Source organism: Perna viridis, chromosome 6, assembly GCF_037379345.1.
Source record: "Perna viridis isolate PV_CMFRI_1.1 ecotype Kerala chromosome 6, ASM3737934v1, whole genome shotgun sequence".
NCBI classification, from domain to species: domain Eukaryota; kingdom Metazoa; phylum Mollusca; class Bivalvia; order Mytilida; family Mytilidae; genus Perna; species Perna viridis.
In genome coordinates, this window is record NC_142450.1 from 19,566,281 (window position 1) to 19,686,219 (window position 119,939).

At 33.8% G+C, this 119,939-nt stretch overlaps 4 protein-coding genes, 1 long non-coding RNA gene and 2 pseudogenes across 9 annotated transcripts; 4 read left to right on the forward strand and 3 right to left on the reverse strand.

The window, feature by feature from the left end:
- Nucleotides 1–23,094: 23,094 nt before the first annotated feature.
- LOC148613980 (beta-1,4-galactosyltransferase 5-like) lies at nucleotides 23,095–116,519 on the forward strand. 4 transcript variants are annotated; one of them, XM_088587678.1, is made up of 9 exons: nucleotides 23,095–23,231; nucleotides 100,960–101,033; nucleotides 103,949–104,180; nucleotides 106,528–106,757; nucleotides 111,161–111,348; nucleotides 112,189–112,311; nucleotides 113,532–113,627; nucleotides 114,645–114,783; nucleotides 115,888–116,519. In XM_088587678.1, exons 2-9 carry the CDS (start codon nucleotides 100,995–100,997, stop codon nucleotides 115,924–115,926), a joined length of 1,086 nt encoding a protein of 361 aa, XP_088443804.1. In that variant the 5' UTR covers nucleotides 23,095–23,231; nucleotides 100,960–100,994; the 3' UTR covers nucleotides 115,927–116,519. The 4 variants fall into 4 exon arrangements, with proteins under 4 accessions (XP_088443804.1, XP_088443802.1, XP_088443801.1 ...); XM_088587676.1 differs by lacking the exon at nucleotides 23,095–23,231 and adding an exon at nucleotides 48,751–48,889; XM_088587675.1 differs by lacking the exon at nucleotides 23,095–23,231 and adding an exon at nucleotides 64,012–64,093.
- Nucleotides 31,317–39,449, forward strand: LOC148613981 (uncharacterized; annotated as a pseudogene).
- On the reverse strand, nucleotides 32,522–33,262 carry LOC148613982 (uncharacterized). Its single transcript, XM_088586243.1, has one exon. It carries the CDS (start codon nucleotides 33,260–33,262, stop codon nucleotides 32,522–32,524), a length of 741 nt encoding a protein of 246 aa, XP_088442369.1.
- LOC148613983 (uncharacterized) lies at nucleotides 35,393–37,081 on the reverse strand. Its single transcript, XM_088586244.1, has one exon. The coding sequence runs from the start codon at nucleotides 37,079–37,081 to the stop codon at nucleotides 35,393–35,395; it is 1,689 nt and encodes a 562-aa protein (XP_088442370.1).
- LOC148613984 (uncharacterized) lies at nucleotides 39,068–51,571 on the reverse strand. 2 transcript variants are annotated; one of them, XM_088587681.1, is made up of 9 exons: nucleotides 50,553–51,571; nucleotides 48,650–48,671; nucleotides 47,033–47,104; nucleotides 46,722–46,790; nucleotides 45,859–45,936; nucleotides 45,276–45,412; nucleotides 43,776–43,823; nucleotides 43,218–43,304; nucleotides 39,068–39,201 (listed from the first exon to the last, which is right to left on the reverse strand). In XM_088587681.1, exons 1-8 carry the CDS (start codon nucleotides 50,561–50,563, stop codon nucleotides 43,277–43,279), a joined length of 465 nt encoding a protein of 154 aa, XP_088443807.1. In that variant the 5' UTR covers nucleotides 50,564–51,571; the 3' UTR covers nucleotides 39,068–39,201; nucleotides 43,218–43,276. The 2 variants fall into 2 exon arrangements, with proteins under 2 accessions (XP_088443807.1, XP_088443806.1); XM_088587680.1 differs by having other exon boundaries at nucleotides 46,722–46,793.
- LOC148613985 (uncharacterized) lies at nucleotides 39,601–43,778 on the forward strand (annotated as a pseudogene).
- Nucleotides 92,868–96,419, forward strand: LOC148613986 (uncharacterized). The gene is made up of 2 exons (XR_015923177.1): nucleotides 92,868–94,155; nucleotides 95,221–96,419. It is a non-coding gene; the product is annotated as an uncharacterized LOC148613986 (long non-coding RNA).
- Nucleotides 116,520–119,939: the final 3,420 nt, after the last annotated feature.

Sequence of the window (119,939 nt, forward strand, 5' to 3'; positions counted from 1 at the left end):
GTTAGTCTAATGTGTTTGAGTAAGATGGCACACCCAGTACCTGTAGACTTGAAGCTTGAAGCAATTATACCTAAGCTTCTGTGAGTCAAAAGATTTAAACTTTTCAGAAGACTGCAATATGTTGATAATTGGCTAACAGTTTTGCAATTTGTAAATGTAAGAATCCTAGGAAAGAGAAAATTTGAAGGAACCTCAGATGTCTTATACTGCAATTGAAATTCAACTAAAAGAAAGATTATATAGGAAAACTATTAATGATGTTAAATGAATTAACGGAGTGGTATGGTTAGTTCGTCACCTTGAACATTTTGTTCAATACATGCAGCGATACACATTTTAGATTGACAATTATATATATATAACGTCAGCTTTCCGCCCGCAGTTTTATATTAAACAAAAGGCTCTCGAAGAGATATAAACCAATTATCGTTGAAATCAAAGCAAGTATAAAAAAATCATTGGAATCTGACCAAATGGTAAAAATAGTCGCGAAATGGCAGCTATATTGAAAATGGCCGCCTAAAATAATTTCTACACTGCCAGTCAACTCAGAATATCATGTTTATCTTTCGAATAGCTTTCATTTTCATTATTCTTCAATAGTTGAGGAAAAAAAATAGCAAAACAACATTAAAACAAAAATACCAAAATAGAATTCTGTTTAGTAGTTTCTGAGGAGAAGATTGCAAAAACAGCAAAAAACCTCCAAAAAAGGCAATTATAACTCCAACGTAGGTCAACACATTTTCACCAAATTTGACCTCAGACAGGTCTCATCATGATGAACACATTCATTCCATGCCAGAATTGAGTTAAACACAACGTTTTTGAAAATATATGCAAAAAGAAACAGCTGTCTAACCCCAATGTTCTATTTTCACTAACAGCGGTAATGTTTTTAAGAGCAAAAAAAATCCAAACGGGCATTTTGTGCAGAATACTCTAAGAAACAGTCATTATAAGTTCCATCCAAATCCATTCAGTAGTTTAAGAGGAGAAGATGTTTGAAGAATTGTTAACGGCGGACGCCAAGTGATGGTATCACTTTTCTTAACATTTATTGAATCCTGGTTAGTACAATTCATTGCCCTTGACACACTGATAAATGTGATAAATCAACATTTAGGGCATTCGACGAATTTTCATGTCTGCATACAACAAAGATGTGTCATATACGAACGTGTGCCACCAAACTTCGTCGACGTCAACGGCCCCAGGAGTTAGGTACATTCCATTTAAATAAGCCAAGCTACAGCGGTCATGCCACAAAGCACCGGCTCTTATTTATGGACAATCACTGCTTTCATTGTCGTCCTTAATTATAAATTTTAAACCTGTTTTAACTGTTAGTGAGTCTCCTGAAAAAATAGAAAAAGAAAGAAACTGAAAGAAAAAGTAGGTTTTTACAACAATGTTATATTGCTTCGAAAGAAAGTAAACCACCGTCTTCCTGCCTTGATAAATTGACAGGGCAATGTACCACAAAAATATTGACACACTTTTAGTTTAAATGTATACAATATTCGGAAATATGACCGAATAATGTATGTATCTCTGTATCGTGACTGGATTTATTTTTATTGCAAGGACCAGAAGAACTTTATATTTCGCAATAATTTTGAGAAACAACTTCCCAAAACCAAAAGATTATCCCCACAAAATGACGCTACAACTGATACATGTAAACGAAAATGGACCCTTTTGTGCTAACGTTGGGATAGTTGATGAGCATGCGTAGAGCATGCTCAATATACTCTTCCGCGAGGAAAATTCTTTTGTTCTACCCAAGCCCTACTTCGCGGAAATGTATATTGCGCATGCTCACCAGCTTACCACAAAAAGGTCTATTGAAAGAGCTGAAGCAATATATGTACATTCGTGTACGGATCACATGGGTTTGCTCCAACTATCAAAAATGTAGCCCAACTAGTTCAGAACACGAAATATACTAGCCGAGCTGTTTAGTTGATTGTGGGAGCAAGCCCACATGTAATGACTTCGTACAATAATTACACGTACCTGTCGTTGAGTCGGAGTCATAACCGGAAATCTGAGGGCAATCTGCGCATCACCGTCGGTATTTTTTACATCTACTATTAATTCATAATTTACTTGGTTGATTATGTGGTGTTTCTAATGATTTCCTTAATAAAAGTTCATAATTGTGAGAGTTACAAATTGTCGCAATTGAAAAAAAGTAATATACATTGTACATGTAATTCATCAGTATTTGATGATATACATCTGAAATAAAGGAACCAAAAAATGTCTAAAAAATCCTTCAGATTTTACTCGAATTCGACCCATTGTTTGGTTTAAATTTACAACGTATGATATGCTAGTTGAAAAATTATGTCATTGCGAATTTTATGAGCTCCAATGATTTCTTTTTTTTTTCCACAATCTGTGAGTTGCATTATCATAAGTACACATGTATTGATGATTAACTCATATGAAATAAAAGTTTCATTTTCATATTAGTTTAGCATAGCTAGTACATGTATGTTTACCGAGGTAAGATTCCTCAGCTGAATTACCAAAACCGAACTCAAATTCATCCCAGGTCCTGGAGAAATCTACATTACCGTCTATTCTTCGAAGTATCACCTGAAATTGATGAACATTTATATGTATATGTAATTTCTCTTGAAATCTCATCGGCTAAATTTCCTATGATTATTAAGATATTAAGCTTCTACATATTTTTTTTTAAAACACGCAGCAGAACTACATGTACATGAATATCTATTTTAAAAGCAGAACAATCTAATAAAAATTAAACCTTCCGTTACGGCATGCTTGTGGACTACTATCAAACCCGTTATAAGTATATAGGTATAAGTTATGATATAAGATCCTAAAGTTTTTAAAAGGGAATCCATGCAAAAACCACGCAGTGGGTGGCACATGACAAATTTTGTTTTCATAAAAAATTCAACCATTTTATTTCACGAATGCAAAATTAGATTGCTTTGTAATCGAAATTTAAAATCACTAAATGATGCCTGCGAAATCACGGTCGATTGAGCAAAGTGTGGACACAGTACTAATTTGACGGTCCAAACAAAATGAGTAATCGTTTTCAAAGATCTGCGACCATCTCCCATACATCAATGGTGTACAGTTTTTGTTCAAATTTTAGATGAGTTGATCAATAACCTTTCAGGGGAACTTCGTTTTCTTTTGACTCAGAATTGGTTTTGTTTTACGCACACAGTGCGCAAAAATATGTATTTTTCAAACGCATGTTAGCGAATTATTTTTTTCTTTTTTTTATTCACATTACTTATTTTTAACTATTCCTTACCATATTATCTTTTCTCCAAATTCTGGATCGAAATAGTTTTAACAACCAAAGAAAAAACCATGCCTCCCCGTGGAAGTTAAATGGTGCGTCACTGAGCTTAGTTTCATTTTCTCATGCCAATGCACTTTCCTGGACAAAATGGTTTAATCTGGGACGACTAAGAGCCTGTTTTATTGGTCCCAGGGGCATGGGAAGAGGTGATGTTTTTAGACGACGATGACGACACCGACAAACGAAAAGAGCTAGAAGACTTTAAAAGTTGTTATGGCCCGTTGAGGAAAAACAAACTCCATTAAAATACACTTGCAATAAACAATCTGACTGCTCCAGACATGCGTTGCGACAATGACGTATTTTTGCAGCGATCGATTAATTCCAGATTAGCAGTTTCTACCTGTAACCCTGGTGCTATTAGCTGGCTATTCTGAGGCTTCTCCCAAGTTTTCACTCCATGGTCAGTTGGCAGCAAGAAAGTAAAGAAGAGGTATTAAAGCCCTCTTTCTTAATATCGGTTATTTTTCAATGTATCGTGTGAGTTTTTTTCAGACGCATATTCACTCCGTAACCACTCTTTTATTTTTACATAGAAATATGTGACCAACCCAAAACTGGGACTTGTTTGCTCGTAATTTTTTAATGATTGAATGGGCAAGAAAAGTCTAAAGGGGACTTTCTAGCATTTTGTCTTGTTTTTCTACGAAATTTTCTGTTAGTTATCAAAGAATTACTCTAAACAATGCTTTCACTTGAACTTGCATGTATATTTGTGCTTAACAAATGTACAAAGTTTTGTTTATCAAATGGAAAACGCCGGGAGACGAACGGACAAACAGACGGACACTCAACCGATTTTTTATGCAAAACAAAAAGTTTAGGCTTCATTCACATTTTATCCGAACTGTGCATTTTGCTCGAACAGAACTTTTTATCACACAATGTAATAAAAGAAAGACAGTCAACTACATGTATACTATAAGCTTTTCAGACTTGGTACTACATTTTTAAGTCATTCGAAATGTGTGAAAATGTCATTTCCTGTTTGTTTATGATTTATGAACGGGGGGGGGGGGGCAGAGGGGTGTGAGAGAAGGGGGAGCTGAGCTGAACACCCTTTTATTTTCTGAAAGTTCTGCTCCACCCAGTTAGAAGATGCATAATAAATTCTTTGATTTTAAATAATTCAATATTTTACTCAAAACATGGGTAGGGAGTTTACCAGTCATGTCAGTTTACACCAGTGGGACCGGGCGCAGATGTCTACACATAGAAAGGGGAAGGTTTATTTCGACACGTTCTACGCCTTTTCATGTCTGGACAGGTTTGCACCTCAGAAAAAAAGGTGGATGTCGTTTAGTTAAAAAAATAATAAACGTACATTACTCGTGTAGCACATTTACACATGAATCGGAAAGTACGTCGATTGAAATATTAAAACACACGGACTCCGCATTGGGATATTTTCCTAAAGGTAATTCGCTTTTTCCATAGAAAAAAGATTGCTTCAAAGACAAATTTAGGAAATACACAACACTACATATATACCTCATATCAAATTATATATTCGACCTTGTATGGTTTCAGAGGAGTTGCGGCAAGATAGAATTTAGCGCTTCTAAAAGTTCCCAAACTATACATATGAGTAAAACCAACGAGTAGCTAGAATTGCAATCAATTGTGCCATTAATGACAAGTTCAAAGTAAATAGCAAAAAAAGTTGCTGATCGGGTTCAATTAAGAGAGTAAACAATGTTTCCTTGACCAAACAAACAAGTTTTAAAATTCCGATTTCCTGCTGAAACGATTTTAGAAAGAGATGCTGTTTTTTTTTTTTATCTAACACTATGGCTTTGCTCTATTGTTAAAGTCAATTTGTGACAAATGGGGATGGATTCAAACAGAATGGCGAGAAACTAATGAAAAGATTATGCATAAACACTTAGTAAACTAAATGTAACGACAGCTTGTTTCACTGATAGACTTATTTGCTCTAGAACAGAATGTTTCACAAGGACTTGAGGTCATGAGTTAATTAAATCCATTAAAATGCTGTTTTTACACTTAATTTTTTCAAGGCCGTTTTTAGAGTATTGCCATGCATAGTAAAATGCAAAACATCGTTAACGAATAATAAAGGGAACAAAGGTTATAATAGCGGTAATCAAAAGAATGTAATCCAGGGACAATCGACCTCACATGGAAAACAGACGTACACAACAAAGACCATGAAGTGACTAAAATCATACACACTAAAATTGGGTGTTTATGTAACTCATGACCGCAAGTCCTGTGGTATTATCCTAAACTCTGTAGGGTATCAGATTACAGTGCATGTTACGAATAGCCAGAGTACCATCATTTGATATTTGTCAAATTGACACACACTAAATCTCCTTCGTCGTCGCGTGCGTTTTTCAATCAGATTTCGGATATATCTTACAGCTTTCGGGTTATAAGGGATCAAACTGCCACACCCACAAAAAAATCTACTTTTTTTACATTTTTGGTCCGATTTTGATTTTCTTTCCAATGTATTCCTTTGGAAGTCCTGTCTGCATTTTCCCATCAGATTCATGCAGATATCCCTGATGGATTTTGATTTATAATGGACCAAATGGGGCACTCTTCCCAAAAATAGACTTTCTTTTAGGTCCGATTTTGAATTTTTTATTTGATTTCTTTGAAAATCAATTGTCTTAATTTTTCCATCAGATTTCAGATATCTCGACGTTTTTCGAGTAAAACCACAACCCAAAAAAAACTACTTTTATATTTCAGGTGCTATTTCGGAATATTGTTTTATTGTATTCCTTATGAAAAATCCCTGCCTGCATTTTAATATATTTCAGACTTATCTTGCGGTTATCGTGTTATACGGGACGATAAGATGTCCCCTCGGGTCTGATTAATTTCGAAAAATTTTAATTGAATTTGTGACCAAACCAGTTGTTGCACTTCAGTCTATCAAAAATTGATTTTGTGTCCACACTTGCCCAGAGTGAACAGAGTTCGACATGCTACAGTCGTATCACGCCATGCTCCGCAAACCTCTTTAATGTCATCTTTATGTAAGTACATGCACAGTCAACTTTTTCTTGTTGCAAGAACACAAAAACAAAAACCTACGTGATTTACGTCATTAAAAACTACGTGAACGTTTGCTTTTGGCTCCTTACCGGTGTGATATTCACCATGCATTATATTTCACAAGACCCGTTTGTATATAGTAACGTGTCAGATAATTTTAATGGCGTTAAATGATACGTTAATGCTAAACAGCATCAGCTTTGTCGACTTTTACACTGAATCCAAATGTAGCTTTACTCACAGCTGGAAATCGTACATATGGCCTTTCCACGTTTTTGTACTTCAGATTATTGACCATTTTATAATAGTGATGCGGACAGGTATCAAAAAGTGCTTCAGTTTTCGAGTTTGATGGGCCTAGAGGGTATACAGCTGTATCATATGTCAATGGAAAGATAATCAACGTAGTTTTTGAATGTCGTATTTATCCAAGTGAAAAACGGTATAGTTTTCTGCTATTTTGCATTAATTAAAGGAGGGGTCAAAGATCAATCAATACACTTTGATAAGTAATTTAAATAGAATCGTTCATTGTAGGTATTGGAAAACAAATAACATCACATGTATACAATTTCAAAAATGTAAAAAAAAAAAACTTTTTCTGACAAAAGTTGACTATTTAATCACAGAACTAAGTTGCCCCTAAAAATTTGCATTTTAGTGTATTTTCAATCATTAAGAGATAAGACACCGTAGAATACTACAATTTACATCTAAATATTCTTTACTGAATAACAAATAAAATAAACACAAAGTTCTCGATTCGATCTGCAACATGGGCTTTGCCAAATGAGTTTGAAGTTGCAAATTTTCGCATATTTTAACTACTAATTATACTAAAATTGTAAAATACAAAATCAATGACCGGACAACCTGTTCTGTTTCCGAACTATTGGTGCAACGGAAAAGCATGAATATCATCCAAAGTAAATTTTTTTTCGACACGATCAAGACTTTAGGTGCTGTTTAAACAGACAGATAAAAGTTTGACATATTTTTTCTGTTATTCAATAATCGAGCGCTCAACAATGTCCGTTTTACATATTTAATTCCTATAATTTACAGCATCTTCGTTAGACAAGGGTTACGGTCCTGCCCCTCCCATTGCGTGAAGTGAGGGGACAAGACCGTAACCCTAGGGTAGCGAAGATGCTTTTACAGTTGTCATCCCATATTCAGTTTAATTCTTATTGGTATTTAGAATATAACAAATCAGAATTAGAGTGAACCATAAAGTGGCTCACTTATTCAATCTTTACGTGAAGCAGACAGACACGATTAGCTGCCCGAAAATTAAAACTATGACATTGTAAATGTTCAAAACAACTTTTCTAACTTGTCAAAATATGACAGCAGAAGTAATGCACAATTCAATGTACAAACCACTTACTACAACTGCTCTGCGCTTGTATGTTTACGCCGCAAAAAAAGAAAGTTTATAACAACTTATAAACAGTAAATATAGCTAACGATAGATTGTATCCCCTGTTTTTAAACGTCTTGATCAGAGCCCTCTCTTTTTTAAATATTCTTGATCCGCCTCTGGCCTTGACAATGATGTTTCCTTTGAACTAATATTCTAATAACAACTGTGACATCATTGTGTCCTATTCATACGGCTACTAAAACTGGAGTCTTTTTGAGAAGTAAAAAAATCTTACAAGTTTTATTGCGTCTGAACTTCTTACTTATTTTTGTGTAAAAATTAATATTTTACCAGGAATCTGGTTTGTTTTTATCATCTAGTTTAGTATAATCCGTTCAGAGCTCCTCTAATTAATGCAAAATAGCAGAAAGCTTTACCACTTTTCAGTTAAAAAAGAATGATATTCAAAAACTACATTGATTTATCTTTCTATTGACATATGATATAGCCGTATACCCTCTAGGCCCATTAAAGTTCGAAAAATCCTTAGCCGTGCGCAGCACTTTAAAATTTGTCCAATGTATGGCGTTACCCAGTTCGACTGCACGTGACAGTTTGTATCGCTGACTTGCTTTTCAGGGAACACTAGAAGCCGAATTGGGGTGTTAGCATTGCACATGCTGTTCTTGATATGACCATATAGTTTCTTCTGTTAAGACATGATGATTTGAATGAAAACGCGCACTTAGGTAGCAACCACTTGATTATCTGGGTTGAGAGACTATGGATTCACCCCCCCCCCCAAATAAACTATTTTTTTTTGCCCTCAGCAAAAACTGCCTTAGTTTTAAACCAGTAAACTTTGCATAAATGGGCAGGTCTTGAAGATGGCTGACATAAAAATGACAACCTGTTTCACTTGTTACTGAATGATGAAAAATACACAAAAATTAGGAATGAAATTCTAAAAAAAAAAACAGAATTTGTTTTTGTTGATGAAGTGTGAATGATAAGCACCGAAACGTTAGTGCAGTTGAGTATGTAAGAAAATCAGGAATATAATAGTAATAAAAATTACTGTCTATTTCACGGTTTGGCTATTGTTTTATCTGGTTACTTTTGGCAGTTACACTGTACCACCTGTCAGAAATTAGTTATATGGTGACTTTTGGCATCATTGTTTCACATTAAAGTGGCCTAATACAGTATTTTTACGCATAATCAATTTAAATATCATTTACAGAAAAGGTGACGCAAAGCTCTCTCGTCCTCAAACACTGTTGCTCCGGCGCAAAGTTTAACCAGGTGAGTGATTCAGGCTCCTGAAAAACAAAACCAAAAAATCCCGACCTCCAAGTACCTGTGTCTCCTATTCACCATACATGTAGAAAGCACTGTTTACAAGTCCTATGTTATCAACACGTGAATGTCGTTCATATTCGATCATTTTCCGTATCAGAACCAACAACGGCCTATCGCAGCCGTTTTCTCTCAAGACAGACGAAAATCACAATGAAATAGGAGATAATTTAAATTTGGTAGGTTTCTGCCTGAACCTGTAGAGTAGCTTTGTTAATTAATAAAATCTACATCAAAAGGTTATTTGATTATCACCTTAAATGGAACGATTTGACGCTTATTACGTCCATAATTGTGAAACAACATACATGGGACATTTCTGGGCAGGTGATTGACAGCTCAAGCATGAATTACGACGGAGTAAAAGAAATAAAAAGGGGAGACTTGTCAGCGTTGAATCAAAACTAATTCTATTCTGAAGTATCAACATCGGTTGTCAATGTCATCAATAATCAAAAACTGATTCCGAAATCTAGAACTATTGAATTGTTTTTAAGCAAAATTTCAAATATATTCAAAAGAAGTCATCAACATGGGTAGAAAGATATTAAAGAAGGTTGCTCCAGAAAAGCAAGTGTGTGCGTTTATAGATTGGATAGAGGAACGACATTTAGAAGGAAAATTATTCAAAGCTATAGCAGAACAGAAATTTAAACTGGCTAGGATTTTAGTTGAAGGAGGGGTCAATGTAAACTGCACTCTCCGAACAGGAGTGACACCGCTTATGTTGACGTGTGATCAAACTACAGACAGTGAAAGGAAGCGCATGCAGCTGCATTTGCTACGGTGTCTTCTTCGCCAGAAGGCCGATTTGAATGCTAAAGATAATTTTGGGAGAACTGCATTAACATATGCGTTTTTAAGTGGTAATTTGGAAATCGTTCGAATTCTTGAGGTTAATAGAACTCCTGCTTGGACATGGGAATTTGATTTAGACTATCAGAGAAAAGTAAGCAACAGCGTCGTTATAGCTTCGTCATTAACAATGCGCTTCGTTCGATGGAAATCAGAAGATTATGCTGAAGATATACTGCAATATAAAAACAGATATAATATATAGTTCTATGCAATCACTATTTTATTTTATTTCGTTTTTATTTTTGTTTTTGTTTTTTACTTTTTACCAAAAAAGTATATCATGTTTTGTTCTAGAGATTATATGGGATGCAGCTGTAAAAAAAACTACATGTAATTTCATATTCAGCTGTTACATATTTCATGCATCTTACCAGTACGGAGCGTTCCGGGGTCGGAATTTGCCACCCTCCCCCTTTTTGTTGCAAAAGTTTGTATATAATTTTGGGCAAAAAATGAGAAAATAGTAGCCTGGACCACTCTCTTGTCTTGAACCTTCCTGGAACCCTCTTCCATGATCTCTTGAATCGCCACTGCTTTTAATTTGAATACATATACCTTAATTAGAATGACATATACTACTTATTATTAGCTAATAAAAGAACCAAGTGCTGGACATTTGAATGTAAAACTTTAAATTTGATTATTCTCCCGTGTTTCCATCTAATTTTGACAAAGTCGAGAAGTTTGGGTGTTTTTATGTAGTTAGAGGGTCTCTGCCTTATGGTTGCAATTATTAATTGATACGCCAAATACGTGCAAATACCTAGTACGGGATCGGAATGCTGATAAGAAAATATTAGGTAGAAATCAATCGAACGCTCCTTTTTGAAAGCAAAATACATGTAAGTAAATAAATTGATTAAACAATACATGTAGTATACGGCTCACAGCTATAACTTAAAAAGACTTGTTTCGATAAAACAAATAGCTAAACCAATCATAGACCCTCAATGAGCACTAGACAGTTAGGAGAGAGACATTCATAATTCTTCTAACATAAAAAAATATCTTAGACTAAAAAATATCAGTTCAATTTATTGCTTCTTATCAAAAAGCTAAATAGTCATGATGCTGAGAACCATATGGCAATATATGAAACGGTAGTTGCCTCACAACATTATCTGGACCAGTGCATATATTATACATGTACTATAGTTCATTATATTTCGGGTCCAAAATAAAAAAAGTCATAGTATTCTGTTATGTATCAGTCTTTAAAGTAAATATTTACCGGGGGAGCTTACCTGGAGCCCGAAATTCACCCCTAAGAAAAACAGTAATGGACCGATCAAGAGGGGGTGCAGGGGGTTGACATCCCCTTTTCATTGGAAAATTTGTCATTTTCATATGTAAAATTGACAAAAAATGGAAAATGGCAAATAATGTCCTAGCACCCCCATTTTTCTGAGAAACCTCGCCTGGCACCACCCCCTTTTTAAAGTGCCTGGGTTTCGGCTCTGAGATGTAACATTTTCAAATTCAAGGGTTTTGAATTTTTCTATATGATGACACATCATTGTTTGTTTTGACTAATCAAAGTCTACAAGATATATGTCAGTAGAACAAAGGTCGCCTTATCATAAGAAACTAGGTCAGTACCATACATTCGTGTAAGTACGTCAATACAGAATAGACCTGCTTGTCACATATTGCTTATACTAGGTGAGAACAATTATAACCTGAATAGACTATCGGTGGCCTGTACATTTTTAATACTGGTAGTTCTGGTGTGAATGACCTGTACCATGTGTTGGATGGCTAATTTTTATTTTGCTTGGTCGCCTGTGGAGGCATAAGCGTCTGATCAAAAAAACGTCATGATTATTTGTGGGACGTATTTTACACGTGTACATTTGAATTTAAAGAATAAAATTGAAAAAAGGACCATACACGGGGGCAATTTGGCCGAGGCATTGATGAGAACTGGACCACAAAACAGAAATCGAATAGTAAAATTGCTCGTTTGCCATACTGCAATTGGCCTATTTTCCTCCGTGAGCCAGATGCTGACGTTCAATGACGAAATGACAACACTTAAGTGAATTTATCCTGACGAAAAGGTAAAAATGATGGGCATAGAACGTATATTTTTGCTTAAAAAAATGGGATTTCAAAATAGGTACAAAAAATGTTCCCTCGCGGATTTAAGCAATTTTGGGCCCGTAAAAAAACTTCAAAATCAAATCTTACGACTTCTTATTAGTCAAAAAACTAAAGTCTTTGTAGCTTCAATTTTTGCCAAATAACAAAAACAACTTACTAATTTTGGGCTCGGAATTTTAGCCAGATTTTGAAAGATTATTATTATACTGCAAAGTTTATGATTACCGTATAGTGGTTCCTTGATGTCGCATGTTGTGTTCTCGCGGAAGACAAATTAGATTTTTATATGTGCACTATTAGAGTGGGAATTAGAAAAAGTGGGTTCCAAAATTTTCTTCAAAAACTCTGCCATATTGGCTTCCTCGGCAACCACCTGTGATTAGATATTTTCCTTCGCAGGCGCTTCCGGTTGTCCTACAGTAAAAGGAGAAAAGAATAATTAAGGGGACCAAGTTTTAACGGAAATCAAATGAATGTAATCCAGGGACAAAGACCAGACGTGAAACTGACTCACACAACAAAGAACATAAAATAACCAAAATAATACATACAAAGTTACAAAAGGAAATGAGCAAACTGAGAAATTTTAAATCGATATAATAACTGATCAGTCGTTATATCATAGTGCAACCCCCGAAGTGTATCACTTCTTCCTAATACACGTTATACGGAAGACCTACTGCCAAGTTGAAATTCTCATAGCAGCCGACGTTTATTATAACGACTTTAATTCATTTCATTGAAAAAAATGACCGTTCAATTGGATTAAACCTTTTCACGTAGTATTAATTAATCTGTAGTAAAAAGTTTTACCAGTCAATACCATGATGTGATAATGCCCGGTTACGAGTTTAGAGTTACATCCCCTTATTCAAACGCATTCGTGATCAAGCAGTTGTCTAATATGTAAATATGGCGAGCTGCACGTCTGCTCATGACACAAAAACACGATTTGCATTGCTTTCTGATGCAAAAAACAAAAAATCAAGGATATGGTCCTCAATGAAATCAGCATAATAGTTGTTGATAAAATGGTCAATATCGTGATAATTAGACTGCCCGAAGGACAGTGGTATTGACTGCGATAGCGATAATGACCTCGCCTTCTAAATATCACGATATTGACCAGTTTATCAACAACTATTATATAAATACATATCGTCTTTACGGCGATGCTTTCAAACAACTAGAAGTCATATTTCAAAAGGTAATTAACAATAAAGAATCTTTTCCAGTATAAGAGACTCTTTTACCAAAGTTCTTATAAAAATATTAAGAGTCTACAAAAGTTTATGAGTTTGTCGAATTTTACGCTCACATAAAAAAGAGTTCCAAAACTGAAGCACTTGGTCGGGTTCAACAACCCAAAAGTCACATACTGTACATATACCAGTCCAAATACGCATACCAGATACCATTTACATTCGTAGTACGGCTATTGTCGATGGGATAAATAATCCAATAATCATATAAATAAATCATTCACCCTACCTGGTTTAATAACCCCAAATAACCCTGATATCACATGAATAAAATAAGAGAATGTGATTTTAAATGAGTCCGAATTGTTTTTGTTACTTTGTATGTATGATTTTAGTTATTTTATGTTCTTTGTTGTGTATGTCTGTTTTCCATGTCTAGTCTTTGTCCCTGGATTACATTCTTTTGTTAACCGCTATAACCTTGGTTCCCTTGATTACTCTCTTAAAATAGATGACCTCGAACAGTATGGGAGACGACATAGCCTGCGCATATCTGGCATTTCCGAGTTTCTTCAAGCCGAGCTCGATATTGAAATAGACCCAACCTATATAGACCGATCACATCGTCTTGGTATTAAAAAAGCAAATGTTGACAGACTTATGGCAGTAAAATTTGTGAATTACCGACTAAAAGAGTTTATATATGCCAATAAGCGATACTTAAAACCGGGGTTGTATATCAATGAGTCACTCTCAAAAGGCAGATCAAATCTTTTCTACACAGCTAGACAACTTAAAAAGGGCAAATTCATATCAGAAACTTGGAGGACCCGAGACGGTCTTGTATTTATCAAACAGAACAACGGTACTGTGACTGCATGTACAAGGGAACGTGAACTACCTGTTACCTTTGTACCGAAGCAGTCGGGTAAAAGTGAAATCACAAAACCGAACAATGGAAAACAGCCTAACAGCCGCCAAACACAAGACGCGAAACCAACAAAACAAGGTAACAAAGCCAGTGAGGAGAAAAGAGACAATACAAATACCATGCAAGTCCAGGCCGAGGTCAATGCACCGCCTAATGCTGTTATCGAAAAGTTATCTTCTAAGAGAAACGGTTAATCATTTCTTGAAGTAAAACTACCGTTATCAATTTTTATCGAAGATCAGAATTGATATAGCAGTCGCCAGAGCCTTTAAATTTGTAAAGCCTGATAGCATCTGCAGTTACCGTACACTACCGCAGGAAAATAGTCCCATTGGCATACCCCACTTAAGTTTAAATGCAGATGGTTAGGCCCACTTAATATGTATTTCTAATACATAAAATTTGATTCTATGTTATTTACGCCAATAAACAAACACAATAAACAACTTTATCTGCGAATTAAATATGCTGATTACTTTGGATTATATTAACCATGATCCAATTAAAAATAGGTGACCTCTATCCTCTTTTCAGTACCTGTTTATTTCTATGCATTTACCCGAATAAACCAGTCGTTCAGGCTAAAAACCACTAATTCCACTTCCCATAGGCTTCTATGCTAATTTCACAATATTCAATGGCTTCTCTGGACTTTACCTTAACTTTAACCTGCAGATGACTATATATCAGCATGATTCTACATATGTCAGCTCACAATCCTCAGAATGGCATGTGGGGTTAGCAGACTTGCAGTGCAGTACTGGTCACCGGAAGTGAAGGGTCTATAAATAGCATGGGAAATCCCAGTGTTTTCACAAGATAGGGGTACATTTAAAAATCATTATGGAGATTAGGCTTCACATCACAAGAAGCAAAATGCACCTATAAAATGTACAGAAATGTTTTTCCTTTCAGAAACTGTTTAAATTTTTTAAATAAGATGAGAACTTTTTTCACAGCACTATGAGGAACAGGGGTAATTTCTGCGTAGGACTATTTTTGCGTACGTTCCAAATGCTCATTGGTTGAATTGGTGGTCTGTAACCTAAAGAGTCACTTTTTGTCTTAGAAAAAATTAATAACTATACAGGTATCTTCCTACACACATACTGAATGCATCTGCAAAGTTTCAGTGAAATGTGACAAGCACTTTTTTAAATATTTGATTTTTAAATATAGGGTAACCAAGTTGTGCGAGCAAAAAAGTGACAATATTCTACCATACTGAAATGCATTAAATATTTGCAAAGAACTTTTTCTGACTTTTCAAATAAAAAAATATCAACCACAACTTGTTTTTTAACAATATTAATGAAGAAATAGTTTTAAAAGTAATCATTTTCTGAGAAATTGGTCTATTTTTAAAAATTTATTTCTGACATGCCTCCCCCTTTTTCTTGATCACATGTCAAAAATCCTAAATCTTTAAATTTTCACAAAAGGTGATATATTTGGCTTTAAATTTGTAAATACAGTGTTTTCACATTAAAACATGACCAGTAAAGGGCACCTAAAGCAAAAAAAGTGCTCAATAATGGATTTTCCATGTTGCCATAGGGGAATGCTTATATGGCCTTAACCGCAGTAATGAAAGTGAGTTTTTCCTCATTTCTAACCTAATTTTTGCTCAAATCTACACAAAACTTGATTTCAAGTGCTTATTACTACCATATTTAGGTAAATATAGCCCTCAAAGTTTAATATTTGATATTTTTACTAAATTTTCTACACTTTTTACAAGATAGGACATAAAAATCAGCCAAAAAGACCAATTTTCCATAATTTGGACCTATAACTTAAAAAAATGCATATTTTGAAGGATTTTTGTAGTGTATTCCTGTCATGGCAAAGTTAACAAGATCTTCAAGTAGTTTAAAGCTATTTCAAGAAACTTTTCATTTTGCCATGGCTTCAGCTTAAGGCTAAAAACCACTAATTCCACTTCCCATAGGCTTCTATGCTAATTTCACAATATTCAATGGCTTCTCTGGACTTTACCTTAACTTTAACCTGCAGATGACTATATATCAGCATGATTCTACATATGTCAGCTCACAATCCTCAGAATGGCATGTGGGGTTAGCAGACTTGCAGTGCAGTACTGGTCACCGGAAGTGAAGGGTCTATAAATAGCATGGGAAATCCCAGTGTTTTCACAAGATAGGGGTACATTTAAAAATCATTATGGAGATTAGGCTTCACATCACAAGAAGCAAAATGCACCTATAAAATGTACAGAAATGTTTTTCCTTTCAGAAACTGTTTAAATTTTTTAAATAAGATGAGAACTTTTTTCACAGCACTATGAGGAACAGGGGTAATTTCTGCGTAGGACTATTTTTGCGTACGTTCCAAATGCTCATTGGTTGAATTGGTGGTCTGTAACCTTCAGTGTCGATAAATTCAAGTTGCCTATTTATTTTTAGAAGCATAAAAACATATTATGCTTAGCTAGAAATGAAAACCCTGCGATATTAGTAGTAGTAATCAATCATATAATTGAAATATAAAGAGCAATCCTGAGCTGAGTACCATTTGGAAGAGCTGTCTTCAGGTATTTCATGCAGGCCGTGGCGGATAAAAGGGGCAGTGGTTACGATGAAGAAACTAGTATAAAGAAAGGGGTGTCAGGCTATTATTTGCCACTTATCTTTTGTACCTTTTTTTACAAAAAGTTAGCAAAACCCCCGAAACGATCCTGACGTATTTTATTACGATTACCACCTCGTGACATCAGAAGCCCTGATCTGACAAGTGAAAATAAAACTTTGCATAGAAATTTCGATTGTGCATTTCTCTGGAATTGTGTCATTTTTTTTTTTTTTTTTTTTTGTCTGGTGTTATTGGTTTTTGTAAAATTGCTATTTTAGCCATGTGTATGTTATTATAGTACAGCTGTAGGTGCTCCATGGCCTTAAAAGTGCATGGCAAATGTTTCCTGCACTAGACACGATTGGTGAAATATATTCTAAAATTTTATCGTTAAAGTATGTGATTCTGGAACTAGATGCTCAGCGCTTTTACATGACACACAGGCGTCTATGGAATAACTTGTAGCACTTGAGCTATAAAGCTTATCAACTGAGAAATGTAGCTAGTTTAGAGGATTTATTTCAATGATTGTGGCTTAATTTTGAATGATTTAACAGACAGTTTCGATCTGGAGGTCGATAAATTGAGTTTGTATCACCTTTCCTCCTTCAATAACTTCTGCTTCGTTTGATTTTCATAAAATGACACAACACAATATATGAATTGAAAAAAGCCATTTATTATAAAATGACCAAACTATGTATCAAAACGACATCAGCAAAACACAACTATATATATAGCGATTTACAATAAGTCTAGAATAACCTGAATTGTAAAAATACTGAAAGTACATAACTAACCCATGAATAATATCCGAGCTGAAAATCAAAGGTGAGGGGCAGATAAATTGAATATCGATCTGAAAATTTAAAAACTGGGAATGGCCAAGTAGTAGTTTGTACTACAAATATGCAATATGTCAGAGAGTTTTGTGTTTATTCATCTAGGTGTTCCATGGAAACCGATATCGAACTTGAATATTGCGCAAACTGGCGCACTGCTACGATGCATCAACAATTTGGTGTGTGTGTGTGTTTTTTTTTTTAAATATTCTACGTAATCAGAATGGTGAAATTAAAATTAAAACAAAGAGTTCAATATTAACCATTTATAACAATAAGCATGTGTCACGTTTGAATTCGATCCCAGTACTATCCATATATCTCATATTTTGCAATTTGACGATTATTTTAGGCGTAAAAATTCAAACTAGCGATATAAATTGATTCAATACATGAGTACTTTGATATTGTATTGTTTATATAGTCACATGTTCACGTGTTGTTTATTTTTGTATGTCCATGTGTTATGCTATTTTAGGAAACACAAACCACGTGACATGACAAAATATACACTACAGAAATTCCAAACTTCCAACTGGTTCCCATCTAAAATTTACTGTATCGGGTTATCCTTACGAAAAACCAGTGCAAATAAGTTGCGTTAAAAATATGCGCTTGGGAAATGTTCAGACTAAAATAACGTTTTTGGGGTTTTTTTTAATAAACAAATTTCTCCAGATAAAAGTTTTCAAAATAGAAAATATTTATATTCTGCATTCACAATGATGTTATTATGATATCAGAAACTCATTTAAGTGGTGAAATAAAAACTGAAGATATTCAGTTAAAAAGATTCCAAAACCCCATTCGTAAGGATAGAAATAGACATGGCGGGGATGTAGCTATCTATGTCAAGAACAGTCTACATGTCCGTGAGAGACCAGAATTTCATAATACTGATCTTGAGATTATTTGGGTTGAGGTTAGTACTACATCATCTAAAATTATGATTGGTGTCATGTACAGACCACCAAACTCACAGGTGTCATATTGGCAGACCCTAGAGAATAATTTACTGTCCATTACTGATATGAACATACCTATTTTTCTGGGAGGGGATCTAAATGTTGATATGTTAACGAACCATTCTGGACATCTTGGAAACCTTTTGAGTAGACTTAACTTAGAGAATATTGTTCTTGAACCAACAAGGATCACTGATACATCCGCTACATGTCTAGATCTATTTATTACGAATCGACCAAATCTTATATCTGTCCTGTAAGTGTAGATATAATTTTTTTTTAAATCAAGCAAACATGCTACAAACGTGCGGTGCGTAGATATGACCAAGCAAACTATATTGCTATGTCGGATGATATACAAAGAAATGATTGGAATATACCTTTTGAGAATAAGACTATAAATGAAGCACACTCAATTTTGCAGTCTAAACTCATGGAGGTGCGTGACAATCATATTCCTACAAAAACAGTAGTTATACGTCCAAACGACAAACCATTTATGAATAATTCCATACGCTGAGCAATTCGCAAACGTGACCGAGCTCACTATAGAGCAAAAAACACAGTTAACCCAAATCATTGGGCTTCGTATGGACAACAGCGAAATGGCGTCATTAAACTTGTGAGAGATGCTAAGGCATCTAATATACGTGATCTTATAAGCAAAAATTAACATCGCAATTGACTGATAAAAATATTCCACCAGGCAAATGGTGGCGTATTGCAAAGTCTATATGTAAACTTAACAAGTGTGGTAACACAAGTCCACCATTAGTAAACAGAGGACGGATAATTATACACCCGTCTGAAAAGTGTGATATATTTAATGATTCTTTTCATTGGCATTTCACAAATTGAAGATGAGCCGGAACTCCCAGCTGAGATTCAGGAACCGGTTAATAAATTGCTGGATTTTGTAATTTCTAGGCAGGAAGTTAGAGATTAACTTAATATATTAAATATTACAACACCAAGTGGTCCAAATGGTATTGCACCAATTATACTTGAAAATATTTCAGAGTAGTTGATGCATCCACTGACATTACTTTTTAATGAGTCTCTACATTGTGGGCAGTTACCTTATTTTTGGAAACGATCTCATGTTGCACCCATTTACAAGAATAAAGGGTCTATATCGGATGTTTCCAATTTCCGTCCTATTTCCTTAACGTGTTCTTTGTAAGATGATGGAAAAGATCTTGGTTAAACATATGCATAACTTTGTTGTAGAACATCAAATTATAACAGAACATCAGTCTGGATTCATGCCAAAAGACTCAACTATTTATCGATTGTTAAATATTTATAATACCACACTCAGTAACTTAGATGTGGGTAGGGATGTTACATTTGTATTTTGTGATATATCTAAGGCTTTTGATCGAGTTTGGCATCAGGGACTTTTACTCAAATTACAAGAAAATGAGTTTTCTGGGAATTTACTTATTTGGATTAACGATTATCTGAATGAGAGAAAGCAGAGAGTGGTATTGGATGGATATAATTCTGGATGGGGAGATATTGATGCAGGGGTCACCCAAGGTTCTGTTTTAGGACCTCTCCTCTTTCTTATCTATATAAACGATATTATAGATGGTGTAGACTGTCGTATAAAACATTTTGCAGACGATACATCACTATTTGTTATTGTTGATAATCAAAACTACATAGATGCTGCAAACTGGTTATCGACAGACATATACATAATTGGTCTCGAAATTGTGCTATAAAATTTAATCCGTCCAAGACTAAGTCTTTGCTGTTCTCTAAAAGAAATGTAGAGAACCATTCTGTATATTTTTGGGGGTCCGGAAAACCAGGTAAACGATGTCAATGTACATACACACCTGGGTCTTGACTTTCAGAATAATGCAAAATGGAATAGCCATGTAAATTAGATCTACAAAAAGCTATGTGACAGACTAAAATTGCTTAGAATGTTGAAGTACCAGGTCTCCAGGAAATCTTTGATTGATATATACTTTTCCTTTATTGGACCAGTACTGGAATATGGGGATACTGTACACTATATGAATCGAATTTACTGGAGAATGTACCAGTAGAGGCCGATAGAATTATTACTGGCTTGCGGATCAATTCCTCAAAAACAAAGATGTATGTAGAATTGGGGTGGGAACCATTATATAAGGGCCGTGAGAAGCATAGGCTAATCTTGATGTACAAGATAGTTAACGGCCTTGCCCCTGAGTATTTATCAAACATTATACAGCCTTATATCCTAAATATACATTATTATAATCTCAGGCAACAAATCAACAGTAATCACATACGTTTGCCTATTTGTAATACTGTGGCATATTCTAAGAGCTTTATACCCTCGGCTATTCGACTCTGGAATCAACTTCCTACATCAACAAAAAATAGTCCTTCAGCTGATATTTTCAGAAAGAGGCTGAATTCAGCCAACCCTGGAGCTCCTGAATACTTCAACACAGGCAACAGAAAAGAGAATATATGGCATTGTCATTTGAGGTGTGAGGCTAGCAATCTGAATCATCATTTGCAGCTTCATCACCTGACTGACAATCCACACTGTGGAGAAGACCATATAGTTTTCACTATTGCATGTTTTTTCCACATTATCAAATTCAGAGGTGGTCGCTGCAGAACGTTTGTGCTGAACTACAGATCGATTTTAACTTACATAACATACTTCATATTAATGAACACCTGCCATTTAACAACAATGTCGAGGTGATATTAGCTACTCAAAATTTTATTAAGAATACTAAAAGATTTCAGTAGTACACAATTGTAATGTATAATGCTTATTGTGCTGTGCAGGTGGTAATTTTGTTGACAGGCTCATGTACATGATGCATTTCTTTATTATGTTTAATTAAAATTATTTTTTGTTTCATAATAACAAGAAGAAATTTTGATACACTTTTTCCAAATTATTTCCTTCCTTCTCTTTTTACATGTATTTAGATGACAAAGTGTAAAAATTTAAAGTTTCAAAGATAAATCAATTTGGCATACATATTTTCACTAAATTCTTATTCTTTTAATTTATGCGATAAACATTTTAAATTGTAACTTAAAGTAATTAATTATTTTATTATTATTTTAGAAGAATACTAATAAGTACTTACCAATAACAGATGATCAAATTATTAGCCAACTTCCAAGAGAAACAGAGTTATCTTTCTTTCTATGTATTCTTTTCTAAATATGTAATGTGTTATACATTATGCAATCATGTTAATGCATTGTATATATAGGCCTTGACTGCTATCCAATCCTATTCATAATTTATGAATAAAATATGTTTAAAACAAAACAGATAGGAATCGTCTTTTTTATACATTAAATGCATTAACTGACCTTTTTTTGCAGTGTATTATTCTACATCAGCAAGGAGCGCTTGATCAGAGCTATACATGTAAACTGCTTGGAAATGTTATGAATATACCGTCGTTTTTTATTTTATCTTGAATACATAATTTTCCTATCACCTGATCAATAAACAAGGTCCGGAACTTTTAAACCACGCCCCTTTCAATCGGGAACTTTCCCAATGAAATAATCCTGTCTAAAAAAAAACGCGTGTGTGTTGTCCCAGAATAAATTGATATGAATTTATCATAGTTTTTTTTAACCAAAAAATTAAATTATAAGGAATGTATCTAATATCTGGACATATCATCTTGTGTTCGATTTACCAGCTTTGCGGTTTATTCTGCCAAAATCGAACCATAGATAATACAAAGGCATCCAGATATAAGTTGCATTGCTTACTGAAATTATGGTATGATGATCATCGGGTGTCGGATAATCGGAGCAGTAAAAACACAGTCACCCATGTTCTGCTTGTCACTGGTCAGATTTCTTTTATGATGAATTTCTTTAATCATTCATTCTCCCATCAATCTATAAATTCATATTCATTCATGACTTCAATAATATTGACTTAAACGGGACAGTGTGCAAGAAACGGACTTTACAAAAAAAACAAAACAAAAAACAAACAAACAAACAAACAAACTAACAAAACAAAACAAAACAAAACAAAAAAATTACTCAATTAACGGACACTAAACTGTTTACATTTTACGTTTTGGAAATTGATTTTTTTATGATTGGAGCACATACATTTTTTATTTATAAAAATAGTTTGCTTCTGCTGGAAATACTTATATATAGACTTATACATAGATTGTACACATGTTGCGCGCATTGAATGTAATTGAATATCCCCTATTATTCATTAAATTTGCGATTTTATCATTTTTTCTGGAATTCATTTGCATTTCAACATAGTATAAGTCTAAAAGATTGCACAACGATACCGATAGAGGTCTTAATAGACCCTTTTGTGGTATGTTGGTGAGCATGCTCGATATACACTTCCGCGAGGTATGGCTTGGGTATAACAAAAGAATTTTTCTCGCGGAAGTGTTTATTGCGCATGCTCACCGACAAGCCCACCGTTAGCACAACAGGATCTATACACTCCGTACGCAAGTCCTTGGATCTGCGCCTGCATTTTGTTAAAATAAAGCTGTTTGGAGGAAGTTCACACAGAAATTACTGGTGTTTTGTAATAAAAAAAAGTGCATATTTTTTAAATCCTTGGTGTGTGGAAGTTCAAGTCATTTGTAAGTAATGTAGTTATTATTCTTAAAAAATCCAGTAGCCATGGTAACATACTGAAAAAAATATTACTGAGTTTTAGTACAAATCAGGGGTGCTTTTCCAAAACTAACAGCCAAATACTATGTTTTACAAAATATCAAGCATTTAGACACTAGCACAGGATGAAAGCATGCATGGAGTAGGTGGAAAAAGGAAAAAATAATAAGACCCTTTTCGATTCATTCTCTCACAATTTTAGTTCCACAAAAGTTCGTTCGAAATAAGGTTTTTTGAAAATTTGCCATCTGATGTTGAGCAGAGAACCTAATACCGCAGGGGACTGAAACGTTCCGAAAACCATTTTTCATTTAAATTACACCTGTTTACCATTACATGTATTACATCTGTCTATGTATAAATGCTCATCTACATTTAAACAATATATTGTTACGCCCTCACGGGTGTGTAGGTATATTTCAAGCGCAAGTGTATGGTAAAATGGTATTTCACTGGTAGCGTGGCCTTTCAATGTATTTCCATAAAGTTGTTCTTAACACACAACTCAACAGAATTTCAACTTATAAATAACATTTATTAACCTCGAAGGAGTCAATAATTCAATACATACAATATATAATGTTAAAACCCTACCACTGAACGCTAATGTATAAACGGAGGTCCGCCCCCCCCCCCAAATTATGATACGGGCTGCTAGATTCTATAGGTTATGTCAAGGTCAGGTCGTAGTAAAATATCTACTACTAAAAATATAGGGCATACCACGAGTGTTGTTCTGCTGGCGAACTGGTAGCGCTCAGTGGTCAAAATCGAGCTGAATAATACTCACTGCTCTCAGAATAATTCTACCAGGATTGGTTTTTGGGACGCCGGCCCACAGTTTATATATTAATACCCCACTTGTTGGTTTTTTTAGCCCCACTTTAAGGAATGTGGGGATTCGGCTAAAAATGAGCTCTACGGTTATTACGTGTACTTTCTAAATTTCCCTTAAGGTTCCCTAATGAAAAAAAAAGTCATGTCCCGGAAGTAACAAGAAGTGACAGACCTTACAGAGAAAATTCATCATTTCCATAAATCGAACAAATAAAAAATGTAGGTTAAGATTACGTGTCAGTGAAAATAAATTCATCTTTCTTGATAGTTTTCAAGTCTTTTTTTTCTAATTTCTTTTACTTATTTATTTTTATAAAAACTTCGGGAAACACGTGGATGTACGTAGGTGTATCTCCGTTGGTCTGCTGTTGCTGTTGTCAATAACGTAACCCGTCTCGGAAAAAATATAACTCCGATATATATTATCAAAATATAAAAGCATAGCTTTTCTAAGATAGGAAAGGCAATCATTTTCTTGTTTGGAATTTGCAGCTGTCGTCTGAATTTTGTTTACGTCACATCCGTGGAGAACTGTAATAGTTCCGGTATCTACAAAGATCGAAACTGAAATGGATGTTGTTGCTAGAGATGCCATGAAGGGATAAAAAATGTAAAGTATTACGAAGTGCTGTAAAGTTATTGACCATTTTGAGAGCAAGGGGAAAGGTGGGTATGGGGTTGGATTTTTTGGGGAGGGATGTTCAAGTTATTCATTTATTGAAAAAAAACTCCCCCATTAGTTAATAAGATAGATTTTCAAATGGAAATATTGATTTTGCTTGCGGCTTAAATATACATGTAAATAAAAATATTGCACTTGCGATGCAAACATTTTCATCCGGGTTGACTCCCCTCTTTGTAATGTCCTCTATTATTTTTACGAGTCTCACACAGACGGTACATGTATGGTAAAGCCCACAGTGCTCGCTGATTTAGGCAATGCCTACCCCATATTATCATTGGTTTATCCTTGTGGGCCTCCAAACGATATGATTGGTTAAGAAATCTTTGCATTCCCACAGAAGTATATTCTCCTATCCTGGTTCCCGGGACTACGTTCCTGGTATTAGCTACAGTAACTAGCAACACACACTCACGGGGTTATATTGTATATGTGTAACATACTGAATATTACGATAGGGAATCAGTCTAATATTCTCCTGACTAATAACTTCCGGTCTGCCAAATACAAACATGGTTGACATCGAGAGGAAAAATATAACGGGATGGAAAAGAAGGAAGACGGGACCTACTACAGCTTATAATTCGGGGGGAAAAAGCCAATAACAATCATATCCCTTAGCAGAATATATGAATATAATGACAGGTGAAAAATATGAATGAATAGAAGTAATAAAGCTGGGGACTGGTCGACAGCTTGGGACTGACTGGACACGAGGGATGCAACAGCCAACAATGAGAACGAACTCTGTCTTGACCCTTAGAAAACAATCCCATGATAATCCCAATACAATAATACAAAGGCATTCTTATAGCTATGTTTAAATTGACCATATCGCGCATGAATTCACCCAGACGGACACGAACAAACAAGAAGGAACCTGACGTCCTGAGTGGCACTCAAAAAAATATTGTGGTAGACAGTAATTTGATAGGTTTCACTGTATTTGTTGTTTTCGTTTTTATATTTTATTTGTATTTGCTTAGGCTAATAAAGATGGTTTCATGGATATTTCAATGGAACTGTTATCAAATAATTATAGTTGATATTTAATTGAAGATTTACGGTTATATGACTTATTGACCGATGACTATTTCTGTGGTTCTGTCAATTTTTATCTCACTGTATTGAATCCAAAGGGTTTTCCATTTCATGGTTGATTTGACCGCTCTCTTTCTATAAATTCTATTGGATTTATTATAAACCTACTGACCTAAACCCTATTTTGTAACAATATCCACCAAAATTCAACTTTTAACTTTAAGTTTTACAATATTTGATGGGGGTAACTTGGTGTGTGAAACAGTGCGCCTTAATATAACTGTAGTGCACACTTAAGGAGAAGTGGACTTTTTAAGTTGTGTATGTCTTGTGATTTTTTCGGAAGCTCTATTAGTATGGAATTAAAAAATACCAGATTTATTAAAATTTGAGTATAGGATATTGTTTCTAGAGCAAATCTAATACTTGGTCTGTTCCCCCAGATTGGGGATAATTCTGCCTTGCTAATACTTGGTCTGCTCCCCCAGATTGGGAATAATTCTGCCTGATGTTCTGCTACATGCATTCATACAATGAATAAGGTTGCATACATGGCAAAAATGAGAATACACATTAAGACAGATTTTTTTCACAGTATAGGCACTGAAAAGATATTTAGTTGATGTTTTTATCTCATCATTGGTTTTCATACCCCCAAAAATAGCATATGAGGATAAAAGTATAGAAAATCATGGAGTTTTCCCAAATCATAAGACTGGGTACTGAAAGGCTTGTCTTGACTTTCTTTTCTGCATTGCAATACTTACTTGCACAGAATAGGTTTGTTCTGTTATCCATTTTATTAATTATAATCTAAAGAATTGACATTTTTTTTACTTAAAAGTGGTTAGAATAGCACAGGATTTATTTGCACTAAACAATTAAATTTCTTAACACAAAGTACATTTTCTTACTCAGTACACCTTAACCTACACAAGAAATTGTGGTTTCTATGTTGAAAATTCTATTTTTTCAGATGTAGGGTTCCTGAAAACTTGCCATAAGGTAGTACAATACAGTTAGGTCATTTCTGAAAATTAGGTCTCATTTTGTAGAAATAAAGCTGTTTTGAGGCAGTCCACATGGAAATTTCTAGTGTTTTGTCATAAAAAAAAAAGATACATCTGTCTATGTATGAATGCTTAGCGACATTTAAACAATATATCCACCAAATTTCAACTTTTAATTTTAAGTTTTACAAAATTTGATGGGGGAAACTTGGTGTGCGAAACAGTGCGCCTTAATATAACTGTGTAGTGCACCCTAACCTGCCTTGGAAAAAATATATAACTCCGCTTGTATTATCCAAATCGAAGCATAGCTTTTCTAAGATAGGAAAGGCAATCATTGTCTTGTTTGCAACTGTCAGTTGCGTCTGAATTTTGTTTACGTCATATGATATTCAATATTTCAATATTTTTACTTGTTCTAACAAATTTACAGTAAATGGTCATAACACAAATAATAGAAACAAAGTTTGTAAATTCTGACAACAAAAACAAAGAAAAAAGAAAGATATAAATACATATATCTAGTTTGATCAACATAGGAACTTGCGGCGGTGGTGACTCAATTGTGCCAAAAAAAGCGTAGTAAGAATATGCGAGAGGTGACAAAATAAAGTGCAAATAGACATCATAGAAAGAGTGATTGTAAATAATTACAGTATAATTTGGGGTTTAATATTAAATATTTTGAAAACAGAGTGTCTTCACATCTCATTATCTAAACAATTTAAAGGTAGTGGTCTTGACATGTATTGATATATTCAATGGAAGCTTTGAGGACTATTATTGAGCTGCTATTCAAAACAAATTGTATTTTGTTTTCTGTTAATAGGTTAAAAGTTTTCATTATTACTTTTAAGCTTAGTAATTAGTTCTTTTTTATATGAATTGTAGGCTGGGCAATGAATAAAGAAGTGCAATTCATCATCTATTTGGCTAGTGGTATATTTTGTGCAAATTCTCTTATTTTGAGGTATATTTTTATAGCGACCTTTCTCTATTACTACATAGTGGGCACTTATTCTATATTTACAAATTGTTGACCTATCAGACTTGTATCTACAGACATCAACATAGGAAGGCCTTTGGTTTTGTCTATAGATAGTTTTATAGAAAAATTTATTGCTTTCACCTATACTACTATTTTGGTTTTGTAAGATTTGATCATGGATTCTTTGTTTGATATTAGATAAGACATTTTTGATACTGCTATTATTATCAATCAAAACCAAGATTCTTTATCCATAATTTAATTGTTGTTATCCATTTATTTGAATCGGGGATATTTGCATATATTTTGTTTACCAATGTATCCGCTGAATTGGAGATATATTCCCAAAATTTTATTGCTAGTATTTTTTCTTTCTCTTGTAAAGGGTGTCTATTAAGCTCATTTAAGCATGTAGCATTTGTTGCTTTACTATGTATTCCTAAAATTTCTTTAATAAATTTGATATGTAAGTGTTCAAATGGGTCAGTATCATTAAGTTTGCAATATGCAAAACATTTTTTTTTCAAGTTACTCATTTATTGAAAAAACTCCCCATTACTTAACAAAGCAGATTTAAAAAAAAATATTGATTTCGCTTGGTGCTTAGATATAAATAAAAATATTGCATATGCGAAGCAAAATTTTCAATCGACCGTATTGTCCTTGTGTCCCATCCCATTTTTCATTTCATCATCATTTCATGTTCATTTTATCATCCGCTTCATGTTCATCGCCTGAATATAGCTGAAATATTGCTGCTCGGGCATTAAACCCCAACAATCAATCAATCATTCGGTGCCTTGAAAAAAACTGAGTGTGTAGGAAAGTAAATGGTCTGTGAAGACAACTCACTGTACCTAATCAGGTGAATACCTGTGACGTAGTAAAATTTTATCGAGAGTTACCCATGATCTTGAACATTGTGTTATAGAGACACACAATTTGTGCTGATCTTGAATATTGTGTAAAAATATTAAAATTAAAAATATTAACAAACAGGAAGAACTTAATGTTTTTTTATTTATTCCGTGTGGATGTAAATCACGGAGTTCTTTTATTCAAATCCCTCTCTGTACGCAGTGACTGAATGGAACAATTGATAAATTATATTGCCTGGTGTCTGATATCCAGAAACTTATGAAAAGGAGGTTCCCGGTTATGATTTGGTGTTGCACATTTAGCCGGAATAATTAAATAAAATATGCTTAGCAAAAAGAGGTCCGCCCCGATCCCCTTTTTTGTCAAGGAAGTCTATTGATAGACTGAACTTGACTTAGAGATCATCGGCAAACAAATTACGTAACCAAGGTAGACATTTCAACAAATAACTACCAATATAACACTCCGCGTGTTATTCTCCTTGCAAAGTTTGCATTCAGATATCGCTTCGCCGCCGATCATACTCCATGTCAAATATATGATGTTTACTTTACGTACGACATGGGCGTGTAAATATATTGAGGCTATTTAATATGTGTAGAACTGCAAGATTTCAATGATTATATGATGTTAACTATTTTGACGCAGAGGGCTGGACTATTTTGTCAAATTGACCCGAATATTCGTAGGGAGGAAAGCTCAATCGAGATTTGCCAATTAATTTCTCTCGATCAGGCTCTTTTAATAAAAATGTCGGGAGCTTCTAATGACGGATTTTCGGAGCTGCAATGTAATCTTTTTGCGTAGTATAAATTACAGTGGCGGATCCAGGGGAGGGTGCATGGGGTTGGCACTCCTCCTTTTATTGGAAAATTTCATGTGTGATTAATTTGATCCCAGGAATTTAACTTCCGTATATAAAATGCAAGCAGTGTCTACATTTATGTTAATTATTACAAGTACATGTACATAACAATATAAAATGGTAAACACACATGTACATACATGTAGCAAACAAAGAAGTATTTAAAATAGAAAATTAACAGAATTGTTAAATTATTATGATTTCAAAGCAGAGACAAAAACATGGTCACTGTTTCAATGGTAAGGATGAAAGGAGGTCAATGTGTATGAGTGGTCGTTCATGTCAAAATAGCGTTATTTTCATCTAGATGTAATTTTCTATCTAGATACTTCTAAAAAGTATCTAGATACTTCTCACAACTATCTAGATATAAATAACAAGTATCTAGATACAACTAACAAGTATCTAGATACTTCTAACAAGTGTCTAGATACTTCCCATAACTATTTAGATGCTTCATATAAGTAACTAGATGCTTCTTACAAGTATCTTGATACACAAAAACTCCTCACGAGTATCTAGATACTTCGCGAAAGCATCTAGATGCTTTGCACAACTATCTAGATACATTTCAAAAGCATCTAGATGCTTCGCACATCTATCTAGATACTTCTCACAAGCATCTAGATGCTCCTCAAAAGTATCTAGATGCTATACATGAACATCTAGATACTCTTCAATTTGATATATTGGCAAGTATCTAGATGGTATTGAAAAGCAATTAGATACAAACATAACCCCAACGTCCAATCAAAAACCTTTTCTCATCTCTGGTTTCTACGAGATTTTGTATTCGAGATGAAACATGGCCGACAGTTTCAGATAAGACAAAGAGGACACAAGAGCGCAATTATTTGTAATGCATTTTCCATAGGGTACCTATGTAGTTTGAAAATTAATTTCAAGAAAACAACACAAATTAGCAGAAAATGAGTTTCTGTTCCTAAAACTAGAAAAGCATACTTTTTATTTGCACAAAAAAAAAGTACATGGTCATGCGGCAAAAGTTGACCTAAATTTCAGTTGTTATGGACTCTTGAAAATTCAGCACAAAATACACTGCAAAAAAAATGAAGCACCTAGATTTCATTTATGAGAAATCATTTCAACCCTATAACATTTTATTAATTATTACCAAAATAAAATCAATCATAAATGGGTAAGCTTTGAAATGAAAATAAATTTCAAGCCATATCCAACCAATCAGGTACCACCTTGTATTCAGTACTCAGTACCATGTTGGGGTAAAAAAGTTCCCGGTAGAATGTAAACAAATAATTGCGCATTTGTATCCTATAGAAAACATGAAGCGGTTAAGAATCAGTACTCAAGTTCGCATTCATAAAGCACATCTAATTACAAGTACAGAAACCAAGTTAGGTGAAAATCCGTTAAAGTTTAGTCGAGATATTCCCTTTTTAGTTTGGAGTGCGAGTTTGCGGCCAGTGATGAAAAATTTCCACAGAAAGCAAAAATAAAAAATTAAAAATGGAAAAATTTCTTATTAAAATATCTTAGAAATTATTATGACTTATGTTTTCCAATACTTTAAGCAATACTCCTTCTATGCATGTACAAGTTGAAATCTAAATTTTTTAAGAGTAGAATCTACCCTTCTAATAGTAAAAATACAAAAAAATGGCCAAAAGTTGGAAATTTTCCTTAAAACTTTCTAAATTAAGTGAAATGAAGATGCACTTTCTAACTTTATCATGTAATTTTTAATTGTTGGTGATAAGAGGTACCAGAATGACAGCAACAAATTTTGCTTGTCATCATGATAATTATAGAAGAGCCATAAGATCATCAAATGGCATCTTTGAAGAATTTTATATGTTTGAAGGGGGGGCACCTGTTGTTTATCCTGTAAATAGTGCAAAGACTGAACTTTTCACATCAACTTGTACTGCAAAACAAGGGTATAAAATAAACTTGCATCAGAGCACACCAACACTTATCAAAGCTAAATTAATAGAGTCAACATTTCAAATTTATAAAATGTCAGGATTCAAAAAAGGAAATAAATACACATTTAAATCTGGGAATTTACCTCACAACAAAGCAAGGACTAAACTTTCAACAGTGAAAAGTGACTTAGAAACACCTAAATACATTAGACTTACAAGGAAAACTCATGAACTGGTTGTTAATGATCCATACACTGATCCAGAGGAGAAGGCAGAGCGGTCCAGTCGTGCGGCCAAGTTACTGCGACCAAAATCTAAATCTGTTCCTGTTGCTAGGAAATCTAAGAAAGGAGCTAAAAAAGAAAAAAGGTAGGACATATAAAAATAAATAACATAATTAACTTACAATCAAACAGTTTATTAATGGATCCTTTTTGATTCTCAAAAACAAGATTTTATATATATTTATATGTGAAATATACTTACCATAAAATACACATATTTTATATTGAATATATTCCTCCTTTTAGTATGTTCCCATCGCAAAAAAAAAGGTGAAGGTCGAAAGTATCACACGATACGTACTCACCATTGGATTACCTATGTACAGGTAAGCTCAGTTAATTTTTGGCGTCCAAATACCATAATTAACTTAGAAAGAAAAAACCTTGGGGTGGTGGTTGGCTCTTGGTAAGTATATTTCACATATAAATATATATAAAATCTTGTTTTTGAGAATCAAAAAGGATCCATTTTATATATATTGGTGAAATATACTTACCATAAAATATACATATTTTATATTGAATACTCACTGACTTCAAAGCAGTGTTAACTAGGTGGCGGATACATTTCTTTCTACAGTCATCAATTTCTATACAAATAAAATTCTTCCACCAACAACCATAACTAAATACACTTATTTACAAGATCTCAAAGACTCATCCTGTAAATAAGAAAAATTATATTCAGATTCTCTGCCTCATCACAGTATCACTAATCAGATAAATTCTAAAAACTTGTACACAATACAATTACAGAAACAAATTATTGCAGAACTTTTTGGAGATCCATATCTCTCAAATAAAACTTGACAAAAGTCGATTCTGATGACCAATCCGCTGCATCAAGAATCGATTTCGTCGATGCACCATTGTATAATGCCCAAGAAGGAGCAATTGCCCTTGTTGAATGAGCTTTGACATGTACTGTTTTGTCTTCATAAGCCATCCTAATTGTGCTTACAATCCATTTAGAAATTGTAACTGCTGAGACAGGTTTATGTGGCTCATTCATAGCCAGAAACAATTTTACCCTCTCAGTTGGTTCTAATTTTTGTCTTCCCTTTTTTGTTCTCTCCAAATATTGAACAATTGACCTTTTTGGATCTAACAATATCCTATCAGAATATTGTGGAACAAAAATTTTCATACCAAAATGACTTTGTCTATCCTGTTTTGCCAAACCATGTCTAATAAAAGTTATACCCTTCTTCTGAATTTTCATAGACTCTTTATCAATCCTTAAACTTTGCAAATCGCTACATCTTCTAAAAGTAGTGATGGCTATAAGGAAGATGGTTTTGAAAGTAAGAAATTTCAATGAAACTTCATGTAATGGTTCAAAAGGTCTATTTTCCAACACTTCAAGAACCAATTCCAAATCCCATTCTGGTAAAAGTTTAACTTTAGGTGGTCTAGAATGAAAAACTCCCTTAAGAAGCCTAGAAATATAGGGATGTTGACCAACTTGAAAATTACCTATTGGTGGTAAAGTAGCTGACAACATTTACCTGTACCCTGAAATGGTTCTATACTGTAACCCAGAATCAAAAAGATGAACTAGAAAATCAGCAATCTGATTCAAAGATGCATTATAGGGATCAATTTGTTGTTGATCACACCAGCTACGGAACTTTTCGAATTTCTTAATATAATCTCGTTGTGTACCTTTGCGCCAGGACGCATTGAGTAAGTTTGTAGCTGACTCTGAAAACCCTTCTGCCTTGAAGTTTCTGTTGAGAGGAACCATGCTGTTAGACTCAACATTTGAACATTGGGATGATAAATTTCTGTTTTGGGTTGACTTAACAGATTCTCCCAAATTGGTAACCTGATTGGAGGTGCAATTAGCATTTGTAAAACCTCCGGATACCAATGTCGTCTTGGCCATTGTGGGGCAATTAGAATAATTTGGCAATTGAACTGCCTCATATATTCTAATATCCTCGGAATTAGACAAATCGGAGGAAACGCATATGCAAACATGTTCTCCCACGAAATTGTCAGAGCATCCATAGCAAGAGCCTCTGGATGGGGATACCATGTGCAAAAAACTGTTGTTTGTTTGTTTTGCCCTGATGCAAAAAGATCTATCAGGGGAAACCCCCAATGTTGAAAAATTTTCTGAACTACTAATTTGTTCAACATCCATTCTGTATGGCGTATCTTTACTCTGCTTAATTGATCGGCTAGTACATTCTTTTTGCCCACAATATGAGTTGCTTTCAAGATCATATTGTTCTGTAAAGCTAACTGCCACAATACCCAAGTTAGACAACAAAGATCTGGTGATTTCGTTCCCCCTTGTTTGTTGATATATTGGACAACACTGGTGTTGTCGCTCCTGATCAACACACATTTGCCCTTTAATTGATTCAGAAAATATTGAATGGTGAAATAAACTGCTTTCATTTCCAGATTGTTGATATGCCAAAGTTTCTGAATTGCATTCCATTCTCCCTGAAAAATTTGACTGCCAATGTAACCCCCAAAACCGCTTTTGGAAGCATCTGTTGTGACCATAACAGAATTTGTTGGAGACACTAAAGATTGGCCTTTCAGCGTGTTTACTGAATATGTCCACCACATAAGATGGGATTTTAGATGTGGAGTAAATGGAATTTCTACAGACATATCCCTGCATGTTGGTCGCCAAAAACTCAACAGATGCAGTTGTACTGGCCTCATGTGTAGACGAGCATTTGGAATTAACTCCACACATGAAGCCATTATCCCTAGAATTCGAAGAAAATCTAGAGCAGTTGTTTCCATTGAAAACATTTTCTGAATCAAAGTTTGAAGCTTTTGTATTCTCTCCAAAGTTGGAAACACTAGCCCTTTGTCTAGACGAAAATAACCCCCCAGATAAATGACTTTTTGACTGGGTATCAAACTGGATTTCTCTTTGTTTATGATGAAACCCAGTGAAACTAGAAGGTTGAGGCATGTTTGACGATCTTTCTGTAATAGATTTTTGTCTTGGTTTACAATCAACCAATCGTCCAGATAAACCACTAATCTGACATTCTGAGCTCTTAGATAAGCTGCTACTACAGTCACTAACTTTGTAAAAATTCTTGGAGCGCATGTTGGACCGAAACACATTGCTTTCCATTGGTAACACTGATTCTGAATACAAAACCTCATGAACCTTCTGTGACTTAGAAGTATTGGTACATGAAGATATGCATCGGATAGATCTAGAGATATTGCCCAATCTTCTCGTTTCACTAAGTTTATCACTTTTCTCATAGTATCCATCTTGAAATGGATCTTTTTTAGATAAGTGTTTAACGGTTTTAAGTTTGTTACCATCCTGAATTTCCCATTCTTTTTGGGGATTAGAAATAAGGTACTGTAAAAACCTCCCAGACATTGTGGGTAATGAATTTGTTCTATAACGTTTTTTTCCCTTAAAATGTCTATTTCCTTCAAAAATATAGGAAGATTTTCTTGGGCTACTGAAGTTCTCTTTATCCCCGTAAACGGAGGTTTGTGGAGAAATTCTAGCTTGTACCCCATTTCTATTATGGAAATAACCCACTGATCTGATGTTATTTGTTTCCAATTTTGAAGAAAATGTGTCAACCGTCCCCCCACTGGAATCTCTGGACACATTAAAAAACTTACTTGTGAGTCAACTATCATTCCTCTTGGGGATCCGAAAGGAACCCCAGGAAGACTGTGAAGGCCCTTTTCCCCCTTTTGCATCTCTTTTAGGAGCACCCTCAGTAAAGAAATTCTTCTCCTTGGTTGCTGTACTACTCTGCTTTCTGTTTTTAGAAAAACCAGAAGAAGAAAAGTTATTATTAGGAAACTTAGGATTTCCTTTATTGCCAACATTCTTTGTCCCTTCTGATACCTGACATTTTACCTTTTTGGCAGAATAATCATTGTCATAATCAAAGGATTTCCTTTTCTTATTTTTATCTGAACAATATTCAGGCAACCAATCCTTCAATTGGTCATTCTGTTCCTTTCTTTTCTCAAGACATGACTCTAAAGCCTTTCCGAACAAGCCCTCTTCTGTCAGAGGTAAATATTGACATTTTGAGCGCAGATCACTAAGTTTCACAAGACCTGTGTCTTGTGCTGCTGCTTTCCTACGAATAAGGTGGAAAAATGCACCAGCACGCCCAGCCTGATCTAAGGATTTTGTTGACATTGCAAAAATGTCCTTAATATTCTCACCAAGACTGTGTTTGTCAAAATTGCCACTTTCTACAGATTGAGCTAGAGAACCTAAAGCTTGCTGTATGTATAGCAGAGAAATTATATTCATTCGAGCTCCTAACTGCCCTTGAAAACCTAATTTCTCAATCTGTTTATATGGTTGTGAAAATAACTGACGACGAGTATCCCAACCTTTTACTGCTTTCAAACCATGGGTTTGTCTAAGCATCACCTCCATAAGGTCATCCAAAGTAGGTACCTGTAAAAATTCTACCGAATTATCATTTATAGGAAAACAGTTTTTGTATTCTTCCTTGTATGCCGAAATTCTATCTGGGTACGAACTACGCCAGGAATCTGACAAAATGTCAATCTGGGCCTGATCTAAAATCACCCCACTTCTTGCTTTCGCTTTATTTACATCTTCTTTAAAGATTTTAGATAAAACATCAACCTTGTTAGATTTCTCTGACAAACTATTACCAATCTCAGCACTAACTACCTGTTCTTCTGAATTCATAACCACATGTTTTGTAAACCGATCTGACTTTCGGTAATTCTCTGACACCTTTTCTACCAGAGCTATACTATCACCCGTGTCACTTTCAGGATCTGAACGTACATTTAAAAAATCACGTTCTTCTCCATTAACATGTAAAGAAATTTCAGACCTGGTGTCTAAATCATCTCTAGCAATAACTCTTGGTGACCCTAAATCTTCATCTAAATTAGGTTCTAGAGCTATAATAGGCCTACGCACCCCTGAAACAGAGCCGTTACCCTCAACACCTGCATCTAGTGGCCGACGCTCCCCTGTAGGGACGTTTCCCACATTCAAGTCAGATCTGGACAAAACAGTGTTTTCCCTATTCTGACTACTTGTTTTCTCTACTTGAAAAAGCTGCAACAACTGATCAAATTTATTGTTCATGCTTTCCTCAAGTGATTTAAACTTCTGTTCGTATTCTTGCTGCAAACTCGCAGTTTTAGAAACTCGTTTAGACTTTTTACCTTTCTGTGTGGATACAGACTTATCCATTCCAGAAGTTCTTGAACTGTTCAGACTAGCACCTTTCGAACTTCCCGCGCGTACGGGAGAGTCTTCCGTATAAATAAACTCAGAGCTTTGGCTTTGAGCGTCTGATTCTTCCATCGTAACGACTAAATGTCACTTAAAGACAAAAAAACTATGCACGTATAAAACAATGTCCCTTAAAGACAAACTACTACTGAACTAAATAAAATAAATTTTATGGAAACATCCGTCCAAAAGGACGCAAAAATTTAAACTGAGCTTACCTGTACATAGGTAATCCAATGGTGAGTACGTATCATGTGTGATACTTTTGACCTTCACCTTTTTTTTTGAGATGGGAACATACTAAAAGGAGGAATATATTCAATATAAAATATGTATATTTTATGGTAAGTATATTTCACCAATATATATAAAATGTAGATTTTGAAAAAAAATAAAAAATATATGCCATATGTGCACAATTTTCAAACTATTTAGGATGTTTTTTCCTTAAAACTTGCAAATTAATTTCCAAGAACACAAATTCTTGCACTTTGTATAGTAATTAATCTTTATTTAAGTTATAAAGTAGGAAAAAATCAACTAGATATCAGCCCAATATACATAAATGCTCCATTAAAAAAATATTAAAATTAAGGGGGAGATAACTCTAAATTGCATTTGAATATAGAAATAACTATAGTGTTAGTAGGACATTAAATATGGTTTCTTTTCTAATTTTCAGGTTGAATTCTGATTCCCACAGAGTGCTGTGCCTTTACAAGTCAGAAAACATGTGGAATTGCGCATTTAGAGAGCATATGATGAAAAGTCCAGACTGTGATGGTATTTTACTATACGATTTGGACAAAGAAGAAAAAAGAGGTTTCTCATCAAGATTTCGACTTATTTGCGCATCGTGTAAATACTTCTCGAAGATGTATACACAGTATGAGGAACTTGAAACCGGCAGACCGGGTAGAAAACCCTCAAAACTAACAACTGGTGTACTAGTTGGCCTGAGTCAGACTCCAATTGGTCCTACAAGCTTGCGCAAAATCTTTCTAAGTGGCAATATTTCAACTCCAGCAGCCTCTAGCCTGCAAAGAAGGACAAATCAAGTATATAAAAACATTGTACAAGTTGTAAAAAAAGACATGAAAAGAAGAAGGGAAGAATTAGTTGAAATAAACCGCCTCCGAGGAAAGAAAAATCCAAGATGTATTAGTGTTCAAATGGATGGCATGTACAGCAACAGACCCTACTCAGGAATTGGACGCACACCGTTCCAACCGGCTAATCAGGTTGTGTATACATCAGCTGAAAATGTAACAAAAAAACATAATATTGTTAATTTGGTTGACAAAAATAAGCTCTGTTCAGAGCATTCTTCACTAGATGTTGATTTTGACTCAGGCCAACTCCACTCTGAATGTACAGATGAATGCAGTGCTAATATTCCAATGGTGAAGAGCATTGGTGATGAATATGTATGGGCCAGGGAGTGCCTTGAAGACCTTTTAAAAGACAACATAGAAGTAGACTATTTAGTTACTGACCCAGACAGTTCAGCTTACAGAGCTGCAGTTGATTTGTATGAGGAGGGAAAATCAAAAACTGAGCCTCAGCATTTCATTGATACCAGGCATTTGTCGGAAAATATGCGGAAAAGTGTGAAGAAAGACAAAAGTCTCCTAAAAATCATGCCGGCACGGACACAAAAGCAACGCCAAAAGCTACTGAATAACTTTGCAACAGACTTAACTGAAAGGTGCAATTCTGAACTTGCTGTATGTACTAAGCAATTTGGAGGAAATTTTAAAAGAGTTAAATCAAAGATGTCTCATACAGTTGATGCAGTTATCCGGTGCTACATGGCAAAACATGACTTATGCAAGAAATATTCTTTTGTATGTGGCAAGAGTGAGTGGCTCAAGAGGAGAAGTCTACTACCAAAGACATTCAAAATCATGCACACCCATGAAAACATGGATTTTATTCGTATCGCAGTAAATAAGCGCCTCGGACCAAAAGCACTTGAGAAGACCAGGCTTAATATGAACACTAACTTTGTCGAGGGTGTGAATCGTAGCATAAGGCGTTCCTTACCTTCAAATGTAACGTACGAAAAGAACTATTCTGGAAGGGCACACTCAGCCATCCATAGAGTAAATCTTGGTCCAGGTGAATCCATCCTTGAGTTGTGCAGTGCCTTACACTGTGACATTCCAGTTGGGAGTACAGCTTACCAGGCTCTGAAAAGTGTGCAGAAATTAGACATTTTACAAAAGCAGCATAAGCAAACAATGGAATACAAGAAATATAGAAGTGAAAAACGTGAAAAACTGTACAAACTGTATGAAAAATTAAGTGAAATTATTGCGTACGAGAAAAACTTGCTACTGAAAGTGAAAAAGAACAGAAACCTTCTTCTCAAAACAAACACACAGACCATTCCTACAGTGTAAAAAGCAAGAAAAGGAGAATTTCTGTTAGAAAATAGTTTTTATATTAATAAAATTACATATTAAACAATATGGTTTGTGTGATTTTGAGCAGAGGCCTTGACTTTTGCAGTGAATTCTCTCCTGGTTAAACTCATGTTGTTCTATGGCTATGTGGTCTGGATTGACACACAGTTTCTCATGGCAGATATGGCTGCACTCTTTGTCATTAAAAGATTTTTGAAAGTCATCCCTTGTGATCCTATGCCTTATCATGTAGGAAAGCCTGTGTGCAGCCTCCCTTTTGCCCTCTCCATCAGGCCATTTCACAACTTGGACCCCATAACCTGACTTGGACTTCCGTGCCCCTATCCATTCAATGCATCCCTTACCACTGCCCATTAAAATAGCCTTTTTGAAAAACTTTTTCTCAAAAAGCATCCATTTTGAAAAAAGAATGATCAAAGTCACCACAGAGTTTGCAGGAAAGCTAAGCACCAAAAAACAGTGATGAAGGAAAAAAGTGAATGTGAAAGTACACATTCTCTATAGGATACAAGAGCGCAATTATTTGTAATGCATTTTCCATAGGGTACCTATGTAGTTTGAAAATTAATTTCAAGAAAACAACACAAATTAGCAGAAAATGAGTTTCTGTTCCTAAAACTAGAAAAGCATACTTTTTATTTGCACAAAAAAAAAGTACATGGTCATGCGGCAAAAGTTGACCTAAATTTCAGTTGTTATAGACTCTTGATAATTCAGCACAAAATACACTGCAAAAAAAATGAAGCACCTAGATTTCATTTATGAGAAATCATTTCAACCCTATAACATTTTATTAATTATTACCAAAATAAAATCAATCATAAATGGGTAAGCTTTGAAATGAAAATAAATTTCAAGCCATATCCAACCAATCAGGTACCACCTTGTATTCAGTACTCAGTACCATGTTGGGGTAAAAAAGTTCCCGGTAGAATGTAAACAAATAATTGCGCATTTGTATCCAAGAACGTTTCCTCAGGCAAGTTCAGTCGACTGTAGATTACTGCGCTCGTATAAGGGTCTTCGGATTCTTTGGAACCAGAAACTGTAAACAATTTGAAAACAAGGTAAATTGAAGTCGCTAGAGTATTTTTGTGAAGTTTCATATCGAGAGTGTACTCCTTCTATGTCGTCTATATTGCACCCAGGTGATGCATTTTATGGTATTAGCCGATTCAAAATTCAGTCACAGTCTGTGAAATCCTAAGATTCCCATTCCCTTAACTAAAAAGTTTTTTATTTTTTGAAAAAATATTAGATACTTATCATTCAATTATCACCAATTATTTAATTGAAACATATTCACGTGTTCCAAATCTTACTGAAACATAGCAAAATCACAGTATACAAACCTGTGCGCCTGAAATGTCTTTTTGACGTTTATTTTGTACACTTTTTGACGTTTTTGCGTTTGACGGCGTGATTCGAAGGGACTGTGAGGTAAGTTATATCACATTGTAGCTTTATATTTACAATCATTCTCTTTGAAAATTTCCATGAACACCTGTTAGTGATTGATTGAAGTGCTGTTCTTTTTATTTGGCTCTATATCAAAAAGAAAGTAGTTATTGACGTTTAAAGTTGCAATTTGTTTACTGTCAAACCGAAAACTGTATTTTTTTAATGTGTTAAAATGTAATGATAAAGTTTATATTTACACTACGACAAATAAAAATCATAACAAACATGTTCTCTAAGTGACAAGATCCCGCAACACTGATTTCTATGTGAAAATTGCGAAAATAAAAATTTTCATGGCATTGTTAGGGACATGTAATGTATTCATTATCTTTATCCTTGTTTTGAAAAGGAAAGCGAATTACATATATGGAAATAGTCATTTTGAAAGAAACATGTCTTCTTAAAAAAAAAATTGACATTTCATGCACAAAAACTAAATTTTGCAGAACCTTCTGAAGCACCATTCACACAACATTTTTTAAAATAAAAATTTTCATGGCATTGTTAGGGACATGTAATGTATTCATTATCTTTATCCTTGTTTTGAAAAGGAAAGCGAATTACATATATGGAAATAGTCATTTTGAAAGAAACATGTCTTCTTAAAAAAAAAATTGACATTTCATGCACAAAAACTAAATTTTGCAGAACCTTCTGAAGCACCATTCACACAACATTTTTTAAAATTCCAAATATATTTCATAACTTCCTTGAACTGTAACCTTGAAAATATAGTGTCCAAGATGTTGTAAAGGGCTATGCAGTTTTGTCAAGTCTATTAAAATGATAGTACGCCTTTGTGTACTAATGGAATGAAAAAAAAATGATAGTACCCTTTGCGTACTAATGGAATGACAGACTGTATCCGATATTTCCTTACAACTTTCGTTTGAGATGAGAAATAAGGTGAAATTAAATCAGGAAGTACTGAACAGACATATGATAAATTCATACCGCTTTGGAATATTTTTTTTAAGATTTATTCTTTTATTGCAGATGGGGAATAGTACGTTGTGTATGGTGGAATCGACGGTTTCAGCCGATTTGTGACATTTTAGCAAGCCAGCGATAATAATCGGCCAACAACCGTATATGATCTGTTTATTGACGCCACCAAAAAGCATGGGATTCCTTCAAGAATTAGAGTGGATCATGGATCAGAAAATGCCGATATCTGCATTTTTATGGAAGGTTTCCGTGGTGACAACAGGGGAAGTGCCATTCGTGGAAAAAGTGCACATAACCAGAGAATAGAAAGGTTATGGGTTGATCTTTGGGACTCTGTATCTAATAATGAATTTAATGATTTATTTACCTACATGAAGGATGGAGACATATTAGATATAACACCTGCTTTACAACTGTGGGCTTTTCATTATGTTTTTATTCCAAGAGTTAATGAATCCCTTAAAGTATTTGTATACCAGTATAATAATCATGGACTTAGTACAGAAAGGAATAGATCACCCTACCGGATTTTCATTCAAGGGGTTCTATAAACAATGCATTCAAATAATGTATTTATTGCAGATTTGATAATACAATACATCTATATTAACTAAAATGAACTCAATGACATTTTGAAAATGCGAGTATTGCAGATTTTTCACAGACTAAGAATACCCCTAGAGCTCTTATCTATTTGCACAATATTAATCTTCTAAATCTTTGAAACATAGGTAATCAACAATTACTGAAATGATTGAAGATGAACTAACCAACACAGTATCCTGACTATTTCATCTCAACTCACCTTCACTAGATGCCTAAAAGAACAATATTGAGAGTCTTTAAAGAGCACCACCATAACTTAAAAAATGCACAACATATTGTACGGGTTCAATATTATAGCCTGTCGAAGTCAGGCATATTTTGGAGAGAGTAGGCTCATGTTTCCTAAAATTCATATTGGTGTAAAGAAAATATTTCAAATCTTTATTCAGGGAAGGATTTAATTTGGAGCTATCTTTAAATAACTTAATGCCTTAGACAGCATGCTCAGAATATCCAAAATGATCTCGAGGATCTGTGATTACAAGATTATAGGAATTAACATTTTTCGTTCAGGGGCATTACTTAACAAAAGTTAATGGTTTATAAATTTCTGCTAACACGCACACAACTACATATTGTGTCCATCAATCAATTAAAGTATCATTATATTCAACCCAGTAATTTCAGGAGTTGTAGTTACAAAAACAAGACTGATGGACATGAGCTTAAACTGTACAGATACTAAAGCAACTGCATAACAAATATCATTTATCTCCAATGAGTTGTTTAAATCTGACAAGACAAATAATTTTGATCTTACATACCACTGTATGAATAAAATTACTGGCTGCAACAGCTGTTCTTCGATGTGTTCTTTCTCAGTTCACAGATGCAGGTATAACAACTGGTGCCTATAAGTGAATACAAGCATAACCAGCATAAGCTAATTAATTAAGGCCAAAGTGCCTAATTAGAAAATAGCAATGTCTTATCACCTGTCCAAAATTGTGTTTTAATGTAAAAAAAAAGAGTTGATATAACAGGAAATAAGCATAACGTTTTAATGTAATAAAAAGAGTTGACATAACAGGAAATTTTGTGAGTGGCACATAGACACCCTATTAAGTCTATATATTGTGGAAACAGATAGGAATTGTTTCCGAATTCTTTTCTTGTGCATTTTGTACATCCATTTATGTATAATTTCTTAGTAACATTATTTTAAACTAACTTTGTAATTGATCAATTAAGTGGGAGCTTTGAAAATTGCAATTGGAATTTTGGTTTGAATTGATGAAATAAAGAAATGAATGATGGACAAGTGTATTCCCAATGGTCCAACAATATGAAAGTCTAGACTTCACTCATCAAATAACACTTACACTTGGTGAAGTGATCGTGGCTGTTCTACGAGATGTTGTACCAGTTCCCTGAAATCAATAATAAATCGATTACATGATAGTTTTCACGTCTTGTGGACACTGTGTAATCAATTTTTTTGTTTGTTTGTTGGGGTTTAACGCCCAAGCACTATTTCAGCTATATTCAGATGACTGTAATCAATCATAGGCTATAAATAATGGAGAAAAAAAATATTGCCTGTTATCAGCAAAATTCATCTAGGCAAGTTATTGAAACAGACAGAGGATAGCAGAACATACTGACAAAGGATTCCTACATAACGTATTTTGGTGTGTAATATATGCTTTTATGTACTGTGCTCAGTGCAATTTTGAAGGTCAAGACATTGGAAAACAAATTCTTTAAGCTTAGAGTGCAGTAAAATTTTGTAAGAAAAATGATCTATATTTTACACTTGATTGGTCAATTTATTTACCTTGATGTGGTATTTCCTATGAAAATGTAAAGGAAATGAACTTATATGCAGACTTAAACATCATGTAAACATCAGTCGAATAATTCTAATTTCAAAGTTTGATAAAAATTTACACAAGATGTATGAAATGGCTTATTAAAAACAAAATCGGAAGTTGGGGAAAAACAGACATTACGGTTTTGGTTATAACTCAAATTTCACAATTTTTCATTTAAGAACGTACTTTTAAGAAAGAAAATTGTATTAAAGAAACTATCAAAATAAGTATCAGAATAATCATTTTAGCTGTAAAAACATTTAATATGGAGGGTTTAACCAAAAAAGCACTTTGTTACTTTTCAGTTTTCAGTTGTTTAATTTTAATCTCTAACAAAGTTTTATAAAAAGATTATATTATACAACCTTTGCTTGAAACATATTATTAAGACATTTGAACATGATTTTAAGAAAATATCACAAAAAATTCAATACTTAAAAATGTTTTTGATGATTAAATAAAATTTCTTTCAGGAACATTTCCCTTCCAGTTTGTTTGCTCACATTACAAAATGTCTTTTCTTGTACCAAAATCTTTTATTTCATGGACAATTCTGATACATTGATGTATAATACGCACCCCAATGTTCTGGTAATAATTTATATGTAAAAATGTGAGCATAACAAATAATAGATCTTTTTGTGCTAACGTTGGGGTAGTCGATGAGCGTGCTCAATATACACTTCCGCGAGAAAAATTCTTTTGTTTTACCCAAGCTCTACCTCATGGAAGAGTATATTGAGCATGCTCACCAACTTACCACACAAGGGTCTATTGAACTGAACATGTTTTATTGCATAAAGAGCAAAGGGATTGGATAATAGTTATTTCAACTTATAAACGTCCTCTCCCATAATTACTTCCACCTGTCGAAGAACATTGTTACGTTTTCCTATATCCTTTCTTTTTCTAAGTGTCTGGCTGTCATTGCTTCATTTGTTATGGAGTCTTGATGAATGCCTTCAACATCTACCAAATTAAATTAAATTTGGAGAAGCCTTTACTTACACTTGTTCTTCTCGGGGTGCTGACTCTTCTGGGGGTGCTGACTCTTCTCGGGGGGTGCTGACTCTTCTGGGGGTACTGACTCTTCTCGGGGTGCTGACTCTTCTACTTTGCTGCTCAGGTGTATGTGTTTCTAGTGACTATAATTAAAAAATAAAGACTATTTTGTGTATTAGTGAAAGTAATTTGATATTGCTGGCTCAGGCAAAATAGCCTCTTAGTGGTTATTTTACTGACTCTTCAACAATAGCCTCCTAAGTCCTGTTAAAAGCCAAAGGTTTGAATATTTCAAATTTCAAATTTCTGTAATTTTGTGTTATCATTATAATTGGACAGTGTAAAAGTTATCACACCTGTAATCAAATGATCTGGAAAAAAATTGTTATGAGTAATGAGAAAATAGAAAAACTGTATGTTTATCATTATTTTGCCAGAACAGATAAATCAGCTACTTTACCAGAGTTGGTATTTCATAGAAGTAAACCATGCTCCCTAAATTTATCCCTGAAATGTCACTCCTTTATCATATTTATTGAAAAACCAAACACTTCAACAAGAATCAATTAATTTGAAGCATAAAACATACACTAGAGTTATCTGTTGACTGTACTACAGCAGTCCTTCTTCTTTGCTGCACAGTACCTTGGCCCTTTGACTGTCTGATCTAAAACAAATTGAGAAGGTCATTAAAACATTCAATTTGTCTAATTGTTATAGCATCTCAAATAAAATTCAAGGATGGGAATCTCTACGTCACACTGCATGGTATTGTTAGATTATTTTCAACTGCCATCATGGTCCCTTCAAGGTAAGCTTCTATGTGCTATAGCTCCGTGATAGTGTGGTGGAGGTGTTTGAGAACTTGCAGGCATGTAAAGACAAAAGAGATGTACTCCAGATGTCTGCCATTATGGGGTCATTTATGGACTAATATCTTAATCAAATCTGTCCACTCTACGAGCCATTGCACACAGAAACTTACCTCCAATTGGCCAAAATGGCAGTCCCACAAAAATCTTCCAATACCATGCAGTATGACATTAACTCCAACCCTGGTATTAAGGACCAACTTTGATGTACATACCTATTCATTTTGTAAATAAACGCCGAAATAGCACCCCCCTCCCCCCAAAAAAAGAAAGAGAAGAAAAATGTCAACCAATTTCTTGATACAACTTCTGTACTATATCTTATTCTTAAAACTTCCACATAAAAACTTAGTGTTAAATGTTTTCTTTTAATCATATACAGACTATTTATTTCATACATTTATAGTATTTTGATTATAAACATAATAATAGGTGATATCACTCAAATTGTCTTGCACAGGACATTAGAGCAGATCCAAAAATAAAAAAAAAATGTTTGGACATTTAGCAGCGTAATTTACATTTTTACCAGTAAGAATAATGTGGACTTTTCAGCAGGAAAAATCTATTTATTACTCACACTAGATCTTCTTGAGGTGCTGAATCCTCTACCTTGTTCCTCATGAGTTGGTGTTCTTACTTCTGCTGCCTTCTAAGTATAGTAGGTAAAAAACCCAATAATTTTGGTCAATTAATACTATGCAATAGATATCTTTTTTCCCTAGACATAAATCTTTTTACCTTTCTTACGCATTTTGATCATAAAAATCTTCATTTATATTGGTATTCATCTTTTTTTCTTGCATTTGAAAACTAGATAGTAACTTTATAGTGAAAAAAATATCCTAGGAACTTTCTAATGTCCAAATGACTTGGGTTAATTTAACTTACATTGGAGTTATCTGTTGCAGCCCTCATCCTTCGCTGAACAGGTTGTGTCCCAGATTGATTTGACTGTCCAGTCTGAAAAAAATTAAGAGTATCATTACAATATCATAAAGTATAAACCATATAAATAAAGCAATAGGGGGTTAGTTGTTGTTGATGTGAAATTCTAAGAAAGAGAAATCTTTAACAACTGTATTTGACTTACCCCTTAAAAAAATCAACATTTTAACATCAAAACATCAAGCAGATGTAATGAAAAGCAAATTGTGAAGACAACCACAAAGTGACAAAAATGTTAAAGTAGAAACCAGAGGTGAAAAATAAACAGTCATTAGTAAATGGGAAATTAAATTCTCCCATATGGGATACCTACAGAAAGAATGTGCTGAAATATGAAGCTATAACAGCTGTCATGAACAGTTGCTGGGACAACTGAAAACTGCAACTAAAATTTGTTACAGAATGACAAACACACAATGTTCAATACCCACATATACATGTAATAAATTTAATTAAGCAGTAAAATATTTCTGTTAGATCTAAATTGTGCCAACAAAATTAATTAGTACATTCTCATTTTCCTGCCATCCCTATAAAACTTGACCAAAATAAAACAAGAGGATCTCAAAGAGCCTGCAATGTTCACTTGGCAAATCATGCCCTATTAAATAAGTAAAGTATCATGCTTTATAGCCATGTTTGACAAAAAAAGGTGGCAAAAAGTTCAAAATGGCATAACTTGAAAATCCTATGCTAGATTTAGCTGTAAATTGATCTTGACCTTTGTTTTATTGCACAAAACAATTGTTTGAAAACAATTCATCAATGCTTCCTAAAATATCTTCTGAAAAATATTGGGGGAGTCGGGGGCTATTGGGCAGAAACTCAATGTCAATTTTTTCATTAGGGTACCACATAGTACCTCACCACCATGTATGGCATGGTATAAGTCGCAGTGGGAATATACAAATCAGGATTTTTTATCATCTATTTTTAATACTGAGATTCTATAATCCAAAAATATATAATATTTAGTGGACAAAAACTCTGGGAAGAAACACATATTAAATTCTCACACCAACCCTTTACTTTTTTTTATAAAATTGAATGAGAATCTACTTATTTTATAGTTTACTTGGGCATAGTGAAAAAATATTTACGTTTTGTATCGTGGGATAAATCATATCAACTGAAAAGAGGGAATATGCTGATTCTGCATAAATGCTGGTGACAATGATATCAGCCATTATGTAGTTAAGGAGTAAATGATTAATAGCCATATCAGTTTTCTGAGGTATGATATGAACATGATGAACAGAACTTGGTAGAAAAAATACAAACTACGCGTACAAAACCCTCCATGGTGTATGGGAATACTAATTTAGTGTTATCAACACAGTCTCCCATCAATCAGTTCTAACTGTCAGTCAGGATTCTTTTGGTTGAAAATAAGCATTAGAATATATGAGTGCAGCTCCCATATTAAACAGATGGATAAATAAAAACTATGATGGCTATTACAGGATTGAGGATTGATTGTAATTATATATGTTGATCTATAATATATGCATTTGTGTAAACACCAACACTAAGCTAATGATTAAACAATTGATAACTTACCATGTTCAAACATGAATGCTTCCTGAAAAATGTTTATTATATCTATAAAGCAACCTTTAATAACAAATCCCTTTCATTGTTGAGCAACATTTTGGTTTTACTTAATTCTCGCAAAGTAGTAGTGTTTGTATTGAAGAGCGAAATTAACAGGTACAATAACAAATTTAAACACAGGGAACCAAAACATATACATTACTTAAAAATGTTAAATAGTTCAGGATTTTTAACATGAATTTAATGGTAAGTTGACAATACTTAGCTTAATAAATGTTAATTTAATTAATTTTAATATTTCCATTTTACTTGTTAAACTTTGATATTGAACAATAACCTAATTTAAATAAAGTTATGTGTGTATGATTTTATTTAGAGTCCAGTATGTACATGTTTCATTGTATATAACTTAATAATGTCCTTGAAAGTCATTAGCATCCAAGATATTGGTAAAGACTTAAGTAGCACTCCAGCTAACGGTCATGCAAAATGTGATTCATGGGTAAAAAGCCTACATATTTTTATTTTTAATATTTTTAATATTTCATGAAATTTTCTACGTCCAAGGGCCATAACTTCCGTAAAAATCATTCAACCGTAAGGTCATTCGACCTTAACTTGTAACTTGTCATGATAAGACTATATCCCAAATAGGAAATCAATTGGATGAAGCATTACAAAAAAAAGTCCGAAAAACATAAAATTTCATGAAATTTTCTATGTCCAAGGGCCATAACTTCTGTAAAAATCATTCAATCGTAACGTCATTCCAACTTAACTTGTAACTTGCCATGATAAGACTATATACAAAATATGAAATCAATTGGATGAGGCATTACAAAAAAAAGTCCAGAAAACATAAAATTTCATGAAATTTTCTATGTCCAAGGGCCATAACTTCTGTAAAAATCATTCAACCGTAACGTCATTCAAACTTAACTTGTAATTTGTCATGATAAGACTTCATACCAAATATGAAATCAATTGGATGAGGTATTACAAAAAAAAGTCCGGAAAACCAAGTGTGACTGACGGACTGACGGAGTGCATTTGCCGAAAGGGGACAAAAATTGGGCAGGGGTACCCCTATGCCCTATTATTCAATCTGAAGGTCTGAGGGGGCATTAGCCCAGTTTAAATTTGCTGAAAAAGAATATAAAAAGAAATTAAATCATGGCTACACAACATTTTCATCATCGCCATATAACTGAGGAAACCATAATAACTATATTAACCAAATACCTTTGAAATCAAAGCATGAATAAAAATTACCAGGACAATGACTGCCAAGAAAAAACTCTCATCATCATCATTCAACTAAGAACTCAATGTTTCCTACACAAACCAAAAAAAATGGAATCCAGTCAACTGGTGTAAATGGTCACAAAAAGAATGTTAATACTGTCAGACAACTCATAGTGTCATGGTTATCTTAAGAGTTGCTTTCATCTTCATTATTCTTCCATAGTTAAGGAAACAACAGCATTTTGCCCTTACCTTTTAGTTTTAGTAAAGACCACCATGTTTTTTTACCAATGATAAATTTTAAATGATCAGTTTGTGCAGGATACCATAAAAACAACAATACCAACTTTTATTGTGTTTTTTTGGCATAGTTGCTGAGAAAAAGATTTTCAAAGTTAAACATGTGAAAAATGACAAAACATATGTTTCATAATATGGGGTCATAACTCCTACATCAGGAGAAGAATCATTTTAAAAATTTCATCATAGGTCTGTCTTCTGAAGGTAAACCATTTTACTCTCATATCTCAATTTTGCTTCATTCAACGGTTTTTATTTTATTTGCAAAAAAAGGTAGTTTGTCAAGAAAGTAATAACATCAAAAACAGCAAAACAAAAACCTCAAAAAGAAGGCAATAACTCTAACATGGGGAATTAACTTTACCTAAGCCACATTTGTTTAATCTTCTTAACAACATTAGGCTGACTTTATCACACCCAGGATCCCCAAAACAGGCTATCCTTAAGGAATATACTGGGTTTGTTCTCCTTCTATAAGCCCCAGCAGCAGCAGTCAATCCAGGTCTGCTGTCATGCTGGGTTCTGAAACAAGCAAATCTGTTGAAAAAAGTAAAACATCATACAACAGATCAAATAAAATAAGAAAAATCTATTTTAATACCTGAGAACATGAAACATTATTGGTACAGAGATTGGTGGAGTACCATCCTATTATTAAATTAGTGAATGTGGTTCCTTCCTGACTTGATAAATTAATTGTAACATTTCTGTGATGCACAATTTCATTAATATTTACCAATACATTAATAGCAAGCATGGCGAAGCATGGATGTACGCATGTGTATCTCTGGTGATCTGCTGTTCCTGTTGTCAAGATAAAATTTAACTCTGATTATACTATCCAAATCAAAGCATACAATGTAGCTTTTCTATGACAGGAAGGGCAATCATTTCCTATTTGGAATTTGCAGCTGCCAGTTGCATCCACATTTTGTTTGCATAACATGATACAGTACGTGTAAAACATTATTTACCTATAATGAACTGTAATATTTTCCAAAATTATCTGACCCCCTATAATAAACAAAATGCCCTGGAGATGTCTTAAGGGGTTAAAATTGTAAAGTATGACAAATACTACTAAGTCATTGTACAATTTGAAAATGTGAGGAAGTGGGGGAGGGGGTGTGGCTGGCTGGAATCCTTTTTGACAAAAAAAAAAAACAAAACAAAACAAAACCCACTTTTTTTACTCATTTTTACTACAAGGCTAATCTGAATTCCACTTTGTCCTAGTAGAAATTGGAATTCTGATTTGCAATGGTTTAAACTAGTACAAATCAAAATTCCAATTTTTAATTAAGACTTTTAATCCCTTTTTTTTTAACTCTGTATAAAATTGTGGTCAATTATTATCATTAAATGGTAAGTAATAACATGGAAGACCATAAAAGATTGTTTTATGAAAAACTAGCAAAATATGAGGATAAAAGCAGAGGATGCTTACCCTACCGGTGCACCTGGTCCATGCTCCTAGTTTTCTGTGGAGTCAGAGTTACTTTATCATGTTTATGTTCTTTGTTATCTATGTCTGTTTTCCATGTCTAGTCTTTGTACCTGGATTACATTCTTTTGATTACTGCTATAACCTTGGTTCCCTTGATTACTCTTTCCCACAAAATATGACTGGCTAAAGTTGGCCTTGTCAGGATTTAAATATGCATCAATCTTAAAGAGTCTTGATGCTGAAAATGATGGAGAACAATTCAAACACTGGGCTAAGTAAAAATTCATCAAAATATTGAAAAAGTGTTCTTTGTTTGTTTCAACTTGATCACATGTTGTAGCTGAATTGAATAAAATATTAAATGTAGTTTGAATTCTGTGGACAAACAAATTTTATGGTTTAAAATGCCAAGATGATCAAGAATCCTACTAGAAATTCAGGACAATCCGCAATCTCCTTAGTTCATGTAGAAATTGGGATATCTTCTAATTTGTTCTAGTAGAAATTGGAATTCTGATTTGTACTGGATTTAAACCAGTGCAAATCAGAATTTCAATTTCCACCAGGACAAATTTGAATTTCGATTTGCCCTAGAAGGATTCCGGATCCAACTGGATTCCAATTGCCCTGTAACATATGATTAAATCCTTGATTTGCTAGGTGCTGAAATATACATCTGTAAAAAAGAAATATTGTGCTCTGAAAAAAATATTATCATCTGACCCCCACTTTTTCTGTTTCTGGGAGGTTTTAAAGCCTTTGACTACTCCTACAATTCTAGGACGTTTTTGTATACTCAGAAGATATGGTGAAACTTATGGTGCTTAGCTTATGCCTACTCCTTATCAAATATTTATTAACATGTTACTAAATATTTATTGATATGAATAAATTCCATAGTGGCTGGCCATATTTGCCGTACAACATAATGAGGAGAGTTGTAGTAACCTCGCCAATGCCAATCTTCGTCCTTGGAGCTATGTTTTTTTTACATTTTCTGATATAATATATACGAATGCGCACTTCTCATTTTGCTACGAATGATTCCAAGATATGTCACCAAATAAGAAAACCCGAAGAACCTTTAGATGTCAGAGAAATGTGATAATGTCAATAACATAACAGTTAAAGGATACTACAGTGTCAAATTAAAGCAACAGGAAACATACATTTTATCCTGCAATGAGGTTATTTGTTAAACGAATAAAGGTATATGGTTATTTTTTTGCTGTATCCATACATTAACAGGTTATCGACTTTCTGGCTCCTCCCACTCTCGTGATCGGCGGAACTATTTTTTTCTGGTATGCGTAAATTAATCATGGCCGCCACCATAGATACGATATAAACAAATTGCGATTGCATATACGGTTAATCTTTTTTTTTTTTTGCTGTTTTGTTTCGTTTTCACCTGAATGAAATAAAAGATTTTATGTAAACCAAAAAATGATTTTGTTTGCATTTTTTTCACCATCATATATATGGCAAATCCCAAATCTCGTTCAGATTTTATTCATTATCAGTTTGCAGACGACTTCCCCTGTCATTTCAGTCATGTTGGACTCGGAGCCAGGGTGTCCGTCACAATTTACCATAAACTGGTCCCCACATAAAGAAATTGAAGCATTACAATATGATAAAACTCTTGAAGAGACAAATGACCAGAAAACTGTTATGGTCTTGGATTTATTACTGCCTAAACCCCAAGATAATGAATCAGAGGAACACTACATTGTAGATCTGCCCATACAACTGCCTCCTCTTCTTCAAAAATCTCAAACAAATATTTCAAATCCCAAAGAAACTAGTGCACAAATTTCACCCCTGAACTCTACTGGTATCAGTCTTGTATTACATATTCCTGAGCGGATGTACATCAAAACATGGCGGCTAAAAAATGTAGTGCCCTTCTTTTTTGCCTTTTCCTGTTTTTGTTTCTTGGCAAATGACTATCATTTTTCATCACAAGTACAGGGTAAATATCAATCTATGACACAAAAAAAATTGTTTTTGAGAAAAAACAGTATGTTCATGAAAAATAATGCTTCAGAAGAGGGGTCTATTTTATGAACTCAAAATAAAAGTGAAAGTAGAAAAAGTCTATTTTTAGTTTGACCTGTCCTGGTGTACCAAAATTTGTGCCTTTTTTTTCTAAAATGGACCTAAAAATTATTTTTGACTTTTCCTTAATTGAAAAACATGGTCAAGAGTTAGATTAAAACTCCTTGTCTATTTTTTAAAAAATCATGAAAATTTAAGGTATACTATAGAAGCCTATGGGGCATAGAATACAAGACTGAGACCTGATAACCACAGTTTCAGTGGAAAGTGAGATTTTTAGTAAGTGAGTTTCAATTATCCTAGAAGCTTTCAAACAACAATATATCATATTTTATACTAAATGGAACAACTTTAAATGGAATAAAGTGATGCAATGCCTCATTTTTTACTTTTATGGCATATTTTTACAAAATTTGGAAATTAGCAATGTTTTTATAGATTAAAAGATGACCAATGGATTGCAATTGTTATTATTAAAAGTTTTCTCAGCACAACTACATAAGATATAAATAGGGTGATTAAATTGCTGAATTATAAACAGTTTTGAGTTTTTGACATTTTTAATACTTGGAGAAGAGACTTGAAAATGGTTGAATTGCACTTGTTACATATGACATATAAAAACTGAAATATATTTTGCATTTTCACTTTTATTCTACTTTAACTGCTCAAGAAGTGCTGTACTACAGTCATTTGATTGATTAAAAGTGAAAACTGACCAATAAAACATTTTTTATCTCATAAATGACCATTTCTATTGGTACTTCCACTAAAATTCTAATGCAGCTTATAAAAAATTGGTGGTAATGCCACATAAAAAATGAATTTTCTTCAATAGTGTTCGAAGTAAGTAGAAACTTTGATGTTTTCTGTGTATGTTATCTACTGTTCTTGCAAAATATCTATCTGAGTCTGTGAGATACTTCTCCTTTTGTAATTACCGAGTACATTTATACATGCCCAGGGTACCAAATTTGACTGAAAATCAGCATTTTTGGGGACTAAGATGTCTTTTTCATTAAATAATGATAAATATACAACATTTTGACTCTATTTTACCTTTGTTTAAACAAGAACTTCAACTTTGTGCAATTGGCTGTTTCAGTAAGCAGATTTTAAATCGTCAAGAGACTCCCTTGTGTTAAGGCTAAAAAAGGGCGGTCCTGACTTGACTTTTTGTGAATATGGGCCAAAAAAATTGAGATTTTGAAACAATTTGGTATTCATAGAATAGTTAAGGCATTTGTCTTATCAATACAGACCACTTTCAATGTTTAAGGCTAAAAACCACTAATTCCACTTCCCATAGGCTTCTATGCTAATTTCACAATATTCAATGGCTTCTCTGGACTTTACCTTAACTTTAATCTGCAGAGGACTATATATCAGCATGATTCTACATATGTCAGCTCACAATCCTCAGAATGGCATGTGGGGTTAGCAGACTTGCAGTGCAGTACTGGTCACCGGAAGTGAAGGGTCTATAAATAGCATGGAAAATCCCAGTGTTTTCACAAGATAGGGGTATATTTAAAAATCATTATGGAGATTAGGCTTCACATCACAAGAAGCAAAATCACCTATAAAATGTACAGAAATGTTTTTCCTTTCAGAAACTGTTTAATTTTTTTAAATAAGATGAGAACTTTTTTCACAGCACTATGAGGAACAGGGGTAATTTCTGCGTAGGACTATTTTTGCGTACGTTCCAAATGCTCATTGGTTGAATTGGTGGTCTGTAACCTAAATAGTCACTTTTTGTCTTAGAAAAAATAAATAACTATACAGGTATCTTCCTACACACATACTGAATGCATTTGCAAAGTTTCAGTGAAATGTGACAAGCACTTTTTTAAATATTTGATTTTTAAATATAGGGTAACCAAGCTGCGCGAGCAAAAAAGTGACAATATTCTACCATACTTAAATGCATTAAATATTTGCAAAGAACTTTTTCTGACTTTTCAAATAAAAAAAAAAATCAATCACAACTTGTTTTTTAACAATATTAATAAAGAGATAGATTTAAAAGTAATCATTTTCTGAGAAATTGGTCTATTTTTAAAACTTTATTTTTGACATGCCTCCCCCTTTTTCTTGATCACATGTCAAAAATCCTAAATCTTTAAATTTTCACAAAAGGTGATATATTTGGCTTTAAATTTGTAAATACAGTGTTTTCACATTAAAACATGACCAGTAAAGGGCACCTAAGCAAAAAAAGTACTCAATAATGGATTTTCCATGTTGCCATAGGGGAATGCTTATATGGCCTTAACCGCAGTAATGAAAGTGAGTTTTTCCTCATTTCTAACCTAATTTTTGCTCAAATCTACACAAAACTTGATTTCAAGTGCTTATTACCACCATATTTAGGTAAATATAGCCCTCAAAGTTTAATATTTGATATTTTTACTAAATTTTCTACACTTTTTACAAGATAGGACATAAAAATCAGCCAAAAAGACCAATTTTCCATAATTTGGACCTATAACTTAAAAAAATGCATATTTTGAAGGATTTTTGTAGTGTATTCCTCTCATGGCAAAGTTAACAAGATCTTCAAGTAGTTTAAAGCTATTTCAAGAAACTTTTCATTTTGCCATGGCTTCAGCTTAAGGCTAAAAACCACTAATTCCACTTCCCATAGGCTTCTATGCTAATTTCACAATATTCAATGGCTTCTCTGGACTTTACCTTAACTTTAACCTGCAGAGGACTATATATCAGCATGATTCTACATATGTCAGCTCACAATCCTCAGAATGGCATGTGGGGTTAGCAGATTTGCAGTGCAGTACTGGTCACCGGAAGTGAAGGGTCTACAAAAAGCATGGGAAATCCCAGTGTTTTCACAAGATAGGGGTATATTTAAAAATCATTATGGAGATTAGGCTTCACATCACAAGAAGCAAAATGCACCTATAAAATGTACAGAAATGTTTTTCCTTTCAGAAACTGTTTAATTTTTTTAAATAAGATGAGAACTTTTTTCACAGCACTATGAGGAACAGGGGTAATTTCTGCGTAGGACTATTTTTGCGTATGTTCCAAATGCTCATTGGTTGAATTGGTGGTCAGTAACCTTAAATAGGTAACTAAATTATTTTTTATCAAAACTTGTCTTTTTTTGCCACATTTTAGATATTTGACTTAATACTGTTAAAGGGTACCTATATGAAAATTGGAATAAAAATTCATAGCAAAGCAGGAGGACAGAGATCTTTTGTCTTTAAGTTGGAAATTGAACACAGTTATAGAAAAACAACAACATTTAAAGATATCTAAAAGTCTTTATTAGTAATAGGTATAAGTCTTGTATTACATATTCCTGAGCGGGTGTACATCAAAACATGGCGGCTAAAAAATGTAGTGCCCTTCTTTTTTGCCTTTTCCTGTTTTTGTTTCTTGGCAAATGACTATCATTTTTCATCACAAGTACAGGGTAAATGTCAATCTATGACACAAAAAAATTGTTCTTGAGAAAAAACAGTATGTTCATGAAAAATAATGCTTCAGAAAAGGGGTCTATTTTATTAACTCAAAATAAAAGTGAAAGTAGAAAAAGTCTATTTTTAGTTTGACCTGTCCTGGTGTACCAAAGTTCGTGCCTTTTTTTCTAAAATGGACCTAAAAATTATTTTTGACATTTCCTTAATTGAAAAACATGGTCAAGAGTTAGATTGACACTCCTTGTCTATTTTTTAAAAAATCATGAAAATTTAAGGTATACTATAGAAGCCTATGGGGCATAGAATACAAGACTGAGACCTTCTGCCATATACCAAACAGAAACAAGTCAGCTTCCATCTTCCTCGCAAAATTCAAAACTTTAATGTTCTTAAAATCGACTTTACAACATTCAAAATATTTGTATTTATTGTTCATTTTACTTATTTGTCTCTTGGAATTAAATAAATTTTGATACATTGCTAATTTTCTTCAAACAGCTTTGACGGATTATATAGTGCGGATTGAATTTCAATGTTTACTGAGTCATGCGCCATGCGTATTAATTTTTTTCTTTGGGTTTAACGATCGGGGCTCCTCAGGGGATATGTATTTTAAAATTTTATTTTAAAAATGTACACACGCATAAAACTATTAATATAACAGGATAAAAACAATATAGGTACATTGTCGAAAATTATTGAAGATATGTGTATTCGGCTTGGAACGGGGGCAATAACTCGGCGGAGCCTCGCATTTCCTACCCGTTCCGTCGCCTCATCACATATCTTCAATAATTTTCGACAATGTATCTATATCGTATATTTAATCAATGGCGTGTACATGTACGTTGCGATATATTCATGTCATACATCCCAAACGGTGATTATCGGGGATATGAGTTCTTACCCTGACATAAAATCGTCCCCACAGCAACGTCTTCTGGTTCTTCTTCTCGCCTGATTCTGCTGAGGCTCCTTCTCATTAAATCTTGAAATCTTTGTAGATTTGACATTGATGTCAAGCGCGGACGGAAAAAGGTGGGGGAGAGAAACGCTTCATCTAGTTCATAAAAACCCGCCAGCTGGAAGTCTCGTGCTACCTAAGAGGCAATGAAACAGGGAATTCTATTGCCATTCTATTTTGCAGTGTCTAGATAGTTGTATGAACTATCCAGATGATCGTACAAAGCATCTAGATAGTTGTGCAAAGCATCTAAATGCTTTTGAGAAGTATCTAGATGTCTTTGAGAAGCATCTAAATGCTTTTGCGAAGTATCTAGATGTTTGTTTGAAGTATCTAGGTAGCAGTGAAAAGCATCTAGATGCTTGTGAGAAGTATCTGAATAGTTGTGCGAAGCATTTAGATGCTTGTGAGAAGTATCTAAATAGTTGTGAAAAGCATCTAGATGCTTGTGAGATGTATCTACATGCTTTTGAGAAGCATCTATATGCTTGTGAGAAGTATCTAAATAGTTGTGAAAAGCATCTAGATGCTTTTGCAAAGTATCTAGATGTTTTTGAGAAGCATCTATATGCTTGCGAGAAGTATCTAAATAGTTGTGAAAAGCATCTAGATGCTTTTGCGAAGTATCTACATGCTTTTGAGAAGCATCTAGATGCTTTCGAGAAGTATCTGAATAGTTGTGAAAAGCATCTAGATGCTTTTGCAAAGTATCTAGATGTTTTTGAGAAGCATCTAGATGCTTGCGAGAAGTATCTAAATAGTTGTGAAAAGCATCTAGATGCTTGTAAGAAGTATCTAGATGCTTTTGCGAAGTATCTAGATACTCGTGAGGAGTTTTTGTGTATCTAGATACTTGTAAGAAGCATCTAGTTACTTGAATGAAGCATCTAGATAGTTATGCGAAGTATTTAGATACTCGTTAGAGGTATCTAGATAGTTGTGAGAAGTATCTAGATACTTTTTAGAAATATCTAGATAGAAAATTACATCTAGATGAAAATAACGCTATTTTGACATGAACGACCACTCATACATGTGGCATATCCATCACATTCAGTAGGTAAATTACTAATCTTGAACTATCACAAAGGAAGGGTATCCAGTGAAATAAAGTAATGTTCTTGGGATGCGATTGGACACATGAGCCATGATATTACACATACACTTCTACATGTACATGTTCCTAAAATCCAAACTTCCATATAGACCATAGACCTTAATCGCATACCCTATATCACGCCCATAGACCTATATCGCATACCCTATATCACACCCCTAGACCTGTATCACATACCGTATATCACACTGCTAGACATATCTCATACTGTATATCACACCCCTAGACCTATATTGCATTCTATATCACATCCCTTGACCTATATTGCGTTCTATATAGATAATAAACCTAGACCTTTATTGCTTTCTGTATATCACGCCATTTTGAGTTAGAATTGGATTTCATGAATTTTGATCACTAGGACTAAAAGCTGCAGATACACCAAAAAATCTTCCATTTTATACAGAAAGGATATTTAAGACCTATAAATGCAAGATTTTCATGACACAAGAAAGACTAGTTATTTTAGAAATTCTGTGGCCATGAAAGTGCATTGAAAATTTGTTAGATATCAAGGCTTCCAAAAGTAGACCTTTTCTAAGTGCTGATTTTCATGGACATTCTTACATGTACAATGTACTAGGTAAGTGTTGAAGGTATACATTATTTATTCATATACTTTGTACGTACACAGATATTTAAAATTTTCAAAACTGGTGATAGGTATACTTTTATTATTGCTAGTGTAGAACAGAGTAGTCATATTTCTTAGCAAAATTTGCAGTTTACATTGGTATGTTTGTGAACAAGAAATTTACACTGAAAACTTCAAAAATACATGTGCATGTACTCTAACCAATCTGATTAAAATCAGCTGTTAGGATACGCTACAGTGCCTTACGCTCCCTGACATCGTTCGGAAGCGTAAGGCAGATTGGTACTCTAACTATGGTTACTGGCATATGCAGCACAGTATCAATTAAAGATTTCATACATGAAACTATATTTGTAATGTAATACATGTATCTAATTTGTTTTCTAATTTACAATGTGACATTAATTGCTCATAGATAAATCAACATTCAGGGATTGATCCAAAGATTTTTAAATGGGGGTCCAAACATCATTATAAATCAGCAGGTAGCTAAAATCATACATGGGAGAAGCTCTAAAGCAATATCCTTAGCAAGCTTTCCATTTTCTGTATTTAGAAGGTTTTTGTCGTCACTTCAAACCACTTTCTAGCTCACATGGCCATAGGCCATATGAGCTATTGCCATCACTGGGCGTCCGTCGTCATCGCCGTTAACAATTTGTTCAAACATCTTCTCTTCTGAAACTACTGAACAGATTTACATGAAACTTATAATGACTGTTTCTTAGAGTATTCTGCACAAAATGACCGTTTGGATTTTTGATCGGTCCGGTTAAAAACATGGCCGCTGTTACTAAAATAGAACAGCAGATTTTTGCATATACACATGTATCTCCAAAACCGTTAGCTTTAGCCAAATTCTGACAAGGGTAAAAATATTCAGCATCATGAGATCTCTCTGTGGTCGAATTTTGATGAAAATCTGTTGACTCATGTTGGAGTTATTGCCCTTTTTGCTGTTTTTTATGTTATTACTTTCAAAAATCTTCTCCAAAACTACTATACATAACTCAATGAAAGTTGGTATTTTTGTATTTTAGGGTCTCCTTAACAAAATGACCGTTTGGATTTATTGATCGGTTAAAAAACTATGATAGATCGACTGAAACTTTCAGTTGCTGAAATGATTCTTATTATAAGGCCTACAAAAGCCTCCAGGGTTCAAAGTTGTCAGACGACTCCATATAAGAGTTATTGCCCTTGAAAGATTGCCATTGTTTTTTTTTTGCATTTTTCAGTCAATATATTGAAAACTATGATAGATAGAATGAGACTTTCGATTAATGAAATGATCCTCATGATAAGTCCTACCAAAGCCTTCATGGAGTCAAAATTGTCGGACAACTCTTACTGACATTTATCCTGCAATGAGGTTATTTGTTAAACGAATAAAGGTATACGGTTATTTTTTTTTTTTGCTGTATCCGTACATAAGCAGGTTATCGACTTTCTGGCTCCTCCCACTCACGTGATCGGCGGAACTACTTTTTTCTGGTATACGTAAATTAATCATGGCCGCCACCATATATACAATGTAAACAAATTGCGTATCCGGTTAATCTTTTTTTTTTTTTTTTGCTGTTTTGTTTTGTTTTCACCTGAATGAAATAAAAGATTTTATGTAAACCAAATAATGATTTTGTTTGTATTTTTTCACCGTCATCAGTTTGCAGACGACTTACCCTGTCATTTCAGTCATGTTGGACTCGGAGCCAGAGTGTCCGTCACAATTTACCATAAACTGGTCCCCACATAAAGAAATTGAAGCATTACAATATGATAAAACTCTTGAAGAGACAAATGACCAGGAAACTGTTATGGTCTTGGATTTATTACTGCCTAAACCCCAAGATAATGAATCAGAGGAACACTACATTATAGATCTGCCCATACAACTGCCTCCTCTTCTTCAAAAATCTCAAACAAATATTTCAAATCCCAAAGAAACTAGTGCACAAATTTCACCCCTGAACTCTACTGCCATATACCAAACAGAAACAAGTCAGCTTCCATCTTCCTCGCAAAATTCAAAACTGTAATGTTCTTAAAATCGACTTTACAACATTCAAAATATTTGTATTTATTGTTCATTTTACTTATTTGTCTCTTGGAATTAAATAAATTTTGATACATTGTTTATTTTCTTCAAACAGCTTTGACGGATTATATGGTGCGGATTGAATTTCAATGTTTACTGAGTCATGCGGCATGCGTATTAATTTTTTTCTTCGGGTTTAACTGTCGGGCTCCTCAGGGGATATGCATATTAAAATTTTATTTTAAAAATGTACACACGTACAAAACTATTAATATAACAGGATAAAAACAATATAGGTACATTGTCGAAAATTATTGAAGACATGTGTATTCGGCTTGGAACGGGGGAAATAGCTCGGCGGAGCCTCGCATTTCCTACCCGTTCCGTCGCCTCATCACATATCTTCAATAATTTTCGACAATGTACCTAGTATATTGTATATGTATGTTACCTGTTATTAATAGTTATTGAAACAAAGATGTGCTCATGAAATACACTGTACATTTTTGTAAAGTTTTTTTTTAATGTCATTTCAGATAAATTTGAATTATTTTAGAGAAAGAAATGTTTATTTTTTCGTAATTAATACAGCTGATAGAGATATTAAAAGAATAAAACCTTGGAACACTGAAATATAGTAGATATATACTATATTAACATTTTTAATGTAGGACAAAAGCTATGAATAATGACAGAAGTATTGTTTGCAAAATTTCAATCGACCAGTATTTATCACTTTGGGAATACTGACCAGGTGGTCTAAAAACCAGTAAAAACCTGGTACTGTTATAACCACCCAACCTTTTTTTTTTTTTGCCTGATTTGCGTGAAATTATATGTACATGTAACAATATTTCCCAACAATAGGAAGTTTCTCCATATCATATGGTTACAATATATGTATATTTCCTTGAATTTACATGGTTATCACTTAGAAAGTTCACTAGATGAAGTAAGAAGAAAGCAAAAGTAAAACAGACCATTTCTTGTGCTGGGACACTATTTAAGCATGAAACAAAGTGCGTGATTCTCAAGTCTGGTACATGTATGTGTAGCATAAAGCAACTGTAAATGTATATGTCAACATCTCTTAATAAAAAAAAAAACTATACAAAACATTAGCACATATATATTTGCAAAACATAAGAGTTACTTGAATTGTAATCTTATACATATTTGTGAAACATTCATGAAGAAAAAAGTGAAAGAAATGCACATACATTATTGAAGAAAGACAGGTATAAAATTGTCAGCAAATAGTGATTCATCATAAAAAGTGGTACTCATGAGGTATGGGTTCACTAGTAACCTTTTTGTTTCGGAGAGAAAAACAGATGGATTTTTACTCAAAGTGCATGTGTGATTCAGACATCATATTCCCATATTCCCTGTATCCACCACATACCATTGACTTTCCAACTTAATTGGAATCTTAAATTGCTCACATTTATGAGCTACAAAGTTGTTTTTAGTTTAATGATCTTTAAACTACATAGTAATTTTTACAACAAGAGTTTTTATCCTTGTTTGAACTGAAAAATTCCTAGAGAAAGGTATTCATTTATTGTACATATCATAGCCTAATCTAGACAACAATGACAAGGACAAATTTTAGTTTCAATTTATTACAAAAAAATTCTACATCAAAGTGAGCACAAGCAAGGAAAAGTTTTTTGCTCATTTCTTCCTCGAGATTGGCACTTTGTTCAACTTCCTCCAGTCTGCAGGATTCATTTCTACTTCATGTATCTCCAAACCGAAATTTCAATTTCAAGGTATGGGTCCAATCTTACTTTGAAAATTCATCGAATATTGATAGTGATTCTCAGTGGAATTCACATTTTGTAAGAAGTGCTGATTTAAGTATTTAGGAAATTTGAGGACATCAACGTACGTGTACAACCAGGAATACCAAAAGCAATACAAAGAAGACCCAAATATATATACAATTTGGTTACATGTCATGAATAATTTTTGATATTTTGAGGTCTTCCTTGACTCAGTGCCTCAGCACTTTGATTTTGTTGGCCATTGCTTTTGTTTTATCAGGGTACCGTATACCCTACCCAGAGTTCTCGAAAAATAGTATGGACGGATATTATTTTCATTCTCCTGAACATTTCTTTGATTAAGTGATCACGTGACAAACGTAAAAATGACGTCATATTGAAAACAATGATTACGAGACAGAGTGGCATGTTCTTCAGGCATTTCGAAGTCATGAAAATTTTGTGAGTATTTCTAGACTTAGTCTACTAGTACTTTTTGCAGCTAACCATTACAATGATCCATGTCATACACATTTCTAATTTCTCGTTTGTTTTATCCACTGAAACTGTCCAAAAGCACAGGCGCTTGTTTCTGTCTATGTCACGTATGTGGGGGAAAGTCGACCCCTGTTTAATAGTATTTTCCTCATATAGACAGAAACAAGCGCCTGTGTCCAAATGGCTAAATTCTGAGAAGGGTCGCAAGGAAAATGCTAGGAAACTGGCACCTAAAACTTTGCTTTTTCGATCACAAGGGTATTTTTCTTCGTTAGGAAAAGTTTTTACATCCCTGTTGCTTACAGTGAATCGAAATGACTGAACATTATTATGCTGTGTGTTGAAATCGGAGATACATGGAGAATTTTCTTTTTTCTCAGAACTCAGAACTTTTCTAATTGCACAAAAAGCATTCTTTGGTGTAACGGAAAGAGTCAAGTGTTGATTTTTTTCTAGACAATCATGCATCCCACTTCTTTTAGAGTATGCTTTATCATATCATCTTAAAATGTATGCATATATATGATGACCTATCAGTATGTACATAGATTCTTTACCTACATGAACATACGAAGGAGTAATCATTTTAAGTAGAATTCAAAAGACGGGAAAAAGATACATACAACGGAGAATATAAAGTAACTAAAACAATACATGATAGAACGTAACAAAAGTTGGAGCATTGACCAGGTGCACCGGTAGGGTGAGTGTCCTCTGTTTTTTTTCTAGAAATACCACCGCGAGCTGCTCATAAAAAGTCAAGTACAGGGTACACGATAGAGGAAAGGAAAACAATGGAACTAAATAAATATAGCCTATGACCAAAGCATTTTTTAAATGATATCAACATATCAAGTACCTGTCAAAATAAATTTCAGACACTTATGGCAAGCCAAAGTGCACAAAAATCAATAATTAGTAATATTACAAAATCGTTCTTTTAATATTAGAAAATCCTTTTTTATTAATGTTAGAAATTTATTTTGTAATATTAAAAACTGATTTTCTAATATTACAAATTCCTGATTTAGTTATTTTATAAAATATCACACATTTTATAATATTGCTAATTGAATTTGTAATATCAAATAATGAATTTCTTATAATTGAAAATCACTTAGTAATACTGCAAATTTTTTAAAGCAGTCACATTTTTTGCAATATTACAAAATGATTATCTAATATTAAAGAATTGTAATTGAATACAACAAAACCATTTTCTAATATTTGAAAATCAATTTCTAATATTAGAAATCGGTTTTTAATACATGTATTAAAAAGGATTTTGTGATATCATAAATCAAATTTGTAATATCAAAAAAATATATGAATTTGTAATATTGAAATATGAAAATATAATATTAAAATATGAAAATAATACTAAAAAAAATATTTTTTTATATTAGAAAACACCTATTTTGTAATATTAGAAAAATACTTTTTTGATATCACAAAATCATTTTTCGATATCAAAAAATATTTTTCAATATTAAATATTAATTTTATAATATTTAAAAAAATTAATATTACACATTGCTGAATTATATTATGGAATGTTGCACTTTCTGTAATAGTACAAATTTAATTTGTGATATTAGAAAATGAATTTTATAATGTTAAAAAATCTTATTGCAATATTGCAAAATCAGTCAATTTCTTGATATCATGAAATGATTTTCTAATATAAAAATATTGTAATTGAATACAAGAAATTCATTTTCTAATTTTAGAAAATCAATTTCTGATATCAAAAATTATACTTTAATATTTGGTCTGATTTTATTCTGTTTCAAATGAAAGCTTGAAAGATTTTAGTGAAATTGAATGTGATACAAACATAGCACTGACTTCATGAGTTATGTCCCTTACCCAAGGTCTGTCTCCTTAATAAAAACTATTTATTTAACATAAGAAAACATCTTTACTTGTTGTCCACTTTGGCTTGCCACAGACACTGCCTGTAGTATTGGTGATTCATGGTGTTGAAAAACCCACAGAAAAAACGATGCTTTTCGTCTTAAAGATGCTATATTAATATGTAATGGTAATCCTTTCTGCATTAAATCTGCATTTTTGAGAAACCATACTTCCATCTACCACTAAAAAGAACCAAATCAAACCTATTCAAAAACTCCTCCAAAATGCTATTTTCATACAAAATTTTCATAATTTTATCCCGAAATTTCAAAATATATATAAAGTCTAAAGGAAGCTACCAGCCAGTAAACTAAATAGGTATCGGATCGTCGAGTCATGACGATACAGAACAAAACTAAATATATAAGTCTTAAGGATTGTACGACGATACCGATAAAGATGTTACAAGAGCAAGATTTTCAGTCAACTTATGACCTTCTTCAGTGCAAGACATCAACTGAGTTCGTAGGGTGGTAAATAATCTGAATACAACTCACCGCATCATCAAGTGAATACCCGTGACGTATAAAAATTATTTCAAAAGCATAAATTTGAGATGCTCTTGAAATTTGTAAAAAAAATTAACTAGAAACATTAACAAACACTATAAAGAAAATGAAATAAACAAGCATGGAAGAACTTAATATTTTTTTATTTATTCCGTGTGGATGTAAGGCCAGGAGTTCTTTTATCCAAAATCTTCCCGCTTCAACATCTGTGGATCGCTTCAATTCGTATTCTGTTTCACGATTAGGATTTAATTTGCACTTTGTTGAAATCCTCGAGATCATGGTTTGGCAACCTGAAAGTGTTGACGTACATGTGTGTGTGTGTGTGTGTGGTTATAAAAGCAGTTTTCTTGTCCATATCGCAACCAAGAGGCAATCTGCATTTTGTGATAATGCCCCCATCATCATTCACTATTCTTTTTATTACATGGAAGAGCCATCCACGAAAACTGCATTTTGCTTCTGTTCATTGTGTTCTTATGTGGTTTTACAAAATTTACTTTTAAAGCAGTCATGATAGCAGTATATGTGTTCATTGGATTATAACATTTTTATATGAATCCCTGCAAGAACTTCTTGTTTACCAAGCTCTGAAAGGATTACAAATCTCTCCTATTCGTCTTATATATTTCTATCGTCTAACCACATTTTTTATGTTCATTTTGGAGAAGACAACGTAAGTTGGTATAACTTCTGTCTGATACATTTGCTTAAAGAGAAAATTGGACCCAAAAAAAAAACATGACACTAATCGACATTACGAGACATACATGTACCAACTGTATTCAATTGTCAAAAAGTCATATTTGAAATATCGATTTATCTCTGCCTATTTAAAGCACCGACCATTTTTACATTGAAAAGGAGGGGACGCTGGGATATTTTTGAAAAAAAAATTAATTTCACTCTGAAGGAAAAATTAAAAAAATAAAAAATAATTTTGTTGTGGCAAGAAAAAAATAAATGAAGTTGCTTAATGGTGGAAAAGAAATAAATAATGTATTATGTTTTTCATAAAAAAAATGTTTAAGTAGATAAAAATTTTAAAAAAGAAAAGGAAAGGAAAGGAATCTCATGTACATATAGTGAGTGTACCATATACTGCCATTCAACAGGTTAAATTATGTATGAAGAAGTATGTAACAAATGTCTTTAAAATTAACATTTTACGGTTTATAGTCGAAAAATTCATAATGTTATAAAAAGCAACTAAATGGATATCCATACCCATAGACCTTTGCGTTATATTAATGCAGTTTATTAAACAAACTATTAGAACGATGCAAAACATACACGAACTACCACTAGACATTATAACCAATTTAGATTTGATCTCCAATAGAGAAGAGATAAGAATACCATGCTGTCCTATTATTCCTCATTGGGGAAATTGCATAGACTGCTCGACTATTTTTTGCTACCTATAGTTGAAGACCAAGGAACTTATGTACGCATGTATACAAGCATGTTCAGTAATGAACTAATTAAGGCGGCTGAAAGCATTCACTTTGAAATGAAACAAGAAGACTATGCTGTATTTTTGAGCAATGAGAACTTCTAATATTATAATTGTTTCTATTAGAATTAATTCTTAATGCGATGTGCAATAAGGACAGTCCCTTGCACTGACATATGCGACATACAAGTGAAAGAACTTATTAACTTTATGGTTGAAAAGTTCCCAAACGAGCACATTGTGTTAACATAATTAGCTCCAAGATGATGGCTTGGTTCTCTTTAATGGGTCTTTTGATCAACTTCGAATGTTATTTAACATTGCGAATAGGAACCTGAACTACTCAAATTTAAATACGTTACCTAAGTCCTCAGTAATTTTTTTGTTAACAACTTAATAGTTGTCCAATGTATGTGCCTAATGCACAATCTCAAAAGTTTTAATTCTAATAGAACCACCACTAAAGCAGACCCTGGTCAAACCTTTATAATGCTCGTCTTTCATGAACAATGAAACTATTAATATTACTCCATAGCACTTTTTATCTGTTGAAGATAAAATCATCAAATGTATATACCGTTCTTTATATATGTATCTTTTACATAATATATTTAATTACGAAACTAATTAATATTTTCACTATATGATCTGAAGCCAATCTAACATTCCAGAAATATACTTGTGATATCTGTATATGTATTACAAAATACATTTACATTCACTTAACTATAATTTTTCATCCGCCGATGAAACTTTTCTCCCTTAAGACTGCCTCAATGATTGCAAGCTGGAGAGTGGAGACATTATATAAAACCGGAAAAGCTGCCCAGGCTGCAATAGAAAAGGAGCGCTACAACCTTGATACTTTGGGACGAAGTTAGATGGACATCATCTGGAGCGGACATACTATCTTCAGGGAAAGTTCTACTGTACTCTGGACCACAAAACGAGGATGGCAACAATAACATGGAGTAGAAATCTCAATCAACATGAAGGCCAAATCATTATTCATCGAATGGAATCCTGTGAGTGAAAGATTTATCGTGGTAAGATTTATGTCAAAGATACAAAAAGTAAGTCATTCAATGCTACGCTCCGTCCCACGTAGCAGAGGAAGAAGACAAAGAAGAGTTTCACAACCAGCTCCAAGCTACCCAAGATTGAATAAAACTTGGAGCATCTTGATTGTAATGGGTGACATGAATGCCAAAGTTTGAAAAGATAACACAGGGAGAGAACTCATCACAGGAAGGCATGAATTGGTAACATCAACGAAAATAGAGAGAACTCAGAATGCAGATTTTTGCTCCCAGAACGATCTGGTCAAAGGAGGTACGACATTCCAACTCCGTCACAAGGATATACACAAAACAACCCGGCGGGTGTCTCCAGAGATGAAAACTAGAAACCAGATAGACCACATTACAGTCGCCAGGAGATGGAGAAAGAACATGACAGCCGTTAGAGCTTATGGAGGTGCTGATAAAAAAAAACATCCGATCATGAACTTGTGGTGGCTAAATTGAAGATCAAGATAGCCATTGCAACCAGACAAGATCAGATTAGAAGGCAAAAGTATAACAAAAGGAAGAGGCGCAGGTCAAAAACAAGATGGTTGACGAGCTAACATATAAGCATTAGGACAGAAATAAAGAGAAAGGAACAGACAGGATAAAATAACCTACATCAACGAGCTCGCTTCAAAAGCAAAGAATGCAATGGGCAGAAATGACACAAAAACTGAGTACAACATCACACGCCAACTGACAGGTAGAAAGATCAGCACATCCAAACCAGTGAAAGACAAATACGGCAATGTGATAACAAACCTAAATCGACCACTTTTAAATGAAGAATATATATCAGATGCCCCTGATCTACCTCCTGGAGAAGACCTTGATGTTGATTCCGGCCCAATCTCGAAGGATGAAATCATAAAAACCCCACGAATGAGAACTGGAAAAGCCCCGAGACCGAACCAAATTTCCACCTGAGGTCTTGAAGATCAACCCGGAAAAAACCTACATTATCTCGATTCATCGATTGATTGTTGGGTTTTTTCGCCTGAACAGCAATATTTTACCTGTTCTCTGTTGACACATGAACCTCCACAGGGCCCTACATCACCTTGCATGACCTGTTTGAAAACATCTAGGAAACAGTCGAAATCCCTGAAGAGTGGAGTTTAAGCTACATCATTATGCCTCCAAAGAAGGGCGACCTGAGCAACTGCCAAAAACTGGTATGGTTTAGGAAAAAGAAGCAGCTCCTCATCAATTCCTGGCTACAGACAAAGCCATGTCTTGTTTAGGCCAAGTAAATTTCATTCAACTCTCACCAGGGGGGAATTTTATTTTTTTTAATTTTTTACTCCTTACTATATATTTGCTGGCCTAACTTTGTCTTTTTGGTGTATAGACATGTTCTAAATTCATAGTCACATCAGAATCAGATTCAAGCATTATTTTGGTCACCAAGAATTGAAAGATTTGTATATTATAGTGCCTAAATACAAGAAACTGAGGAAGCCGAAAAAAAAATTAATTTTTTAGGAGCGGGGGATGTAGATCTTTTAATTTTATTTGGTCTTAAAAACCTGCCATATTCCTAAAAAAAATTATAATTCAATTGCTATTGAAAAAAAACTAAATTATTTTAAGAAATCCCAGCCCCCCTCCCCACCTCGGAATGAAAATGGTAGTTGCCTAACCATGACGAAATTCTTTCAATATCTCCCCTGATAGTTTGTTATAGTTGGCGCAATATAAGACTTTTCTTCAGTTTACAGACAAACCGTTTTAAAAATACATGTTTGTGTAGAATTAAAATTAAACGTCATAATTTTTTTCTAACCTAAAAATTTTGCACTTTTCTAGCAAAAATCACACAAACTTAACTTTTATGCAGTATAAGTTGTAACCATCTTAACTGTCGGAAGTCTGGTTAAGTAATTTCTAGATTATACTATTGTACTCGGGTTGGGGTAACGGTCCCGCCACCTTCTCTTGCAGGAAGCGAAGGGCCCGAACCGTACCCTCAGCTAGTGCTTTTTACAGAAGTATGTGAAGAATCCCAGATTCTGTTAAATTTTTGTTTGTATTTAGATTATAACCAATTAAAGTTCGGGAAGTATTATAAAGTGGCTGACTTATTCATTTTTTTGTTTGCGTTAAACAGACAGACATAATAGCCTGCTCGAAAAATCAGAATTATGACAATGCAAATGTCTAAAACAAATTTTCTATGTTGTCAAAAAGTTACAACAGAAGTATACCAATCAATTCAATGCACAAACCAATTACCCAAACTGCTCTGTACATGTATCTAACCCCGTAAATTTATAATAACTCATATATACAGTAAATAGTAAATGATGTATTGTACCCCCTCTGTATAAATGTCTTGATCACTCCCTTCACTTCGTCTACTATTCTTGATCCGCCCCTGCCCTGGACAGCACTGTTTCCTTTGAACTTATATTCTATATTAACTATGATTCAATTGTCCTGAAATTTTACTACAGTACTACGTTGAGCAACTCGAAATACTTCATTGTGTTTGCGAAACTTTTGTTAAATTCTTTTTTACCACTTTTGGTACCATGCTCAGCAAACGGTTGATGCTATCCTTTGCTCATTTCTCAAATATAGCACAACATTAACAAAATTTTAAACAAATGCATGGGGTTCAAAACCCGAAATATCTATCTGCGAAATCAATTACATGAACATGTTCATGCACTAAGGTAATTTAAAACATGTTTATTGAAGTACAAAATTATAGTCACAGTACATTGTATAAGCTGTAAAACTTTCAGTTTGCGCGGTTCTCGAAGTCGAGACGATCGTAGTTCTTTTTCGGAGGCTTGTGTAGGTTTTACTTCATTTATATTCTTGCATACTACTATACGAGATTACAATACACACTGAAGTTACAGATATTATAACAGTAACCAACATATGAATATTAACCTATAACTCCGCAAAAATGTGACAAAAATAACCGACTTCAAAACCCCAAACATTAAATATTTCATCGATATTTCCTCTTTGAAAAGACAGTTGAAAAGGAGAAATTCGAATGATGGTTCACTGAATTCCAAACAAATTCTATCAAAACTATTTTAAATCGTTTAATGAAGTAATAACTGAAAGTCTGTGTCCAATTAATTCCTAGAGTTAAGTGCTTAAGTTAAAGTCGATTATAGTGAATATTTGCGTTAATAATCACTGCCGTCAATGTATTTTTACAGTGTACATCTATCAATGCCAAGATGTTTTACTTGTATAAACTGGTTACAGTAATATCATTTCTCCACCCTTACCAATCTTTAGGCGAGTCGGTTGCGATAACATATATCAAATGTACATGTTTTAACACAGTTGCGAAAAATGAGATTAAATGTGCATGTAGAAATAAATTGGTTCCTTGAATTGTACTGTCCACTCGTTCATGCATCTAACAACTCATCACTGTCGCTGCCTTAAAAATAACCCCATCGATTTTCTTTACATTTTTTCTTGTCTGTCAAAGAAACAAAGATCATACTGTTAAGCTCCTGTCATAACATAGGTCATATTCTATTTTACATCTATCCTTACGTGCATGTATAATTTGCAAATCTATTTTAACAGTTCACCTTTTACAATTCAAGTATACTTGAATTGAAATTTGGTATGCAGCTTGGGCACAACCGGTTTTCTCATGTGGAAATCTGTCAGATCAGTCGCTCAGCAAATCCAAATTTGTCAAATGAAACAATCACCATTTTCATATATTAATGGTTTAATATTTGAATTGAAAATTCAAGTTATTAACTTCAAACTGTGTTGTTAATAACTGAACTAATGTATGTTTTTTTGTTATTTTTGGGAGGATTTAAACTCATTTCCACGTCCAATGCCCATAGTAACTTTCCGTTTTTTAATTATTATTTGAAAAGAGAAGTCACTGGAAAAGATTTCTCGTTGTCTTCCCAAAAAATATATTTGAAGTCATTTTTCATCACATTTTAACAAATTCACTAACTTTCAAAAACTAGTATTGAACAGTTTGCTGGTTTGTTTTTTTTTCTAACGTAATATGTAACCATCTTCCGGTTTGTACAGCTTTAATATTTTTTAACTCGTTCTTTCCGAACTAACTGTATTCCAGTTATGATTTAGCAAAAGATGGGCTAATAGCTGAAGGAGGTAGACATAGGGTAAGAGACATAACTTATGAAATCATTGATATATGTGTACCACATTAAACTTCACTAATGTCTTTCAGGCTTTCATTTGAAACAGAATGAAATCAGTCCAAGTTACTTTGATGCTTACATGAGATTGATGAAACATGTTAAATGCAAATGTTCCAATTATTTTTAAGAGTTGCTTCCCTTTCCCCAGATCTACCTCCTTAATTCTCCAATGAATGTCATATTTAGCTGAACAATCAGCAACCGTCTAAATTCGGTGACAAACTGCAGATACTACCAAGATTTGCTGATTTATACAGTAGTAGAACCAGACAAGATTTGCGGGTGGTAAAAATGAACATACATGTATCAATTAGCTTTATTTTTTTCAATCTTACTCAAAAGTTTGAGTTTTGATTATAATATTACATTACAGAATACAGAATATAACTTCAGTTCTGCATTTTCGTTTTGGTAATGAAATAATTGATGCCATCATTATTATTTTCCAACACACCGCGACAATTGAGTTCCTTTTCCCTACCTTTGTTTGTATATGTTCTTATTTGTGTTTATCTTTTGATGTGTTTTTGGTTTGTGTTTTGTTCATTGTCATTTTTCGAGAAATGTTTTGTCACCTTGTCGTGTACATGGACCAAGTGTACATGTAGTAAATCTTCGATGGTTTCGATGACAATTATCGTATAGCAAGATCACATGGATTTTTAACAAAATAGCGATAAAGAAACTTAGGACGCAGTTTCCTTTGTGTCATTTTTTAGACCTCACCCCGAGTTCGACGACAGATGTCATCCAAGTACAAAAATATGTGGCAAAGGGGATGAATTTGATTTTGAAGTTATAAATTTCCCTTAAATGTGCAACAACATACCAGCATCTACTGCATATGATGTTTATATAATTTCTCAGTAACTGAGCTAACATTATGCCTGGAGGTTGGGGATATGCTAATCTGCTTTAATGTATTTTGCTACTCTGAAGTTTTCTATGACAAATCATAATGATCATTTTTGATTATTAGCCTATATTTCTTTCGTCTTTGACCGTTAATTTTGTATCATTATACCAGTTTTCATACATTTAGACACCAAAAAGTGTGGTTTATGAACGGTATAATTTAATCAGCATTTCAATTTAAGAGCTGAAACAAATTTCTTAGGCACCGACCATTTTTATATCTCGGCTGGGATTTCCAATGTTGCTAAATGATTTATTTTCTGTTTTTCTTAAAATAATAATTTTTTTTTTCAATAGCAATCGAATTATAATTTTTTTTCAGAAATATGGAAGGTTTGTTCTTTTTTTTTTTTTGCTTGTCGAATTAACGATAAACAATAAATGTAAAATATTATGTAAATTTTATATCAAGGGAGGACATATGAAAGTAAAGACTCAAATAATTGATATTGTATTCTTGTTGAGACCAAATAAAATTAATAGGTTTACATCCTCTCCCGCTCCTAAAAATGACATTTTCGACTGTTTCCTAGATGTTTTCAAACAGGTCATGCAAGGTGATGTAGGGCCCTGTGCAGGTCCAAGTGTCAACAGAACAGGTGGAATATTGCGGGCTCGGGCAAAAAACCCCAACAATCAATCAATCAATCAATCAACCAATCAATCAATCGAGATGTTGTAGATTTTTTCCGTGTTGATCTTCAAGACCTCAGGTGGAAATTTGGTTCGGTCCCGGGGCTTTTCCAGTCCTTATTCGTAGGGCTTTAATGATTTCATCCTTCGAAATTTGGCCAGTATCAACATCAAGGTCTTCTCCGGGAGGTAAATCAGGAGCATCTGATATATATTCTCCATTTAAAAGTGGTCGATCTTGGTTTGTTATCACATTGCCATATTTGTCTTTTACTGGTCTGGATGTGTTGGTCTTTCTACCTGTCAGTTGGCGTGTGATGTATTCAGTTTTTGTGTCATTTCTGCCTATTGCATTCTTTGCTTTTGAAGCGAGCTCGCTGATATAGGTTATTTTATCCTTTCTGTTTCTTTCTCTTTACTACTGCCCTAATGCTTATATGTTCGCTCGTCAACCATCTTGTCTTGACCTGGTCAAGTTATATATTAACAGACCTACGCTTCTCAGTTCGCTTCTCAGTTGTCTCTATTGTATCGTCAGATATCCATGGCTTGTATTCCTTGTTTGAGAATCCTAACTCTTCTTGGCATGTAGTGTTATGTGTGAATTTTACTCTTTCCAATTGTTTGTCTACTGCGCCTCTTCCTTATGTTGTACTTTCGCCTTCTAATCTGATCTTGTCTGGTTGCCATGGCTGTCTTGGTCTTCAATTTAACCACCACAAGTTCATGATCGGATGCTATATCAGCACCTCCATAAGCTCTATCGGCCTTCATGATCTTTCTCCATCTCCTGGCGACTGTAATGTGGTCTATCTGGTTTCTAGTTTTCATCTCTGGAGACACCCGCCGGGTTGTTTTGTGTATATCCTTGTGACGGAGTTGGAATGTCGTACCTCCTATGACCAGATCGTTCTGGGAGCAAAAATCTGCATTCTGAGTTCTCCATTTTCGTTAATGTTACCAATTTATTCCTTCTCCATGATGAGTTCTCTCCCTGTGTTATATTTTCAAACTTTGGCATTCATGTCACCCATTACAATCAAGATGCTCCAAGTTTTATTCAATCTTGGGTAGCTTGGAGCTGGTTGTGAAACTCTTCTTTGTCTTCTTCCTCTGCTACGTTGGACGGAGCGTAGCATTGAATGACTGTTACTTTTTGTATCTTTGACATAAATCTTACCACGATAAATCTTTCACTCACAGGATTCCATTGATTTGGCCTACATGTTGAGTGAGATTTCTACTCCATGTTGATTGTTGCCATCCTCGTTTTGTAGTGCAGAGTACAGTAGAACTTTCCCTGAAAATAGTATGACCGCTCTAGATGATATCCATCTAACTTCGTCCCAAAATATCAAGGTTGTAGCGCTCCTTTTCTATTGCAGCCTGGACAGCTTTTCCGGTTTCATATAATGTCTCCACGTTCCAGCTTGCAATCATCGAGGCAGTCTTAAGGGAGAAAAGTTTCATCGGCGGATGAAAAATTATAGTTAAGTGAAAGCAAATGTATTTTGTAATACATATACACATATCACAAGTATATTTCAGGAATGTTGCATTGGCTTCATATCATATAGTGAAAATATAAATTAGTTTCCTAATTAAATGTATTGTGTAAAAGGTGCATATATAAAAAAAAACGGTATAAACATTTGATGATTTTATTTTCAACAGATAAAAAGTGCTATGGAGTAATACTAATAGTTTAATTGTTCATGAAAGATGAGCATTATAAAGATTTCACCAGATTCTGCGTTAGTGGTGAGAGCATTCAGGGTCATTAATTTTATAAGACCAGTGCTTTCGTAACAAATACGAGATTGTGTGTAATGTTGGATAGTATTTTGTTACAAATGTTGATATTTTTTATATCTTTTTATTGACTTTTTATTTTATAAGTCTGAGAGCACAGGCTCTGCTATTGAGCAGCGCAAGCTGTATATTTTGCTATCGAGTAACTTTTTAATGAATTAAAACTTTTGAAATTTTGCATTAGGCACATTGGACTACTATTAAGTCTTAAGTGTCGGAAGATTTCACCTTCTTCAATTTGGATTTAATTGCACTTTCTCTAAAAAAATACTGAGAATAACGTATAAGTAAATTTGAGTAGATCAGGGTCTTTTTATCAATGTTAAATAACATTTGAAGTTGATCAAAAGACCCATTAAAGACAATAAAGCCATCATCTTGGAGCTAATTATGTTGTGCTTGTTTGGGAACTTTAAACCGTAAAGTTAATAAGTAATAAGTAATATGTCGCATATGTCAGGGCAAAGGCTCTTTATAACTTTATAAAATTTTTCGACTATAAACCGTAAAATGTTAATTTTAAAGACATTTCTTACATTCTTCTTCAAACATAATTTAACATGTTGAATGGCAGTGTATGGTACGTTCACTATATGTACATGAGATTCCTCTCCTCTCCTTTCCTTTAAAAAGCAAATTTTTTTTGTACTGAAAATTTTTTTTATGAAAAACAGAATACAACATTATTTATTTGTTTCCCACCATTAAGCAACTTCATTTTTTTTTCTTGCCACAACAAAATTATTTTTTTTATTTTTCTTCAAAGTGAAATTAATATTTTTTTCTAAAATATTCCAGCCCCCCCCCCCCCCCAATATAAAAATTGTCGATGCCAGAAATCAGAAAAAAATAAAATACCTCAGTTTTGTGCCTAGGATATAAACAAGCGGTACTTGAAAATGAGCAGGCAAAAAGAAAAGTTTCGCAAAATTTTAATTTTCTCGCACTTTCAGGTATCTGTAAAATAAATATGTATCATACTTTATTTACATTTGGATCGTCTTTCGGGGTGTTTCGTTTGTTTTCCTTAAACTATCAATGATTATGATTGCATTGCAATCTATTCGATTCTATGTCATCATTGCGATTGAAGGGAACTAAAAAAGTGAAACAGACAAGCCGAAGAATGACACGTACAATACGAGTAGTATAGGGTTTGGGTTATTATTTTTCGGGTTGATTAGCTCCAATGCGCATGCGCATGAGGTCACATCCGGTGACCGTGGACCGGAAGTGACCCGGTAGGTGGAGGGGGACCGGAAGTGGACCTTGGGTATGACCGGAAGTGGACTTAGATGGGAACCAATAAAGGGAACATGGGGAACTTTTGATGTAAGAAAGGGGTCTTAAAGGTTGGGAAGGGGAAACGACCTCAATAGGTATCCTCATTAAGTGCCCTAATTAGTGTCATTATATGGTATGGTGTAAATAGGTAAGTATAAAAATAGGGGGGGACATGACAAGAGTTATCTTTCTTTGTTTATATTGCTTTTTTTTATTTTTACATTTTCATTATCGTTCATTGTTTTTTAATTATTTTTTTGTCAAATTGAATGGGCACTTTGAATAGATTTTAAATTTTGATTTGATTTTCTTATTGCAATGTTCAATTGATTGTGTAATTTGAATAGATGTCTCACGGATTAGACAGATGTTTTAATTTTCCATTTCACTGGTGATTTCAGTAACCCGTGTATTGATTTTAACCGCTTTTTATTGTGGTTTATGAATACATTACAGTTGTAAGGCGATTATAACATGTGGTGCAATGTTTACAACCGGGAAATCAAAACAAACTACGAATGGAAATATGGAGGGAGAAAAAAAATTCAATGGTTTACCCAAGAACCCCATAACGGGTCAAATCAAGGACACGCGACATGTAAACATTGAAAATATGAAGAAAGGAATTTACCCACTAGAACCCCATAACAAAGATAAAAGAGTGTGTCTGTTATAGGTAATGAATAAGTCGACTATACAAATTATAATAAATATGAAAGGCAATACACCATTCAAAAGCTCTTAACGTTCCGATTGTAGACATCAATTGTAAACCTTACAATTGTCATGATAATCTTTAGTGGTTAGTCAAAATAGAAACATTAATTACTCAAACTGAATACAAAAAAAAAACATTAAACATAATTTAACAAAAATAATCAAAACAATGATAAAAATTGATTTCCCGGTTGTAAACATTGCACCACATGTTATAATCGCCTTACAACTGTAATGTATTCATAAACCACAATAAAAAGCGGTTAAAAATCAATACACGGGCGATCACGGATTAGACAGATGTTTTAAACTTTCCATTTTATTGGTGATTTTAATCGCCCGTGTATTGATTTTTTACCGCTTTTTATTATTTTTGTAAAATAATTGTTATTTCAATGTCTTTGTGTCTCAATCAATTGAACATCGCAAGAAGAAAATCAAATCAAAATTTAAAATCTATTCAAAGTGCCCATTCAATTTGACATTATTACACAAAACAATGAAATAACAATTAATTTACAAAAATAATAAAAAAAACAATGAACGATAATGAAAATGTAAAAATAAGAAAGCAATATAAACAAAGAAAGATAACTCTTGTAGTAATATCCCCTCTATTTTTATACTTACCCATTTACACCATACTATATAATGACACTAATTAGGACACTTAATGAGGATACCTATGGAGGTCGTTTTCCTTTAAGGACCCCCCTTCCTACATCAAAAGGTCCCCATGTTCCCTTTATTGGTTCCCACCTAAGTCCATTTCCGGTCATACCCAAGGTCCACTTCCGGTCCACGGTCACCGGATGTGACGTCATGCGCATGCGCATTGGGGCTAATCCACCCTAATCGATCCGAAAAATAATAACCCAAACGTGCATCTATACTACTAATACGTCAATAGAATATTTCTGACTGGACAATTCAATTGCTGGTGCGGCAATGTCTCATAATTCCAAGTTCTATTAAAAAAACTGATCTCAGCGGATAGTGCTGAATGTTGGAAATAAGATTCATTTGGCTTAAAAAAATCAACATAAAAGAAAACTTAAATTTTAATATACTATTTAATGATTCAAATGACAAATGTTTTAATAATGTTTGAAACTAATGAAAAAGTAAAACAAAAATCTTGGATACAAGTAAAGCATTAGGTCCTGATCTGATAAACCCCCGCTTGTTAAAAGAAGCAGCTTCTGTGTTAAAGTTTCCATTATGCAAACTTTTTAACTTGTCACTTTCAACTTCTGTCTTCCCAACTGAATATAAGAAAGCAAATGTAAGCCAATTTTTACGAATAATAACCCCTGTGAAGTGAAAAATTATAGACCGATTTAATTATTATGCATTCTTTCTAAATGCTTTGAAAGAGGTGTCTATAAACACGTCCATAATTTTCTGTTGGAAAACAAGATAATCACTCCAAGTCAGTCTGGGTTTACAAAGGGTGATTCAGCTGTAAATCAATTAGTTTTTTTAATGATATTCGTCGAGCTCTTGATAGTGGTGAAGAAATAAGGGTCGTATTTTGTGATATAAGTAAAGCATTCGACCGAGTTTGGCATGCTGGACTCTTATTTAAACTGGAAAAATACTGAATTACGGGAACGCTGCTACATTGGTTTAAAAATTATTTGTCGGGGAGGGTTCAAAGGGTTGTCTTGTATGGAAGAAACTCAGATTGGAGACCTATTAAAGCGGGTGTTCCGCAAGGCTCTATTCTGGGACATTTATTGTTTACACTATTTATCAACGATATAGTATCTGACATTGGTGCGTCGATCAAGCTCTTCGCAGTTGACATTAGTATATACGTCATTGTAGATACTCCTGAAAATGCTGCCTGAATCTTGAATTGTGATTTAGAAAAGATACACTGTTGGTTTTGTCAGTGGCTAGTAAAATTTAATCCACAAGAAACTGAATCAATGATTGTCCCTTGTAAGTCAATAAAGCCATTACACCCACCTTTGACGATGAATGGCCAGGATCTTCAGGAAGTTGAATCCTATAAACATCTTGGTATCATTTGTTTCAAATAATGGTTCTTGGCATGACCACATTGACTGCATAGTTAAAAAGGCTTATAGTAGGATTAATATTTTACGAAGGATGCGTTTCATTCTTGACAGATTCACCTTAGAGAAAATGTATTTTTCATTTATTCGGCCAATTTTAGAATATGGTGATGTTATTTGGGACAATTCGACAATGTCCTTAGTTAACAAGCTAGAAAATGTTCAGATAGAAGCTATGCGAATTGTGACGGGAGGGACCAAATTAACATCTATCAAGGAACTGTATAAGGAAATGGGACGGGAAAAACTTTCGGACAGAAGGGAAAAACATAGGCTCATATTATTATATAGATTATCAACAAGGAAACTCAAGAGTATTTGCAATCGTTAATTCCAAACTCGGTTGATTCCTTGCATGAACATTATACTAGACAATCACAAAACATTTTAGAAATTCGCACGAGAACTAACTTCTATTCTGAATACTTTCTGCCATCAACAGTTAAACTGTGGAACAAACTTCCTCAGAATACCAGGAGTTCTAGTTCCACTTACATTTTTAGAAATAAGATTAAGGAACATTTGATAAAATGTCCGAATCTTTACTTTATTGGTACACGACTAGGGCAAATATTACATGCCAGACTGCGAATGAACAGTGCTTCACTCAACGAACATCTGTTCAGTCGTAACCTTGTTAATTACCCTAATTGCACCTGTGGTCATATCGAATCAACTTCCCATTTTTTGCTCTTTCGTCCCAAATATACTTTATTACGAAATGAAATCATATTTTCTATTGCACGCGATGTACCTATTAGTGTAAATGTATTGTTGTATAGCTCAAATATTCTAAATGCTGAACGAAATGTTGAAGTTTTTCTTAAAGTTCAGAAGTTTATTATCAAATTTTAAAGTAAAGGGTTTATAAATGCAAGACTTCCATATACTGCATCTCTACACTAATTTTGTAATTCCATTTTTGTTTTTCTATTCGTTTGTCTTATTTACTAGTCAGTTATGAAAATCATTCCACATGCATCTTATTTATAAGAATATTCTTGCAAGTTTACTCTTGAGGACACGGAACTTTGTATAAGCTATCTAGCTTCTTTCCGAATCCTACCATGAGTTTGTATGTAAATGTGTACACTGTATTTTCTTGTGCTTATATTTGAATAAATATGTTTAAACTAAAAAGGAAAACAATATGCATTATTAAGATGAATTTTTGATGAGAGATGTACATGTACAAACTTTTCTTCAGTCTCTGTTGTATCCAAATTGTCTTCCAAAGGAGATCTGCACTCTTCAATACTGGAGGAACCGTAGTGTTTCTCGTTTATACATGTATATCATTTCCCAAATTAGCGATTTTACACGCTTTTTTCCCAATTCCATGGGCCCGGGCCCTTTCCAAAAACAGAAGGAAAATCAGACAGAATTATTGTTCTTTATTTCTAGTGATATCTAACCAAATTTTGCAACGCCACCTGGTGGATATAACTTCGTTGAGTCGCGTACGACTACTATTCCGGCGATTTTTTAAGAAGAAATTCTCCTTTCTGCATCCGAAGTTATATTTTAGTGTAGCAGAAATAGCCGAGTAGTTCCGATTGTTAGTGGAAATCTACAAAGGGGAACCTGTATTATATAATTCAGGTTCCAGGTCATTTATTAGAAGTCTAATATAGCTTCTACAGGCAAGATAATGCATCATTAAGGTTGGAAATTAATCGGAAATCTATAACGCGTATTTGATGATTTTACAGATTCTCCCAAGGAAAAAAAAAACCTTAGTGCAGAATGTTCATGATAAGAAATCTACGAAGCGGAACGGGTATTATATTATTTAGGTTGTAGGGTATTTGATATAAATCTTTTTTTTTTGGTTCCAAAATGCAAGTATGTATCATAAAAGTGGAAAATTCAGTGGAAATCTGCAAATCGGAACCTGTGTAATATAATTCAGGTTCCGGGGTATTTTTTTATTTTTATAGGTTACAATGTAGCACAAGCAAAATGTATCATTAAGGTAGAGTATTTATATGAAATCTACTAAGTGGAACCTGTATTATATAATTCAAGTATTTTATGGTACGCCTAAACTGTCTGATGAGATACATATGGAACGCATAAACTGTCTGATGAGATACACATTTGTTTATGTGTTGTCAATTTTATAATACTTGCTTTGGTTTTATAATTACATGTGGTCATTTTGTATTTACGTTACGTGGGAACATCTTTATATTACGTCGTTTTGTCTTTACGTTCCGCCATTTCGTCTTTAAGTTCTGTCATTTCGTCTTTACGTTTTGTAATTTTGTCTTTACGTTCTGTCGTTTTATGATTACGTTATGTCAACATATATTTACGTTATGTGGATTTTTCTTTACGTGCAGTGATTTCTTCTTTACGTGATGTGGTTTCTTCTTTACCTGATGTGGACAAAAATGTCATGATGACGTGTGACCCCGGAACTTTTTGATCGTGTAAACTTCAAATCAGTCCGTAAAAGGCAAAATAGACGTCACAACGCCGATTGGAAAAATGCTGAACACTCTGGAATATTTATTCTGTAGTAAAAAAAAATAGCTTATTTGATATTTACGTTCAATATTATCACAATTGATACACCTGGGACTCTGTTGATGACTTGTGGCGATTTTCGTGGTCATAATATATTTTTCAAATTACAAAAAACATGGGAATTTTGACTCCCGCGAAAATTTGCATAAATTCGATTTTACAAGTTATTGCGTGACTACATTTAATTGTCTACATTAATAAATCACCAAAACTAATTTTCAAGAAAGAATTTAAAAAAAATGTTAAAAATATTACCCCTAAGCCTAGAAAACTTGTCTCCGTATCAAATATAATTCTCATTCACAGCATACCGACACTGTGAAACTCATATTTTTGACATTCATAATTTAAAAGATAATTATTTACCCAAATATCTGAACAATTCAGGCTCGTGATTTTTTTATAGGGTTACAATTACTATAAAGTTGTAAAAAGCGGAATTTACGAAATTTCAGAATTTTTTCTATATCACCAGTTATTATCTTTTTTTCAGAATACCGTAGTTTAAACAATGGTTCCTTCTTCCGACCGGTAGAATACCACAGATGGGTTCTTTAACGTGCGAGGGACGTGGCATCTTTCCAAACACGTTGCACCACAATGGTTTACGGTCAGGTTTTCCGTATAATGGCCTGACAACCTCAGTATGTAACTTGCCAGGGGTACCCCATTCCACTACCTGGGGCACACAATTCAGTTGCTCTGTGGGCAGATCGCCCTGTCCCCCCCCCACCGACCGGGGTTCTGAGCCCTATTTAGTCGCATTTTACGACAAGATAAGCACTGCTTCGCCCTATTCTGTTGACACCGGACCCGCATGGCGCCCAATAAGTTCAAGAGCGTCACCCGAGATAATTAACAACAACAACAACAAATAAAGCATAGAAAATGGTCAGAGAAAACAAATGGAGACAATTTAAGAAATAATGACCCGAAAGAATATTCAGGAAAAAGCCAGATATAAATTTTGATTACTTAGTGGACTTGAAAAAAAGTTTAATAAGACAGCTGAGAGGTATTTCCTGAAATTCACGTCGAAATTCTGAATAGACCCACATCGAAACAATCGAAAAATTAAAGTGCACAAGAAGTTAGATAAAATGACAACTCTTTCCTTTCCTCTTTTTTCTGCCATGGACTTCAAATTTTATAAAAATTTGGCAGATGTTTCAAGAATAGGAGAGGACGCTTACCCTTCCGGTGCACCTGGTCCATGCTCCCAGTTTTTTAGTGGAGTCCGATTTGCTCATTTGCTTTTGTTACTTTGTATTATTTTGGTTATTTTTTGTTCTTTTTTGTGTATGTCTGTTTTCCATGTCCGGTCTATAATAAATGCACTGATGCCAAAAATCAAACATATTATATCAAATATCTGGTCAAATTTACTCAAACATTATAAAAAGGTGAATAAGTATAAATACCATATACTAAATTTTCATATCATTTGCAAATTGGTTGATACTTTCTTTTTCCAGAATGAAATTATTGTCAATAGCAAGTATAAAGCGACAAATCTCCGAAATATGTATCTTCATTGCCGAACTGATTATTATTGTTTAATGTGTTCCTCGTCAACAATTGAACACTAATGGGTACCCTTGAATTTTTTTCACTCTGTATTTCAAATGGGGTTTGTTTTCTTTATTTGGTATATTCATAAAACGCATATAGTACGGGTATTACGGTAAATACTTTGTTTTTCCAGAATAAAAATAAGTCACGATAAAACAAATATAAACCGACATTTCCGACCCCTGTGTTACTAGTATACTACAAATTCTCTTGTCCGTGTATTAAACCGATCATTCTAGATCATTACATCACGTGGTGCACATCCTCTGTCGTTTTTGGAATCATTTCATATATAACAATTGTAATAGAGTAATCAAGGGAACCAAGGTTATAGCGGTAATCAAAAGAATGTAATCCAGGGACAAAGACCAGACATGGAAAACAGACAAACACAACAAAGAACATAAAGTAACTAAAATCACACATACAAAGTAACAAAAGCAAATGAACAACTCGGACTCCACTAAAAACTGGGAGCATGGACCAGGTGCACCGCTAGGGTAAGCGTCCTCTGCTTTTCTAGAAACACCCGCCGAGTTGCTCATAAAAAGTCAAGTCCGTGCTAGACAAACGAGGAAATGAATTCTATGACCCGTTGAATAAAGCAGTTTTCATGGTGCTGATGGACACACCATAACGATCCACGAGTTCATGATGAAGAACGCTATATAGTCTTGGTAACTACCGTTTGTTTGGTGTCAGCAGAATATATTGCATTTGATAGGATATTTTCCGAATGAAATCAGCAGCAGAACTTTACAGCAACACATGGCAGATACAAACTGCCTGACAAATCAAAGGACATTGCAAAGAAACCTGCATTGGCAACGATAGCGACCTTTCAATGCCAAAACATCTAAGAAATTTTAGACATTCTTTAATGTCCAACGATATAACTTTTAGAAATTATTTAAAGATGACGATAACGGTTAAAAATTAGGATATTTCAAATTGTGTATTGTAAAAGATATAAAAATGTAAATGAAAATGCAAAAAAAAAATAAAAATACGATATTTTATTTTAATTTCATAAGCCGATCATGCGGTGACAGCTAAAAACCAACAAAATTTCAACATCGTTACATTTTCACGTTATAACAATTATTGACATTTTTCCATACATACATTTGTTCTTACGAAGAGTGCTGTAACAACTGGCAGCTCAATGTCAAATAGTATTTTACATTGAGCTGCCAGTTGTTACACCACTCTTAAAGTTTCATTAGAACAAATATATGTATGGTTTGTATGGATCTGCATAATATGTAAGTTATCTTAATAGTTGTACTTATACTATGTATTCTATAGAACAAAGTGTGTTCGTCCTTGTGATCAGTCAGTCGTGAAGAATGAGATGATTGTTTATGCGGAAAAATGTCAATACTTGTTATAACGTGAAAATGTAACGAAGTTTAAAATTTGTTGGTCACCGCATGATCGGCTTATGAAATTAAAATAAAATATCGTATTTTTTTTCTAAAAGTTATATCGTTGGACATTAAAAAATGTCTAAAATTTCTTAGATGTTTTGGCATTGAAAGGTCGCTATCGTTGCCCATGCAGGTTTCTTTGCAATGTCCTTTGATTTGTCAGGCAGTTTGTATCTGCCATGTGTTGCTGTAAAGTTCTGCTGCTGATTTCATTCGGAAAATATCTTATCTAATGCAATATATTCTGCTGACACCAAACGAACGGTAGTTACCAAGACTATATAGCGTTCTTTGGAGATCCAACATTTGGACACGAAGTGATGTTTTTGTTCGGTATATAGAACAGGGTACCAATTATGAAAGACGTGTCACGTGTTGTGAATATGTCGGTTTAATTATACTTGTTTTATCTTTAATTTTAGTCTGGAAAACAATGTATCAACCGAAATTCCCCTTATTCATGTTAATGCTAAAAAAAGACGTTCACAAAGTGATGCTTATTATTTTCATGACAATATATTGAAAATGGGTCAGACATCAACCTGACCAGAAACTTGTCATTAACTTTCCGAATGACCATTGCATAGAACAGGGTACCAATAATGACAGGCGACGGACACAAAGTGTTATGATTGTCATGACAATTGTTATATATATTACAAAATGCTGGAATTTTTAATCGACAACATATTGGTCGAGTGTGGTGGACATGTTTTTCAACAAACGGTCGGCATTCCAATGGGAACAAATTGTGTTTCTTTACTTGCTGACCTATTCCTTCACTCTTATGAGGCTGACTTTATAGCTGATCTGATCAGAAAGAAAGAATATCGTTTGGCTAAATCCTTCAATCTCAGTTTCCGGTATATAGATAACGTATTATCTTTAAACAATCCTAATTTCGGGGATTTGACACATCGCATCTACCCAAAAGAACTTGAGATAAAGTATACTACTGACACTGTGAAGTCAATCCCATATCTTGACCTACACTTAGAAATCGATGGTAAATGAAAACTATTGACCAAACTTTACGACAAACGTGATGACTTTTCATTCAGAATTGTCAACTTTCCTTTCATCTGTAGCAACATCCCTTCCGCTCCTGCGTATGAAGTGTTCATATCACAACTTATACGTTATGCCAGAGCTTGCCGAAACTACGCAGACTTTTTGTATCGCGCTAGAACTCTAACAAATAGGCTTCTGGAACAGGGTTATGTTGCTACAAGATTAAAGTCATAGCACGGACTTGACTTTTTATGAGCAACTCGGCGGGTGTTTCTAGAAAAGCAGAGGACGCTTACCCTACCGGTACACCTGGTCCATGCTCCCAGTTTTTAGTGGAGTCCGAGTTGCTCATTTACTTTTGTTACTTTGTATGTATGATTTTAGTTACTTTATGTTCTTTGTTGTGTATGTCTGTTTTCCATGTCTGGTCTTTGTCCCTGGATTACATTCTTTTGATCAACGCTATAACCTTGGTTCCCTTGATTACTCTATTACAGTTGTTATACATGAAATGATTCCAAAAACGATAGAGGATGTGCACCACGTGATGTAATGATCTAGAATGATCGGTTTAATACACGGACAAGATAATTTGTAGTATACTAGTAACACAGGGGTCGGAAATATCGGTTTATATATGTTTTATCGTGACTTATTTTTATTCTGGAAAAACAAAGTATTTACCGTAATACCCCAACTATATGCGTTTTATGAATATACCAAATAAAGAAAACAAACCCCATCTGAAATACAGAGTGAACAAATTTCAAGGGTACCCATTAGTGTTCAATTGTTGACGAGGAACACATCAAACAATAATAACCAGTTCGGCAATGAAGATACATATTTCGGAGATTTGTCGCTTTATACTTGCTATTGACAATAATTTCATTCTGGAAAAAACAAAGTATCAACCAATTTGCAAATGATATGAAAATTTAGTATATCGTATTTATACTTATTTACCTTTTAAAATGTTTGATTAAATTTGACCAGATATTTGATCTAATAATCTATACGATTTTTGGCATCAGTGTATTTATTATAGACCGGACATGGAAAACAGACATACACAAAAAAGAATATAGAATAACCCAAATAATACAAAGTAACAAAAGTAAATGAGCAAATCGGACTCCACTAAAAACTGGGAGCATGGACCAGGTGCACCAGAAGGGTAAGCGTCCTCTCCTATTCTTGAAACATCTGCCAATTTTTTTATAAAATTTGAAGTCCATGGTAGAAAAAAGAGGAAAGGAAAGAGTTCAAGTTACACGTTGAACAAATCAGTTTTCATAGTAAAAGGTCGGTTGTTAGTTGTTTTTTTAATCTTACTTGTCTCTCTTTTTAATAATTTGGTGTCAGTATTACGCCCAATACCCTAGACTCTGGTATTTTTTCCCCATTCAAAAATTAAATTAAAAAGTTGATCATTTTATTTATTCATTTATTATTTCATCATCTATTTTAAACAAGCGTTGTCAGTTTATCTAACTTCTTGTGCACTTTAATTTTTCGATTTTTTCGATGTAGGTCTATTCAGAATTTCGACGTCAATTTCAGGAAATACCTCTCTGCTGTCTTATTAAACTTACAACATTACCTAGTCCACCAAGTAATCAAAATTTATATCTGGCTTTTTCCTGGATATTCTTTCGGGTCATTATTTCTTGAATTGTCTCCATTTGTTTTCTCTGACCATTTTCTATGCTTTATTTGTTGTTGTTGTTAATTTTCTCGGGTGACTCTCTTGAACTTATTGGGCGCCATGCGGGGTCCGGTGTCAAAAGAATTGGTCTGCAGCAGTGCTTATCTTGTCGGAAAAGGCGACTTAATAGGGTTCAGGACCCGGTCGGGGAGGAGACAGGGCGATCTGCCCACAGAGCAACAGAGTTGTGTGCCCCAGGTAGTGGAATGGGGTACCCCTGGCAAGTTACATACTGAGGTTGTCAGGCCATAATACGGAAAACCTGACCGTAAACCATAGTGGTGCAACGTGTTTGGAAAGATGCCACGTCCCTCGCACGTTAAAGAACCCTTCTGTGATATTCTACTAATCGGGAGAAGGAACCAGTGGGCTCCGCCACAAAAGCCTAAATTTCCCGACCCTACCCACCTCTCCCTATTTCCAGTGGCAATCAAAGTTAGTTGACCCCATTATTCTTGTGTCCCATCCCATTTTGCATTTCATCATCATGCTGAGAGAGATTTCTTTTGATAAAATTGGATTCGTAATATTCTGGATATTTTTGTGATATTAACATTGATTAAATATAATCATTTATATTGCATAATTGCTCATAAATAGATGGATTTTACATTATCGAGTTCGATCCACTGAATTCCAAAACTGCTGGATCCTATTTGGAATCTGTTCTGGCACCTTGTAACCAGGTTGTAATCAAAGCTATAGTGCATGATAAGACCAATATAGATAAAACATAATAATGATCAATGGTACTGTATGGCAGAAAAGATCATTAGAATCCGATACAGATGCAAAAAAAAAAACTCAAATCTAACGACAATAGATCAAATAGCTTTCGTAAATTTGAACTTTGTGATTCAAATACAGAGATGAGTGAGCTCAAAGGGATGGTTCTTGGTGTAACAAATAGTATAAACAATATGCGTATTTCCTTAACAGAACGTATAAATACATTGGAAAATAACATATCAAAAGAATTAGCAGTGCTCATAGAGCGAAAAGTGAAACATGAAGTCGATCTCATGTAAGCATGAAAGTAACTTGGATTGATTTCATTCTGCTTCAAATGAAAGCTGATAGGCATTGGTGAAATTGAATATGATACAAACATATCACTGATTTCAAGAGTTGTTCCCCTTACCCTAGGTCTACCTCCTTAACTCGCAATTTACTAATTTTAAAGACCAAATTTCCACGCTGGAGTCCAAAGTCAATGGTGTTGAACAATCGTACGCGTCAGCTGTTAGAAAAACCGTTGCAAATGTTAACAGTAATAACAGTAATCTTGTCATTAAAGGATTAACATAAGGTAAAAACGAGCTGAACCATCCGCAGTGTACCTTAAATAAAGTCAACTCTCTCTTCAGAGATGAATTAAAACTGCCCAAAATTAAAGTTGTAAAGGCGGTACGCCAGGAGTCCCGCTGTTCAAAGCCTGGGCTAGTAATTGTTAGGCTGCAATCAGTCGAGAATAAAAAAAACTGTTTTGAAAGTTGAAGCTGAAGGGAAATAAGTCGTATGGCTCCACTTACATACTGAAGGAGCTTGGGAAAAGTGACAAGTATAGGGTAATTGGTTCGAGAATTGTTCCTAACCACCTAGATAGAAGCCAGAGAAAATAGGAATTCTTACATCTAAGTTCGTGGAATGTAAACGGGTGGTCATTGTTCGATAATGATGACTCAGCTTTTAGGAAAAGTGTTTTATTTTGTGGGAATTATGATATCTCATTATGTGAAATTTTTAAAAGCCTTCTGAAACCATAAGCGTACCTTTATATATTTTTATTGGAAATAATCGTCCAGTGATGCATCGTAATGCAAAACGCGGCTCGGGTGGAGTAGGTTTCCATATCAAGGAAAGCGTATATCATTATTTTTATGTCAATGTACAATCAAAGTACTGTAACCTTTGTTTCTGTCTATGCGCATGCTGTTTACCACCAGAGGGTTCTTCTAGACAAAGTGTCCGGATTCGTTCTTCGCTGACTTTACGTACCAAATTTATCAGTATCAAAACGATGGTATAGTGTGCATATCAGGAGACTTCAATGCGCGTATTGGAGACAAATTCTCGATACCACTGAAAATCACTTCGGAGATTTATTCATAGAATTCTTAGTGGATGTAAATTTTTATGTCTTAAATGGTCGCCTTGGGAACCAGAATAATTTCACATGTGTTTCAAAGGAAGGAAATGCAGTCGTTTTAGTTCCACAAACAATTTTGTCAATAGTATCGGATTTTAAAGTAAAGTCAGATTGGATTGAGAAACATAGCATATGTGTGCCTGAAAGGCGTCCAGACAATTCTCTTCTTGAAAAGAAATTATCTCTTCTGCACGTTGATCTTCCCGAAGAAGCAACTAACATTGAAAATGATGGACATGTTGGATTTGATACTTCAAAATTATCAGCAGACTTTTTGAATTCTGAATCGTGCATTATGAAAATTCAAGATACTATACACCGCACTGAAAATGAACTCTCAGTAAATAAAAGTGTAAATAAAGCGTATGATACATTTGTAAACTTTCTAATGAATGAAATGGATTTAGCTGGACTAACAGTGAAAAGTTCAAAACTTCTCATACCACGAACAATAAAACTAAATTTATGTATAAGCTTTACTGGAATGACGTGTTACAAGATAAATGGGATGCTGCAAATAGTAAAGAAAAACTGTGGTTAAAATGTATTCAGCATACGAACAATTATAAGCCTAACCTGAAACAAAAATACTGCTTTGCGCGTGATGATTTTGACCAACATTTACGAAAATTTAGAAGACAGTATTTACTTGATCAACTAGAAAAACCAAATTCTAGAGACTTTTGGAAACATATTGGTAAAATTGGAATTTCTAATAACAGAAAACACACAAAACCATTAGAAGTAAAGAGGATAACGGTGAAATTATATCAGACCGCGATAGTGCATTAAATAGATGGAAATCAGACTATCAAAGATTGTTGAATGATGTGTCCGACGATTTAAGGTATGACGACACTGTCATTTGGATTTTTGTTTGTTTGTTTGTTGGGGTTTAACGCCCTAGCAGCAATATTTCAGCTATATTCAGACGATGAACATGAAATTGATGATAAAATGAACATGAAATGATGATAAAATGAAAAAGGGATGGGACACAAGGGCAAAGGGGTCGATAAATTTTGATTGCCACTGGAAATAGGGAGAGGTGGTAAGGTCGGGCAATTTGGCCTCCTGTGGCGGAGCCCTATGGTTCCTACTCCGGGAGAATACCACAGCAGGGTTCTTTAACGTGTGAGGAACGTGGCATCTTTCCCAACACGGTGCACCACTATGGTTTGCGGTCAGGTTTTCCGTATTATAGCCTTACAACCCCAGCGTGTCACACACCAGGGGCAGGCACCCCATTCCACCACCTAGGGCACACATCCCAGTTGCTCTGTGGGCAGAGCGCCCTAGCCCCCCGGCTAGGGTTCTGAGCACTATTTAGTCGCCTTTCACGACAAGCTTAGCGCTGCTGCAGGCCTATTCTTTTAACACCCGGACCTGCACGAGTACACTGTCATTTGGAAAATATCAAAAGACAAAATATGCAGGATTCTGCAAATGAAGACACTGTATCGGATTTTTCATGTTTGAATGAACCTATTTCACGCTCTGAAGTTGAAGAAGCCGTGAAACGTGTGAAGTTGCGTAAAGCCGCCGGTATTGACAGTATTCCGTGAGAAGTCGTTAAGAATAATATCTGTATTGATATGTTACATATGTAAGATTCGGAGTCATTTGTTGATGAACAATGTGCATTTCGTAGTAAAGTAAGCTATTTTGATCACATTTATGGTTTTACACAATATTGAATGATCATTAATTGTCACGTCTCTCTGCGTTCGCCTATTTTATTGATTTAAGGAAGGCGTTTGATATAAATGTTAACCGCGATTGTTTATGGTTCAAATTATGGTGTAAATCTTAAGATTCTTAACGCTGTTAAGTCTTCATATGATGATTATGCATGTTCTGTGCGCATTAAGAGGCTGTCTTTGAGAAAACCATGCAAAATCTTATTGTGTGTCCAAAAGTCATTTTTGCATTGACTGAAAATCGGTGTTGGGATTGGAAGGTATTAAGTTAAGATTCCCAAAAATGCTAATTATACTTGTCAAACATTGTTCTATTTATAGTAACATTCATTTTTAAGTATTGACATAATTTTTTTTTTTTTTTTTTGATTTTCCACCATTTTTCATCGTTAAATTTAGACTATTTTCATTGTTAAAAATGAAAGTGTTACATTGTGGAATACAAAATAATTTTTGGAAAGTGTAAAAACAAGGCTCTTTTATGTTAAAGAAAGTCAGTTTTATAGTTTATTTTGAAAATTAGCACGCTGAATGAATATTGTAGGATTTTTTTTCTGTTTGGATATGGGTAACTTGGAAGTATGTCACAGCCGAAGTAACGCTTAAAATTAATTATAGTTACTTTTAAATGATCAGTGTTGCTTTAAATTACCCATTTGGAAATCGAGCTGGGATTTTTACATTTTCATAACATTTTATGCACTTGAAAAAGAGGTATTTTTCGCAAAAATTCGAAATATGTTACGCAGTTTTTTCTTACGTTATATATAGCTATGCCAATCTTGATACAACATATACATTAAAGGAAGTCAACTAAAACAGAGAAACGCCGAATAGCATTTAAATACAAGTTGGAAAACAATATTTTATATAAAAGCAATATTTGAGACGAGATTACTGTGGTCCGACTTGGTCCGAAAATTAGATGTTCCCATCCCCTACATTCTGTTCCTCATTTGTTTGTTTGGAAAATGTTCATAATCTACGAAACAATAAAACTTATATGGCTTAAATAAAATGATAAATTTGTACTTGAGCATCTGTATATCGGAAGGATCTGTATCGACCTTTGTCATAAACAAATATCGAATGAGTGGTAATGCTGGAGTAGTGGAGATCGTGGATTGTTATGAAACACAGCTAAACCATTCAAAAATTTTGCCCTGAGCCCAACACAGACTGTCATTTAGTATGAATTATAGCAATGCTTAAAAGGCCTTGAGAGAACACAGCACAAAATTATTTTAATGTTGCGGTATATGTGTGTGTGAAGGATAGACCGAAATGGTGTATATTGATGAATGTGGATAGAATCACGGAAACTCTAACGCCAGTAATGGATTCAATAAAGACAGGTAAGCCAAATGTACTGATATAATCATTATTTTATTTTAAACAATAAGAAAAGTTATAGCCGAAAGCATTTCTATTACTACTAAAAAAAGCACATATGTACATTTTGTAATTGCGCATGTAATGTGTGGTACAGTGTAATGAATAGCATGGAATAATCCTACTTCCCAATGTGGTGAATACTCTTTGCATTTTGCCTTACAGTACAACCTAATCCCTTTTCAGTCTTGGGTTTCAGTGTCCATGGCAGTTTTTCTGATTTGGCCGCCCAATGGCCAAAAAGGATTAAGTACAACTTACAACAAACATGGAAAAATACCAACCATATATTTTGCAGTTGTAAATGTATTTTAAAATTGATAAAAGATTTTCTTCCTTTTAGAGGCCAATATAATTGTCAGTAGTATTGGCTGCCAGGTCCTTGCAAAGTTTGTTCCCTGCTTTGGTTTCTTGAAAATAAGACAAAAAGTATCCAAACATATTCATAAAATTACTCTGTCTGTAAAATTGTAAATAACTTTGATATTTATTTACAGAGTTGCTTTTAAAATGTAACAGTGCATGTATATCTATTTTTCTGTGTAGAGTATACCAGTATTCACATTCAAATACTTTTTTCGGGAGGGTTTTGTTTTCTTGTTTTTTTTGTGGTTTTTTTCCACTTTCATTGTAGTAGATACAAATTTACAAGTAGATACTATGGACATATAAATGTCCATATATTTTATATTTGTTGTTGAAATGAATTAAATCCTTCGTGATTTTAATTATCTTAAATATGTCATTCGCAGGAAAATGAGTTTGAATTACAAGCATGAAGGAATGCTAGAAGGTGATTGAATCATTTCAGTTCCCGGTCTATCATTCAATTCATCAATAAAAAATGTTCATGAGGTACCTACTTGTTATACTTGTACATGTACATACATGTAATGGTGATTCCTAGTATTCATTGAAATTCTGAGTAATATGATTTATTCATTAAAGGGCATTGCTAAAAATTTAAAAGAGAAATAGATTTTTTAAACAAACATGTAAGATAATGAGCTTGTCCATTTTTATTGCAGGCAAATGAGTCTTCTAGCAGCCTGTGAGGGAGTAGAAAGTGTTGAAAGGCTAAGAGCCTCCCATTGAAAAAGAACAGATTTGGAATTCTGGAGCTTATGATGGGAATATTGAAACAAACTGGACAAAACATAACCAACTTTGTTAAAAAATACAAATGTACAAAATGTTCACATGTTTGAAATTTATATATATTGCATATAAGTTACAGATACATATATAAAAGTACATGTATGTCTGCAATTAAGACTGTCAAACAGTATTATATAAATGTACATGTCCATGTATATCATGTTATGGAAATTAAAAGTGAAACTCTCTTCTCAGAGAGATATTGGCATGACATTTTAATTATAAAGAAGTTTAGTAAGTTGTAAGTGGGAGATACACCTTGTGCAGCTTGTTCATGTAAATTCAAATCTGCTGTAATTCTGTAATCCATTCTTAAGAAATTATCTCCCCTTAAAGGATACACATGATATTGTTAAAGATTTAATGTCAGTTTTATGGATGTGTCATAGGTACATAACTCATTGCACAAATTTGCAACACTTTTATAGAAATCTTATGAATCATTTCCATTCCTCTTGTCTATATTATTTTTGTAAGCAATTAAGGAATTAGACTTGAGATTAATATGTCAAATGTCACAGATGGAGTAAAGTTACTCTCTTTTAATTATTATTGTTCAATTGCTTAATTAGAGTGACAAATGTTTTTCATCATTTAATTAATATCTCATAATTAGCATTTGGCATTTTTCGAACAAATGTTAATATTGCTTAAATACATACCAGTCTTGAGCAGTTGTCAGTTTTGGACCATAAATAGACTGAAGAAAGTAAACGAACAGAATGATAGGGTAAACTACAGAATATAGTTAGAAACAGTAACAGTGAAGTTAACAACAGTACAGAAGAAATACAGTAGAACCTACAGAGCCATCTAGTTCCAGTCACTCCGAATCATCCGTAACCGTTACTTATTCATTAGACTTCCAAGGAACATACTCCAGTACTCGCCGGATCAGAACTTAACCTTCTGGACTTTATCAAAATTCATTCAAATTTGGCTTTAGTGAATTTGGACATTCTTAAATTTGAAAGTTAATATTACAGAACAAGAAACTGTGACAATCTTAAAAGTTTATTTTAAATTTTGGTTACTTTTGGCTATTGTTATTATTAAATTGTTGAAAGTTTGTTTGTAGTTACTTTGCCACATATCAATAAAAGAGACTGCACACGTCCCGAGTCACTGCAATCAAGCATACAGAGTTAATTCCCCTAACTTCATGCTCAACTGGCTCTTGGTGACTGATGTACCATATATTAGTGCTTTTTGTGGAAAATATTCTAAATGATGATGAATGCTTTTCATTTTGTTTTCGATATATACATTTATGCATGATTCTTTATTTTCTGTTAAAACATGCAGGCAGAATACCTAATTTGGGTATTAGGTGTTTGACCCCACCTCTCCCCAGCTTCTGTTTTGCTTTTATATGTCAGTACATAGGAGTTACTTATGTTATTAGCATTAAGTATGAAGTTGCAAAACTTTTTCTAGAATTTTCTTACTTGTACAGACACTTTAAATGAGGTGAAGGATCAATGATGAACACCAGAATGATTTTGATTCCTAGCAATTTTCGCCCCACCATGCCAACTCCATCATGCTATAAAATTGTCATTTGATAAATTCCCAGCAACAGCACTTGTTTCTTTATACTACTTTAGACCATTTATTATATCAATTTTACTTGCTGCTGATAAATCTATACCAAGTAGAATAGTGACATTTCGTAAGGGGGGTGGGGGTGGGGGGTCCTCGTTGGCTAACAACTCATATTCGTCGAGAAATTAGGAGAAAAAATAGGCTACATACTAAAGCTAAACGTCTCCATACATCTGCGCACTAGGATAGATCAGGAAAATACGAAACGATGTGAATGCCCTAATACGTAAAGCAAGAGATAATTATAATAATGATTTAATAAAAAAGCTTGTTAATGAAAATTGCTCGACTACTAATTTGAACAGGTGTAAAATTGCAAAACAGTTGACAGGGATTAAAGATGATGAAAATAGCATTCCCCCGCTTTTAGTCAATGATAATCTTATCTTTGACGAATGCGCCAAAGCGAACGAATTTAATAAATATTTAGTATTTTTTATATATACAGGCTAACGTTGATAACACCGAGGCTCCACTTCCTAATTCTTAGTCGTATTTATTTAATAACAGTTTAGACCACTTAGTTCTACAGGAATCAGAAATAGAAGATGTTCTTTAAATATTAAATCCATCGAAGTCTGCTGGCCCAGATTTGATTAGCCCTCGTCTGCTTAAAGTATCAGCTGGAATTTTAAAATATCCACTGTATAGACTCTAATTTTTCACTAGAAAATGCAGTATATCCTAACAAATGGAAAGGGTCTTATGTAACCCCCATATTTAAAAGTAATAATTCCAATGATGTCAAAAATTATCGTCCTATTTCACTCTTAAGTGTAATCTCTAAAGTCATGGAGCGCTGTGTTTATTAACATGTACATAATCATTTACTTGAGAACAATATCATAACTAATAAACAATCGGGTTTTACTAAAGGAGACTCCGCGGTTAATTAATTAATAAGCATGACCAACGAATTTGGGCAAGCATTGGACAGCGGCAAAGAAATTAGAGTGATCTTCTGCGATATTAGCAAAGCTTTCGACAGGGTCTGGCATAAGGGTTTATTATTTAAATTAAAACAGGCTGGAAGTGAGGGTAATCTTCTAAATTGGTTCAAAAATTATCTAGAGGTAAGGTCTCAAAGGGTAGTCGTAAATGGTTCTTCTTCGGAATGGTTACCCATTGGCGCTGGAGTTCCTCGGGGTTCTATTCTTGGTTTCCTGTTATTTATCTTAGTTATCAATGATATAGTAACTGATATAAATGCAAACATCAGATTACTTGGGGATGATACCAGTCTCTTCCTCGCAGTCGATTCCCCAAGCGACACAGCCTCCATACTTAATGACGACGTAGTTAAAATATTCCTTGGTGTAAACAAATGTACAAGTAACATCGCAGTCCAATGTAACTTAAGATGGCTGTCTTTTCGTGCTAAACAGAGACTTGACGTTACTAGATACTTTTATAAACTGAAGTATATTGATGAATCTAGTATTCTTTCAAAAATTCAACAATGTTCTAAACGTAAACGTAGATCATTGACTTGTCTTGTTACAAAACTTTTACGTGATCTTTCCACAGAACATTTATGATTTATTTGATGCTGGAATTAATAAAAACATGTTTATGAGTGAAGTAAGACATAAAATCCGTATACTTCATGAACAATTGTGGTTTACTAAACTTTGGAATGATGGGACAAATACCAATGGAAATAAGCTGAGGCTTTATAGACATTTAAAAAAAAAGGGATTTATTATACGCACAGTATGTTTTACATTCTATGCCGCGTTACTTACGAAGTCATCTATGTAGACTTAGATGTGGCACTTTTAAATTACCTTTATCTGTAGAAACGGGGAGATATATATGAAATCACCGACACCGTTAATGGAAAGAACTTGTCCTTTTAGTACAAATGTGGTCGAAGATGAGATGCATTTTCTATTGAACTGTGATACTTATAGTGATCTAAGATATAATTTAGTTAATCATGCTATTCATATTGATAATTCTTTCAAAACGAAAACTGCTGCTGAAAAAGTCATATTTCTGATAGATCAGTGTGTATTTCAACGTGAGTTATCTTCCTTACTATATAATATGATTGGACGTAGACGGGCACTCTTATCTTAGTACACATTCAAATCATGATAATTGAAACAAGTGCAATTAATATTTAAAACAAATTGTAATAAAATATAACCAGTTCTACATTTTCATAATTATTTTTAAATTTGTTCGATAAAATTATATTGCAAAAAAAAAAAATAAAACTAAAAAAGTATCGAATTTCAAATAAAATATTTGACTTTAAAAAGAGAAAAAATATTTTTGTTATCTTAATTGTTTTAATATATGATTTTTAATGCAAGAACATATTTTTTTTCATCCAACATTTTTTTTGAAAAAGGTAAAATATGCAGGTTAAGTTGAAATACCAAACCCCTTTGAGGACCCCCGTAAAGTAACGTATCAAACACTTTTGAGGACCCCGTAATTTCTAATCTTAATAGGAGAAACGTGCAAATCATGAGAGAGAAAAACAAAATTTAATTTTTGCTTTTTTAATTTAATTTATAAAATTTTGAAATGCATTATATCTAACATAAACAAAGTTAAAATACAAAAAACATGTCATCTTCAATTACGATAATCTACCTTCAATATTTCCTGGCCCCAATATTACTCTTTTCTTTATAATATACACATATTTGGGGTGGAACCTGACTTATACGAGGGGAACCAGAATTATGGTGAAGGGGAACCTCTATTATAGAATACAGATTCCCACCGGAACCGCTAACGGGCCGGAACTTATATTATACGACACCGTCAGTGCCAGATAATCAGCCCGTTTTCTACATATCAGCTGTTCAACATTTAAGAAAAAGAATGATAGAATTATTACTACTTTATTCCTGTGTGGCACTTATACTAGATAATTCATCAGGAGCATGGGGAGTCGTAAATTCCAAGCCTTGGAAAACATCCAAAATAGAGCAATACGATATTTTCTTGGAGTACACAGATAGATATCCACCGTTTCTCGCAATTTTTTGCGATTGGATGGATTCCTTGTCACTATCGTCATTGGACTAATATGGTTCGTTGTCTGGAATAGACTGATCAAGTTTGAAGATAGTTGATTGGCTAAACAGTATTTCACTCACGATTATGATAGATGCTGAAATAATTGGTGTGATGATCTGAAGAATATTCTTAAATAAGTAGACGTGATTGAATTTTTTTTAGCGTAAGGAAATTACCGATTTGACATGGCTCGAAACACGTATAGATAGTTATTATAGACCTTTGTGGAAAGATGATATTGTTAAATTTCCAAAGCTTAGAACTTTTGAGCAAAAACCTTACATTAATCTGAACCTTAGTAAAACGTTCATTCATAGCTCGACTCCGAAGTGGGATACTCCCGTTAAGATTAGAAACAGGCCGGGTGTAAATTTTTTGACTAAATAGTATTGCTAAACTGTTGAATTTACACATGTCACTTTAATTAATAATCTACTTACTTATTACTGATATGCAAAAACAATTATTATTGATTTCCAAATCTGGCTTTATTTTCGTCATTGTTTAGAAGTTGGTCTTAGGGCAAAGATCAACCTAAAATTGAAAGGTCTAGTTAGACAGAGATAATTGAGTCATTAATTTACACTGTAAATTTCCCTCATCATTACAAACATTTGTCCTATTTTGAATAATTAGTTCATCTTATTTAACATACAACAATGTTTAAGAAATGTACCACAAAAGTTGATCATAACATATTCACATAACTTATTTGAATAACCGTTACCTCTAGGTAAAAATGACAATATCTTAACTATCATATATTCGTCTGATTTGTTTGATATTAGTGCATACAACTTAATATAAGAATAATTACATATTCTTTGTTACACCATGGTAACCGCATTCACGATCAAATGGATTTTGTGTACACCCTAAAAACTCTTTGTCACACCTGTATTTAATTTTGCTTCGACTTTCCTCCGGTCGAGATAATTGAAAAGTAATCTTATGTCTTTTGATAGATACAGAGAATAACATCTTGTGACTAAATGACAAAATGAGATGTAAAATTCAAGAACTGTTTAAGCAATGTGGGGTAAGTCTACATACTTAATGCAGGGCCTGATATGGATGGATAAATGAGCAAAAACTTCTTCTTATTTGTGATCTCAAATTTTTCTGTAACAGGATAGATTACATAAACAAAAATTTTGATATTACTATTTAAACATAATTTACTAATACTTCTCCTTGTCATCAATGATTTCTTGATTAGGCCCTGCTAATTTTACTGTATGTGCATTTTATATTTAAAAAAAATAAAAAAGTTAGAAATCAAAGTAAACTAAGCACATCTACTGGTGATGTTCCAAATAAAAGAGCTATGATTGTATTTGGATATGGGCAATTTATGGGTACTAAATGTAAAATTATGTAAAATTAGATTAGAAATGAGAAGGATGGGTAGAATTCAATGTAAAAATTATAAATAAAACCGGGAAAAATAGCAATTTTAAAGGATGTTAAGACAGAATTACGAAAGAAAACATATTCTTAGGTAAAAAATGGGAATTAACAAAAATTGAATAAACATTTAAGTAGCACTCCAGCTAAGAATCATGCAAAATGTGATACATGGTTGGAAAGCCTACCTATTTTTATTTTTGATATTTTGTTTAAAATGCTTTAGTAAACAAAAATTAACATTTGGTTTTTCATGCATCCTGTGCTCATAGGAGATAAAAATTGTATAGAATGCACTGTATAATTCAAAATTAAGGGCGATAACTCTGTAAATGACACTCAAATACAATAGAGTCTATTGGATTTTCAATGTTGATTATCTCCTAAGAGCAGGCAGACTTGAATGAATAATTACACATTTCATAATATAGACCCATAAAACAACTTGATTACAAAAATAAAAATATGTAGCCTTTTTTGGGGTGTATCACTTTCTTTCAGATTTTGCATGATTCTTACAAAGACAGCTACTTAAGTACGGTTGTGTACAAGAGCTATTGTCACGACCTATAGCACAATTATAATATCATGATTAATGGCAAATTTACAAGAAAATTGTCCTAAGCACATAAAATATTTTCAAACTTGAAGCCAATAGGATCCAGAATCCCCCTAATGCAAACTGGAATTATTTCTCCTAGGAAAAATCAGAATTCTAATTTACAATGGTTGAAATTCAAGGGAAATTGGCACTCCATGTTTGTTAGGAGAAATTGGAGTTCCAATTTAACCTGGAAGGATTCCGGATCCTACTGGATTCCACTTTGCCCTGTAACATATATACATAAATGCACGAGGTATCCCTAACTAATGATAAACAATTCCAGTCTAATTAGCATATCACTTTTTCGCATCATGATTTATTGTTCACCTTTTACGACCTCAGGGATGACTGTTTTTACAACTGTTACAGTGTAAACAACGTCTTCCATTAATGTAATATTCCCATAGACTTCTATATTAAAGTGCATATTTTCAGAATTTAAATATGATATTGATTTAATAAAACTTTCACTTATGTAGCATTTTAAGGACATTTGAAAAATTAATTTCCCGCTAAAACGTAGGGTGAGTCTACGAAGATCGGACAGAAAAGTAGTCTTGAACTATAAATAGCCATTTTCTCTACTTTCACTTTCGTTTTGCACTCATCAAACCAACCTTTTTCTGAGGAAAATTCTCTTAACAAAAAAGTTTGTCATCTTATAGTGTCATGTTCTTTTGACCAACATTAGTTTGTAAAGAGACAAAAAGAAAACGCAAAAAAGAGACAAAAAGAAACCGCACTATATTTTATACCCTCCATGTTTTGAGTGTGATCTTGAATTAAAAAAAAAATAATAACCAAAACAATCCCTCAAAATTATTGACAAAGGATGAACAAGCACCACTTTACATATCAATTTAAGTAGCACTCCGGCAAAGAATCATGCAAAATGTGATACATGGTTGGAAAGGTACATATTTTTACTTTTGATATCTTGTTTAAAATGCTTTAGTAAACAGAAATTAACATTTGGTTATAAAAGTCAAAAATTGTATAGAATGCACTGTAGAATTCAAAAGTAAGGGAGATAACTCTGTAAATGACGCTCAAATACAATAGAATCTACTGGATTTTCAATGTTGATTATCCCCTATGAGCAGGCAGATTTGAATGAATAATTACACATTTCATAATATAGACCCATAAAACAACTTGATTACAAAAATGAAAATATGTAGCCTTTTTTTGGGGGGGTGTATCACATTTTTCATATTTTGCAAAGACAGCTGTTTTAGTGCTTGAAGCCGCTAGTGCCACACATCAGAAATTAAGCCTTAAGGAATTTGCTTGGGAAAGACCTTAACAACTGTTTCTGATCATATAGAATCGTATTATCATATCCCCGCAAACTAATTACGATGTAAATGGTATCATCAATTTTATTTGCCTGTCCATACAACTGAATTTTATATGAAGTTAAATGATAAGATGTGCACGAGGGATATAACCATTTGTCAAAAAAAAAAATTATTAAAAAATATGGATATGTATGTTTCCTATTACACCTTCGAAAAAATAGGGCAGGTCGGTAGGAATTTTTTTTATTTTACTATTTATTTTAACATTGACACTTAGCGAGAAACAATATGATATTAACAGTGCTTGATTCAAAAATGACAAAAAACAAACAAACAAACAAAACAAAACAAAAAAAACTTTAGGGTAAATTATTTTTAGGGTTAACGTAATTTTTTTTTATATTGCCTTGGCATGCATTCATATAATATAAAATGCTTTATCATCTGATATTTTACTTAATTTAAATCGAGATACTCTCTTCTTGAGCTTGCTCACATTATTTCCAATTTCTTCCACTGCTGCCATTTTAAATAGCAATTTGCTACAAACGAAAGAGTATCACACACACACACAAACACACACACACACATGTAATAATGTATTACAGTGCAGTTGATATGACTTTTGCTATTTTATTGCAGGCAGAAGGCGAAGTTTCAAGTTGGAATTATCTTCTTTTCATTGGACTACTAGCCTCGGTTTCGACGATATATATTTTGAACTTGAGGTTCTACTCTTCTGTTTCAAGTATCACGTGGGAAATGAAAGATATCACCAATCTTTTGAAGAGTATTGATTTTAAACCGTTTGGTCGAGTGATTGGAAGAAATTTTCCTACAAAAGCCCCTTGTCGTTGGCCACCAGAACACCTTAGTAAGTATGTGCACGACAAAATAATACCGTTACTAATTTATTTACTAATTAAGAAGCTCGTTCCAATGCAAAACAAAATGACCATTTCTTTTACTGGAAATGTACACGTATTTAGAAAAAAAACGAATAAAGCAATAATATTTACCACGCAATTGTCTCTTTTGAATTTTAAAATATGTCAATCATATCAATGTTCACTTTTAACTCAAGAATATCAAGGCCTTAGATTCGAATACTGAATAAGAAAACGAGAAACAGCTTGATTAATGCACAAATAATGCGAGTTACGACACTCTTTCCTTAAAAAAACAAAACAGATTCATTGCCTTGGTGTAGCTATATATATAGTTTAATTAAGGATTGAATATTTGTGTTAAAACTGACTGTAGCATTCATGTCCAATATGTGCGACCGGTCAACGCTTTTATACGCAAATGAAACATCAAAAATGAAACATCCAACTCTTATAATCACATTTCATATGTTTTTCTTATTTTATTTCTTTAGTATTTTAGATATACATAGAAAATAGGCAATACTCAGTGGTCAATAAAAGTTATGTCCACTTAATTGTGGGCGTGGCCTATATAAATAGTTCGAAGATATGTTTATGGACTCATGAAACAGCACGTGTAAAGTCAATTATCCAATGAATTTAGCGTATTTTAATGATATGCACAGAGAATGTAATCATCATCATTATGCATCCCTGATGGGATTTGGTATATGATGGTGGTCAATACGTTGTTTATGGCAGTCTAACTTGTATACAATATATGTTCGTCAACATCTCATACTGCACGATAAAACGAAAAATATGCTTTGGTGATTTTAAAAAAAAAATGGTTTCTTTGAGGGGGATCGCATCATAGAAAAAAAGCTAGTTTCTTTCACATTATCTTTTTCTGATTTTTTCGATTCCAATGTTGGATGTTTACCGCCGAAAAGGCGGGGCTGTATATATTTGTTCATTGAATGATATATTCTGGCTTACTTTGTGCTTAAGTAGATAATGCTGTTGGTTTCATATTATTAAATGTGTGCCGGCTTAATAAAGAAGCCTTGCTCATAATTTTTGCATTTTTTTGACATTTTGACCTCTGACCCGAATAAGCCACAAACGCTTATTTCGTTTCTAAGAGCTATCTTTTTTGTATCGATTTCCATGATCTCATGCAGTTTGTTGGCAATATTGTTCAGGACTGTGGAATCTGAATTTGAATGGTAATTTGAAAGCGTATCACAAATTTAAAATGGATAATGCGCATTCTGCAATCGCCATAGCACCTTTATTATGCTTGCAGGTCTGGGTGTTAAAAGAATAGGCCTGCAGCAGCGCTAAGCTTGTCGTATAAGGCGACTAAATAGTGCTCAGAAACCTAGCCGGGGGCTAGGCGCTCTGCCCACAGAGCAACTGGGATGTGTGCCCCAGGTGGTGGAATGGGGTACCCCTGGCGTGTTACATGCTGGGGTTGTCAGGCTATAATACGGAAAACCTGACCGCAAACCATAGTGGTGCACCGTGTTGGGAAAGATGTCACGTTCCTCGCACGGTAAAGAACCCTGCTGTGGTATTCGATAGGAGTAGGAACCTTTGCGCTCCGCCATAGGAGGCTAAATTGCCCGACCTTACCCATCCCCCCTTTTTCCAGTGGCAATCAAAATTTGTCGACTCTATTATCCTTGTGACCCATCCTTTCTTTTTTTCATTTCATGTTCATTGTCTGAATATAGCTGAAATATTGCTGCTCGGACGTTAAACCCCAACAAACAAACAAACAATCATTATGCTTGCATGTTTGTGGATTTTAATTCACATTTGACCTGTATTTAATGCGCATTATATGTATCTGTTAAACAATGCAAATCAGAAAAATGAAAATGTAAGGAAAATTATATTGTCATAATTCGGATGTCCCACTTTATCTTCAACATCAGAACCATTAATGGGATACATTAAAGTACTGGTAAATGATGGGATATATACGAGTTGTTTCCCTTTAGTTTTAAGTTTACATAAAAAAAACACGTAAGCGGGACAGAAAACATCATGATTTCATGTTATACGTGTGTAATTTTCCGACCAAAAGTTACATTTTCAGTGCAAAATAACTTGAAAAAAATCAATCCATGACGTGAAAGGTGATTGTTCGATAGCTTGTGATTGATAGCAAAGATTGGCCCCAATACCATCTCCCCTTAGAAAATGAATGGTATTTTAGTATAGTGCTTATGGCCTTGATGAAATTTCTGGTGAGTCTTTCGTACCATCAAAATGGCTGTATGTTCATCGACATGGCGAATGTGTTGCCTCTATCTTGTTATGCATATGATATTTTTTTTTCAGATGGACGAGAGCCTTTAAATAGGACAGAGTATGACTTAGAAACATTGAATCGAGTCTACCCATTTATAGAGGGAGGACATTTTGCACCCTTTAATTGTATACCAAACAAAAAGGTCGCCATTATTGTGCCATATCGGGACAGAGAACCACAATTAAAGATCTTTCTCAATAATGTTATACCTCGGATCTGCAGACAGAAGCAAGAATTCGGTATTTACATTGTAGAACAGGTACTATTAAAAATATATTGCAAACAAAGAAACAAAAGTAAATAAGCAACCGGGACTCTATTAAAAACTGGGAGCATGGACCAAGGCGGCTCATAAATTGTCTTATTCGGGGTAGACGAAAAAGGAAAGGAAAACTACATTAGGTCGATTTTCGTCTTTTATGAATAGTTTTACTTCATTTATTTTTTGGCCTTTTACAGCTTGCATTATGGTATGGGTTTTGCCCATAATTGAAGACTGTGTGGAAAACTGTAGAATTTTAATTGTTCATTGCTTGGCATTTGGTGGATGACTAATGAAATCACACTACATATCCGATTTTTAACACACGTGGCCATAGGCCATGTGAGCTATTGCCATCACTTGGCGCCCGTCTTCTGTCGTCGTCGTTGTTTACAATTCTTCAAACATCTTCTCTGCAACTACAGAATGGATTTAGATGAAACTTTAAATGATTGTTCCTTAGAGTATTTTGCACAAAATGCCCGTCAGAATTTTTGATCTGTTAAAAAAACATGGAGGCCTTTCCTAAAAAAAGAAGATAGGGGTCAGACAGCAGATCTTTTTGCATATGTCTCCAAAGCCGTTAGATTTAACCAAATTCTGACACGGGGTAAACGTGTTTACCATGATGAGAACCATTTCTGCTTTAATTTTGGTGAAAACCTGTTGACCCATGTTTTAGTTATTGCCCTTTTTCGACATTTTTTGCTGTTTTTGATATTATTACTCACAAAATATTCTCCTCTGAAACTATTATACAGAATTCGATGAAAGTTGGTATTATTGTCTTTAGGGTATCCTGAACAAAATGACTGTGAAGATTTTCGATCGGTGAAAAACACACCGCCGCCGTTACTGAAATAGAACATAGGCCTCATACAGCAAATTTTTGCACATATCCCAAAAGCGGTTAGGTTTAACCAAAATCTGACATGGATAAAAGTGTTCAGCGGGATGAGATCTATCTCTGGTCAAATTCTGGTGAAAATCTGTTAACTCATGTTGGAGTTATTGCCCTTTTTTGATATTTTTTGTTGTTTTTGAAGTTATTAATTTTCAAAAGTCTTCTCCTCAGAATCTACTGCACATAAATTAATGAAAGTTGGTATTACTGTTTTTAGGGTATCCTGCACAAAATGACCGTTTGGATTTTTGATTGATGAAAAAACATGGCCGCTGTTACTAAAAATAGAATAAAGAGGTCGAAATACAGGTTATTTGCAAATAACTCAAAAAGGTTGAATTAAGCAAAATTCCGATGGAGTGTTATTACACGTTCACCATCAGGAAATGTACCTTTGCGAAATTTTCAAAATGATTTGTTGCCTGTTGTAGGATTTATGGCTTCTGAAACAGAACAGATGTACGCTCTAAAACCGATTGCAACAAAAAGTGATAAAAGTTGGCATAATTTTTTAGGGTTTCCTCTACAAACTGATCATTCAAAAACGTGGCCGTCGTTACTAAAAATAGAACATAGAGGTCATAAGATAAACAAGATATTCCGAGTTGACTGGCAGTGTTGAAATGATTTTTTAGGCGGCCACTTTCGAAATGGCTGCCATTTTACGACCATTTTTACCAGTTGCTCAAATTCCATCTTTAGGAAATTAGGCGTTTTAAGTTGAATGGTGATGACGAAAGATCGTTCTGCAAATGTATACTGCTCTAATGCCCCCTCAGACCTGGTGGAATAAAAGGGCATAGGGGGGACCCCTGCCCAAATTTTTTCAAGAGGTTCTAAAATACTTTAAAGTCATTTCTATCATTTTACAATGCCTTAGGTACTCTTCTGAACTTACAGCAGTCATAATATATGCTTTTTTCAGCATTTTTTTCAAACATGGTAACAAAGCATGATACGTTTACTTATTTAGTTAATAGGGTATGGTACCTTTACTTATTTAGTTAATAGGGTATGGTTTGACAAAAATGTTTTTAAAGATAGTACTTGTTAATGCTTAACAACACATTCCATGATTGATTGATTGATTGATTTTCTTTATTTCCTCCAAAAGATTAAGATTCATAACACAAGAAAAAAAATCACAAATATAATACAAAAATCACTTGACAAAATAGAAAACTATACACACATAATTAAATACACAAACTGATGCAATACCTTTTATACCATGTAAATAATACTGTATTAAAAAAGAATAGATAATACAAAATTTTAGGTAGCATATATTGAGTAAGATACACTTACATGTAATTGAATGTTAAATACTAGTATTGAATCTTAACTCAAAAATAACTTTCCTGAAGTTAGTGTACAATTTATTTATCTGACCTGCGACAGATAGCATTAGCTGGTACCATATGTCAGTCTAGTTCATTAGCAAATTCGGTAATGCCACCAAGGAATGCTATAAGAGTGTCATCATCCTCTTGGTTAAATAATTTAAGTGAATAGTGTACTGGAAGTAAGTCCACAATGCCGTAGAACATTGAGTTTCTATCATTCATAAGCGATTCACAATGAAGTATGGAATGTTTGACTATGTCGTCAGTAAATCGGTCACAAAGAGAGCATTGTCCACTTATAATAGCTAGAGACCCTAGATAAGTTAACGCCATAAGTTCATTGCGTTTGCAATGGTGCTTGGAACAAAGTCTAACAAATCTGTGTTCTGTTAAAGAATGGTGGATTTTGAAATATCGCCAAAGGTCAGGTCGTTGTTGTACCAATAATTTCCATTTGTTTTCTTCATAAATAGTTATTGTTTGACTTACGACTTTTAACCAGAGTCTCTTGTCCGGAATGAAAGTTTCTTCAATGAAGTGCTCAAGGAATGATGACATATCATATTCGAATAAAGTTCGAACGAGATCGTAAGTCAAAGATGATTTGTCAAGTTTGCCATAAATTATATTTGCAAGCCTTAGGTTAAATAACTGTTTATGAGTTGTCGTTACCGACGCTCTACACGACCGACCAAAGAATAACATTTTAAACTTGTCTATCAATCCCTCTATAGACCACAGTCCTAAGTCACTTAAAGATAAAGCAGTGAACGTTTGACAAAACAATATAGAACGAGTAAAGTATCTTTGAGTCTGTTCCCACATAGGTGTTTCGGTTTTTTGTTCAACTGACCCCAAAGTTCACATCCGTAAAGGGCTGTATGTAGAATTACACGTTTCCATACAACGGTATTGCCACCGGTGACATGCCATTCGAGTTTACACCTACTGTGTGTAGTGAGTGCAAGTAACGTTTCAGTTTTTTACAAGCATTATCAGTTCTATCAAACGTCCGGGCATGATAGTCTATGAGAGTTCCAGCATATGTGATTTTGTCTATCCTGTTAATAGTTTGATTACCAAATTGAAAATCTAAATTACTTTTCCGCAGATGTCTCTTAGAAGTAAACAGTAACACATTACTTTTCAAAGCATTGTATTTCGTACAGACTTATTATAGTACCGTGACGAAATGAAGCAGGTATGCATTCAGAAGTCATAATCATGTTATACAGTTTACAGACGTGTGCTAATACTCGTTTTCCGCCATAAATAATATATTCATTACAAACGTTGTCTGGACCAGGGGCTTTCCCACACTTCAAAGTTTTTAACTGCACTTTAATTTCATCAACAGTAATTGACTTTTATATTTCGTATATGCGTTCAGTCTTCATATTAAAATACGACTGCACAAGAAATGTAATATCGTCGATACAAAATAAAATAAGGGGTGTGTTTTTTTTTCTGCGAGATCTTTATGGAAGTTGGAATTGAAAGGTTTTTCGATTGAAAATAAAACTTGCCGATATATTAGAGTTTAAAGATGGTGACTGCGCGTCTACTTCCGTGTTAATTAAATTTTCATGAATAGAGGGCGTGATAATCAGGCTTTAGATTACGGTGGCAGATAAATATTTTTTTGGAATATTCGTGGGAACGACATTATACCTTGAGGGAACGATATAATTATCTTGTGGAATGACATAAATTTTGGGAACAAGAAGTTATGTTTAGGGAACGACATATACATATTTTACACGACCCCATTCTGCCAACATATCAAATTAATTTAGTAGATACATATATATACACGTAAAATGAAAAAAAAAAAAAAATCAGGTAAGTTCTATATGGCAATCTACAGTGAAAATAAATTGTGTTGCCTGGTCAGTTGTGGGCTAGTAGGTGAAACAATTGGGATAGACTTCCCGCGAAATACATGTCACGTGACAATTAATATAAAGAAGTCGTACATGTGTATACGAGTAATCGTGTTCTTTATCACCGAATCATAAGAAATTGTACATAAATAAAAGCATTATCCAATGAAATCTTCAAATTATTCACAATATAAATATTATAGAAGAATAAGTACCAAAACATAACAAATTTTTTTTTATTTCTACTAACAAAATTCCAAATTTCAGACGACAGGTGCCCCTTTTAACAGAGGCATGTTGGCGAATATAGGTTATAAAGAGGCAATGAGTGAGCTAAATTACGACTGTATAGTGATACACGATTTAGACATATTACCGGAAGACGACAGGAACTATTACACATGCGCAAATAATCCGATCCACATGGCTGTCAAAGTAGAACAGTTTGCATACAAGTAAGAAACTATTAAGATGTTTATCAGTGATTTAAACTGACGTAAAGATGAATTATATGAAAAAGTTACTCACCTAGAAGCAAGACTAGAATGCTTCTGAGGGATTTTGCCGGCCTACCCAAGGCCTGCTCAATTGAAGTTAAAAATACAGTCATGTGTCAGACAGAACAAGTTCCTTTTTACTGTTCGCACTCTACCAAGGTGGTGAGTCGACTTACCTCATTTTTTTTTCATTCTCGTACCCTTCACAATACGATATCGGAATGTTGATGTATTGTATCAATATAAAAAGTAACTTCTATAAATCACAAAGATTGAAGTTTTTAGACTATAGATACATGTGTACAGTGAAACCTGTCTTGAAATAACCCCGAATAATCCAGACTAATACCGCTTTATATATCAATTTAATTTTAACAGAATGAATATATATGTGACAAAGAGACAACAATCCGTCCGGGATGAAAAATGTCAACTCATGGCCACACATTGTATTATTAATTGTGTTTTGAACCGTGGTAAACCGAACCAATTTTAGACTGAAAGGGTTACGGTTTTAACAGGTTTCACTTTAGAAAAAAGTCAGCACCTGTATAAACAAAGGCAAGTTTTGTTCAGAAATATTGGCCAAATTACTGTAGTTTTTGCACCAGAATATATTTGGTCTTTTGGAAGTTTTGGGCGATAGGCGCTTTATATTGTCATGCACCTCTCTCAGAATGCTTGTTTTTTTTCTCTTGCAATGGACCAGTCACACGATACAGATAATTCTTAAATTCTCATATGATTTATTGTTAATTTTGTACTAACTAACTTTCTTACACCTCTAACTTTTGACAGGTTACCCTATGATGTTTTTGCTGGTGGCGTCACATCATTCACGTCGGAACAGTTTAAAACGATAAATGGTTTTTCTAACCAGTTTTTCGGTTGGGGCGGTGAAGATGATGATCTGTATAGTAGGTATGAGGTAACTGTGTACATATATTCGATGAAAACAATCTTTCAGTACATGTTTCTTTGGCATACAAAAAAAATCATATATAAAATATAGCAAATTTCGGTATGCAGTATAAGTGTTCGAAGAAGCAGCCTCTCATCGGCAGCATCAGAACAAAATGCGTAGGAACATCAAGATTTAAAAATAAGTATTCAAAACAAAAAATATCAAGATGAGTTCTATCCATGTATATAATGAGAATGGATGTGGTGAATATGACTTGTCAAAGAGACAACAACCCCACCGGGATGAAAAATGTCAGCTCAACGCCACGGGTCTTCAATGAATGTGTTCTATATTTAATACAAGGAATTTTGGGGTTTCGAATTTTGATCTACTGCGATTAGTAGTCTAGATCAGATACGTTTGACTCTGTTTATAAAAACCCAAGAGGACCTTTTATCCACCACCAGTATTGTTGATCCATTGGCTTCTAAAAACAACAAGTACTATCTTTTAAAAAGGATAGCCGACAAAGTAAAATTTGTTCTTTTTTACTTATAACTTTCTACATTTCATTCAGGAAATAACCCATGGCACCCAATTTCAATTTCCGATGCTGTTTTTGAATGCCACTGAGTTATCAGTATTTGGCCAATCGGGAAACAGAATTGCGGCCATGTGACTTGCGATTTCACAGACAAGGGTCTTTGAGATCAAAGTGTAAAAAGCGAAACTATACCGGCTGCGTCAGAAAAAAAATACTAATCATTTAAACATTGCAAACTTCGGAATCGGTACACTTTACACGTGTTCCAAGGAGTACCCTCTCATCAGTAGTAGAACCAAATACTTACGATATTCAAGATTCATAAAGTGTATTGATAGAAAATTGAACCAAAAAAAAAATCTACAGTGATTTTTAGGTAAAGTTAACGAATTTCGTTATTTAAGAAATTGAGGCCAAACTCAGTACTTTACACCGCCCCTTTATGCAAATTAGAGCTGCATCAAGGGGCAGAAATGAAGATAATGACTAAAAAAATTAAATATAGAACACGAAATATGAGTACTCCTGAAATTGTAGTAGAGTGGGAATGGTTAAAAAACAAAGAAAACTTTTAATGGAAAAATGGTTTATAAAAGAACAATGATTGAAACACTGAATTTTTAGTGAGTAGAATCTTTTGACCTAACTGATTTCTTTCCTGTAAACCAATATTACATTAATCTCTTCTTACAGAATACGTAACAAAAACATGTCATTAACTCGACCATTTGAGCAACATGGGCATTGCGGTAGTGTCAAACACAAGCAAGCCAATAAAAAGAATAACAGGTAAAAATATATAAATTTCTAAATTATATCTTCTCGTCAACAAGTTCTAAAAGAATATGATGTAACTGTCAGTCAGTCCTTAACCCACTTGCAAACACTAGAAACGACATCCTCCGTAGGACTTACATGTATACCATGCTTAGCAGTTACGTAGTGCTTGTAAATATCGTTGTGCCTTTTGTACCTTACGATGTTGGAAGTCACTAATTTGATTCTGTGTAGAGTGAAAGGATTCCATGCATTACATTACTCTTTTTCTTTTGAATTTTACCCGGTGCAGGTCCATATGTTAAAAGAATAGGCCTGCAGCAGCGCTAAGCTTGTCGAAAAAGGCGACTAAATAGTGCTCAGAAACCTAGCCGGGGGCTAGGCGCTCTGCCCACAGAGCAATTGGGATGTGTGCCCCAGGTGGTGGAATGGGTTACCCCTGGTGTGTTACATGCTGGTGTTGTCAGGCTATAATACGGAAAACCGTGTTGGGAAATATGCCACGTTCCTCGCACGTTAAAGAACTCTGCTGTGGTATTCGATAGGAGTAGGAACCTTTGCGCTCCACCACAGGAGGCTAAATTGCCCATCCCTTCCTTTTATCTTGTGGCAATCAAAATTTGTCGACCCTATTATCCTTGTGCCCCATCCTTTTTTTCATTTCATCATTTCATGTTCATTTTGTCATCCATTTCATGTTCATCGTCTGAATATAGCTGAAATATTGCTGCATGGACGTTAAACCCCAACAATCAATCAATCAATCTTTTGAACTTTCACCACTTTTGATAGAATATATATTGTATAACTAAGCAGTGTTCGTTGTTCAGTAAAACCTGTGTAAGCCATACCCTGAATAAACCGAAAACTTGCCTAAAGCAGAAACGTTTGGAAGTTGCATTACACCAGTTTGAATGTATTTTTAACCTAGGTAAACAAACCGCATGTCTAAAGCGAACACACACTACAGTCCAAATTGGGTTCGATTCAAACAGGTTACACTGTAATACAATGTTATTTGAATTTCAGATTTGACATTTTGCGAACGTCTTACAGACTTTATGATAAGGACGGTTTGAACAATCTGGATTATACCTTGATAAAAAAGTCTCAGAAAAAACTTTACTCATGGATATATGCCCATATTGACGTAAATACGGTCAAAGAGGTAAATATATACAGACCTTGTGCTTAAATCAAATTCTTCTCGTTCTTTGGTGTATGGGAAAGAGGGATATGGCACAGAAAGATAAATGGATTTAGGGAAATTAGAAAGGAGAATGTCGTATATGAAAAGGAATGGGAATTAAGAATGGTGTTTGCAGATAGGAAATGGGGACAGTAGTGAGTGCATTAGGAGAATGGATTAGGGTAAAAGGAATTGGGAAAGTGGTGAGTGTACGAAGAGAATGGTGTAGGGGATTTGATATAAGTAATGAAAATTCCTGTTACCCGTAAAATGTGTTTTAATTAATCAAAATAAGATTTAATTTAAAATTTGATTTAAAAGAATAAAAAATCAATTTGAATTATGTATCGAATGGTTATTTGATCATGGGAATGGGTAATGTATTTTGTATAATATGGTAAATATTAAAAAATCGTTGTAGCTATTACTATATATGAAGACATTTCAACTGCATCAATTTTTAATTTTTAATATTTTGTGGTTAAATAAAGAATTTTGTTAAAGACAGGACATTGTACCTAACAACTGTGGCTGTAATCGGTTACAAACAGTGAATTAATAGAAGTTTTTTTTTAATTTCTTTTTCTTTGAAATTGATTGTTATAAAAAACATTTAATGAATAATGGTGCAATAGGTTTAAATACCCGTTTAACTTCCTGTGGTAAGTTAGTGATCTAGTTGGCGATGAATGTCCAGATTGAAACTCATATTAACAAGAACGGTCTATTATTATAAATCGATCTGTCCATACTTCATCACTCAGTATTGATGCCATATGTATATTATTTATATTATTCTGACAACACTTGGAATCACTAATGGCGGACCCGAGGGAGGGGGTAGGTGTTTCGGGGTTTGAGACCCACTATTTTGGTTGGAAAATTTGATAATTTCTTGCAAAAATAAGCATGGGAATTTGAATAAATAATTGCCTAGAGCAAATAATAGCCTGGATCCCCTCCCATTTTCCACCGTCACTAGAACCACTAATTTGTTATTAATTTACTTTTTAAGGACACGATCGAATTTCACCTTTTATATTATTAAAATCTTAATCCTATTTCTTCATGCTTTTTTTTCAGGGCATTAAGAGAATTATGCTTAAGTCAAGAAAACGGTAAAAAACGAAAGACAAAAACTGAGTAATGACATGATAACGAAGGACGAAAAATCAAGAAGGCTTATCTAATGACCGTAAATAAAACGGATACCAGTGTTGAACATGTCACCTTGCAAATTATAATGCAGATTATTTGACCAAATAAATATATGACTTAGCTTAAAGTGGCGGTGTAATAGGACTTCGTACCTCCATCTATGCGTCGTCAACAACAAAACTTTTCTTTCAGTATGGAACGCCATAACTGTCTTAACTGGTCGATTGTATTTATACGCGGTGCTGTTTTCTTTATATTCGATACTTTCTTATTTATATGCGGTTGTATTATCTTGATATGCGGTTGTTTTATCTTGATATGCGGTTGTTTTACCTTTATATTCGGTGGGTTTACCGTTATATGCGGTGGTGTCATCTTTATATGCCTTGGTTTGCCCTTAATATGCAGTGGTTTTATTTATATATGCGGTGTATTTTTCTACATCAGCACTCTTCTTTATATGCTGTTTATACGACGTTATATGCTGTTCGAACTTCATTATATGCTGTGAAAAGGCTTTAATTATCTAAATGTAAGGCTTAAATGTTTGGAATTTTTAAACATGATCAATTTTGTACAGCACATTGTAAAAAAAATCGAAGAAATTTTGCAAGAATTAGGCTTCGAGAATCTTGTAGAATCATTTCTAAAGGAAAAAATAACACCCGACATTATTGGACATCTATCTATTTCTCGAATAGAACAGTTAGGTGTAAAAGATAGGTCGGAAATGATGAAATTACATCTGAAATACTTGCCTTCTGGAAGTCGAAACCAAGTAAAAAATTTCGAGATTCCAAAAGAATTACTTGAACACTTATTAGAAAGCAACTTTACAATTATATATATATATATATATGTGTGTGTGTGTGTGTGTGTGTGTGTGTGTGTGTGTGTGTGTGTGTGTGTGTGTGTGTGTGTGTGTGTTCTGTATAGAAAAATGAGGATGCACGATTTAATCAAGCATGACTTTGATGACGTTAGTTTAAACATATTTATTAATTTATTTGCATATTTTAAGACCAGATCAAAACAATGGAATGAAATGAATTAAATACTTAGAGCATTAATTATATCAACCTCTTCACTTTGCATCTAACTCGCCAAATACACGTTATGAACATTAGAGCACTTAGTCTATTTCCTTGAGCTATGCTATATATCAATAATATAATTATTATTCATGATTTCAGGAGACGGATTAATATTAAACTTTAAGTCTTGTTTCTGAATCCCGTAATTAATTTGCTATAGTTCATTTCATTCTATTGTTTTGACTTGGTGTTAAAATATGCAAATAAATTAATAAATATGTTTAAACTAACGTCATCAAAGTCATGCTTGTAAAGTTGCTTTTTAATAAGTTTTCAAGTAATTCTTTTGGAATCTCGAAATTTTCACCTTTTTTACTTGGTTTCGACTTCCAGAAGGCAAGTATTTCAGATGTAATTTCATCATTTCCGACCTATCCTTTATACCTAACTGTTCTATTTGAGAAGTAGATAGATGTCCAATAATGTCGGGTGTTATTTTTTCCTTTAGAGATGTTTCTACAAGAATCTCGAAGCCTAACTCTTGCAAAATTTCCTCGATTTTTTTTTCACAATGTGCTGTACAAAATTAATCATGTTTAAAAGTTCCGATTATTTAAGCCTTACATTTATATAATTAAAGCTTTTTTACAGCATATAATGAAGTTCGAACAGCATATAAAGTCGTATAAACAGCATATAAAGAAGACTATTGATTGTAACTATTTGGTAAAACCACGAATCAAGTTAAACCTTCTATTGAAAACATAGATGAAAAACTTCAATTCTAATTTTGAGTAGGTAAGTTATTTCTAGTCAAACAGGTTGCAGCCTGTCCTGTGGTGTGAGAGTTACCAATAGGTGACATTGAGCATTTTTCATCCCGTCGAGGTGGTTGACTCTTTAGATATTCGCCATATCAATTTCCCCTTATATTGTCGACATGCAATATCGATGAGTATATGATGTGTATTAATGACGTCTGTCTGCCTGTCTGTCCATCAGTTCTGACTCAGGGCTAAGCTTATTTTATTTGTTAATTTTGCATGTTTGTTTTTGCCTTTTTTTTGTATTTTTCATTTCTGAACCAATCTTTGTTAAAGCATCATAGTTGTGTTTTAAAATATGCATTTTTGCAGTCTTCTTGGTGTGAATATGTAATAAATACGTAATTTTGTTGTTGAATTCTGATGGTTCGACGGGGCATCATTGTAATGCTGACTTAATTGCAAATGATAATTCATGAGATTACGTGTTTGTTTAAGTTTTATTTCTTAAAAAAAACATTTATTTGTTTAAATCAGATATGAATTGTGTAACTTATTTTAATTTGTTTGTTTGTTTGTTTGTTTGTTTTTTTGTTTGTTTGGTTTTTTTTTTGTGGAGTATGGAAAATGTTATTGTATGTTAGAACACTGTAGCACTCTTGAATAACTAGTATATGTAAAATAGTCCTTAAGTCCATAGGTAAGCATGTACCAAAAGCTCAATCAGTACATTTGTAAGTAACTATGTTTTACAGCGAGTTAAATGGTTCACTTTGGGAAATAAGTCTTCTTTTGATTGAGTTACCATTACCTGTTGAACTTCTTAGGGTAGGTACCTGAACAATTGTCAAGGACGTTTCTATCAAACATATATTTAAAATACCTTTGATGTAATGGAAAGTTGTATTCTCCTTGTCAAGTGTCCAGTAAACAACATAGGACATCTCATCAGGTTATGGACATTCAATCAAGGAACAACCAGCTCAATTTACCTGGAGTTCACTAATGACGCTTGCTATTAAGTATCTGTCTTAGTAAGAATTATGCAAAATCTGAAAAATGTGACACACACCAAAAAAGGCTAAATATTTTTAGTTTTGTAATTGTTTTATGGGTCTGTATTATGAAATGTGTGATTATTCATTCAAATCTGATGCTCCCAGGAGATTATCAACATTGAAAATCCAATATATTCTATTGTATTTGAGTGTCATTTACAGTTATCTCCCTTAATTTTGAAATATACTGTGCATTCTATATAATTTTTATCTCCTAAGAACACGGATTGTATGAAAAAAGTTACTTTCTGTTTACAATGGCAATTCAAACAAAATATCAAAAATAAAATTATGTAGGCTTTTAACCCATGAATCACATTTTGCATGATTCTAGGCTGAAGTGCTACTTTTGATCATTGTATGCTTAATATGTTTTTATTCTAATTTTCCGAGTTTAACTTGATAAGGATATTTTTCACTGAAAGACTAACAAAAAATATAGCCTTGTTTCCTGCTACCGGCAAGAAAAATATAGGATAGGTAGGGAATTTTTTTTTCAAAGAAAAATTTATATTGAGTTAATGGGGAAACAATTTCAACTTTAACAGTGTTTGACCCACAGTGGTCATATAATGTTTAGGGTATGTACAAAAACTAGGGTAGGTAGGGTTGTAGGAAACCGACATTATTTTTGGGCCCAAAATAAACATTGTGCAATTCTAGACTCTTATCAGTATTACTTAAAAAGTAAATTTAAATAAAAACTAAAACGGTACATTGTACGTTTCAAGATAAACACATTATACAAATGTGGGTATCGTGAAAATCGAATTACATTTTGCACATATACTGCATTTCATTTACTGTTTTATCGTTCTCAATCTGAATTTGTGTACATTAAAAATTCTAAAAACTGCTGACTTAAAAATAAATAAAAAAACAGAAAAGTTTTTTGCAGTTATACTTTATTTTTTAATTTACTGGCAAATTAACCCAGAAACTGTACATGATCCCATTGCAACACCGCATGTGATGCCTATGGGTGGACCGCATCCTGCAAAACAAGTGCCTGCAGTAAAAATTGCACAAATGACACAGCTTACGGTTGAAGCAATACATCCACCTCTAACAGCCGCACAAGCGCGGGTTCTCGTATATTCGTCACATCGTGTGTCCCTTTT

Coding starts and splice junctions, on each gene's coding strand:
- LOC148613980 (XM_088587678.1), top strand. CDS start 100,995: ATGAGATGTAAAATTCAAGAACTGTTTAAGCAATGTGGG. Junction 106,758..111,160: donor GTATTTACATTGTAGAACAG/GTACTATTAAAA, acceptor TCCAAATTTCAG/ACGACAGGTGCCCCTTTTAA. Junction 111,349..112,188: donor GTAGAACAGTTTGCATACAA/GTAAGAAACTAT, acceptor AACTTTTGACAG/GTTACCCTATGATGTTTTTG.
- LOC148613983 (XM_088586244.1), bottom strand. CDS start 37,081: ATGGAAGAATCAGACGCTCAAAGCCAAAGCTCTGAGTTTATTTATACG.
- LOC148613984 (XM_088587680.1), bottom strand. Junction 45,937..46,721: donor GCACCTCAAGAAGATCTAGT/GTGAGTAATAAA, acceptor AATTTGTTTTAG/ATCAGACAGTCAAAGGGCCA. Junction 43,305..43,775: donor CCACGATCACTTCACCAAGT/GTAAGTGTTATT, acceptor ATTCACTTATAG/GCACCAGTTGTTATACCTGC.
- LOC148613982 (XM_088586243.1), bottom strand. CDS start 33,262: ATGTTGTCAGCTACTTTACCACCAATAGGTAATTTTCAAGTTGGTCAA.